The 131,029-nt window shown below is 45.4% G+C and overlaps 4 protein-coding genes and 2 long non-coding RNA genes across 23 annotated transcripts; 2 read left to right on the top strand and 4 right to left on the bottom strand.

Annotated features, from left to right (window-relative positions):
- Positions 1-20,649: 20,649 nt before the first annotated feature.
- On the bottom strand, positions 20,650-37,474 carry TMEM248 (transmembrane protein 248). Of its 3 annotated transcripts, XM_075112895.1 has the most exons (8): positions 37,227-37,474; positions 28,732-28,884; positions 28,060-28,234; positions 27,136-27,421; positions 25,715-25,865; positions 24,758-24,941; positions 24,133-24,276; positions 20,650-23,419 (listed from the first exon to the last, which is right to left on the bottom strand). In XM_075112895.1, the coding sequence occupies exons 3-8, from the start codon at positions 28,216-28,218 to the stop codon at positions 23,399-23,401; spliced, it is 945 nt and encodes a 314-aa protein (XP_074968996.1). In that variant the 5' UTR covers positions 28,219-28,234; positions 28,732-28,884; positions 37,227-37,474; the 3' UTR covers positions 20,650-23,398. The 3 variants fall into 3 exon arrangements, with proteins under 3 accessions (XP_074968996.1, XP_074968995.1, XP_074968997.1); XM_075112894.1 differs by lacking the exon at positions 28,732-28,884 and having other exon boundaries at positions 37,227-37,473; XM_075112896.1 differs by lacking the exons at positions 28,732-28,884; positions 37,227-37,474 and adding an exon at positions 36,966-37,087.
- A 2,234-nt stretch (positions 37,475-39,708) lies between these two features.
- On the bottom strand, positions 39,709-64,149 carry RABGEF1 (RAB guanine nucleotide exchange factor 1). 4 transcript variants are annotated; one of them, XM_075113296.1, is made up of 10 exons: positions 64,037-64,149; positions 53,288-53,473; positions 50,788-50,954; positions 49,656-49,775; positions 46,431-46,600; positions 44,803-44,884; positions 43,858-43,990; positions 43,377-43,468; positions 42,847-43,103; positions 39,709-41,862 (listed from the first exon to the last, which is right to left on the bottom strand). In XM_075113296.1, the coding sequence occupies exons 2-10, from the start codon at positions 53,464-53,466 to the stop codon at positions 41,464-41,466; spliced, it is 1,599 nt and encodes a 532-aa protein (XP_074969397.1). In that variant the 5' UTR covers positions 53,467-53,473; positions 64,037-64,149; the 3' UTR covers positions 39,709-41,463. The 4 variants fall into 4 exon arrangements, with proteins under 4 accessions (XP_074969397.1, XP_074969399.1, XP_074969400.1 ...); XM_075113298.1 differs by having other exon boundaries at positions 46,431-46,597; XM_075113299.1 differs by lacking the exon at positions 49,656-49,775.
- Positions 64,150-68,839: 4,690 nt separating this feature from the next.
- KCTD7 (potassium channel tetramerization domain containing 7) lies at positions 68,840-79,739 on the bottom strand. Of its 6 annotated transcripts, none has more exons than XM_075113310.1 (6): positions 79,577-79,667; positions 75,718-78,095; positions 75,400-75,592; positions 74,412-74,581; positions 72,522-72,700; positions 68,840-72,027 (listed from the first exon to the last, which is right to left on the bottom strand). In XM_075113310.1, exons 2-6 carry the CDS (start codon positions 75,786-75,788, stop codon positions 71,651-71,653), a joined length of 990 nt encoding a protein of 329 aa, XP_074969411.1. In that variant the 5' UTR covers positions 75,789-78,095; positions 79,577-79,667; the 3' UTR covers positions 68,840-71,650. The 6 variants fall into 6 exon arrangements, with proteins under 6 accessions (XP_074969411.1, XP_074969412.1, XP_074969415.1 ...); XM_075113311.1 differs by having other exon boundaries at positions 75,718-78,210; positions 79,577-79,654; XM_075113314.1 differs by lacking the exon at positions 75,718-78,095 and having other exon boundaries at positions 79,577-79,739.
- A 135-nt stretch (positions 79,740-79,874) lies between these two features.
- LOC142066168 (uncharacterized) lies at positions 79,875-85,567 on the top strand. Of its 2 annotated transcripts, none has more exons than XR_012663622.1 (2): positions 79,875-81,460; positions 84,781-85,567. It is a non-coding gene; the product is annotated as an uncharacterized LOC142066168 (long non-coding RNA). The 2 variants fall into 2 exon arrangements; XR_012663621.1 differs by lacking the exon at positions 79,875-81,460 and adding an exon at positions 83,114-84,069.
- Positions 82,827-125,245, bottom strand: TPST1 (tyrosylprotein sulfotransferase 1). 7 transcript variants are annotated; one of them, XM_075113303.1, is made up of 5 exons: positions 125,015-125,245; positions 104,370-105,313; positions 97,244-97,442; positions 85,793-85,843; positions 82,827-82,874 (listed from the first exon to the last, which is right to left on the bottom strand). In XM_075113303.1, the coding sequence occupies exons 2-5, from the start codon at positions 105,212-105,214 to the stop codon at positions 82,857-82,859; spliced, it is 1,113 nt and encodes a 370-aa protein (XP_074969404.1). In that variant the 5' UTR covers positions 105,215-105,313; positions 125,015-125,245; the 3' UTR covers positions 82,827-82,856. The 7 variants fall into 7 exon arrangements, with proteins under 7 accessions (XP_074969404.1, XP_074969403.1, XP_074969402.1 ...); XM_075113302.1 differs by lacking the exon at positions 125,015-125,245 and adding an exon at positions 124,892-125,008; XM_075113301.1 differs by lacking the exon at positions 125,015-125,245 and adding an exon at positions 113,790-113,896.
- LOC142066167 (uncharacterized) lies at positions 113,890-116,256 on the top strand. Its single transcript, XR_012663620.1, has 3 exons — positions 113,890-114,416; positions 115,026-115,135; positions 115,698-116,256. It is a non-coding gene; the product is annotated as an uncharacterized LOC142066167 (long non-coding RNA).
- Positions 125,246-131,029: the final 5,784 nt, after the last annotated feature.

Genomic DNA, 131,029 nt, shown 5'->3' with positions numbered 1-131,029 from the left:
ACGTGGACCACAAGAACAGCGCAGAACCCCACTGACTGCAGTAGGTTTTGGCTCTGATTTAGAGCCATACTACATGGGATCCAAAACCAACCGAAGACTGGTGTCCTCCCCAAAGACAACAGCTCGTGACTGCTGTCATGAGCTAAAAACTACATTTCGCTGGTTCAGCCCTATCAAGTCACATGAGGAAACACACAGCCACGTGGTTCACAGAAACAACAAGTTTATGTGAACCAGAGACCTCACCTGGCAGTAGATCTCCCCCGAGAAGTCGGGGAGAGGCAGCCAGTTTGCTAATGTCAACAAGAGGCAGCGGGAAGAAATGCCTGATCCCCCGCAGCAGCATTTTCCCCTGCAGACTCCATCCTAGGTACAGCCTCCTCCCTTCAAAAGGATCAGTGCTCTTCCTGCTATTAGCAGGGTGATAACACACAACAACATTAAACAATCAAACACTCCTGTGCCCCTGCAAGATGCTGTGCAGGCCCGTGTCTGAAAATGCAACTGAAGGAGCATCGTTGCAGACCTGGAGCCTCATACTGTGCCCCAAGGTCGGTGGGAACAGGACCGGTCCCCTCACACATTCATTCTGCATAAGGCAGTATTCCCACCTGAATTCACTGAGCATAATCAGCACTCTCCTGAGATGAAACTGCATGCTCAGTCCTGCCGATACGTGCAACCTTGCTGCCTAGCAGGAGCTGGCAGACAAGGTGCTTCCAGCCCTAAAATCCTCTGCCTGTCCCCAAGTTTCACCTCTGAGCCTATTTTTACACACATGTGTAAGTCTGCTTTACACTGAGAAGCCAGCAAGATCAGGTCAGTTCACCTCTCCAACAAAAATATTAAATAATGGAAAAGAAGCAGAAAGAGAACCCATGCCAGGGCTGGGATCCCCCATGTCCCTCAGCTCCCGCAGAATGAGACTAGGCAGCACATCATCCTGCCCTGAGTAACAGGGCCTCCTCCAAAGAGACATCACCGTACGAACAGAGCATCTCACCCAAGAAGGCGGCAAAACCATGCACCTCCCTTATGCCAAGAGCCAAGTTCTTACACCGCCAGCCCAGCCCAGTTACCCGCAGCCTGTCCAGCTGATGCCCGAGACTCCAAAGGTCCCATGAAGCCTCATCCCTGCCAGGGGTGGGCCGCATGGGTCCCCTGCCCATTACAATCTCCATGCTGGTCCATGCCAGCTGTCGTAGTGGTTTGCAGTGCAGATGAAAAAGGATTTGGACGCGGCTGTCCCGGCTGAGCTGGGAGGATGCTCGCACCAGGCTGGCTGAGCGAACCCACCCGGCAGCATGCTGCTGAGCTCACCTGAGACCCAGCGGTCGCAGGGGCAGCAGAAGGCCAGTCTGCAGCATCCTTGCTCACACCAAGGAGCACGGTGGGAACCGCTCATCTGTGCAAAATGGGGTTAGACAGCCCGGTCTGAAGAGAGAAGCCACTGAGGGGCACAGGGGAAAATCTTACTATTTTTGATAGTTCAGGATTTGATCTTCTAAGACTGTATCACGCTAAAGGCCGTGTTTCTAAAGGCACATGGAGAGCCAAATCCAGCCCATCGCTGATTTTTCCCCACTTCAGAACAGGCTGTTTGTGCCAAGCCCCACGAGATGGGGCGGCTTTGTCAGCACGGGCTGTGCGACTGCCTGCGCCGGGAAGACACGGCCATCTCTCTACCTCTTCAGGTCCAGCCAGGGGCCCATTCCACATTTGTGGGGGAGCACTGTACCCATCCCCTGGGGATCCCAATGGAATGGGAGCTACAAACCCTTTCCTTTCACCGCACGCTGCCCTGGGGCAGAGGGGAGCTCAGCCCTCGGAGCCCAGCCGGGCAGAGCTGCATCCCGGCCGAGGAGGCAGTTTTGCCCAGCAACCGTGGCTCCAGGTAAATAAATAAGCCCCAACCTTTGCACTTACGACGCTTCTGTCAGCAGGGCAGAGAGTTTATCTGCGGCTTCTGATCAGGCTTTTTTACAGCACACAGGACAAAGCCGGCAAAAGACCCCTAAAGAGTGCGGTGTGTCCTCGCTACACCAACGCAAAGTGAGCGCCAAGTGCTGCCGGGTTGGGTTTATGCTTCCCGTGAGCAGATGCAAAGGCACTGCGACCGCTCAGGGCAGCTCGAGAGTAGCCTCCAGGCCCAGCACTGACGGCGCGATGGTACACGACATGCAGATCCCTCAGTAATGATCCATCCTGGGCTGTTACTCCTACACCCACAAAAGGGTCTCATCTGGCTACAGACCCAACCTCAGGGCAACGCCGAGCTTGCACGCACGCATGCAGTTTTCTGCACACGCTCAAAACACCCATGTACAAACCAAGCCCACCCAGTGCTGAAAAACCTGACCCCAGCACTGTGTGCTGGGAACCGGGTCTGCCCCGCAGCTCCCCGTGGGCTGGAGCTCGCTCTGCAGCTCTGACTGATGAAATATTCTGCTAAACTCATTAGTGGAGCCACAGCCAAGATGCATTTTTTCCTTCGTGCAGATGTGTGCAAACTGCAAATTAGTAGATGTTTGTCTAAGGGAGTTTGCCTTTTTTCTCCCCACTCCGTTCATACACTTTGTGATACCTAATATTAAGGGTGTGTTAGAAAAGCCCACTGCTTTTAAAGGAAATAACTTCAGATCACGAGACCATGGAAGAAAACTGTTGCTCCTCTCCCACAAAACTCAGATTAAAGAACATTCTCACTTCTACATCAAAATGAAACTAAGGCTTTATGCATCATGCAGAACCCAGGGAGCATCCGTACCACACGAGTCACTAACCTGATGGAATAACCTGGCGTGCAGGAGATCCAACATCACATACCTGAAAACAGAGACATGCAGCCTCAGTTCCCTGACATCCCGGGTGTGGGTACCCACCACCAAACCACTTTGCACACATGTACGCATACACAGTTGATTTCAGATTAGTCACAGAGAAAATGAACTTCCCGCTTTCAGGAAGGACTGACTGGTTTTACTAGAAGATCGCAATCTAGTTACGCTTCTCTCTTGCCAGACCACTTGTGTTGTCCTTTGCAAGGTGCTTTTCAAGCTGCTGCAACTAACCCCCGTATCCATGTACTCACAGGCTTAGATGGGGGAGATTAATTCTGCAGCTTGCCTACGATAGAAAACCCCCTTCTGATCCCAGGTTTTGACCAGAACTCCCATCCTGAACCGGAAAATCCACTCTGGACAAGTACAGTCCAACATGGGATGTTCAAAAGAGAGATACTGCTCAAAACACTTGTAGACTTCCATAAAAGGGTGTTTTGCACCATCACTTCTGTATTTGAGAGCTCTCATACTCCACATGAGACACCCAACTACATGAAACCTTGGAATTTATGACTTCTTCCTCACCTGACAGGTCTGGGGGGGGTTTCTTGGCAGCCCAGCTCTTGGTCTAAACCTCACAGTTACTGTTTCTCTAAGAAACAGAGAAGAAACACCCCCAAATTCAAGCACAGTTGTTCATTTCGCCTCTCAGGGCACACCCCCAGCATTTAACCATTTCATCACCCCAAAAATCTTTTCCACAATCCAGATCTTGGCAGGGCTGAACAAAACCGCAGCAACTGGAAGCACCTGGAGCTCCAACCATCTCATCTACATCCATCCCTTCCCCAAACGTTCAGGGCGTTCAAACCAGAGACTGCGTTGGCACCAAGCGCTGCTTCTCACCAAACTCTCTTGCTCTGGGGGACGGCACAGGACTTGCTGGTTTTTCTTGATAGGGATGGAATGATTAGGATTAATTTTAAATGTCAGCATCAGATTCAGGTTAGTGCTGCTCACTATGGGGAAAGGACTAAGCTGACTAAGAAATATTACTTTCAAGATGGCATTTAAAGGAATCCCAGAGTTAATGTGATTTTTGTCTCTTACTTAAAAAATTAAAAACAGAAAACAAACCAAAACAGCCTTACCGTAAGATACCACCAAATCCAGGAGGAGGAGAGCAGTCAGTCTCAACAGACAGTCTCTGGGGAAAAGGCCAAATTGAAAAATGTGATTTTAAAAGAACAAAAGGCTATCCATATCCTAAGCTTGATTCAATTCGACTTTGACAAGGCACAGCAGTAAGATGGGGTTGAAGGGCCTTGTGAAATGCTGCAAGATGTAACTGCAGGTGAACTAAACTCCAGGATAAATGGGGCAATATAATGATGAGAAACATTACATGTACTGGGAGATGTTTTTAAGGAGAAATGAAAGAACGTCACGTAGAAGTACTTATGCTTCCTCCAGGCAGTAGATGAAGTCTACCCATATTCACCTTTGAATTAATTCTCCGCATTTGGCCTAAGCTAGAAAAGGCAAGTGAAAAGGATTTTAAAAAATATATCCCTGTCTTCATCCCCCAAAGCAAGGGAGAAAACAACCCGAGTAGCCAGAGAAACACCAGTGCAATACAGAGGGAAGCACTTCGCTCCGGCTCTTCCTCGCTGCTTGAAATCTGCCCAAGCTCTGGCGTCTCTTTTCGGCATAGCCCAGGGGAGATGGTTAGAGAAGGGCCAGAGGCGGGGAAAGGAGAGGCGCATTCATCACGCCTGGGCACCAGGGCGAAAAAAGTTACTACAGGTAAGAGCACAGAGCTGCCAAAATCCCCAAACCACGACGTGGAAAGCTGTCGTCTTAATTATTAATTTGCTACACCTTATCACTTTTACTACACTAGAATAACTGTACCTACACAGCTTTTTTTATAAGAAAAGGATTAGCATTCAGATCAAACCCTGGACCCCTTCTAAACAATTCTGCTGCGACAGAAGGAAATTGTGATTTTTCACGCAACACCCTCGGCCAGACCATTTCACCTCCAGATGCCCCATTCCCCGCACGAAGCCAGGCTCGCTGGGGGCCCACCAAAACGTGCTGCCACCCCTTTACCCCGCCAACAGCCGCTGCCTCTCCTCCACCGCCTGGGGAGGCACGAGAGAAGTTCCCTCCAGCGCCCGCTCATGGGGATTTTCTCATTAAAAAAAAAAATCCAGCAAAATTCACCTCCCAGAGAATGCGGAGTGGGGTGGGGGGTGTTGGGGTTTTTGTTGGTTTAGGTTTTGGGGAGTGGGTTGAGTGTTTGGTTTTTTGGGGTTTTTTTCCCCACTGGTGAATGTTCAGTCATTTAGCCCAGTCAGAAGAATAGAAAAGTATTTGTTAGATGCCAGAAGCATTTCCTCAACAAAAAGGGATGGCCTGTAGCGGTGCTTGCCTGCATTACACCCACGGGCGCTGGGAGGATGGACCCCTCTGCATCAAAACTGGTCCCTCTAGAGCAGAGGGGATCAGGGATGACCCACCTCCCCCACCCCGCTTAGGTATCAAACATGCATGGGGATTGCTGTCACGGGATGCTTCGATAATCTCACACTGCTCCAGATTCAGGTGCTTTACCCGTCCAGTGCCACCTCTCTCTCCTCCCAGATTTCCCATGCAAAATATGTCCAAACTCAAACCCTTAACCCTCAGAGAATATAAAAATACTTAAGCTGCCGGAAGCAATACATCTTCCCTTCATGTGATAGCTTCAGCTTTTTTCCCACTCAACAATCTGGATGCCGTGTTTATAAAACCAGAAGACTGTTTACACACTGTCCAAAAGTTGTTTAGCAAGAGGTTAAAGCTGCCAAATATTTTTCTGGAGTCATCTTGAAAACTACCCTCTGCTTTCCCTTCGGTAGGATTAAAAAGGCTTGGACAGTTTTCTGCACTTTGGTCCGTAGGGAAAAATTATTGCCTGGAGGTGCTTTAGCAGTAAAAAAAAAAAGATCAATGAGTGCTTTTATGGAGAATTATCCTTTTGTGCTGTGAGATTTGCCACAAGGAAATGGCCAATTCCAATACGGATATGGGAGTCAAAAGTCTGGGAGCATGTTCCTGACTTTTTCCTGAAGACAGCCTCGCGCCCCAGAGTCATGTCCCCTCCCAGGTTCCGGTACCCGATCGGCAACGGGATGCGAACACGCAGCAGCGCTAGAGGGGTTAATCCATCGGCCGCGAGCGAGGCGCCCAGGCCGGGGCACTGGCAGCCACAGAGGCTGCGAAGGGCTGTTGCTCATGGCCGAAGCCAAGGGGCTGGTTGCTGCCCGGCGGGGCAGCGACTGGCCGGGGCCGGGGCCGCGCTGGGGCGGCCGGGATGGCACCCAGCCCCTCGGAGGGGCCGGCCACCCTGCCCCGCTTCTGCGGCGGGGGAGAAGCGAGCGCAGCGCCTGGCCGGAGCCGGGAGCCGCGAGTCAGTTGGACTCACGCTCCTGATGCTTTCCAAATGTTTCCCAGCATCCAGCCATGACAGAAAGACAAATGTTTTGGAGGGGCCGACCCCATCCATCCCTGCCACAGCCCAATTCTGACCACGTTTGGCCTTGAGAAGAGGGCTCATCCGTCATTGCAGGAGTTTATTAAGTCTGTTTTGCATGTGACAGTGTCTCTGGATTAAGCACTCCAGTTATTTGCTAATTTCTGCTCGGGATTAGCGCCTGTTTGGGGGAGCTGGCCTGGGGCGATGCGTGTGCCGCTGCGAGCACCAGGCTGAGGTGGCTTCTGGGGACAACGCGGGGCCACGAGGACACAAACCGGGTTCCCTGGCCCACTTCACACCGTGGGCGCTGCCTTTCCGGCCATTACTGCCCAATCCCGACTCGAATCGGTGGCTTCGAAAGGTGGAGGGTTTCTCATATCACCAGCACCGGCACCCCCGGCCACGCGTGCCCCCGAGCTCCTCCATCCCGACCCTCCTGCCCCCTGCCTGCACCACCTGCTGCTCCAGGACGCAAGTCCAGCACTAGAGGTCAAGTTGCTGCTGTTTGGCAGCCTCAGCCTCATCAAATCTCAGCACCAGATGCAGGGGAAGAGCGATGCCAGCCCGGTTACCTTTACAAACGTGCACAATAAACTGCCAGCCGAGCTCACGGTGCCTTTTGTTTAGAGGAGGAACACAATAACCTCTACCCACCAGAGCTATTCAGGCTGAGGAGGAGGAGCTGGACTCAGGGGTTGTTTATGAGAAAGAAACCGGTGCAAATCCTATTTGTGCAAAGCTGCTTAAACCCTCTTGTTTGGAGTCTTTTCGTTTTGCCCGGTGCAGGGGTTGGGCATGTTTGCTGTTAAGGGTCAGGGAAAAGCAGGTTTACAGCCCGGGCTTGCCATCGGCGTCAGCACCTGAGGGCTGCATGTCAAGCAGGCTAGAAATTTGCAGCTCTCCAGAATTAAAATAGTAAATAAATGAAAAAAATGGAGGCTCGGTTACCTGCTGCTCAACAGAGCCTGAAAGGAAAATAAGTGCAGATGGGAGGGGGAGGGCAACAAATAAATCCTCATAATTTCACATCCCTTTTGGATTGTGTACATTCATTGACTGGATGTGTCCTCGGCAAGCTGTGCTGCCGTCAGGGACTTCATCTGCGACGAGGGAACTGTTCAGGGCATTCAGAAGAGCAGAAAATTTAGGCTTAAACTCTCAGTTATGAGAAGCAAACTCCATCTTGCGCAGCACAACAGCCTCGTCTTACTTTAACTGAAAAATTTGTACTCTCCCCATTTTAACTTTATTAAAGCTGAAAAGAATTATATTCTGTTTAGAGGAAAGGGTGGCATGGCATGTTTTTCCAAGCAGGGGTGAGACCTCCAAGCATGGACTACACTACGATCTGGCCCTTCCCAAAGTCCAGAGCGATGCTATGATCCAGCTTAGGCACCTTCCCTATTCATAAAACCAAGGAGACCCTTCTTCCAAGTAGGAATAAGTAAAGTCTTTTGTGTTTGCCCTTCAATCCTCTCATGCGTGGGATAAAACTGACTTAAATCCAAGACTTCCCAGCCACAGAGAGGCTTAAACCACTGCTTTCTTTCCAACCTGGAAAAAAAAGTTTATATTTCAAAACTAGTAATTATAAATTAAAGTTTTCATTCACTTGTGCAAGGAAAACTTTCTGATTTCAGAAACACTAATTTTCATGTCGGTTTACTGTGACGGAGTGACTGGAAGTAAGGCAGCTGGCATCAACGTTACCCCGTGTTCCTCTTCAATACAAGAAAACCTCCGGCCTTCATCCCCCTGCTCAGGGAGGGTCCCTGGCCCGGCTGGGCTCCAGGGATGAACCCAGGACAATGTGCCTTTCCAAGCTGACCTAACAAGGTACCTGCCTTGCAGTGCAGGGGCAGACCTTGCTGGAAAGCCTCATCCACGGGATAAAATATGCAAGGAGAAAAAAAAAAAAAAAGACTTTGCGCCATGCAATGCACCAGCAGCAAAGTTCAATTTCATTTCATTGAAATAAGAAAACGTTTTGGGGTCATTTCAGCAAAACACAGTAATGTGAGTCAGGCTGACCCGATCCAGCATGATATAGTCACTCTGCGCTCCCCTGGCAGAAAACATGGCCCTGTTTAGAGGGAATTTGCCGAGCAATCCCGAGCACTCGCAGGGTCATGGCCCTCCATCCCCTCCCACCGCAGCGGGGGAGCACAGCGGCCAAGGGCTTTGCGAAACCAAGCCCGATTTTAGATTATATCAAAAGGATTTATTCAGGCATTAAAATCCTGACGCTCCCTCGGTCTGGCCCCCGAGCACATCCCCAGGCAGGCAGCCCTAAAGCCCAGCCAAGTTGCCCAAGACCCCTGTCAGTGCAGCAGCGGGTACGGCTCCGATCTTAACCTCGCTGACAGATGCTCCCCTTCTTCCTCCCGTCACCCCCAAAGGGCCAGACGGGTTCACTTGATGGGTTGATTTTCCCTTTGCCAAGCTGGCAGAGATGCCCGGACCCAGGTGCTCGGCCACCGGCGCTCGCTCAGCTCCAGCGCCTGGGCTCGTCCCCGTCCGCCAGCCCCCTTCACCGCAAGGCAATCAATTAGCCAGCACTATACGAGGGGGCGGTGAAGTCTTTTGCATAAAATATTTGTTTCCCAGGAAGAGGGGGAGGGGAGATGCAGCTTAAAACATTCCTTGGGATGCCTAAATAATCCAGCCCAGATGGAAAATGTGTTCATAAAAGGAAAACGTTAAATACAAAACAACTGTGGGGGAATGCAGAAGGGCAGGAATGGAAGGGAAGCAGCCAGAGCAGTGCAATTCACAGCCTTCACGCTGCAGGTGAAAGCCAAAATCTGCTCCTCTCCATTTATTTATTTTTTTCTCAGCAGCACAAACAGGATTATTTTTCTTATCATGACAAGCAGAGGTAGGACAAGGAAATAACAGCACAAACCTTTTGAAGGCGGCAAACAGAAGGAAAGAAATCGCAGCTTTCTCAAGGAAAAAGGAAAACGGGGCTAGAGGAAGAGGATGCAGGTGGACAGCCCTCCCGCCTTTGCACAGGGGAGTGTTAGAAGTTTAGGGCACTTCAGAAAGAAAAGACGAGCTGTGCAGAAGAGCCACAAACCAAAATTTAGACCTAAAACCTGGGGAAAATTTGGAAACAGCGTTGAGAAGTGTGGATCTAATGTCACTTTATTGTAGGGCTCTATTTGTGGCACCGCTCAGCATCTCAGCGATGCCGCGAGCAAAAGGGACGTGGACATGAAAGTACTGTAGGATTAGAGGAGCAACATTTTTAAACGCAGTCACTGGACTTAATCTCAGAGCAACTGAAAGCAACAGCCACCAGCACTTAGCAAAATTAACATTGAAAACTATCACAGAGATCAACCACCGATGGATCAGACCTTCCTCCCGGCTCCGCAGAGACCCGGGTGCAGCGGCCACCCCTGTGCAGTGCAGGAGCTGCCCTGCAGAGCCAACACACCAGCACGCCCAGAGCAGCATTGCTAGGGCTCTCCACCATCAGCACGGCGACAAGAGCGATCACTTCACAGCCCTTCAGCGAGCCAGAGCCCCTGCTATCACCCGCTGCCACCAGAGGGGCGAGAGCAGCGGGGATGCTGAGAGGCTCTTGCCCTGGGACAACCAGCTCAGACACTCAGTGATTTTTTTTGTTTTGTTTTATTCCAGCATAACGAGCACAAATTAACCCACAGCCACAAAAAGATTCAGCAGAGAACAGACAAAGCTCATCCCAGTGCCAGATGGTAGCAGCTCGGACCAAACTCAAAGGCCTCTTCCCTGCTTAGTTTTCTCGGCCCTAATCTAGATAAAAGCCCTCACTTCTTCAGCAAAGAGCTTATTTTCCGCAGTAAGAAGATGAGAGTATTAAATCTTGGCGAGCCAGGGGAGCGTTGCTATTTAGAGGGGATGAGACATCCCAAGACCCAACTGCCTTGGATCTTGCACTAAATGTTCCCAATCCCAACCTTCCTTGTGAGTGGGGGCAAATCAGCGGATGACCCGGGACAGCCTATTCCCCCATCAGGGAAGAAGAGCCAAAGCTCTTCAAAGTAACTTCAGTTGCTTGTGACCACAGCTCGGACCCTGAAATAACAATTTTGCCAAGGTTTGGTCACGTTTTAGACCCGGGTTTGTAAGGCTATACAGACTCCCAAATGCTAAAGTCAGCCCACCCATAAGCAAATCCTTGGGGGAGAGCCAAGCAGGGGCCTCTTTGGATCACACCAAAGGCTGTTTTGCAGGTGATGGCGTCTGGATTTCCATACGACACCTTCAGAAGGAAACCTGTGCTTGGACATGTCACCCCAGGGGTACATCTGGCACGGATGAACCCATGGATGGGCAACAGACACACCAGGTTTCCCTGTGCTGTTGTGTGGGAATGCCCTGGCTATAAATAGGAGGGGAAACTCACGAAAGCACAGGGAGACCTCCACTCTCGGGTACCTTCTAGTCCTTGCCCTTGCTTATCCAGACAGCTGTCACTGTAATCAGCCACATCTCTGCTGCTGAGGACGGCAGCAGAGCCGGCTGCCTGGCTGCTGCAGGTACGGGGTGAGCAGCTGGACACGGTGGGGTGGATCCCGCGGGGTAGGAGGGAGAGTTACGGGCCTGAAAGTTTTAAAAGGCACAAGAAGAAAGAAATCAAATCAAAGTTAAATGCTGCGGCTCTCCCTTTCACTACAACCTTCGGCGTTGAAATAACCCAGGAGTGCTTTGAGTTCCTGCAGAGAGGGCTCTGAACACCAGATTTTGGCTTCGAGCCGCAGCACAGAGCGGGGAGCACCAGCAGCATTAACCCAGCGCGCGGTGGGAAGCAGCAAGCCCTGCCTCTCCTCCTGGCCATCCCGGGGAGGCTCACAGACCTTGCCACCCCTGCAAAATCATTCCAAAACACAACCTCTCGTTTAACAAACATCAATACAGAGATGCGAGACTGCCACCTACGACTGCAGCAGCCTCACGCCAACGCTCTTCCCTGCTGAGTCTATTGATCTGTCCCAATCTGGGGCTCTTTCCATCTTCTCAACCATCAGGGCAGAGAGGTTTTATCCCTGTTTTGCGGATGAGGACATGAAGCTAGAGGCCGACTGGAGCAAGAGCACAAGGTGGTCTCCAGAAGCCAAGGTCAGGGTCTCTCTCAGATTCACTCGAGCTTGTATCTTTGCCACAACAGGAGAGTTGATTCTTTTGTTTTTTATTTAAACGCCTAAACCGCAGAGGTTCAGCAATGCTTCTTATTCAAGCCTGCTTTCTCTTAACGCACCCCTAGCTCTGTAAAGCATTTCCTGAGCAGAAACGGTAGTCTTAAATTCTTCCTGAACAGCATTTAGTCTCACCATAATTTTTATTGTGAATCGTGAATTTTAATAGACATACACACAACCCAAATTCCTCAGCACCAAGGCAGGCGAGGTTTGTACAAGGTGAGAAGTTCTACTGTTTTTTTAAACATAGTCGCAGCAAATAGTTGCGGTGGGTGAGGGGGATCCCAGCGGAGCTTCCACCCACCGAGAGCACGGAGCTGCCTGCAACTTAGAAATCAGCTTGGTCCAACCCTGCATCACAGCAGGGTTTCCTGACTTGGGTGCTCCGTATCAGCACGTGTCAAAGCTATGACAGCCCCCAAACCACCCCAAAAACCCAAAATTAACCCAGTGAACCTGCCTACACCCACCTGACACACAGCACTTCCCACCGTCCGTGTGCAGGAGGGACCCACGCACCAGCAGCTCTCCCCGCTGCTAACAGCGGCCCTGGATAAGCAAGGCAAGACGCCCCAAACACAGACCCCCAAACCAGCCAGAGACATCAAAGAGATTTCTGGCTTAAATGATCTTTCTGGTGCTGCCAAGGGGGTTCTTCTCCATTGTGGCTTTGGTAGAAAATAAATCGATCGCTTTGCTGTCTCTGTACGTCAGCTCAGAAACGCCCTCCCCCCATTTACAGGCGCCTGCGCTGGCACGACGCAGATCCCTGCCTTCCCACGTGGAACGGGTTAGTGATTCACCCTCTGGCTTCAGCACCTCTGGGAGCCCAAGAAATTAAACTAACGCATCCTTGGCATCTTCTCCCAGCAGGTTAAATCAAACGAATAACAAACAAAACCAAACACTTTCATTTGCCAGAAGTAAAAGCAACCCCTACTAATGCTCGGCATGGAGAAGCCTGGGTGATGTGATGGATGGACAGTCAGTTTGGTGGAGGGTTTCCCGTTTCCAGGAATGGGCTCACTCACGGGCAACAGCAAAAAACCCAGACACTTGTGGCTGGAAGCGACCTATTTGGGGGAAACGAGCAGAACAACGCCCAGAGCTCGCTCTCCCCGCAGAGAGGGCAGCAGGGAGGGACGCTTCCCAGAATCTTTTGTCAGCAAGGTACCACCTGGTTTTGCATCAATGGCATGCTTATGGGCAAAGCCATGCGTCACATGAAATAAGGCCAGGAAGAACAGGCAGCAGCGTTACCAGCACGTCTCCAGCAGAAAGCCGATGGCTCCCCTGGGCTGTCCCATACAGATACGGCAGCTCCTGGAGACTTCGCGCTTCCAACAACGTGAACATTTGCAAGCTGCTCTCGGGAAACTTGGCCAAAAATAGAAGACACATTGTGCTATCTGCAAGAGTCACAAGCTTTTGGCCCTCCTGAAGTCACACCATGGGACTCAGAGAGAGCACCTCTAGCAGCTCCTGCTCCATTTACCAGCCTCCTCTGTCACACCACAGCAGAGCTGTCTCAGCGCTAAAAGCTCCTCCAGGCCATGCCCGTACCCAGAGAGATGCTCTTTGAAGATCCCCTGAGAGATGCTCTCAGTGGAAAGCACGCTACCATCTTGCCCTAAGCACAGCAGCAAACAAAAACGTGGCGGCGCGAGTGCACCCCCGTCTCACCAGCACAGAGGGAGCGGTGGCTCTGAAGTCACTGAGGTTTCTGAGGTCACCTGCTGCTGCTCAAAGCATGTGACAAACCTGGAAGGATCCAACACTACCAGAAAGGTTCATTTCAGCAAGTTTCTGTTGCCTGTGAACTTAAACACCAACCCTGTTCATATGCAGCAGTTCATGCCCTTAAGAAAACCTTTGCCAGATCTGTTCCCACCCTGGTCAGACCCCACAGGCTAATGCTCCCCTCGCCTGTGTAAAAACCGCTCAGCTCTAATCTCATGGTGAAGATATTCACATGGCAGCCAGATCAGCGCGGCACCAGATAGCCTCAAGGGACTTAAGGCTTGCAAGAGTTTGGTGGAGAAGACAGCAGCAGACGGCAGGTAACGGGAGAAGCCCCTCGCCCTCGGCAGCAGGGATGTAATCGGCAGCATCACCGCCTCCTCCCCATCCCAGCCGGGAGTGGCAGCCTGGCCTTCGTCATTGGACAGCTATGGACTTCAGCTCAGATTTAGCTCTGTCTGCTGCTGCGATGTCTCGGATAACTCCCGGCTTGAGGGGAGATCTTGACGCTGCAGTAGCTGGCACATCGACCCGAGGCTGTGTTATCAGTGCACGCTCATGCTTAGCCCTCCAGTTTTCAGCAGATCTGCTCAGATCCCAGTTCTCAGCTACCGGGAAGTGCTTCTCTAAGTATTTTGACTTTGTCGGGGTGATCATTCCCGGGGGCCATTGTCTGCTCTGGTGTATTCAGCTATCCCAGCTGAGCAAGTCCCGGCAGCACTGGGCTCCAACAAGCCCTGGATGCCAGGGGACTCCTTCCTCCAGCCAGTCAGCTCAAACACAGCAGCTTTCAAGCTGCCTTAATTGACACCAGGGTCCATGCCAGCCTCCAGCTGTGCCCGGGCTTTGAGAAGACGACGCCACCTTGTGTGCCAGGGTACGGCTTCCCCCCGCGCTACAGTCACTTGTTTGTTTTGCGCATGTACAGTCATGCCCAGGCAACCAGTTGATGGAGGGAGCTTTTCTGCTGGAAAACTGCTCTGTTTTGGTCTACGCCCCTTCTGCACACAAAATGCTGGGGAGGCAGCAACCCCTGCAGAAAGGCTGTGTTGGCACGAGGCAGACCATGGTGCTCTGGCAGAGCATCCCAGTGCGAGCGGCATGCCCGGGGCGGGTGCTGCTGGGAGATCTCCAGCGATGAGGGCTTCCTGTATTCCTACAAACCATTTTATTCATGCACAATGGAATGTCATAAATAATTACAAGCAGGCTGTGCTCCCAGAGCACTGAGTGCAGCATGCTTTGCCAGGAGTTTGCCTCACTCGCTACCAGCCAGCGGGAACCCAGCACACAGCATCTTCATTCAAGCAAGATCCAAAGCGGTGGGAGAAGGGAGTTCCCTCATCTGCCATGGCCGGGAAACACAGGGACTGTGGCTTTATTTAAAATGGGAGATGGAGGAAAGCTCAAATCCTCCAAAGAACAATTAAGTCCCTAATTCCTGTAGCCTTCAGAGCAAAGTTAGGCACAGGAGCTGGGTCCTGGTCAAGAGATACTAATGTCTTACTGCCAGCAAGAGTTTGATCCATCTTCCTGGAAACATCACCTCTCCTCCAGATATCACTGTTGATATGAATTCTGAATTAGGACAGACCCTGTGCTTGTTAGCCAGCACTAACACCAGACCTGGGGGGCTGAGGTTCATGACGGTCACAACAGAGAAAGGAAAAAGCCTCTGCAATACCCCCCTTAATCGATAGCAGGAACAGGCTCGTCTAATTGCGTTGACCTTTGCTCAGTAAGCCTTCCGCTCACCAGGCTGGGCTTCAGCAGGGGAGATCCACAAGTCCAGTTTATTCCTTGCAAATTTCCTGCTGTTCCTTTTCTCTACCTCGGAGCAAAACCAAGGAAAAATGAACCAATTCTCCAACTTTCCCCAAGTAACTGCAGACATGGAAGGACCTGTGAAAACAGAACTGAGCCAAAGTATCGGGCTGTCTTTGCTGCACTGAAGGTATGAAGGCACTACTTCTCTCCGACACTCACCTGGAGTGAGCACCAGTTTGTAGGACCAGCTTTGAGCCAGTCTAAAAGCCCTACAAAGCAGTCCTAGGAACACTACATGCCCTGTTGCATGGAAGGTTTGTTTCTAATTAAAAGAGCATCCATGGCCTCGGATGCTGCTCAGGGGATACCACACACCTACTGCTAAGCGAATGCTAAGGCTGGTGTGTTGTTTATTGCAAATACAGATGGAGACAAAGAGCCAAGGCAGTTTGTCAGGTAGGAGGTGTTTTGGCACGGCGTGGTCTCCTGCTATGCCCGGGGGCAGCCAGGGGACGTGGTGGAGAGCAGGGCTGCAGTAGGGTAGCAGCATGGGCATGCTCCCGGCTGGCACCCAAAGCCTCCCTAAACCCAGCGCCTCTCCGTGCACTGGCTGGGATCACCTCTCCCATGGGGAGATCTCACAGCTCTCCCTTTCCCCAGCAGCACCTTGGCTGGGTCTGGTGGAAGAGGAGACGCCAAGGGCCACAGCCTCGACTGGAAGCTATAGATGAAGTCAATCCCCACCTTTGCTCCTACAGCTGAGCTCACTGCACAAAACCTGGGCACCGACCAAGTCCAAAGGAGCACACGAACCAAGAGACCACCTGGGAACACCAGGGGAAAGGGCGGGAGAACTGCTGCTGTTGAAACATCCCTTCATAAATAAATCCCCCCTATTTTAGGTCCCTATTTAAGGTTCACAACATCTGACAAGGCAATATTTATTAGGGGAAGGAGGGAAGAAGCCCACCTTCGTGCTATTGCGCCTTACGTGTGTTCAGGAGACGCAGCCACAACACCCGACGGATGCAGACCCCGACTCCCCAGCAGTCCCAGCAAGGGGTGCTCCCACCTCCCTTTGGGGTCACAGACACCCCAGGAGGGCTGCCGGGTCCCTGTGCCGGAGCCTTTAATTGAGAAAAGGGCCCTTATAGCTCCAGGCAGAGCCACGAGCCCTTTCTGCTGACCCGAGTCCCCAAGGGGCTCTGTTCCGAGCAGGTAGGGTGGCAGCACGGACGGACAGACAGACACGCAGCCCCCTCCAGCCTGCGTGCGCTGAGCGGGACTCGGGACACGTACACCCTTGCTCTGCGGCCGATTCCCCGCGTAGCTCTGCCGGAGTTGATTTTCCCCTTCCTGCCCCTTCCCCGCAGGGTCAGGAGCAGAAAGGCGTCCGTGTGTCCGACGCCCCGCGCGCTCGCAGGACAAACGCCCGCTCCCAGCCGCGGACAGACGCCCAGCCTCGGGGTGCGCGCCTTACCCGTTCCGGCCCAGCAAAGCCGGCGTAAGGCCGAGCTCTTGCCACCACCTAGTGGCGCTCGGCGGGGGGAGCCGAGCCCCCCAAAGCTGTCCCGGCCGTCAGCCTGGGAGCGGCTCCCGCCTTGCTCTCGGCCTCCTGCCCACCCGCAGAGCCCCGTTCGGGTGCAGCCCCCCGCCCCAGCTAGCCGTTTTCCGTTTCTCTCAGTGCTTCAAATTATTTGCTTGCAGGAGGTTCGGGCTTCTTTTCCTGACCCAGGTCAGCTCTTGGTTTCTCCTTGTTTCTAGGCTCTCTCAGGGCACCTACGCTAGGTCTGATCTCACCGAGGATTTCCTTGGAAATTTTCATTTTTAAGCTGTTTGCTCCCTCCCTGAGCTGTAATGAACACAACCAGCTTTTCGGGAGGGTGAGCCTCAAAAGTCAGGGGCTCATTCATCTGCCCCCATTGCTCTGAGCCCCGTAGGGAGCCCTTAGCCCACTCCTAAAGCCCCTTTTAGCTCATGCTGAAGCCCAGTTTCGCCCTGCAACAGCAAAGGCACCGCTGGAGACGCCCCTGCAGCCCCCCCCCCCCCCCCCCCCGGCAGGCAGGCAGGCAGGCAGGCAGGCACGCACTCACCAGGGCCAGAGGAATCCAGTAGCTCCAGTGCTACCTGTTCACTTCCAAGCAGTTACTTCTATCACACCCAAACCATCAATGTACTGCCCGAAAAGCCTCTCCGGGGTCCCCTGGGGAGCGAAGTCCCCCCGCTGGCCGGGGAGCCGCAGGGAGTGCCAGGCGGTGGCTGCCCCAGCTCAATCACAGCCTCCCACTGCCCAGCTGAGGAGCAATCAGCGGTGATCGGCATCTCCTGTGGGTAACACCAGGCCCATCTCACAGCCCCCTCCAGCTCCCGGGGCCTCGCCTACCCGGCTCTAGCTACGTGCCGGAGCAAAACCGGACCAGTTCCCTCGCGGCACGCAGGAGAGTGCTCGCCCTCGTTACTCTGGGACCCTCTGCACCAGAGCAGGCAGCAGCGCAGCCCCCGGGGCTCAGCAAACACTGCTGCCAAAGGCAGGAGAGGGCAAGACACCAGGGGAAAGAGAATTAAGCTCTGGGGTGAAAATCATCCCTGGGGCGTTGAGCTGTGGTGAGTGTTGCTGGAGTTGCACACAGCCACGGTCCCATCTGCAGGCCACAAAACCAGGTTTCTTACCCATTTGTGCTTGCTAGAAGATGACAATTTTGCTTATATGGGGCTCTGGGGTGAAATGGGTACGAGGATATAATGGGTTTACCCACATTTTTCAGTCACTCAGTTACCTGAGCTGCTCCCAGTCTCCCGGCCTTTCCCCGCAGACAAAACAACTGCATGGCGTGATTTACAGCAAGACCATAGGGAGGATATTGCCATCCTCCTCGCCGTGAAGCCCCCTCTTGCTGGAAGATAGGGGTCCTTACCAGAAGGGATCTTTTTGAAGGATAAATGATAATGTGAAATGTTTTCTTCACAAACATTAATAAGGCCTATGAAAAAGCTGGTCTATGGATTGCCCAACTCTTCTTTGTAGCTACAGATTAAATCTTACGTTGTTATTTATTTTCAAGGTGCAAGAATCATGTTGCGAGGAGCTAACAATAGAAATAGCACAAGGAAATCCATACTTGGGTCCCCACTCTTTTAACATCCTGTAAAGAAACACCTTCAAAAGGTAAATAGGGAGTATTTGTTCTGCTAGGAAGCCTTGCAGGCGAAGACATACCCTCCCCCCGTAGCAGCACGGCCAGTCGGATGCAGTTTCTAGCCAAGGGTAGAACTTTCTATCAGTAAAGGTCATAGCACTTAGCGGAGCTGTAAAAGCCCTTTACAAAGGAGAAGCTGAGACCCACAAACACAAAGCAGGCAGCCCAAGCCACCCAGCAAGGCACAGCAAGGGACCCAGGTCTCCTGAGCGCCGGTGCAGTGCACTGAGGCACAGGGGCACCACTCAGCGCCAGGGCTGAAGGAAGAGCCAAATCCAGCAAGCTTGACCTTGCTTCTCGGCGTTGCTGCTATTTAGCCGAGCTGTTCCCAACCCAGGGCTAACAGACCCCTCAAGGTCAGTCCCAAGGCTACCTCTGAAAAGTTGGCAAAAGCCAGATGCCACAAGGGAACCTTCGTGAGCACGGCTTCCCCGGGACCTCCCAGGAGTACGGCTGCAGGGCTCAGAAATCACAAGTCTGAAAGTCTCCGAGTTAGCTGGTTCACAGCAGCTGAACAGGTCACAAGAGTTTAACACATACATGGTTTTCTACCTTTAGCTACAGCTTTATTTTCTCACTCTGCCAGGCAATTCACCACTAGCAAAATTTTGTTTAGAGCTGGAGGGAAAAGGAGAATTGACAATGCAGATTTCAGCAGCTGCCAGGATACTCATTCACGCGAGCTTCTGAGAACATTTATTTGAAACTATTTTAAAAAGGTTAAAGAAATTTGCTCGCAGAAAGAAGGTGCTGCTGTGAGAAGACACATGCTGTTCCTCATTTTCAGCAGTATTTTCCTGTAATGCCAAAACATTTGGCACAAAGCACCTGATCGAAGGAATACCATCGCTGATGGCAGATGGTACTTCTCATCCCAGTCTGTAGCAGCCTGCTAATGTTAGATGTAATCTGACTGCAAACACAGCGCCTGCATTTTTTCCAGATGAGCAAGCTTTATATAATTTTTCATTGCCCTTATTTTAGTTTGTTAACAAACATCATCCTTGTGAGCAAACAGCCTGACTACAGTGTTATCAAAGGAATCCCTTCTGCTCGCCCCACCCTTCCAACTTTCCAGCACCTAGAAACGTCCTGCTATACCAGCAAAACAGCCCACCCCCCCACCCTGCCCCCATTGCACTATCTGCTCCTAACACCTAGATTTCAGCTGCTCATACTATTGAGCCGGGGGGGGGTCCTTCAAAGAACCTGACCTAAGGTATGGCACCAAGTTACAGCAAGACTTTCCCTATGTAAGAGGCCTGGGAAATGTCCCAGGCAGCAGGCTGCTCACCTTTTACTTTACAACAAAATTAATCCAATCACATTCACCTGCAAAGTACTCTTTCCCCAGTGGGAACTCACCACAGATCCTCCGGTAAGTTTACTCAAACGTAACTCTACACAGCAAGAACTATGAAAACAGGATTTTCTTCAAGGAAGTTGCACTTCTATAAAACTCACTGACCAAAGCTGTGTGCTTGCCAAATAGGGGCTGCTCGAGTTATGAAAGGGAGTTTGTTTAACAGAAAACAAGTGAATACGTGTCCGGCTGCCTTCCTCTTCCTCTTTGCTGGCGGAGGGACAGTGTTCAGTGGCGGCCAGGCAGCTGCTTTGCTAAGATAGTGACAGACGCGCTCGAGGTTGAGACTGTGCTAACCCAGGGCATTAATGCTCGCTCAGGGCAGACGCTTCAGACCTAGCCAGGTCTCCTAGAGGGAACTGTAAAAACCCTTCTATTAAAATCACTTTTTTCTACTGATTCTCAGAGTCCCTCCCCCCACCAAAAGTCATAAAGCGATGTCACAGATTTGCCTTTAAGCAGCGCTCCCATTTGCCACCAGATCTGAGCAGGCACCACTTGGATGCTTTGAACCCCGTCCTTCAGGGAAGCACGGCAGGCTGGCCTTCCGGTACTTGTCAAATGCACACTGCTGAGCTTTTAACAAGCTTCCAAGAGCAAAACGAAGCGGTTTTCCTACTTTCTCAAGCAGGTGCCACTTGTTCCAGCTGCCCAGTAACTGGAGCTAGAATTTAACAAGTCACCTTATCTTGGTTTCAACAGCCGTCTCTCCGCGTCCTCCCGCCATCTCCAGGCACCTGGAGCCACCCTGGAGCAGTCGGCGTCTCCTCACGGGGCAGCCCCGTCAGTTACACCGCACCTGCAGCCAGGAGGCAGTGGAAGGCGTGATGGTCACCAAGGAACAGCAACAGGAGAGACGGACCTAGGTCACAAATTCCGCAGGTGTTGTGGCGGGCACCAGCTACATTCCCCACCCCGTGACACAAAGGTCTAGGTCGGGCGCTCACTGCACCACAGGTACCACAAAGGGCTTGAAAATCCAGTCTATTATGAACTTCCGCTACCAACCTCCTCCGACGGTCCGTACAACACAGGTGATTTATGAAACCTCCACCGCAACCGGGCAGTAGAAATAAAGACAACGGAATAAACTTCATAGTTTTTATTCTGCAAAGCAATATGCACATCTTACAAACACAAAATTAATCTAGGAGAGAAATGTCATTACCAAATCAGCTATTAACCATCATGCAACAAGACAAGTGAAATGTAAGAACAAAACGAAACAGAAAAGCCATCTTAACCCTACAATCACCTGCAGAGGGTTGAAAACCAAGGCTCAGATTTTCTGTGTAATGCCAAAGAAAAATGCAAAAGAAAACGGCAGCTTTCTAAGAACAAGAAAACACGTACAAATAGAATCAAAACTGATTCAAGTCATAGTTAAAAAGAAAAAGAAAACAAAAAAAGGAAAGATCAATATGATCTGAACTTTAATATTAAGTTTTTACTCTTCGGTTTGTCTGCATTTAACTTTTGTACGTTGTGCCTAGGAACAGTCCGAAATTCCTCAGTATTGCAGCATTTCAACCTGATGGACACCCTTACCTCTCCGCTGCAACACGGGAGTGCAAAGGGACAAACTATGGGCAAAAAACCCAAGTCTCACATTTTCCCTTTTGCATTTGTGGGTTGCAATCTTAGGTTCTCTGGGTAGTTCAGCAGGGCGGGTGACAGGCTGCAAAGCAGGCTCCTCTGATTTCCAAACAGTGAAACCAGATTTAAAAAAAGTTCTGGTTTCCCCAACAGACCAAATTCCAGCCAGAACACCTGGAGTTAGAGTTTTAATTTCCTGAAACAGAAAGGACTCGGCTTTGCTTCTTTAAAGGAGTTGCATTACGTTGGGTGTTTTCTAGGTCTTTCCAGAATTTGCCACACCACCCCAGTCCATTTCCTATTCCTGCCTTTGGTCCCCAGTTCAAGCCACCCTGGCAGGCAACTCTAGAAGTCAGTATTAATGCAGAAGGATGGGTGTGTGTGAATTAGGAACAGCTCGGACAGTTTCATGAGAAGCCATCTACCTGTTTTGACCTCACTGATTCGTTTCAGTGAAGCAGTATTAGCCCATAGCAGCATCAGGAGAAAACTGGAAGCTTCATTTTATCCCTAGGCATCAGCTAGGCCATCTCTAAAGCTTTGCCTTAACATCCCTGGAGAAAAATGCATGTTAGTTAACACCATTGAAGTAACTAAAATTTTATAAAGGAAACATGTTCTCAAGAAAAGCGTGACTGTTTTGCTTCAAACGCTCTGAAGACTCGTGAACTTACTGAAGTCCCACACATACAGGCCTACAGACCAGCGGGTGCCATTCAACGGTGTCTACGGGTAATACAGCAAGAATCTTATGCCAGCATAATTGAGACCATGAGATTTTAACTTGGGTTTCTTCTTTTGTGTAGGTTAGAGCGAAAGGAGCGGGGAAAAAAGCTTTTGTGTGTGTGTGCGTGAGCGCGTGCGAGCACGTGTGTATGCAGAGCTGCAGTTATACTACGTGACAAGAAAGCTGAAAGACTAGACAAAAGGTCAATTAAGGCAACCAGTGAGATCTTAAAAGCAGTGGTGGAAACGTCTGCAGGAAAATCCCAACTCCTGATAATTAAGGAGGCTGCTCAGTAAGAAGCCAGAAGCAGCAAAAGCCAGACGGTAAAGGGAGAAACGCTCAGAATAAAACCTCTGATTTAATGGACACAGAGAACAGCGTGACTTTTACTGTGTGGTTTCTTTGACCTCAACCACAACAGCTCTAGTTCTCTCCTTGCCATGTTCCCGAGTGGGCAGCGTTAAATGGAAATCGGACGAAGCCGACAGAGGTGTCACTTCCAGCTGCCCTTCGGAGAGGGACGCGGCACCCCAAAGCGAAGCTCTCTTACAGACTATGGCATTTCTTTTCCTTTCATCATCTGCGCTGGCCCACGGCTGTGCAGAGCCCCAGACCGTTAATACAACAGATCTTTTTATCAAGTTTCACTTTCTAGAAAAAAAAAAGGTTTACAGAAAGCTGCTCTGCAGCACAGACGCACAGTCCTGGTTGGAGGGCTGCGGACTGGAGGCCAAGGGGGCCGCGTCCCAGGTGGTCTCTGCTGACCGATTCTCTGGCATTCAGCGAGCCAAATGGGGGGGGGGGGGGGGAGCCCAACCAAAACCAAACCCAACTTAGCACTTTTCAATAAGAAACATTTTAAAATGGGACTTCACTTCTTAATTTTTTTACTATGAATAAAAGCACAAGTTTGTCCTAAATACAGCACTATTAAAATGTGAATATGTATTTCTCTTTAAAAAAAAAAAAATCTAAAATGTTGATATCTTTTCTTGCAAGCAAGGAGCAAATGGAAGAAAGTATTAGGCCACACAAATACACATTTAATTAAATGTAGTAGATTGGTGGCTTTGGAAATGCAGTATTATATCAAAGGTGCATACTGTTTCAAACACACTGTACATACCATTGGGCAAAAAACAAAGACCTGTTGGTTTGTTTGAGACACTTGCGAAGGCATCTTAACCTGCCCAGATGCAGCTAGACAAAAATATCTTGCTCTGACTATGTGTAGCCATATCGCTAAACGTATCTACACGAACATTCGGCTATGTCCACAGGTAAAGACTGGAAGTTTCCGGCCGCACTACGATGCGGAACAAGTGCATCATCTGACCTATTCTGAATATACTTTTATAAATATGTACAAATCAATTACAGGCACTTGAAATGTCTTTGGTTGGAATAAACCAACATTGCAAGATAATGTATTCACAGAGTGTTAAGACCCATTCTGGGTTCAGCAGGCAATGATTACGGTTCTCAGTCATTCTCAGTAAAAGGAGAGGATGGATTATGCTTCTGACAAAGCAACCTAAACAAAAGAAAACATTTAATTAAAAGTCAAATTCTTAATCCCGTAACAGTGATATTACTTATCTCCATGCAGCTGGCATATCTGTCCCTGCCTTTTCAAAGAACCTTGAGAAGTCTGATTTGGAAAGGAAGTCAAAGCAAGTCTGAAGGTGTTTTGTACTTAGCATAACCAATTAAAAAAAACCCCCAAACCAGCTTATACTACAAAATATCATTATGATCAAAAGGTGCCAACATTAGCTTCCTACTTCACAATTAAATATATTCATATTCAATGCTTCAAGCAAAGTGCAGGTCTCCAAAGCAGTACTGAATAATGACTGTTTCAATAGCTTTGTCATTGTTCTAATTTAACTCCGATTAACACCCATTAGCATTACGTATCATGTTTTATTCTAAGTTGTCAGTCCGTCGTGATAAAAGATAAATAAAACTACTCAATGCTTCGTACAAAATGGTGCAGGTAACTTCAGAATTACGGCAGAAGAGCTGCGTTACAGCAGTTACTGAACTGCAACAATCCGCTTCTGCAAAGCACGTATATGTATTTTGTAGCACCCATCTGTACTGCTCACAATGAGACCCCCACCTCTCTCTGAAAAGGAATTAAATCTGTATCTCCAGAGATAAGAAAAAACAGTCTGTACTACGTAAAAAAGGTTTTCTGTGTTTTCTTATCAGAGTCAACACTTTGTTATTACACAGACTCACCTTTTCAGAGCAGAATTCTGTATTGCTTTGCCTCAGTTTACTTGGTCTGCCTTTAATAACTGCATAGCAGAACATTGTAATCACCATCACAAAAAGAAAGTAACTGGTATGCATGAGATGCAGGTTTATTAGAGAGCGATCGTCCTGCACAGAGAATTAAAACCATTTACCGACAATGCACCAGCAGTTGGCATTTTATTTTAAAGCAATAATTATCAGATCAGCACAGAAATTACTTAATGAATCAGCTTTCTCCCCCTTGCGCAGCTGGCTTAGTAATGAAAATAATAGTAACGAAAGATTCCTAACTGTGGCACATAAAGAGCCAAAACGTTCCTCATGTTAAAAACCTGTACTAGAGACCTCCTCCCATATACTGGCAGTGTCTTTGGTCAAATGATTTCAACATATAAACGTTAGTTATCAGAAGCTGTGAGGCGCATGGAGATTCCATGAAGACCATCATGCCCGCCAGGGGTAAAGCATACCCAGCTGTCTCAGCCCTGTGCTACACAATAAACCAGCACTGAATATGACTATTTTAGGACGTGAAAAGAACTATATTCAATGAAAACAGAGCTAAGCATCCATTCAACGTAACATACAAAACCACCGTGGCACTTACATCTGGAACTATGACAGTTAGTTTGGGATTTAAAGCGTGATACACTTTTCCGATTGCTCCTTTGTAACACCAGAAGGGGTTATAATCTTGTGCATATTTTGTATTAGAGTCCCGTGCTGTGGTAAAGATCTTGTACCAAAGCGTAGCATTGCTGTAGGTTTCAGGAACACAATGTGGTGGCTGACTGCAGAAAAACAGAAATAATTAGCTCCCCAATTGCTATTTGCCATGTTCAGCAAGGCTAACTTTTAGAAGAGAGTCAAGCCCAGTCTTCTCAACAGCAGCATAAAGCACAGTTTTATTTTTGGACCTTGCAAAACCAGAACAAAAAACCAAAACTTAACTAAAAGGGTGTTTAAAAACCCATATGATTCCTATACTAAGATTAGAATTTAACTCCATGTTGTTCCAGTAAGTCAACAACCCACAGCTTAATCATAAGGCTTCACACAGTCATGTGAATCTCTCTGGTGGTTCTCCAGGGTACGGTGAATAGTGGCAGCGAGTCCAGAGAAGACAAAGGGGAGCTGTTCTGATGAAAGGTCTGTACCTGCTGGGGTATGGTAGCAAAGCAGCATTCGGCTTACGCGGATCTCTCAGCAGGGAAGGGGACAAGAACCTTAGAGCCACGCCTTAGCTCTCCCACAAGATAGTGAAACTAAATTATATGGTATGTTCCTTAAACATTCACAGATTCTTTTGTTCCTTGTGAAGTTTAAATCACAGGTAGCATGTTGAAAGGCAGGTAGGGGCTATAGTTCAAAACATCCACAGAAAAATCTAGTGTTGATAAAGGAGAGCAGAAGTCTTAAGCCTCAAGACAGGGTTTTTACTGTGGGGGAAGGCTGGCACGTACATGATTTCCACGTTCATCAGGAAATAAAAACCTCAGGGAACCAGCTGAGGAATTAATCACCCAGTAACCAATCTATGAAGGAGTGTTTCAAATGCACTTACACTGTGACGGGAAACACATTGCTGGCTGCTGTCACGGTCATGCAGGTTGTGAACACAACCTGCTCGCAGTGGCCATGAAGAACGCAGTCATCTGAATTCCAGGCAGCCGGCAGGGTGAATGTAATATTTATCTCCTCATGTGATTCTCTGCCTTTGAGAAAGAGAGAAGGAAAGCTGCTTTTCATTCACAAAAGTATCTGAGCAACAATCACTAGGATAAAGACAACGCGCAAAGGACTAAGGCGGCGCCCATAACCCTGAATCCGTACCTTTGAAGTCACCCAGGATCTTTACTATCAACAAAGAGAGCAAAAAGAAAGTTAAAACTGAAACAAACCAAACCAAAAATACAAAAACCCCAGCTGCTAATCCTTCTAATCTCTCCTGCCCCCAGAAGAAGTGGGGTCATTAGGCTCCTTTCGGAAATTAAAAGCTCACTATTTGTCAGTGAAGTCATGCACGTCCAGAGAACTTTATTAGAAAGTAAAATCACAGATCTTTAGCCTTTCTCCTCCCAAAGACTCTGCTCCACATTTGCTTTTTCTGACACTTACTTTTCAAACTGGAGATACCCATCCAGACAAAACGTGCTAGCAGATATCGAACTGCAGATTAAGCAGTGTACGTTAACTCCGTGCGGATATATTCATACTGAAAATAAACGCGGGCTACTGGAAATGGAACTTGCATTTGATAGCTCTTAAAGCAGCAACAAAACAACAACATGAAATACAGTAACACAGATTTACAGCTACGGCAAACGTCTCTTCACAGGTCTCTGGAGTTCAAGACACCTTTAGGCATTATTATAAAGCACAACCCTGGCTAAAAGCTAAAATTCAGTGAGGTTCTATTATCAATTTCTATTAATTTTCTACAATCTCCTGTCAAAACTCATTGTCAGGGCAGCCACGTAGCAGATCAGTCTCTTCACACCACAGAAATTGTAACCATCTTATTTGTTGTTTGCAATATTAAAGCTTATTCATGTATGCATTTTAGATAAACTGGTTTTTATTTTTCAGACAGCATGCGACTTGATCTCTAATGTACATACATTAATGCCTCTGAAGTGTGAGTTGAGGACTTGAAGATGTATCAAGATAGAACTGAAGACAGTCACTGTAGACACTTTTGCTGCTTGGAATTTTGTTGGCTTAAAAATTACCTCCCGTTGTCATTAGGTTAATCAATTAAAACTGCAACGCCTAATGTTGGCAAACCTGCAGGTTCTTTTCCATTCTAAAGGCAGGGAAAGGTTTTTCTAGCAAACAAGTGAAAGGGCTCTATATAGGAATACACAAATCTGGAAACACATGGGTGTTCCAAGCAAAAGACTTATCTCACCAATAATAAGCTGATGAGTTTTTATTTGATGATATAGTTATCATTCATATTTGTAAAGGTCAAGTCTCGCATACCTGAGAGTCCAATTTGGTGTCCAAAAATTGTGGAACTCAGATGTGTGACATTGCGAGAATATCCGCCAAACGGTCTGAGTGGGTCCAGCGTCAACGTGATCATAACAGAGATGTTAATTGGACCAGAGTCCTCAAGAGTTTGTGGAGACTGTGTGGAAGATCTTGCCTGTCCACTCGTCACGGTACTTTCTGGAGTTGTGGTATCGTTGATGAGATGCTTTAAGGTTTCATTCTCAGATATACAGAAGTCCAAATCATTAAACCTCAGAAGGAAAGTATTCCAGTCCTTAAAACAAATGTGAAGATTTCAATCAAATTAGCAAGTTAACTCTTGGCTGGCACTTCTCTAGAGCAGTGCAGACCTTGATACATACCGTCCCGCAGTTCCAAGCCATTTAATGAAAATTACACGGCTCACAAAGCAAGCACAAACGCCACCAGGGCTACCGCGTTCAGTCGCGGTCACTGCCTGACCGCCGCTCAGCACAGCAGCAGAACATCCTCCTCTAAACCACAGAAGGAATATACTGCCTTGGTCTGCTCTCACCACACTCAGGGCATGGGCAGCTCCTAGCAAGGTTTCCCTCATTACAGAATAGTACTCCTAGATGAGACCAGAAGTTTCACGAGCAAGCTAGCTGGCACAACAGAATAAGAAAAAGGAAGGCTCCTAGCCGTGGTAGGGAAGATCCATGTCAGATGATTCAGCCTCATCCTCAAACTAAAAAAAGGCTACGCAAACATTCATACCAATAGCCTCTTCCCATATGAAATTAGAGGCGAGTATAAATGAAGACAATCTCCCGGTAAGACACTGCGCACTCCTATGAGAGAGCTCTTGGGGGAAAAAAAACCTCATTAGCTTTGGGCATGTTTTTCAAATGAGTATTCCCACTGTTTAGCTCAGGACCTTTTTGTACCTACCTCTGTCATTTCTGGTGACTTGATCTCCTTGATTTTGAAGAAATAACCCAGTGTCAAAAATGCTATTGCCATAGCGCTTACGCTGATCATAAAGACCACAAGCGGAGGTCGACTGCTGATGTAAACCTTCAGGTTCTCCAACAGGTTTATGTTGAACATTATTCTGATTGTTCACCTGAAAACAAACAGTACTGCAATTACAACAGAGTCACTGGGCTGTGTGTGTTGCGGGGCGGGGGTTGGTAGATCACCTAAGACAAAAGTTTGACAACAAAAAATGGAATCATATACCAAAAAGAGATTCAATTATATGACTCTGTACTGTTCATTGAACACGGTATGCCTTAAAGCACAAATCAAAACATGCTCAGCTTCACCTCCTCAGCGCCTGAAATCGCCAGCTAGGAACAGACTCTAAGGAATGAGGACAACTATTAGCACAATCAGATATCACTGATGAGCAATAAAACCAGCTCTTTTCCTTCCCCACACACCTAGGCAGAATATACACGCTACATGTTAATTCCGGTAATACCTGAATTCACCGAATTATGGCGCAGGCTGAGCTGTAATGCACCCCATTGGTCATACACCCCTGCATACACTTTCAAACCTGAGGCTGAAGCCTTAAAGATCCCCTTTCCCTCATCCCTAGGCCCCAGAGGACCAGACCTTCAAAACGGGATCCGAAAAGCAGCCTACATCATTTTTAGGCTTCTGCATCAAAATCTTGTGGTCAGAAACACCTAAACAACTGCATTAGGGTGGAGGCTGGAAGACTCCCGTATTCGATTCCTGCAGGATCTCGGGAACTTTTGCTGGAGTCTGTAAAAGAAAAGACGACCTTACACACGCCGAGGAAACATACTGAATCATTAGGTTTTGTACAAAATATTTTGCCTGACTCCCCTTCTGAATTTTCATTTGCAGAGCAGAAGACCCAAACTAAGTTTGCTGTATCAGCTTCCCCACCTCCACTCACAGTGGAAAGCAAATAGAGTCCAGCGTTAAATGGCAGCCTCGCGGCATCTACCTCAGACGCTCTGCAAGGAAGGAACTTCATGCAAACCTCTTATTTTTGTCTTCACTACAATGCTGTTGAAAAGGCTTTTAACCCAAATAAACTAGAAGAGCGGTAACTGTTCCTAGCAACATGCTGCGTATCCCCAAAATTCATAGCTAAAAAGGCAAGCTTCCAGACTAGTATTTAAAGCATCCAGCACTGCAATGGTTAATGTGTAAGCATTCACACAGATCTGATAACTTTTAATTAAGTCAGGGACCCCGCTCCCGCAGGTCTGGCTGATTCTGGTTGACTCTTATCAGAAGTACACGGCATTTACAATCCAATGTAGCAGGGCTGAAGCCATGGTAAGTCTGAGGATGAGGGGGACATGCTTTGAAAAAGAGCGCAAGGGAGGGGGAGAGCAATCTTTGATCTCATCTGCTGGTGTAAAAGAAAGCAAGGGAGGGCAAAGGACAAACTTTCAGACAGAGCCTTTTTCAGATCCCACAATGTACAATGATCCCAACTTCCTTGTGTACACTCAAGGTTTTACTGGCAGAAACGCCGGTTATTCAGAACAGAAGGAATATTGACAAAACCTGCAAAACTGCCCAGAGAGGGGAAGATTCAGCTGACGGAGAGCAGCCCAGAGATCCCTGGCAGTACCACAACACGGAGCTGTGCATGCTGATCTTCCCTTTCCCCTCCCCACGCGCCGACTCGCTCGCCTCGGCCAAGTCTGATGAAACAGGGCCTGCTCCAGAGCACAACATCACGTCCTGCGGTTACTATTTTGCACCATCAACCAATTTTCACCCACTCTGCAAAGACCAGGAAAGCCACGGACTTTTCATCAGCAAGAATGACTGGGTGACAATCACCTCTTCGCAGTGTCTGGGAGTGAACAGCACGGCGCAGAGAAAAGGTGGAGAGAAGGAGAAAGGAAAGAAAAGGAGATGACAAATGCGCACCTTACCAGACCTTCTACCTTTGTCCAGGACCAGCTGTCCCACGGCCAAACAGGCCAGTGAAGCTGTCAGGAGAAGGCAGGAGCGAGAGGGGAAGGGAGAGCTGGTCTTGGTAAGGATCACGCTGGGTACGATCCACACTTGGGTACGTTCTGCCTCCTATCGGGTCACTGGCAGCAAATTTCTTAAATGAGCCCCTGTTAAAAATCCCAAACACTCCATGTAGAAACACTGGAGACACATGTTGAGATGGAAAAAGATAAACCAAAAGCACAGTTGTATTCAGCGTTCCCTTCTGAATTTTCTTTTGAAAGTAACAACACAGATGCCGGCTTTATTATAGCATTTAATCACAGCTGAATGTCACCCACAGCATATACAGTGCTGTGATTCCTTTTTAAAGGGGCTTCCAACAGCTCCATTAGCACGCTTGTTTACCACAGGGTCTAAAATCGCCTATAAAACTGGATGCACTGAAAAGCATACACATAAAAATATTTGGGGTAATATTTTTATGTAAGAGATCACCAGCTTTTAAGTGCCGGTTGCTTAATATGCTCCCATAACTCAACAGCTTTGAAGGCAATTAGAAAATGCTATAAGCTGCAATTTCTGAAGCATAATATGCCTTTGGAGCATTTATGAGAGAAAAGGGAACAACCGTGGATTTCAACACTAGAGCTGACATGAAAATAGCAATTGGGCACGGTTAGTGCAAACCAGAACCAGGAAGAGGGTTTCCACACTGTTTGTTGTTTTTTTTTTATGAAATAAAGTGCTTAAATAACACTAATTATCAAAGAACTTGTGAAACAGATCAGTGTACGTAAATCAAAATGTATACTCCCACGAGATGTTAGGCCTTCAGTTAATGGTCCACACACTTAAACTCCTCCTTTCCGTTAGGACCCGTTAGAAACACAACACAAGCGCTACTCTACCAGCTCTGGTTTTAACCAGCAGCTTCCTCTGTGTAAATGAATTACCTCAACAATAGAATTTAAACTTTCATTTCTTTTTCACACAGTTCAAAAAGGAAACCAATGGCTACCACCTCCTGGCAGGTCAGGAAAGCGAGATCAGATTTCCCTTTTTAGCTAAATAAAAAATTTAGAAAGCAGCTCTAATAACCGCTGGCTGCCTCTCTCCGCTCCAGCTGAGCCTTTTAATACTTGTGCAATAAAACTCTCCAGTCAGCCTCGCGAGCTGGAGGACCAAAACCCCCCACCAGGAACACTGGCCACCAGCTCCAGAGCGACTCCCCGGCACCGAGGTGTATGCATCAGGACCAAATGCCACGTGCGGGCACTTACTCACCGCCCAACACTCGGCCAGCGCCGGAGAGATACTGTGCTCTGAACACAGGCCCTACAAACCCCACAGATTCTGGTATGTGGTTAAAAAGATAAAAACAGTGAAGGATGGGAATACACAGCAGTCAGCGTATCAGAGCCCCAGGCACACACCGAATTGGGTAGCAGTCTAAGCAGCGAGGAAATAGCTGCTGCTTCTACAGTTTCGGGAGTCTTCCTCCAGAGCAGCTCAAGACCACATACAGCAGCCTCAGAGAAGTAACACTTTCAATTCCTTCTTATTTGTATATGAGAAAGCATAGAAAAGGTAACTTCTGAAATAGACCTATGAGCTTTTCAAGAATAAATTACAAACAAGGAAAATCTTGAATTCTGTTGCAAAGACCAAAAAGTCAATGAAATGAGTCATAGCAGAAGTATTAAATTCCAATTTTGGGGCTTAATATCAAAGGAAATGAATTCCTAACAACAATTTAAAAAAATGAGTGCTGTAATAAAGCAAGTATTAGAAGTAAAATTACAGTTGCCGAAAGGAAAAAGAACCAAAACATGAATTTCAAAGAAATCAAAGTAAACACCCGACAATTTTTACATGTATCTTGCCATAATGTCAGCTACCATCTTTCCACCAGAAAGCTTAAAATAATGTAATTACCTTATAAATATTTCCCTTTCTTGTTGTGCATGTAAGACAGTCAGTCCAGAGGAGAAAAACATTTAGAGGCGTTTAAATAATAAAAAAATCACCACTGAAATATCTTACGGAAGAAAACTGGGCGGAAGAGAAGGGCAGCAGGCCAGTGCTGACCCGCCCCAACAGCACTCCATTGAGACCTCGCATGTTTTCTAAGCCTGAATACCTTACTGCACGTAGTAGTGTTCAATCTTAACTGTGCAGTTCAGCTTATTTATAAATCAGTTAGGTTTTCAAAGATGCCCCATTACTAGCGGTACAATGGGGGTTAGGAAACGGGTCACATCAGGGTTAAACACACTGAATGAAAATGATGGTGTGTGCCAGAAAAACACTCATAAACACAAATCAACTGAACTGTGATCTTCCTAGCAAGCCATCCATAAATAACATGCAAACAAAGAAACGGTGTTGGTCTCAATCTAAAGTGCCTCTCATTTAAGAACAGTAAACAGTAGCAGGTACCAAAAATAGCTTCAGTTCGGTTTCCTTCTCTTCAAACCAAACCTGATGTCTAACACCACAAAAAGAGTAAAGCAAAATAGATCACAGTTGTGTTAACTGTGAAGCTGCCTACTAAAGTTCAAAATATTTGAAATGGTCTGTCAAAGCTTTATAAGGAGAAATTAAGAAGCATGTCTGTATCTCTAATCTAGTATCACTAGCCTATCAACAGAACTGGCAAAAGTCACTTCAGCTGATCTTACAGCTGAAAATAAAGCCTCTGCTGGTTCTCAGAGCAGCAGCAATGATTATACATATCCCCCCCCCCCTTTTTTTAAGGGAAAGAAAACAGGATAAAAATTAAAATTAAACAGAAGCTTCTAAACTCATCAGAAGGCTGCCCTTTTATGCCCTGAAATGAACCAATAATTTCTACTACATAAACTATCAAGAGCTTTTACAGTCAGTTTCTTTCAGGAATTGGGGAAGGCTAATCAAGGGTGGTGTCTTTTCCTTTAAGTCTTTGTTAGAATTTCACAACATAATATTTTTATCATAGAACATGCAGTTAGGAGGAAAAGAGGAGTTTCCTACTAACTTTATAGGAAAACTTACTTTACCGTACTGATATCTGTAGAAAAAAAGAGGTGCCAGTATCTGCAGCTGTTCCAGTTAACCTTTTCAGGAAGCATGTCGAGGCCCTGTGGGGTGAAGCTGTACAGCCTAGACCCTCTGCCAGCGGCAGAAGGGTGGCCAGGGCTGACTCCCAGAGGAATGAAGGGACGGGGCTCCTCCAGAGCAGAGCACTTTTTCCGTCTAGCTGATCCTCTTCCCCTCCTCCTGTCCTTCAGTGTTAAAAACGAAAACAGACTCATAGTAAATGCCAGTCTTCTTCACAAAGTAGAGGGAGAGAAGTAATCAAGACTTGCGGAGGAAGAAAGTTGATGAAGACATCACCTAGGATCCTTCGATCCACTGCAACCAAGTTAACCCAAAAGATCAGCAGCCAGATGTGCACAAACACATCTGCTCCAGGAGAAGGCACCCAAGCGGGAGACAACGGAGAGTCGGCTCAAACCAGCCAGTGGCTCATCAGTTTTCTGAGCTCTGTTATCCTATAAATGTGTTTACTGATGAAAAACAGAGTCACCAAACCCAAAACATTTTCCTAGAGCCTGGAGCAGAAAGTGTGGCAGGAACAGCCTGGCCCTTTGCACGTGCAAAGAGCACAGGCGGAAGGCACCGTACAGCACGGAGCGAGAGCATCACCTGCTGAAGAGGAGGGTCCTGTGTTATTCCGATAACGGACTCAGTCAGGAAGTAGATTATTAACGACAGCCTGAGAGCCCGGGGACTTGCAAGAACAGAACACAGCAAAATGCTTCACACCTGCATGAAATGTTTCTTTTCACCTCCCGAAACACTTTTCAAAGCATAATTAAGCATTTCAACATCCCCAAGAGCTACATAAACAGCGAACACTTCAGTTCTACCCATAAAACAAAGCCAAGGAAGGGAAGTAATTTGGTCAGAGTTATAGGAAATTTTAAGGATCGGATTGATGCTGAATTTCAAACACGTGAGTTCCTGACTAGAACTCTTGTTAAAGACAGAAAGCTTACAATATAAAGTAGAGGAGTTAAAAAGCAGAAAGGAATATATGTGGATCAACCATTACTCAATCTGCGTATGCAAAGTTTCCAGATACTGAACGGCCCTTCCCAACAAACGCGTGTTGTGGTTCAAAATGTCCGTTTGTCATCTGATGCTCCCGGAACAGCAAAGTTGATTTTAACTTATCACTTAAAGAAAAATTTCTGCAGAAACAGACAAATGCAAAGAAGTTCCAAATACTTTTTAAAAATGCTAAGAATTTTAGAAAATTGAAGAACCAGAAAAGGGTGGAAAAGTTACAAGCCAGAAAACATAAGTGATGCGAGGAAAGCCTTATTTCACTCGTGAGCCTCAAATTCTGACTTCTTAAAAAGTAAAAACACACAATTTAAAACATACCCTGTATAGTTTACTGTAAAGTGGAAGTAAACCTAACCTCTGGTTGAAAATAGACATTTTTCTGCCAAACTTGAAAGAGGCAGCCCTGTCTGCCAAGCGAGCCTGTGCCACGGGAAAGAGCACGCTTGCATAGACGAGAGTTCTGGCTTGGGCATTTGTCAAACCTTCCAGCTTCAGCAAGTCAAAGTCAAGACTTACAACAGGGCTTACCTCAATCTAGATCATAGGGACTACAGTAAAACATATAATACAATATTACACTTAAGGGCTTTGAAGTTGTATTAAAAAAATGCTATTCTGGTTACTACAGATTAACACAAGAACCTGGGAGAAGAAAGCAACAGTAAAGTGACACAGTTTTACAGGATCTGTCCAAGTTCCACGAGAAATCAAATTCTGCATATCCCACACTGACAACGGCCAAACAGTGGCAGTTCACAGAAAGGCTCTAGTCAAGAAGCATGAAAAGCCTCAGTTTATTAATCAGAAACTGGTTTAGTGACCAGTTTAGGAAGGTTAATTGTTGACTTCATTAAGGCTCCCCATTAGGGAGCGCAGTACAGAATTCAGCAGTGTACGTACAGAAAAAGGCTCTTCGGCCCGTCTGTAATGAGAACGCCTTGTAACAAGGCAACGGCCGCGCAGATACACAGCTTGAATCACAAGCAGAAGATGACTGACAAGTTGAGGAAATGGCAGCTTTAGTGGAAATGGCAAAATAAGAGTTCTGGATGTAGAAAGCAGGTGACGCTGGCTGTCTGAGAGCAGTAGGAAAACAGCCAGCGGCTGCCAGCGAAAGAGAGAATACAAACAGCAGCGAAAATTACCGAAGTAAGGGACTTGGGCAATAGCTGAAATATCAAGGATATGGCAATAACATTACTGTGTCTCTCTACTTCATCCCCACTGGTCAAAAGAAATAGGACTTCGATTTCCTTAGCCCAAGCTCACGTACGTAAGTACAGCCTCTGTTCTACAGATAGATAATTAGCAAAACCTGACATGCCGGGACATACACGTTTTCTTCCAGAACAAAACCCGGGAGTCCCGAGTCCTGTGAACCAGCTTTATTCACAGGTCAGAATGGCCTTCTCAAAAAAAATGAAACTCCCAACACAGACGTGCTTTTGGCAAGGGCAGATTTGGGAAAAGCAACAAAATTCTGACACCAACAAGTTTCATTAATACTTAGTTTAGGGCTCATTTGATAAAACAGCTTCATTCCTGAAAAAAAAAAAAAAAAAAAGTTATGCTATTTAATAAAAAGAAGGATGACCACAGCCGACAGAGCTGCAGGAGCTCTGCCAGGGAGCCGCGCTCCCGAGGTATGGCACCTGCCGGCGCTGGTGGACGCGCCGGCCCCTGCCTCCGGCTCCCAGGAAGGACGCCGAGGTCTCCGTCTGTGCCCGCCAACGCCCCGCGGGCCACTTTGTCTTACCAGGGGCGTTGAAAGCTCTTGTCTTTCGAGCAGAAAAGAAGAATCACGTCCCACCGGCCCTGAGCCACTCCTCAAATCACGGAAAGTCACAAAGATACTAAGGTCTTAATCCTCTTTGATGCGACTAAATCTCGCAAGCACGAGCCAGTACAACCTCTGCTCTGGCTGCCTACAAAGCGGCCCCCTGCCCCTCCGCTCACCCCCGGAGGGCAGCGGGAAGGCAGGCAGGTGGAGGCGGCGGGGGCTCACCAGGTGAGCCTCCAACCATTTCGTACGTGCGGCCGAGAACAGAAGGATCAGCATGGATTTCCTGTAACTCAACCGTTTATAAACGCGCACTGATGATTTACCACAGAAGACGGGCCCAGCAGCGACCGGCTTCCGCTCCACCGCACGCGCCCCGCTGCAAAACTTCTCAGAAGTTTGATGAGGATGGGGAGAATAATCCTTAATGAATTCTCACCTAGACCCAAGGTTTGTCTAGCAGGGCAAATTTACCCGTATAATTATACCACTACAGCTAACCATGCAGATAGATTTCCCCAGAGAAGACAAGCCCTTAAAAAGCAAACAAAGGGAAAGGGGAAAAAAACAAAACCCTGAGCTGTAACGTGTTCTTTCTCTTGCCAGGCAGAAATGCTTCCCAGGGTGTCCGCAGCAGTGGTTAAGACATACGGCTCAAATTTAGCGTTGGATATCTAGCAGCCATGTTCTAGGCATGATGCACCAGAAATGTTAGTGCTAAGAACATCACGAATTCTTTAGACAAGTTAAATCAAAAAAGTAGAAGAGGATAAAATACAGATATATAGAGAATAGAAAAAAAAAAACCAAAAAAACACCAAACCAGTGAAGGAACCACTACTCAGAAGCTGTTTTGAAACGGAAATATATTTAGTGCTACCGGAATTACTCTTTCTTACTATTTTCTCCTGATACGACGCCACACATACAAAGTTCAAGCTAACAACCTTTTTAAAAAAGGAAATCTTAAAGTCAATATGTAGGTAAAACTAAGGCTCAAACCCACCGGCCGAGCCGAATCGCGCCCCTGTCACCTGCCACGTAGGTCTGGAAGGAAACTACCGGGGAGCAGCCCCCGCCGGCCGCGCCGCCCCCGGCAGCCCCCGCTGTGCCCCGGTACCGGGGCCGGGCTCGAGCGGCCGCCCCCACCGAGACGGGGCCGCCGTCGGAGCCGCCGCGCCCCGCCGGGACGCCCCCGGGCGGCGGCGACCGAAAGCGACCCGCACCCGCCGCGCCCGGGCCCCGCCCGCCCCCATCCCCGCCTTACCGGCGCCCGAGGCGGGGGAAGAGGCCCCCGGGCCGGGCGGGTCGAGGCCCGGCGGCGGCGGCGGGGCTCAGAGGCGGCGGGGCTGCCGTGCGGGCGGGCTCTGCACCATCCTCCTGCCCCGGCGGGGGCTGCGGGGGGGGCCGCCGGCGGCGCCGCTGCCCGGACACCCGCCTCCTCCGCCGCCGCCTCCCGCTGCTTCCGGGGACGCAGCCGTGACCTCTCACCCCGGCCGGCCGCGCGGACGGCGGCGCGCGGCGGACAAGATTGCTGCGGCGGCGGCAGCGCGCGGGCGGGGCCCGGCGGCGGGCGGGGCCCCGCGCCCGCAGCCCCACCGGGACCCCCGCCGCACCGGGGACGGGGCTCGGGGGGGGCGGCCGCGGCTCCGCGAAGCGCTGGCGGCTCACCCGCGCCCCCCCGCCGCAGACTCAGGCCGGGGCGCAGCGGGGAGGGGGTGGGGATGGGGGGGGCCTGTGGCGGCCCCAGCTCCTGCTCTCGTTACAAAGGTGTGGCCCACAGCTCCCAGCCCCTCTTCCCTCCACCCCCGTTTCCTCTACAAACTGCCCAAAATACGTTGTTTCGGTTTAGTTTTTGAAGGCCCTGCTCTAGGGATTCGGGCTCGAACGCGTCCAGGCGTCCAGCTGTTGCACACCGCGAGGGGACGGGTGCGGGGACAGGACGGGTGCGGGGGGACGGGTGCGGGGGGACGCGTGCGGGGGGACAGCCGGGCGCCCGCAGCCCCCTGGAAGGTAACTGGCCCCGCGAGGCTTCGGCCAGTGGCCCCATCATCGGCTGCTGTTCCAAGCAAGGCCCGCCGCGACGCCAGCCCTCCACTCGCCAACGGCCGACCAAGCTGGGAGGAGAGCAACGCTGAAGATGGGCAATAGCTGTGGTACTTGGAGAAGGTAAAACTACAGTATTCCTGAAGACCAGACAAGTCAGCCACGAGCCTGTCCTCAAAGACATCTAAGGACACGCCGAATTACTTGCTTTAGTTAATGACCGACTCCATTCTCGCCTGGCCTTTGGAAAGCAGCAGTGCCCATGCACACTGGGCAAGCCTCTCGGATGATAAAGTCATACACCCTGGTTCTGTACACGTCTCTCAACAAAAAGATGGTGGCTGTAGGTGAAGCAAAAGGCCACCTTATCTCCTCCTGGATTCCTAGATGAAGCGTCCTGTACTGCAGCTGCTATAGCACACGAGCCTCCAAGGTACAGTTACCACATGGAACATGGCTTCCTCCCCCCTCAACCATTTTAACCTTTTTCAAATTGCTGTTAAATAGCACTATATATGTAATTCAGCATCTCTCTGTGCCTCCTTACCTCAAGCATGAGATACCCAGCCACAAGACAATATACACCACAGAATTTGTCAACATTGATAACTGGGTAGAAGAATCAATTTAATCTCATAATTCAGTTACGTGAAACCAAAGACGCTGTACAGTTTAATTAGCCCACACTTTCTGTAAAATAGGTTCTTTACTACAGCAAAATAAATAGGTAGTTCACATGCAAAGAAGTAGTTTACAGCTTAAGATCTGATTCCTAGTAATGAGCTGCACAGTCTTCATTTTCAGCAATGCTGAACTAGCAGAGGGCTGTTGAAAAGCCAAAGGATTTCCGATACTGTGACAGTCACCAAAGCACAACAGCCTGTATCCCAACTCACCTTAAGACAGCATTTCAATTAGACTCTCTGGTTCACAAGTAACTTGTCCATAGACGTTATTTCGTAACTTTTTGCATCACTGGGGTCTCTCACTGTATCTTACCCCAGACTTGCTGCGGGCCCAGAGCATCACTATCCTAGAGCAAGGACCAAGCCGATCTGGCACAGCTTACGAGCAGGTTCATCAGCTCATGCTGAGCCCAGAACTAACACGGCATCTTCCCAGCTCAGTGAGCAGCACCTCACAGCACCTTGGGCACAATGGCTTGCCCAGTCTGAATTTAATCACCGGAAAGATACTCTGCAGTTATTACTGCGGCAACTGAACTACCTTAAGCAAGGCAAAACTATTTACCTGTTCTACCTACAGACAGGTCATCTGCCTAATAAAATACTGACAGGGCCTTAAAGCAGTCTCTGCTCAGACTGCCAGTTCCCGTGGGAGCTGCGCTATGGCCAGGAGCAAGCCCGGGCTGTGGAAATCCATCTTACCTGCCTTTTGGGGGATTCGGAGGATTTGTTTGCTGAAAACCTCCCACTTCAGTGGCTTGGTAACAACATGGCATATGAATAAGAGATACTTCAGTTCAAATGCACCTGCAAAGCCATCCTTAAGTGCTTAATCACTACAATGATCTTTCTGCAAAGAAAAATAAACTGTTACCTAGACTGGCTCTTGAATGGCTAAGAATTCCATCTCCCAAAACACAAGAGAATGCACGAGCAGTCAGAATTATAGTCACATTAAGCATTAACAGCATAACAAAACCCAGTGACAAGACCTTTAGAAACTCATTAACAAGGGCATAATGTACACACTTTTATTTAGACATGGCAATTTACATAACAGCTAGAAGTTTGCCTTTTTTTTTTATTACCCCCCTCAGGAAAACCTGTGTACCTGGATATCAAGTAGCACCTAGTGTTTATAAAGAAAATAAAGACTTTGCAGTATTATTTACTGCAAGCACTGGTCAGATCCTAATCAATGTGGGTGCAGTGACATACGGATACATTGAATAATCTAATTTCTTGTGGTCATCCGATTATCTCATTGCTTCACCTCAGCAGTGGAGTTCTGGGTAACTGGTTCTCTCTGAAACACTACAAGTGCATAGTTCGTAAGGCTAAATACATTTGACAAAAAGGGACAAATCGCAGTTGTGGTCTGGAATTATTGCAGTGCAAATTTAAATAGCAGTGTTTTTAAAGCAGTGGAACATAAAGAGGTAGGGACTTTCCTCCTTGATGGTAAGAATTTAACATTGCTGAAGAGTAGTTCAAGCTAAGTAGGTTTGTTAGATATCTCAGGTACACAAACAAGTCATGGCTGACTGGATTAACTGGAAGATATTTAAAACTATATATAAAATGTTTCACTAGCATAAAAAAGTTATATTGCAAGAGGTTACTTTTTGTGGAAGTTGAAATACATCGATTAAATTCTCGTGACATAAAGCCATATTTACCTTGATGTTCAGTACTTTAGCAAGGTAACTCCCTTTGCTAAAGGAGGATCACTAAAGATAGACTGATGTTTCATGAAGATAAAGTGCACTTTTCCGCTCAGAGCAACGGCTCACGCTTCTTCGAAAAAGCAGCCTCTCATTATATGAACTTATTTATCTACCAGGATTGTCAAAAAAGCAGTCAAGGCCTCGACCACTGATGGAAATCATCAGGCAATGCCGGAAAAGAAAGCCGGTTTTGGTGCAACTCTTGTACTATCTCCTCCCCGCCCCCTTTTTGCTCCACATTATGCAATCTTTAGTAAATATATTTCCTTCCTTTCTGAAGCTTGGCTCAACATTCTCTTTGGAAGTAGCAGTATCAGCACTTCTGTGCACTGCCGAAGGCTACCGAGGGTACTGACAAAGCAGAGGGAGCGTTTACGTGAAGAAATGTCGTATTTTAAACTGCACTTTTTCCTTTTACAGAGCAGATTTCAAGATGAGAGTCAATTTTTCAAATCATTACAACGATATCCTTTCTGACTGCAATTCATCAGTTACACCATCTAGCTTACTGAAACAGTAAGTGTACTTGCCTTTATACTGCAATGCCATTTAAATGAACACGTTACCATTTTCACTCACACACAAGATGTCATGCACAGTCGATTAGATTTTAAATCTATTTACAATTTTACATATTTTACAATATATGTTTCATCTTTACAGCTACAGAATAAATGCAGACTAACACTGGTACCTTTCGAGTTTCTCCTGGAACTTGAATTCTTTAAGTTAAACTAATTATTAAAAACAGGTAAGTGCATGCCTAGAAGGAAGCTTTCAGGAAAGATGTCAATGGACTAGTGTTGCTTAAAAATTACACCGGTTTGTGTAGAAAATTTAATTTCATTTCAAAAACCCACAAAAGCCTAATAGAAATCTACTTGACTAAAATAAATACAATTCATTACACTTAACAAAAAAATGTACCTGTAAAAATGTACTGATTTAAGCTTATCTGATTTTTAGCCTTAAATTTACTTCCCTTCCCAAGTAGCAGACAGTGCCAGGTGAGGATAATGATGCTTTTCAAAGTTAACACTGATAATTATCCTGCATAAACCTGAGGCTGCAGTGGTGGGGGCAGCTTGTCATTCTCCACATTCTCAGAGTCAATAGCTGCTAAGGCTTGATTTTTTGGTTTTATTTCTAATGGATATTTCTCAACAATATCTTGGACTTCCTTTGTAATTCCATCAGTCCAATCTATGAGGTCTTTCTCAAGCTTCTTGGCTTCACTGACAATTCTCTCCTGTCTCTCATTCAACTGAGATAACAGGTCTAAGTTTTTATACATTTGCTTAACACCCAGGCACACATCAGGTGAAAAGCTGTCAGATTCTTGCTTCTTCGGGGATGTCTGGCCAGTCATAAACCGATCAAAATCTTCTTGGCTTAGATTCAAAGACTGAGCATCCAGTTTTTCAATGAAGGCCACAGCACAGCACTGCAAACAAAACAGAGTGAGTATCATTGCAAGGTACAGGCTGGGACTTATGCATTCTGCTGTTAGACCAGTAACTGATTATTTTATTTAATGCCTCAACAGATTGCTCCTGAAGAGCTTTCTTCAGAAGCTAACTATATCAGACAGTTCACATGCCCCTCTCCTCTCCCCAGAGTCTGAAGAAGTCGAAAACTTGGAGATCGATACAGGAAGACACCATTTCACCTGAACATTACCAACTCACGGGGTACCTCGGGGACAGCGGCACTGCATTTTGGAGGTGAGAGACCAGAAGGAACAAGACATGACAACCACACAAGAGCACTACATTAATATTTAATAATCTGATCAGAAGGGATCTGCTATGCTCTCTATTCACCTTCTGAAGGAAGGAATGCCAAATGCCCATCTTACCTTGTGGATGCTCTCCTCCTACTGAAAGGAATTTTTAACATTCCAAGTATTTAATTCGACTACGCATTCTCCTTTGAGAATTGCTTTACAACGAAATGCAGAGAAGCCAAGTTGGTAATCATAATTCCTTCTAATATAAACAAGGACACCAATAAATGCCTCCTGCAGAAGCTTTAAAATGCCTGTTTACCTCCACACATTAATGGCCTAGTTCTGCAGTCCCTTCAAGAGATAAAGCCTTAAATGGGGAACTTTTTGTTCCATAATCCACAACATCTTCACAGTCCAAACTCAGGATTTGAGAAATAGAAAGTACTTATCTCCTTACAGAATAAAAATATACCGAAGTCTTATCATCAGAATGTTCAAATAAAAGGTTATAATATTATAAAGAAAGCAGAGAGGTGTAAAGCAGAAGAGCTTGCTGTACTCTAAGTAACCTCAACCACTACTTGAAGAGTAGTCTTGATTTTCCTTCTGTTATGCCATGTTTGCCTTTACTGCAAATTCCTACATCCAACGAAAAGACAATCTTCTTGTATAAAACGTCAGCACTATTCCTGCACTTACCAGATTGGTAAAATAGTAGCCATCTTCTCCCGTCATTAGCCTGCTTGGATTACAGAAGCGTGTTATATACTGGATGTTCGACTGCAGGCGGGGTGGGTTTCCCTTCAGAACAATGTATATAAGCGTTGGAAGGAAGTCATCCGCAGAAGCTGGTTCATTTTTTGTGATTTTAATAGCATTAAATATATGCTTGCTGCACTTGGTGATGCATGCTAATTTATCACGAGGGACACGCTTTGAATCCATTTCGATAATATCTGTAAGATAAAAACAAGACTTCAAATAATTAAACCCACATTAATCAGACACCTCAATGAACAGGACACTCGCTAGACAATACTAAAATTGCATCACTTTTATCTGTGGTGCTTGAAGTTATTCCTGCTTCAGATCATATACGACTCCAATACTACGAAGCCTAGTGCAGATCTATGAGCCCAGACCCCCTTCTGACGGCGGCAGAAAATAATCTCTGTGAACAAGGGATCTAAAATTTAAAGCTGCCAATGTAAAATTCATCGTTCACGAACCTGTAATTGCTTTTACAACCATATCAGAGACTTCTGGAATTTCTTCGTTGACAGGAACACACAGCATTTGTGGAGTTACCCAGTGCAAAGCCCTGTGATGAGGAAAAAGTGTTAAACTCTCCTGTACCAGTAACATTCAGCTGTCTGAAACCAGCTGCTTCTTGAATTCAATGCACAACGAGTGCTTTGTGCAAACAAGGCACTAGTCCAGTTATAAGCTAGTTTATTCCACTGAAGTAATTTATTTCCAGAATTTTTTTTTTGCTATAATTTAACAAAAGCACACCAATTAGTTTTCTTAGCAGAGTAGCTTTCATTATTCATTCTATTAACTCCTTCTGTTTCTTAAAGTATTTTTATCTCTTTCTGGTTAAAAAGCTTGCCACCTTTGTATGTACAGCAGCAGATTTTTAACATCCTTAATTCAGAGCTTGTTCACAGGACTGTGGTTTACTCAACTATTTTTCTTTCAAAGACTTACCGGATTCTCTTTTGGACTGCAAGATCTTTCTTTTCATCATCAGTTGTTTCAGGGCAAAAGACATATTTATACTGTCGAGTCATAATGTATTTTTCAATCTGATCCATTGCTTTCTCAACTTTCTCAGGGGGCACTGAAAGGTACAAAATCCACCCCAATACAGTAAATAAAGTATTCCATGGCTGTTTTGAAGCTTTAATACAATTTGGTCCTAACATCACCAAATCAGTACTACTGACTTGAGCCAACGCGAGTTAGTAAGGCAGGGATGCATCAGGAGTATTTTCACTCTCTGCAGCAGAGGTAAGAATATGACGGCGAGAACACCAGAGCGATACGCCAAAGGACATACACACGTAGGTTCACGAGGCACGTTCATTTAGCACATTCAACACACAAATTAGGTTCAGCTGCTTATAGCTTGCAAGAATATTTCTCAAAAATAGTCTTTGAGAATAAATCCAGTGAGGCCTTCCAAGTCCCTGTTCTTGTTTCTGTTTAAAAAAAAAAATCCCTGGGTACGTTTAACTGTGCCGCTTACACACCAGGCACATAGAAGCAGCCTGCAAGAGCAACTCCCCTCTCGCTGGCTTCTTGTGCATTACAGTGTAACATAAGGCTCACAGCCTGTTAATGGGGCTGAGGCCACCCAGGCAGCCTCAGTCTTAAACAAATATTATTGAATTTAAAACAAGAAATAAGAACAGCTGAACCACATTTAACTGAGAGTTCAAGAAAACCCGGTAAACCCAAATAATTAACATGGCAAAATCTTACATACATGGTGCTGCTGGGAACAGTTCTAACCACGGTACTAGAATTTATTAACAGCTCTTCTGAAAGCTGGTTAGGAATGCTTTGTTTTTACTTGCAAATGCAAGAGGCTTTATCCTCAAAAATCATTACTTTTTCAGCAGTAAGATATGAGGAAGCAGAATGTGATACCTTTCCAACGTGTCTGTAATTTCTCTGCTACATTTTGATAGAAGTCCTGGGCACATTCAGATTGCTCCTCAATGCTTAAGTCCTGTAGGAGAAAACCGATTACGCATGTGTGGAAGAACTGGCAGCAATGCCTCTGATGTTCTGGTTTTGTTTAAGGAAAGCGCCCAGCTGCAGTAACAGTCTGAGAATGCAAATATATCATCAGGGGTGTTTATGTTGGCTAAATTATGTTCAAAAATATGAGAAACCAAGACATAATGGCTCTTTAACGTGTTAAAGATTTACATTTATTTGCTGAACAGATGTATATTGGCAATGGAGTTCGACAGGTGCAATGTCATTTTCCCCAGACACATCCCTGAGTAATGGTGACAAAATGATGTACACTAAAAGCACAATTCTTGCTCCCAGTTTTGTGTCTATAGCTTTTTAAAAGACAATATACAGCATACCAAAAAACCAAGAACATAAATCTTATATTTGAAAGAATATCTATACGGTAAATACTTCTAATATTAAAGTTACTATGAAATACATTCACAATGTTATTTGCAAAACATTGTCTTTTGAGCATTAACTGAGCTACTGAAGAACATAACGGAGGTTTGAAGGGTTAAAATGAACTTATGGATCAAGTTGCTTTTCACCATTAAATGGCAGCATAAAGCCGTTTTAAAAAAAAAAAAAAAGAGAACAATTTCTGAAATCTCTAAGGCAAAAACTGGACAGTCACCCCGAACAGTCTCAGCTCTGACGGCAGTGCTGCGTTTTAGGCCTGGTTTGTGTGTAGCAGCAAATTGTACATGTTGAGAAAGACTTCTTGACTAGCACAAACTATCAAGGAACCACGAAATTTGAGTACCTTTAATGTTTCTAACCAATAATAATAATAATAATACACTATTTTCCCAAACTCTATACTCAGAATGAATCAGTTTTAAAAGAGAAAAGCTTCAAGGTGTTCTCAAAGTGGAAGTCATGTAAGATTCCATCAAACTCCCTTTAATTTCCAGTCCAATTTGCAGATATAATTTGAGTAACTACATACTAAATAAGAAAGGGGGCGGGGGTGGACGTGTGCTGAATCCTGACTCATGCCAACTATAGGTGGCACTACAGACTCATTAATATTTCAAGTACATTAAATTTTTGTATGGAGAATGACAATGTAACCATTATTCCGTATTAAAAAACCACCCACAGTCAAGTTCTCCCTCCCCAAAGAAAAGGGGACATGTGGTTTGATGCGGTATTATCTTTGTAACTTTTAGACTTAAGATACCCCAAAACTCATTATGTAATACATTATGATTTCCACAAGTTATATTTATCTAGAAAATTAATTGTTCAACTGACATTTTATCTTTCAGAACTAATTTATTCAGGATGCAAAGGCAAGTTCTCTCAAGCCACCTGGGATACTGAGGTTTGAGGGTTTCTTTGGTCATATAGCATACCAACAGGGAAGGTGTTCAGAATTTAAGACTACCACTAGATCTCCATTTGACTACGCGTTTCAGCTGATGACTCCTGTATACAATATATAAAACCCAAAGTACTGGAAAAGCAGCATTTTTCTCCATCTCTCCCCAATTTCCCCATTTACGTAGAAGGCATGTAAAACTTACCCTTTTATGATTCATTGTGTCCAAAAATAGTTTACATTGCTTATAGATATCTTGTCCAGGTTTATGATATGTCTTGAGAAATTCTATGAACTCCTTGGATACTCGATCTGTCTCGATGCTGGCCTGCCTGTTTATAGAAGGGCTGGGAGCCTTGGCTTCTTGGATCTCTGCTGGGAAGATTAGGGCACATCAGATCAGCTTTTTCACACAGAGGGATGAATTCAGGAAATGTTTAACATGTGTTAAAGTTCCAGGTTTGGCTTTTTTTTTTTTCAACTGTGCAGATGAATAAGCATTTCCTTCTCAAGCTTTACCAGTGAAATGCTGGATATTATTAAACAGAACTCTAGGAAACTCAGTATTCCACTGAAGTGAAACATTTATAGCCACATACCCATTTACACTAATGGCCTTTTTATATTAGCAAACTACTGTAACATGGGTTTGTTTCCTGGTTTCTTACATTTTCATTCCCAGGTAAGGTATCTCCCTGTAAGGCCAAGGCTTCCAGATGGGATTCTGCAGCAGTTTCAGATAACAGAGTGGTCCCTTCCCTGTTCTGCCTCACCCTTACATTCCTGCTCCTTTGCCCCTGCTCCAAGCGTCCAACCAGCTCATGAACTAGCTCAGGGACTGGTAGTTTGGGGCAGTCCTAGTCAGAAATCAGTATTTCTTACGGGGTTATTTTTCAGCTTGATCAGCTCCCCAGGCTGGGTTCCTACCAGGTCGCAGGAGCAGCAGCAGCAGCGCAAGACAAGGAATGGGAGCGTGAGGCTCCTGCAAATGCAGCCGCCCTTCCTGGGCTGGGCAGCAGATGCCACAGAACCACACCCGCAGTGTAAATGAGAACCCGGCCATGTGTGTTTCAGCAAGAGCAGAAGCACCGTGTCTGTCCAAGGAAGAACTTGCTTGGTGCGCGGGAAGGAGGTAGGAGCACAGACTGCACGCAGCACTGGATGCAGGTTTACATAGCTGCAACCACAGAGTGTTTCCACACAAACACATCTGATTTTCCAAGGTTTACGTTGCGAGTTAATCGTACTGATCCAAACCTTTACTACCCAGGTTTAGTTCACCCACCTTTCAACTTGCCAGCCAACACTGTTCAAAATGAAGGATTGAATAGAGATGATGTAAATGAACATGAAAAGCAAGCAGCAAAGAGACAGAAGAGATGAAAACATTCATGATCAACATGATACAAACATATCTTTCAATCTGAAAATACTAACACGCACAACAAAAATCCTTGTTTCAACAGGCATACATGCAGAACTCCAAAATAAAAGGAGATAAATGGGATTAGTATATTTAAATTAGTATGTTTAATTTGACCTTGAGGGAGCTTACCAGGGCTTTTCTCATTTATTGTTATTTGCTTTTCAAGAGATCCAGCACTATAGGAAATTCAAAGCTGCACGATCCAGTGACTAACACACACTGATCATTTGACCAAGGCACAAGGCTCAGGAGGGACCACTACACTTCAGCATAACCTTCTCTAGATAATTTGGTCAGATACCATTGGAACATTTATGGTATTTAAGTGATAAGAATGGAAAAGGCTTTACAAATATTTACATTCCAATTGTAGCAATCCAGATTAAAAGTGCAAATCAATCTCCTTTCTAGTTACACAAGAACACTTTTCCCAGAGGGGATTTCTTCCAACCTGCATTATACCCAAGATTCAAAGCAGAATGCCTGTACAGTTTTCAAGCTGAATGGCAACCATGACTATACATTGATCTAAGTTTGTCACATTTCTTACTGGTTATGTAATATTAAGACAGCATAGTTTTGAAATAATAAATCAAGCAGGTACATTTCTGAAAGGGTAGAATTATACGGACCTTTTTCCACAATTAATTACTGACTTAATTTCAAAAAAACAGCTGAGATTTATTTACTTATTTCAACACTGAGTTCACTGTATTATAAAAATAAACCTCATTCCACTATTTGACCTTACGGAATATTAATATGGTTTTTTCAGTCACAAATTTAAAATAGATTATTTTTTAGTTACTAGAGATGTAGTCAAATGAGGCAGATTACGCTTAATGTAGGCATTAAAAAACTGAATATTAGAATGAACTCTCTTTTCAATGAGTCACATCAAGAACTACATGTAGTCACTCAGCAATGTTGCAACTTCATCAATCTCTGCATTGAAATCCTGATTTAAGGAAAATTAATCTGTAGAATATGCACTAATTACTAAGGACTGAAGGAACTAATGTACTTTCAGCAACAAAGTATCTTCAGGTTTGTCATGTACTCCGTGAGAACTAAGTCTAACTAAAAAGAAGCTGATTACAGTAATCTGAACAAGTGAAAGAGAACCTAGTAGAGGAGATATGCCAAAACGAAAAGAAAGAGTATCAGAAGAGTTAAGAAAGCATCACCTTCACAAAGAACAAACACTATTAATATTAAAATCTTTCTCAAGGCTTTCTACAAAAGTGCTAGTTGTCACAGCAGAACATCAGCACTCCAGTGGTTCACTATGGTTGTGCCATGGTCATGATCTGAGTCCAAGCAAAGAACCTTACGAACAGCGGCATCAGCAGCTCTACCACACACCCCCATTCATTTTCTTCATATAGTTTGCACAATAAAAATGGTATATCTTCAAATTTCTTTAGTCAGCAGATCATGTCGGAATTGCAAACAAATAACATGGGACAAGATCCTAAAGCTGTTTGCATCATGGGTTTTGGTGTCCTTTTGGTTTAAATGAAACCAGCGTGTCTTCTCTTGATTTGAGATTGTCTTGATTCATATTACAATTATCTGGAGATGTTTTGAGAATGCACAAGTTCTTGAAGTGTGAACTATTAAATTGAAGTAGTTTCAACTTATAATCACATTTATAATGGCAACCTGGAATTATTTTTTGACAAAAACATGAAGCAGCACGAGATCTGGCTACTTCTTACAAAATTATTATTTTTTTGAAACTGCATAATCGTTCAGATGTCATGCTAAGGTAGAGCTCAGAGAGGCTTCAGCTTTATTCCTATACTCCCCCTACCAAAAGGCAATGAATTATTTTAGGGATTCAAGTTTACCTCAAGATGCTAGACTTGCCTTTTTGTCATCCTCGTATTCAACAGCACAAGTTAGAACTGGCACAACCCTAGTTTGTGTTTTGCAAAGCTCAACTAAGAGGTAAGCTTACTAAAATCAAGCAGACAGCTTGCTCAAGCTGTACTGCATTACCTTCAGCAGGGGAAGCCAGTTCCCAGGAGGGAGTGAAAATCTCCTTCAAATCCCTGAGAATGTTATCAGCATTTCGCTCCCTCCCAAGCTGTCCTTGCTTAACGATTTTCTCTTGAGCCACTGAAATAAATGCAAAAGCAAGCAAGACACCGAGAGCGGGAGCATGTCAGGAGAGATGGTAAAAAAACAATATGGAAAGTGAGAAGAATGAATATAAAAAAATATTTTTAATACATAGGTGAATGCTTCATTTAGCCAGCTGCTGCCCATGCACCAAGACATATTCTAAAATGAAATTCAGACATATTTAGAATTTTTTATTACAGAAATGCATCGTCTATAAGGCTAAGATACACGAATGTTGCTTTTCTTCTGGAATACCTCCTCCACAGTCTAGCATTTTCTGGTTTTTGCCCAAGTCAGCTATTGCTACGCAAAGACATCAGTGCCATTAATCATTCTTACTTGTAACACATGCTGTAGAATAAACATTCAGCCAACCACAAATTTGATATTCACAACCCACATACACATAAACACTACAAGTTTCCTTTCGAATTCATTTTCATTTAAAGGCACCCTGCTTACACATTCCATTTCTCCTGTTAAAGCTGTTGAAGCGATCCATGGCATCATCATCTGATACTTCATTTCTAACACACTTGGGCGTATCAGTTTGTTCGAGGTGACTGACAGCCAGCACCTTGTCTCCTGCTTTCTTCAGGAAGAGCTCCCCTTCAAGTCCTACATCACAGTACCACCCTGTGGTCGACTCATGAATCTAGCAAGAATGTGCGTCATGCGAGCAAGCTGCTCCCACTGAGCAGAGCAGTGGCAGACCACCACGAGGAATACAGTTATACACTTTAGTGGAAGAGCTCCTGTATAACTAACACAAACACGGCCACAGATTTAGAAGTGCACCGGTCTATTTAAAAGACTGTTTCGCATCACCCGAAAGCTCATGTTTTTCTGTGTTTTCAGTAAGACTTCCCATATTCCTCTCCAGAAGCATCATTATTCCAACTTTCTGAAGTCAAGTCAGAGTATTTCTATGCCTCTTAGTACAGCATATCTACCAAAAACACTTAACATGTTGAACAGAACCACTAAAAGCAAAGGAGAAAGTTACCCTTCTTAGCTCCTGTTCTGGAAGAGGCAGTGAAGAACTTCTTCACAGTAGTGACCTTTCGTGTTTTCTCATTGGTTTTCTTTTCTTCAAATTTTGAAAAGGTCAGTGACTGTGCCCCTTGGGTACTCTGACTGCTGGCATACGCTTCCTCCTCCTCACGCTGAAGCCTGGAATTAGAAGAACGTAGGTCTAATTTAAGTGCCTGAAAGCAGCACAGATAAGCTAATTTCCTGTGCAATAAATTAATTACTCAGTTGACATGTTAATTCTCCTCTATACCCATCTTCATTTCTTGCTTCTTACCACATCTCCCTTCACTACATTAAGTCCACTCTTTCCATGCTGTAATGGTGAAAGTGAGGGAAAGCTTAGGATGGGCAGGGAGGATTAAATAGGAAGGTCAAAAGGGAGGAGACTGAAGTATAAGCATGGGCACCATCCCCTCATGCCACAGCCCTGAATTCTACAAAGGTAGAGGTGAGGGGAAAGACTGCAGGAGCACTTCCAATAACCGATTCAGTTACTTTCCTCCCTGCATCCCGTTCTAAGTTTCACCCCCTATTACCACAGGCCATCCTTTACCGTCACACATGAAATACCCTGACACAATCTCAGAAATACTCTGGGAGACATTACTGTTGTCATAATTTGTTTTCAAAGTCTTGGTAATACACATGCTTGATTGAATGAGTGAGGCAAATCACTTCACTGCAACATCGATGGATGCTTTGCAAAGACCAAGCCCACCTCTCAATCTACATGTACAAAGTAGGGGAGGGCAAACATACTATTCCTTCAATGGCTACTTTTCTTCCTATGCAGGAGGATTAAAACAGGTTAAATTAAAGCCCTTCAAGATGCTAAAAAGGTTGAGCAATTTTCTTTAAAAATCCATTCAGCTCAGCTTGGACCATAAATGGCCTTGCATTCGTAACCTCTTCAGGCAGGAATTGTGTCTTATCTGTGCTGACAAGCCTGTCTGTTCGCTACAGCAAACAATCACAGCTTATCTGCTCCCTTAGCGTCTCCCTACTGAACAGTTACTTATTAAAGAATCCCTTAAATACCCTGTTTTATTGTACATACATATTGTAAGACTGACAGCATAACTATCTGCTCTAGTAATACTGAAGTCCTTATTAACTGTTTAAGCCAAATTTATGGCAGAGAAAAAAAATGATGTGTCCTTTGTACTGTACACCACAGCTTACCTGGCACCTTCTGATTAGGCTAGAAAAGGTTTCAAGCACTTCCTTCTACCTGTCTTTGCTGTTATTCTGTTCCAATGCCAGACAGTAAAAAGAACTTTAAAAACAAGCGGACAAACTACTTCAAGGAATAAGGTACAAGGGTCTAGGTTAATTAGATACCAGAAGACTTGGGGCTTCCAAACCATAGCCATGAGTTTGGACCCAGCTCAAGTCTGGAGAGCTTCCACAGATACCACCTTCTTCAGGCAGGCTGGTATGAACACAGCACTTAATGCCTTTTTCTTCTTCCCCCACCCCCTCCAATGACCTTGGTTAATGTAATCACTAGGTAAACTCAAGTTCACCAAAGGGTTGAGTACAGGCACGTGTCTCGGTCATTTGCACGTTTTCCTAGAGCTCTGGTATACACCACCAATACATGAAGGAAGTGAATGTAGAGAATCTGTGTCAATATGAACAAACATCTTGCCAGCTCAAGCCAGCTGCCAACCAGCTCAGTACACAGCTGGACGCTCCTCCATCTTAAGAATTCACATAACCCTGAAACAGTTAATTCTGAGTGGACATCATGTAACTCGCACCTGGGAGTGACACAAAGGACAGCTGTAGTACAGAAGAGGATGATTCGCAGCTCCTCAGGCAGTGGAGAATGCTTTTGCTTTCTACCCAAATCCAAAAAGCAGTTGTAGCTGCTCTTATTTTCTTACTTAAGCATAGATTTCCTCCAACCCCCATTTTTAGGGTCAAGCATTTATGACACAAGGAAAACTAGGCTGTTTTGCAGAAAATACATGCTTAGAGAAATTACCTGAATTATTAAAGCTAAAGCTTTGATGCTTTTGGGCTTAACCCTGCAGTTTAAAAGAATGACTACAGACCCAATTTTTTAAATCAGTAGCAGAAACGTAAAACCATTGTGCTGGTATATTCAAGACAATAACTGCGGTCTCCAGAGGCAGAGGTATTTTAATCAAAATTGTCACTTTCACCCTTCCAACTGCTAGTTAGAATTATAGATTTCAGTATGCAAATTAGGTCAAAGTATTTGTTGAGAGGCTGGGGAGTGTTTGCATTTGACAGACTTTCTTTTGAAACCTCTTAAATTAGAATGTCATAAATATTCATCTTTGCATCACATGGAAGATGTTAATTCCTGCTGGAAAGGTCGAATTTGAGAACTTGTGATGCAACTGACGCTGAGTAAATAGGACTAGAAAATAGGAGACAGGAATAGCATTTAGTGAGGTCACCCTACTGTAAAACATGAAGGAATAGAGAGGGCTCTTTACCGCTCTGCCAGCTCCCAATCCTCTTGAATCTGTTTCTGCCTGGCCTTATGGTATTCCTCTCTCCAGCACTTGGAGCAAAATCCCTGCCAAGCAGGATTGCCATAGTAACCACATCCCTTCTTGCACAGTAGTTCTGACTGATCAACGTGGATTCCTCTGCGTTCAGATTTCAGGTTCATTTTCTTCCTGTTTAAAGAGAAAAGGGTTAAAGACAGAACCATGATAACAACCTGCTAGAAATATTTTCTTTTGAAGGCTTGTGTTTTAGAAAGAAGTGACCTGTTCCAGTTATCGAATAGCTCCGCAGCAACAAAATAAAGGCCAGGAGGAAGGGCACAGTTATGCAAGCACCCAGCCCCAACAGCCAACTGCAGCACCAGCGTATGCTTGCACAGCTTTCACCTGCCAACAGTACTAGACAGCTGCCCTAGAAAGCAGGCCAGCAGCACCAGCCATGCAGCTACGTGCACACGTGGGAAAAGGCACGGTCCTCTGATCTCACCAGCATGCTGTTCTAAGTCACAGAGGCGCAAAGCAGCGGATGAGGGAGGAAACAGAGAAAGTTACAACCACCAAAGAGAAGCAAACTGAGTAAGAGGCAAGATGTAAATAGGCTTGGATTCAGGCCAAGACTCTCTATGCAAAGAATCACACCAGTGAGACTTTAGATATCATCTTTGGCCTCAAAGAACGGATCTTCACAGCACAGTGATGTATCACAGCTAGCTCAGCAGGGTACGTAACGCGGATGAGGTGCACCTCTGTCTCCTTCAGTACTCAAGTTACTTTAGAGTGAAGCTGGGCATCTGTACAAAGCTCAGCTCTATAGAATTTATATATAGTGCCCACAACAAAGATTTATTTTCATGCCTAGGCTACCACTGTGCAGAGCCTACCTTCCAATGATGCAGCCCTCCCCTTTCTTGTTTTGCTTGACAGAAACCCTCCCACACTCCAGCTTGCTCCCAAGGCTATTCCAACTACTTCATTCTAATTCTAAATGCTGAATTCATTTTAGGAGAAAAGCAGCACAGGGTCACCTGCACTAGCAAGTTTAAGATCCGCATATTAAAACACTGACATTTGGATTGCAATATTGACATACACAGACACTGGGAACACCACAACATGGCACTGGAAAGCAGGTCCTGGTCACCAAATCCAGCCCCTTTTTCTTCCTGCCATCCTCAGAGTGCTTCACACGAACTGAGCAAGCACCGTAGCAACTACCGTTTCTTGCTCTCACATTCGTAACCAAAGGCTTCCTCCCTCTAAAAGGAAAACCAGGAGATTTTTACACCAATACTGCCCACAGTTTGAAGACCCTGCCCTCCCCTCCTGCATATTACTTCAGATCACACAAGGAAAACAGAACACAGAGTTGCAATGTACGGAAGGCACAATGAAAAGCGATTTCCTTAATTTAAAGAATGTCAGTAACTGTCAGAGTAATCTTGTTTTTTCCCTGAGATTCATAATGACCCCCAAGTTCCTAGGATCTCTGGTTGTTCTTGTTTCTGCCCAAAGGTTACCCACCCCTGGAACCTCTTGCGCCCAGCAGTGCCAAACGAGCCCTAGACTCTGGGTCACACAGCAAGAGACACGATATGCACAGCTGTCATTGCCAAAGAGAGCTGCCTACTACAGGAAGTAACAGCTGTTTTGTTCCAAGCCGAATTATATAAGATCAACCATTTTAAAGAAAGACTGATAATGTTTAACATTTCCCATTAATCTAAACAAGTTACTTTACTTAAAATAATGGGAAACACATATGATTTTCTCTGAAGGGGGAACAAATTAAATATTCCCTCTTATATAAGTAAGTATTAAAGCTCCTTCCACTGACTTTTTTTTTTATTTTTGAAAGAAGTAACGAATTTCTAAAAATAATCTAAAGTTTCATTGTAGAGACCTGTATATTAAGGGAATCAGTTCCTTACTGGCATGATTTATAAAGACACATTTTCTCATTTATATAGACGGAGAGCAAGCCAAATACTCTTTTCTTTCCCACAGAAAGTCTGACAGTTAAACAGTCATTGATATCCTTCTGCAAAGCAAAATGAAACACACAACTAGATCTTCAATACTTGAGAGCGCTTTACTTCCCACATGGACAAATTAACATGGGAAAATAAGTACATTGCCTTCCCAAAAATCTTTTGGTTCCTGTACTATCTTCATTTTCTGATTCCTCAAGTAAGGTCTCAATGTTGACTATAATGGCACATGGATCTGCAGACCAGAAACTAAACATCAAGTGTTTGTCAGCTGCACAGCCTGGGACAGAAACTACGCGTTACATCACACATGCCCTTTACCAGCCTGAAAAGAAAGGGGAAGCAAAAGCTTGAAACTCTTCAGTTGCTCCTGATCCCGTTTAAACTCCGCTTCCTAAGAACAGAAGCTGCAGCAGCATTTTGACTAGAGACCGCTACTGCGCGTGCCTCTGCTAGAAAAACACCACCGCACACAGAATTTTCGATATTGCCAGTCACAGTAAAGCTGATCAGTCTGAATGTTTTCGTTGTGAACTACAGGGCACTATAAAGACACAGATAAAAATATTTTCACAACACTAACTTCAGAGAAATTTTACACGGATCTCTGTCACCCCAGGCAAGAACGTCCCCAACCCTGTCACCCACAACGGGTAAGTTACAGCGGTTTTGCAATTGCAGTCTGCAGGCCAGCTTCACGAATTCAGGTGTCTGTTGTGCGTATTCAAAAGCACCGTCCTTCAGACACTCGGATTTTCTGAGAACTAAAGGAGTAGATTGAAATACGTGACCTTGCTTCTACCCCACATCAACATCTTGATTTCTAAAAGCTTAACAGCATGCTCTGTTTCTATGCCAGCTGTGCACTTTCACTGTCTCTATACAGATGTACAAAAATTAGCTTTCTGTATCCACAGAGCTTTAACCACGTACCAGCGCCACAATTACCTTTGGCATCCCGCTAGCCCTTTGCGTACCTCAGAAATAAAAATAAGGTTCTGTTCAGTGTCAAAGTTCAGCAGCTTTCCCTGGAGTAAGCAAATCAGGTCTCTTAATAGCAAGATTCATGTTTTCGTTGGGGGTTTTTTGTTTGGTTGGTTTGGGGATATTTATTTTCATTCTTTTGGGAGGGGCGTGTAAACAGCTGCAAAGCCAAGCCACTAGAAAGCAAGTTATTCTGTTTCCTCTCCCTCAAGTATTTTTGATTGCAGTTGCATCAGTTCCAGATCCAGGCACAAAAGAGGTCACCCTGAATCAACATCATGAAATCACATGCTGCACTTAAAGCAGAGGCTTTTTGTTTCTGATATACGGCCATTACAAAAAAAGTTTCACAGCCAATTTTTGCAGGTCAGCGTTTACATTTTAATGGATGGTACAACTCAAGTTTTAGTAAACTGAATATGAAAAATCCATCTCAAGTCAACTTCAACTAAATCACTGTGTACTTTACGATCTTTCATTCCTAAAAACTTTTTGTTGAAACTTTTGATTGTTCACAACGCTTCCCCTCAGCCCCCTTTCTTTCTTCCCTCATCTCCCTCCCCCTCCAGCTAAAGGCATATCATTCTTTATTCAAAGATCAACTACTCGATGTATTTGCACAGTTACACCTCTTATTTTGCATGGTCAAACCTCTTATTTTTGTTCCTGCCCTGAATGCATGACCTCTTCAAAGCTCACTTCTGAATAATACTCGCTCTCTGCAGCTGCCTGAGAGGGGCTGGAGTGAGGGGGGGGTTGGTCTCTGCTCCCAAGTCACCAGGGACAGGATGAGAGGAAACGGCCTCAAGCTGCGTCAGGGCAGGTTTAGGTTGGGTGTGAGGGGAAATGCCTTCCCTGCCAGAGCGGTCAGGCCCTGGCACAGGCTGCCCAGAGAGGTGGGGGCGTCACCGTCCCTGGGGGGGTTCAAACACCGTGCAGCCGTGGCACTTGGGGCCATGGTTTAGGAGGCCTGGGGGTGTTGGGTTGGGGGTTGGACTTGATGATCCGAGAGGTCTTTTCCAACCTTCATAATTCTGTGATTCTATAACATAATCCAAAAGAAAGAACAAATTCGTTGTTTTTCTGGAGTCAGAGAGGTAGGCAAATCTGGACAGCTTCCATACTGCCTGACCACTGAGAAGTCAGGAGGACAATAGTAAGGAAAGTTACAAACCTCCACATTAAAAAAAAAAAGTTATCAAGAAGGACAATAAGATACCAAAAAATCATAAATAAAATTAACTGCAATTCGAAGAGGCACACTGCACCGAACATCCTTTTTACACCTCCCGTATCCCAACTAAAACACTTCTCAACAACTCCAAGAAGCACCACGTCTCCCTCCCAGGAGCAAACGCCTGTAATTTAAAGTAGACTCATACATTGCTTTGCTAAAATGGTGCTTCAGGTGGCTCTGCTCTGAGGACTGTCAGGGAGAGCAGAAATTGCACTTTCTTACACAGCTCCTCACAAATACCGTGGTGAAAGAAGATTCTTTCTGCATTCCTGTACTAGACCTCGTTGAAGTTAATACCTGTGTTAATTAGTATCACTGCTTTGAAGAGCTTAGAAAAAGAGCAGACTCTTAGATGTGTTATTAATTTATAAAATCCCTTTCCCCCTGTTACTATTTGCAAGTAAGTGCTTATTCCCTCCCATTTTCCTCTGAAACAGAAAAATGCTAAACACCCAACCGCCTTCTGTGATCATGATCCTTAAACTCCACCCAAGACGCCGCGTGCGTGGCTCCTTGGAGGACGACTGCCCACGCACGCTGTGACACCAAGGCTGCACAACTGGACTGACTCTGGACAACTAGAGCAGGGACAGCCGCCCCGCCGCCGGCGGTCAGCGTACAGCGCCCCGGCAGACGGAGGACTGGCCTGTACGGGCACCCGAGAGCTCCGCGCCCTGCTGCCACGCGCGCTCCCGCGCCGGGGCCCACGCGGCCTGACAGCACGCCACCGCCCCGCCACCGCCCCGGCTGCGCCCTGCCGTGCCGTCCCAGCCCTCGAGCTGTTTTTCCAAACCGCAGCGATATCAAGAGCAGAGGAACACTTGTGCATGGTTGGTAGATGAGGCATGCGAAGCATGTTGTGATAGATATATCTGACGGGCTGCACATCAAAGGGCTCTAACAACAGATCAGATCTCCTTCTGTAGCTTTTTCATAAGCATCTTAGAATATCTCGTTTTGTTACAATGTCTAGCATGTGAAAAAAACCCACTGTGGTTTAATTAAAAATTAGCTTTTTCCTTGCTTTAGTGCAGTTCATTCTGAAGCTCTTGAATAGATCTTCCCATCAACACTACTTTTCGTTGTATATAGATTAATTTAAAATTTTTCTTTTTATTCGTAGTATTTTGGGCACCCATTTACTTACAGCAAATACTTTAAAAGTGCAATAGCAACTCAGAGGTTTCTCTTCCCTTGCTCACACCCCTAGATTTTTCCTGTAAAGTTTGTCATCCAAGAAGAATATCCAATAAACCATAGCTTTTACTTCAGAAAATGGAAGTTCACATAATTTTTAAGGAAAGATGAACCAGCTCTCTGCCCAACAGTTCCTCTGTGACTCTGTCAGAGCTGCAACTGAAAACGTATGTGCAAACAGTGCAGGGTTTTGGTTACCACAGTCATGGAAGCAACATCTGAGCCAAAACCAGAAAAACCAACTTTTCTGCAAAATACGGCCACATCACTTTCCCCGAGTCACATACTTCAATTAATCTTTGAAGATTTACTAAAGAAAACACAGAAAGAGTTAAGACACAGGAAACAGTTAAGAACAGTTGCAAGTATTATCAAAGAAAAAGAACCACAGTGTTAAGGTCGGCCGAGTGGAGGAAAGAGGAAAGGGGTTTTTTTTTAAGAAATATTTTATTTCCATTGACCTGAAGTGCAACAGTATTCATCAAATACGGGTGCTTAACAAAACCTGTATTCTAGTTTTCAAGGATTTTCAGTTTCAGGTCTGGGGAGCCCGTCTCCCATGGGAAGCAACGGGATACATGTAGATCTACAAAGGGATTCCGTCAAAGCCTTTAGTCTTCAGACACTTGCAGGCTGCAGTCTGTAATCTTAATTCCCTACACACCACTGGGGAACATCTACGGACACCAGAACGCAATCTACGACAGTCGCCAAAGCTCAGGCAGCAACACCTTGCATAGTTCCCACCTTGGATGCCCACGTTCCTCCACGGGTCTCACCCCGAGTACATCAGGCTGGACATCCAGCCTCTGGAGTCTTGACTGCTCGTACAGGTAGCGAAGTTCACCAGCATCAGTGCAGCACTAACCAGACTGCACCGACACAGAATTAGGCAGTCGGATACTATTCTACTTTTTTTTCTCTGATGATCTTCCCCTACACTCCCACGGGACTAGAGGTGAAACCTTCACAATCAGTGCTATTTCTCAATTAAAACTACAGGGTAAGGAGAGAGCTCAAAAGTTTGCCAACACCTGATGATCACATGTGGTATCTTGATACACAGGCCGGTTACATAAAGCACAGAACTAGCTCTGAGCTTCCAAAAGGCACTGTCTCCTCCAATTATAAGTCCATAAATCCTTAGGCCATTTTTGTCGGTATGCCATAATAGGAACTGAAGTAGCAGCAATTATTGCTCCAGGACACCGTACCTTTCGTATCAGACTCAAAGCTCTCAACAACAGCAAAAGACTATATTCTAATTTTCACACAGACCAGATTACACAATAGTTAATAAGTTTACTGTGAATTTTTCTAACACAGGTATCAGTCTCAGCAAAGAGCAAGTGTGATCTTAGCTTTTATGTCATCTGAAAAGGGGGCTCCTTTCATCAAAAATAAGATCTGTCACTAAGGGCTGATTTTATGCACAAAAGAGACTATGGTTACATAACATACCTTTTCAGCAATAAATCTAAGATAATTTTCATAACTCGGTAGGGTTTCCAAAGACTGCAGGCACAGCCTCGGCTTCAGGAAAAGCACGGTGTGTGAAATAAAGTTTGGAAGTAGTAGAGATTTATCACGATTTCAGACATGACCGGCTTGTTTTTCTTGTTCCTGACGCACGCCTACCTTGCCTTCCAGTGACCACGCACGCCGACAGGACAGACACCTGCGGTGTCGATGCCGGCTGCATCACTGCCACAGCCACAAGACACCGACTTTCTCATCAACTGTTTCTTAGCCCTGGATTAGTTAAGTCACCTCTGATGGAAGAGCTGGCTGAAAAAGCTCACATGTCAAAGCTGAGTAGAAAGGGGTCTCATTTAAGCAATCTAGAGATGCCTTTAGTAAGAGGCAATTGCAAGTCTATTCATAATTATTACAAGCTATGAAAAACAGTTTCTAAATAACTGTGCATGCTAATGCTGGAAATGAAAGCAGTGCCTTTGTAGGACTCTTCTGTAAATGAGCTCAATACTGGTACCAAAGTTCAGGAAGCATAACTAAAAACAGGAAGAGACTTCACGTAACAGACTCGAGACAGGCAGGCTGGCACAAAGGTACGAAGCTGGCTTTGAATTCTATTCTAGGAATGCCTGTTTCAGTCTTCGACACTTCTGACCACGAACAAGGAAAAACCTGTCTCCTGACATGCGAATCCCTCCTCCAGCTTCTGGGTTCGGTTTTGGGTTGGGTCTGCTTCGTGTTTTCTCTCATCTTTACCTCACTCTACTTCCTGAAATCAACAGTCTTCTCAAAAAAATCTTGGCACAACTCTTAGCAACAACCTACACCAGTCTTTTCACTGGACTGAAGCGAACGCAATTCGGCTCTTCAAGTTTAAGTCTTCATAGCACTTAATGAACAACTTGCATTAGTTCTTCTCATTAAAAAAAAATATCAGAGAGCTCCAAAGAGCGCTCGCAATACCTGATGTGGTGTCACGCACTGGAACCGTCTGGCCATTAACGGCCATCCCCAGGCATGGAAAAGAAAAACTGGGAGAGCCTCCAAACACACAGTTCTTACAGTAACGGTTGCTGCTTTACATTTCACTGGTGCCTGAAGAGTACACCATACTTCACATCAGAGCGAGAGAGTAGCAAGTCCCACCTAAAGCCGCACACAACATCAGTGACTGAAAATAAACTCACAAAGTAGACTAGAAGGTACATCAAAACAGAGGGGGTGGAAGGACGGGGTTGCGTTACGGTGTCTAACAACTACAGACCTTTCCAATGGAAAAGCACCCTTAAAACAACGTGCATTTATTTCAAAGAGCAACTGCTGACCCAAATGCCACAAAATTCTTAAGAGCCATGTAAGTGTTGAAATAGTCATGATTCATGTGTAACCCTAAACATTCAGGATTGTAATTAGCAGAAAGGTAATTAAACATGAGTTAATCTCCTCCAAAGGAAAGGGTGGGGCACTATGATCTAAGAGACTCATGAAGAGAAAATACGAAAGCCATTAGGCAGCTTCCGAATTAGGAAAGAAAGATGGTAGCTATCTTTGCAGATTAGATCATACGAGTCTTCACAGTTTTAACACGCATCTTCCTTGCAGTTAAGAAATTTCAGCTATAGCAGTTGTTCTCTGGTATAAGCACCACAGGTTGCTAACCGGTGATCCTGAGAAGAGAAACAGCCGTTAACCGCGGCGGCAGACACGCAGCGTGACCAGGCACCTGGAGACAGCAGCGCCCTTTGGGACTGCAATTCGGCGGGGAAATGGCAGCCACTGCTTAAAGCCTCCGAAGCCTCGTGGCCGCGAGGCTTCAACACCCTGCCCACACAGCTCACGGTTCGCTTCAGCTGGAAGATGTGTCTTTCCCCTCCAACGTACAGACCTTAAGCTACAGTTTTGTTTCTCCGCACCAAACTCTGCACTACTGCCTGCAGCAATGAGCACTCGCTAGGCGTAGCACGTATCCGTGAATTAACGGACTGCGTCTCACCAACTGCATGTGACCCACAACTGCACTTTTAAATGAAATCACAAGAAACGTCTAAAAACTGCTTTGTACTGTTTGACTGGAAATTCAAGTAAGAATATGAGGATTAGCTAAAACTTCCAAAATCTCCTCAGAAACAGCAGCGATTGGCTTCTACATGCTGTGTTTTTTGCCAACACACCAACCACGCTCGCGTGGATACAGATCAAAACTAAGTTTGTAGAACCTCAGAAAAATAGTTCAAAACATCTTATGCACTTTGTACCTGACTTGTTACCGACAGCATTTAATAGGACTTCACAAGCATGATTTTTAGGTCTAGTTTAAGGTCACAAGTAGTCCATCATCGGGGGGCGGGGGGCGAAGCATAATTGGGGATTATACAGCAAACACCAGGAGGGGAAGGAGGGAGCTGAGACTGTTCTAAACTGCAAAACAAAATTAAGTACCAGAATCATGGACTATATTCAAAAGCTTATAATCATAGTTTGCTGTATAAAGTGATCTTATTAGTTGGTGTAATAGACTTTATATCCTGTTCTTCCCTTCTTTTATGTGTTGGTTTTTTTGTCAGCAAAACTTTCCACTGACTTACAATTCTCTTCCTAATCCTCCCCCCTGCAAAACACTGTGTAACCACATCCAGAAGGCCACCACATCCCACTCCCCAGTGAAGTCTGTTACTGGAAGACGCGCCCTTCTACGCTGGTTGGTCTTTTGTCTCGAAGGAGCCTCAGGTAACTGGGAGACCAAGAGCTGCTCAGTGCATGTCCCCGAGCACCGGCACGAGAGCTGCCATACAAAGCATCGCTTCAGAAATAGCTTCGTGACTATGACACCAAACAAGAGAAGTGCCGCACGTCTCGTCAGTAACGGGGTTACGTCACCACCTCTGTAACGCCGTCCGTGGGCCAGATCGGGGCCCCGCGCCGCCCAAACAGCACGATCCGCATTTTGCCTGTGACGACCCCCACATCGGCCCAGCGCTGAGGCTGCCCGTGCCAGGGCACCGAAACGGGCACCGACACCGGCGCCGAACCACGCGCTCGGAGAACTCTGGGTTGGCTCCAGCGCCTCATTCACCCTTCGGCACCTCACGCCCTCTCCGAAGGCCCAGGGCGCGGCCCAACCGCTGCACAGGTGCTCACGCAGCACCCCAGACGCGCAGCTCAGCGCCTTCGGCTCTGTCTGGCATGGGTTTGAAGGACTTGATCCCCGCTCCTGCAGCGAGAAGCCGGGCAGAGGCAACCCTGCAGCGCCCAAACCGCCCCGACCCAGGAGGAGCTCGGCGGGGAAACCGGCGGAGGGGCCGGGCTGGCAACGGCATCGGCGACACTTCACCCGCATTAACCACTGAAACACCCTCCTGGAACCGAAAGAATCGTAACAGCAATAATACACGTGATAAAAGCAACTTAGTTTCAGGAGCTGCGCACGGAGGGAGCCGCCTGACGAAGTTTCCCCGTGTCCCGGCGCGCTGCGCCGGCCGCAGCCCCGCTCCCGGCGGCCCCGGGATGAGGAGGGGGACCCGGCCGCGGACCCCCGGGCAGCCACGGCGGGGCCGGCCTCGGCGCGGGGTCCGACACCGCCTGCCCGGGCCTCACGGCGAACCGCAACGACCGGCGGTGAAGGGCGGCCGCCGAGCGGGGCCCCCTCAGCAGGGAGGGGGGGCCCCCTCAGCAGGGAGGGGGGGCCCCCTCAGCAGGGAGGGGGGGCCCCCTCAGCAGGGAGGGGGGGCCCCCTCAGCAGGGAGGGGAAGCCTCCCCCGCAGCGGGCCCAGCGGCGCGGGCGACCCCGAGGGGGGGCCCGGTAACGCGGCGGCCACTCAGCGGGCAGCGAAGCGGGTTAGAGCTGCGGCTCACCGGCTGCCTGGGCGGCGGGGGCGCCCCGCCGCTCCGCTCCGCGCTCCGCTCCTCCCGCGGCGGCCTCCCGCTCGGCGGCCCGGCGCTGCCTCCCCTCGGCGGCGGCGGCGGAAGGGCGTGCCGCCACATCCGGGGCGGGGCCGTCTCCCGGAAGCAGGCGCGGGACCGGAGCGGTGGGCCGGGCCGGGCAGGGGACGCGGCCCGAGCAGCGGGGCACGGCCTCCCCGGGTGCTTCGCTCTCCGCGTTACGTACAAGCTGGAGGCGGGAGCGGACCGAGCCTTCGGGGCGTCCGCGCGCCTCCCTGCGCGCTCCGGCCGCCCGCCCCGCCCGGCACAGCCCCCCGGCCCCGCGGACGCGGCGGCGCCCCTGGGGCCCGCAGCCCCCGTCAGCGCTCGGCGGCCTCTGCTTGCGCTGACGGCAGCGGCAGGAGAAAGAGCTGCAGCTCCCTAAAGCTCCTTCCTCCTGCCTTCAGCGCCGCGCTCTCTGCGCGGCCTTGGCCGTCGGTTTCCGTTGTTCCCCTGCCACGGCTCAACCCGCACCTCCAGCGCTGAACGCGGGGGTCGCTTCCGCAGCCGGCAGGAGAGGAGGGAAGCGTGATTTTCGTTACTCAGGCAAGGGGGGAACCCCGAACGCAGCCAGCTGAGCACGTCCAGCACCGGCGGGAAGGGCCCGGCGCCCCCGCACCGGCGGGAAGGGCCCGGCGCGCCCCGGCGCTGCCGACGCCAGCGGTGGTGAAGCAGCGACGGCGGCTGCTGCCGGAGGGGCCGCCGGGAGAGACCCGCGAGCCCTTGTCGTTCGCAGTCGCGCAAAGAGAGCTCGAAGCTCAGGGGAGGCGAGGAGCGGGGCTGGAGCGGCCGCAGGGTTACCCAGGTTCCAGCAGGTCTCAGTAGAACATGCTTTTATTGCACAACACAAACCATATCCACATTTTCTTCTATTTATTTAAAATAAAAGCCATAGACGATATATTACCTGAACTGAAAAGTCAAACGTAGTAAGAAATAATAGACTGCAGCACCCACAGTATTAAAACATCACACGGCAGCTTACTCAGAACACGTTTAGAGACAATTCCAAACCCTGCATCCGGGCTGGGTTTCCAAAGGCAATTCCGGTTACAATGCATAGACATACAATTTATACTGCAGCAAAACAAAATCCACTTATAAAAGTCACAGTGAAAGTGGAGGTGAACTTTTACTCAGCTTGTGTAAGTAAAATGACTAAAAACTGCTGTTCTGGAAAGCAATTCCCGGTCAGAGAACTATATAGAGAAGATAATAACTGAACATAACAACCCTCTGAAATCGAGCTTATTTCAGAAAGATAATGAAAGACTGGAGGTTTTTTTTTGTTTGTTAAATGAAATTCTGTTTCCACAGCCCAAAACTCAGAACTATCCTGGGTCCTTCTCTGCTGTGTGTGAACAACCTGAAAGCACTTGCAGTGTGTTACCTACAGAAAACCAGAGGTCAGTACAGCTCCAGGCTTCAGTAACACCAATCATTACTTAAAGCCAGGGGGGTCTATAAATTGTCCAGAGTAAAGTAGCTATTAAATGAGGAAAGTGAAAGGAATGTCATGTCCCAGAGATGTACGATGAGTTGAGAGATCAGCTTTGTACATTCTTTGCCCCGTGGTCTCCTCTCACCTGTCAGGCAGCTGCGCCCCACAGTTTATTACAGTGCTCTGCCGCGCAGAAAAGAAAGGTCGAATGCATAAGCTGTGGTGTAAAGGTCCTCAGGCCTCTAAAGAACGATGCCGTGATGGAAGCAGCGTGGCCCCGCAGCCGCCTCGCCCGTCACCGCCGCCCTTCCCAGCGCAGGCCACAGCCGCTGGGTTTCCCACCCGCCTCACTCGAGGCACCGCAGCGCAAGGAACGTACACAGGAAAGGGACGAACGCCGCCGAGGTTAGCTGGGCTTCGCGGCAGGCTGGCCCCTCTGCCTGAGCCCCCGTAAACGGGGACGAGCCCCTCTCCACCTCTCACAGCACCGGAGCTGGGGTGAAACGGCAGGAACGCTCTGCCATGCAACCACGCTCTGACACGAGACCTTCCCTGCTGGTGCTCCCACCATCTTCCTCATCGGGTCACCTGCAGTCAGGAAGGAGCAGTGAGAATAAAGCTGGGCAGGAAGGTTGCAAATGCCAAATGAAGATAGAATTAAACGTCATGATTTTCTATCAGTCATTATTTTAAGGAAAAAAGCAAACAGGTGAGAGATCAAGCACTTATCCTTCAGCTCGTAGCAAGCAATAAACAAGGCCCTCAAACCCCAAAATGCAGGTACTTAGCCTGAAAACACATTACTATGAAACAGATGTAAGCCCTTAAAAGAAACAAGTTTACTTTTCTTAATGGTCGTTAGAAAAAAAAAAAAAGCAGAAGAGTGAAAGTAAAGTGATTGTGCTATAAACAAGGGGTTTTTTCATCCATTTATTCAGGTATTTTTGTCAGTAATAAGACCTTCACCGCTTCTTTAGCAACCGTCAGTCACCGTATTGTAACGTTAACATAATCCCTTCGGTTTAAAACAGACTAAGCATTCACCTTGCAGACAGATTCGAGGGTGCGGCAGGGAGAAGTGAGGCACTGCCTGCACAGAGCTGCAGCTCCTAAAGCTTAGAGAGAGGCGAGTTCTGAGGGGGCATCCAGTCGCAGCGTCACCGCTCTGTGAAACGCCAGGCAGGACACCTCGCCTCCTCAACGCCTCTTGCGCTCCATCGGACAAACGGAGATGTGGGGGGCGTGGGTCAGGATCTCGCCGAGGCCCTCCTCCGCTGCCGGTGAGGACTGTCCCTGGGGAAACACGCTGCAGAAATAATTCCCTCCCACTTTCATACTCGCAGAAACCGGCCCGTGCTCGATGCACAGGATGCATCTGAAACAGGCTGTACTCAGTGCTGGGGGCAGCAATCAGCAACCTCCCTCAGCTTCAGGTTCCACACGGGAAACAGAGACATCCCGAGAACCGTAAGTACAATCTGGCCACCCTCTCTGTCTTTCACACACGGACATTGGAACAACCTGGCTCAAAACAGATGAGGGTTTAACAAAGCTACTGTTCAGAAGAGTTTAAAATACTAACATGATTCAGAGTCTGCTGGAATTTTAGCGATTACCTCAGTAAGGCCAGATCATGTGGTTGCGCAAACCAGTACGTCTCGCATGGCAGACGCCTCTGACTTCGGCCTCAGGACTCGTGACAGCCAGGCCCAGCCCCAACACTGCTCTAACACTGCCGAAGCCGTGGGCACCTGGCGGCGCCGGAGACCGGAGCCTGCACTGGATTAACGAGTACAGATCCTCTTAACGGACTCGCTGCCGAGAATCAGGGACGATTCTTGATTTTCCCCTAACGACTTTTTCACGCACTGACCGCCTCTGGGATGAGCGATGTTACAAAATGCGGGCAGGGGGTGTGTAAGGCATAAGCAGGCTTGTCAGAAAACCAGCGTGGAACCCAACCCTTGCCTCTCATGCTAGTTTCAGGAAAGAGTATTACACAGCTGAACAACAACAAAATCTCAAGAATACACTAACAAATTCAGGTACTTGCATATATTACATCATGATGTGTCTCCCAGGCACACTTCCTAAAACTTAAAAAAAAAAAATCCATCCAAAGGGGGGTGTGCAGAACTTGCTGCTGCAATAACTTACTGCTTTTGCCATTCAGATAACTGAGACCTGAAAACCCCCAAAACAAAAGAACCCACACCCTCATCAGTGCAGAAACTGATCCCTTGTTATAGGTTTTGGTCAAAATTAGCTTTAAAAAAAAAAAAAATCCAGCGTCTCAGAAGAAACATGCACCACGAGGATGAAAGAATTCGCTCACGGCTCAAAGGCTTCCCCGATCAAAGATGCTGGCGCTGTCACTTTCCTCCAAGGACGGAGGTTCTACAATGGGCATTTCTGATTACTACGTAGAGTGCTGTGATATTCAAGTTAAGAAGCCCGCACCAAGTTGAAAAGTTATGTTATTTTAAATGTTTTTTTAAACTCTTGAAATCAACAGTCATTAAGTGGATGCTGCACATACGTATCTTTTAATTTTTGAGTGCTTTATAAAGACAAGTAGGTATCCTTCCTGTTCTACAAGTGTAAAGCAGATGCAGAAACATTTAATGTGCTGTGAAATTGGCCAAGTCACTTAGTATGAGTCCTGATGGTAAAACCTCCCTTTGCTCCCTGTTAAAAACCACCGGACAATGCATATATAGATGTTAAAAAGATTAGTCCCGTTTCGGTTTTGCTCAGACACACAGCAACCTAAAAAAACAGCCAAAAATTCTACTTTTTAAATAACTATCCCACCATTACCCCCAGTATTCATAAAAACCAGAGTAATCACTGCAATGCAGAAATGCAATCTGTGCTTTGAAAATACTTGAGGCTTCTTCTTGGGGGAGGAGGGAAGGAGTTGATTCTAACACACGTGTTCCTGTGTATCCATTTGGAACCAAAAGTGGCACGTAGCCTGTCTCAGAACACGACATGAAAAATGTCTTTCCTTCAAATTGAGTGAGCTACACGGACTGACGTGCATCGTCCCTCTAATGATCTGCAAACGTGATTTTCACAGCATCACTGTATTGGTGACAGGAGACCATTTACTATGGCCAACTTGTCTACAGCGTCGGCTCGCAAACACAGGGGGTCTGGGAGTGGGGGGTTAGAGAAGCAGCTACGTAGATGATAAAGTGGCAAAAAAGCCAAGCAGGAGAACCACAGAGAAAGAGGTAAATATGTTCTAGCAAACCTCTGGCCTAGCCAGATATAAAGAAGAATCCTGAAGGAAAAAAAAAGCATTGGCATTTAGTTTAATTAGACAATTATAAAGCATTCATGATATACAAAAACATCAATCATCTTAAACATGGATTTAGTAGATCAGCTACTCATTTTTGTTGCAAATGCAGAATTTCAAAAATTACGCTATATGCCAAGAAAAGTCAATAATGTTATACAAACCAGTTCTTATACTGCCCAACATCCACCTGCTCAACTCTTCTACTTCTGTCAAAAAATGAATACACACTAGGCGATATCATCTACGTCATTGTAAACAAAGACTGCTTAGAACAAGAGTAGTCAATAACAATATCGTTAACTTGCACAAATCACAACACAGAATGGATGTGTTTAATCTGTTCGCATGTCGCCTCAAATCCGTGTTTTCTTTTTCAATATTGCACTTAACATTTGCTGTCTGCTGGAGGATCTGAAGGATGAAAGCTTCAGTTAAGATACAGGTGATACAGACCAAGATTTTAGTTTTCATCTTTTTGGTTAGGTAGTCGTCTCTACTTATTTAAGCAATAAACAGGAAAAGGTTATAAAATACCAGTGTGTGCATATTAAGAAATAGCAAACACGATCGAAACAGGAATTTTGTCATCGTAGCTTCTCTAAAATAACAGCGGAAAAATTCTTAAAGCCAAACCAAAAAACATACTGTTAAATCAGACTGTGTTCCGTTTCTGCAAGTAGTGCTGAAATTCAAACCAGAGTTATGTCCCATGTAAACATGTATATGGGAAGTGGCAAAACCCACCAAATAACCCAGTAAAACTGCAGTTGTCGTTGTAGTCTCTAAATCAACTGATGCTGAAAATCCTGAACTTAAATGCCTGAAGTGTACAAGCAGCCAAAACTTTGTAAGCCTCAGCTTTAACATCATATGTCATTTTATTAGAAATTGTGGTTTGCAGTTTAAAGTTTCCTGTGGAAAAAATATGAAGCCAGCAGAGCAGCAAAGAAACCATACAAGCTTCCTCTCATTTTAGGGAAGCTTTGCTAGTCTCAGTTTGACTTTTAAATTTGGGTTGTCCAACACCGCAACTTGTAACACAAAGGCCAATATTTAAAAAAACCATTTAAACAAACTTCAAATAAGATCCAAACGCACCTAACTTCCTCCTTCCCCCCATTTCAAAATTTAAGTTCTGGACTTGAAACTCAGCACTTGACAATGATCCTCGGTAAGTAAACACTTGAAAAGGGATCATTAGAGCTATATGCCCCCATCTCAGAGAGACAATTTACTAAAAATTCCTAAATTAAATACATAAAAGTGTGACAATGCAAATAATTTGCCTCTTTTGCAAGACAATTAGATCATGAAGTTCTTAGAATTATTCTAAAAATTACCTCAAGTAACTGAGAATTTTAATTACAAATTAACGTGTGTCTTCAGTGTTTTGGTCAAAAGTTTAAAAAAGCAATGTTCTTGGATTAACTAATCCAATGGAATGCAATGTGCAAACATTTACTTTCCCTCTCTCTTTAAGATTATTCTGAGGCCACCTCAAGCGGGGTCTTTTAGAAAAAAACTTGAGCTTTCTGTACCTCACAAAACAGTGCTACCTTCAGATGTTTAGATCTACCTTTCAGTCTTGGACATAAAGTAATTCAACTTCGGGTTGTGGCTACTAATGTCAGAAGTGCAACAATTCCCTTCTGGAAAGACTATGATTCTGCAATGGCTGCCTCTTTCAGTGTAGAAAGAAATTTACTACCCAGATATATTGGTTTATAATTGCAGAAATTTTTTAATATAAAGGTTGACCTTTTTTTCCTTATATTACACAAGGGTCAACAAGAATGTTAAAAATGAGGCTTAACTGTCTGAAGGTGAGGTGAAGGAAGCACTTGTCCAGTAACATCATTTGACTCGAACTCTAGAACAAAGTTTAATATCACAGAATGTAAAAAGAGTCAGTAATAAAATAATATACATTAAATATTCCTCTTACTTCTGCTAATAGGAACATACATATAGCATTTTCTCATTTACCAAAAGCCTTTGTAAATGACCTGATTCTGTAGAGCTTCTTTTTTTGTAGATACTGTAAACATTTAGAATTTCTAAGGCTAAAAACAGGCACAAGTCTTCCACAAACCGTTATTATTCCTAAAAGCATTAAGGAATATATTCCAAATCTGCTATTCCTTCTTATAACAATAGAAATAATTGAAATATAATACTGTAATTCATAACGCAGATCCTTAATTAAAAAAGAAATAGAGCTTAATCATGACAACAATTAATGATATATAGGGAATACTCCTAATTTTTTTAAAATTATCTATTGCCTCAAAATTACATTTCCAGAATCTCTCTGCTGGGTGTTATTCGATTTTATACAGTGGTTAAGTTTAAGTAGTGACTAAAACCATTTCTAAGAGGGTAAAATTCAACCACGTCATGTCAGCATTATCAGCACCCCAGCTTTATAATAATGCAGCTGAGATCTGCAATATCTATTTTGCAGACTATGATACTAAAGCCACATGGTAGGTGGCACCTTTTAGAAGATGACAGACGCTCCTCTCCACAATTTCCGTGAGGTGATTTTGTTTTGTGCCTCGTTAAGGTACCTGAGCCAACAGTCTTGTTTCAGGCTGGTTTTTCAAGATTTCAGAGGTTTTCCCACCTCTGTAACAGGTTCCCTTTTGCTGAGCAGCTAAGCGTTAGCCAACATGTCAGCAGACGGATTCCAATATACGTTAGCAGCAATGCATTTCCAGAGACACGTTGCAAAAACATTGAAAGCACTTGTCGTCTAGAAGTCGTCTTCTCCCCTGCACATTCCGAACAAAATAACTCACCACCAAGTAATTTTGAATTCATAGATAGGACGCTTGCAGTAATAGTGGTTTATCAGGTGTTTATCACACACCCCAATACACTGGTGATCCACAGTTATCCCTCTGTCAGACAGGTCTGTCACAATACAGTGCAGAAGATCATAGACATCAGCCACAGCCTCCCAGGGGCCAAAAGATACATCTACTTCACAATGATGCTCAAATAGCTTTGTGTCACTTTCACTCCTTTCAAAACGTAAAGAATTGAAATGTGGGCATTCATAGGGAGTGATGGGCATCTCTTCTTTGAAGACACAGACCTTCAATTTTGCAAATCTTGCTTTTCTTTGCATGGCTCTAAGCTTTGCTATTTCAATTATCCGTTCCAAATGATCTAGGAAAAAAACCAAGATGAAAATAACAATGAAGCACCTAATGAAAGAAGACAAATGCAATTATTTCATGCGAAACATATTACTGCAGTGCTTAACAAGTTATTCCTAACATAATATTGACAGCAGTGGGAGGCTGCATGTAGCTATATAGCAATTAAATCGATCTCAGTTTTCTCGTGCACTTGGTGTCCTTACTATATGCCGAAGTTTACTCAGTTGCAGGTCCTAACAGAACAAATGCAGAGGCAGAGAAACCTTCTCATTTAATAACCCTTGCATGTTATGGCCTAGATCTTGCTCCCTTTTAAGACATCATAAAAATGCACATCCTTGGATACAGCAGAACAATTCTGACATGGAGACCTCAAAGATCTAAGGAGCATGAAAGGTGCATAATAAACTTCTCAAATACAATGGAATCAGACCTGAAAGCACCTTGTATACTACTTGAATCACGCTAGAAGGAGCAGTCAATACTACTTTGTTTATTTACCTTTGTAATATGGCATTAGGCCCAGGAAAGCTTGTCTAACTTTTTCTCCTTTAAGAGGCTGGATATCCTCTAGGTTGTCTAGCAATGGCCCTATGGAATAATACTGAGCTTCCTTGTAAACTGGCCTCACTCGTTCTCTTGGTGGCAGGTCACCAGATCGTAGAAAGTTAAGTATGTCTCTAAAAAAGGGCAGAAATACTGTTAGAGTAACAAGTTTCCACCAGAACTACTGCAGGTGGGAAGGGAGATAAAACGCTGGATATTCATTGTTTATTCTGTTGAGATAAATATCCTTTCGCTTAGACAGTAACTGAAACAAGTTAGTCATTTTTCCAACGTATGTTTTAAAAACATTTGCCATGTTCAAATTTCCAGGCCATCATTTCCACATTTTGCCTCTGTTAATGTCAAAACTCATTCCAAAAAATGCCCCCATATTTTAAACAAAAAGCTCAAGGTGGAGTACCACTTAAAATAGAAGAGGACACAGTATTCCACGGGGAAGAGATCGTAGTCACTGTACTTCAACTTTAGGTCTGTGACAAAATAATCTTTTCCATTCTCCTGGAGAATCATACACGTGGACGTTCTATCCCACACAGAACCAGGATTCTAGCTGAAGGGATGGTATATTTGCAAAGGAGGTGTTCTCTTCACAGGATTAGGGTCATATACACTTGTAGTATAAATAAAAATAACAATAAAAAATAAAAATACAATAATAATAAAAACAATAAAAATGAGAGAATGTTTCCTTGTAGTTCTGAAACACCGTTAAGCCACAAGATTTTTAACAAGAAATCCCTTTGTAAACATTAACCAACAAAACTATTATTGACCAGATCAAATAAAACAAGCGTTAATGCAATCTTCATTAGAATGTCAACAAATACAGCAAGCGCTCACTTCTCTCTCTGTGCCAGCTCTATTTTCAATTCAGATTGATAACATCACAAATGAAGTGACTTTCCAACAAAGTGCCAGGCACCTTCAAACTGCCAAGTGTAAAGAAACAATTATTTTCCAATAACTATAGTGGCCTAGTCTATTCCTGTCCCCAATTATAGTACAGCCCAAATGCCCTTTGCAAATAATTCAGTCCTCCTCCATTGAAGAGATTAAGGAAATGCCTACAAAGGAGAAACAAGAAATGTAAGTTAAATTGCAAAGTGTGCTTTGGGCACAGATCTCAACCTATGAACATTAACCCATGAATACTGCTTATCTTTTCTAGAATTCTCACAACAATTCAAACAGAGTATTAATAAGATCGTGATTAGTTTAATTAAAAATAAAACAAAAGATAAACACATAAAAAGGAATCCTGAAGGTGAAGGAATATGGCATGACCGGCAGAAATAATAATTAAAAAAAAAAATTTTGAGGCTCATCCTTTTTTACCAGTGACGTTATATCCTATTTAAACACAGAAATCATACTTTCAGCTGTTTTAGAAACCTAGATGAATTCCTTCCATTCCCTCTTTATCATAAATACTGTAATAACAATTAAAAAAGCTGTGTTGTACAAAAGAGCTTCATATGAAAAGCAGTGCCAAATACATTCTTTTTTAAAACATCAAAACAACTTGATACCTTGAAGGGAGGTACCCTGGAAGAGACAATCCACAAATTCAAAACATAATTTGTTTCTCTTTTCCTATTGTAAAACTTAAGTCCTTAAGAATGAAAAACAAATAGTTTTTTAATTGCAATATACCCTCCTTTTGAGATGTTTTGAAGGCGTGGATGCCAGCCAGTCACATTTACCTACTACACAAATATGATTTAACTAGAAGGAAAAAAAAAGAAGTTAAAACTTTTTTTTCTTTAAAAATAATTTTCTTCAGTAACGACTTTTAAAGTGTACTACTGAGGACACTGTACCTACCCAAAGTAGGTTCCATCTCTGTCAATAAAGTATCTGCCTTCGGGATCTGTTGGAATATAGTGTCTTCCACTGAACATAGCCGCCAACATTGTGTCCTCATAACGTCTCAGTGTTGACAGTCTTGTTGTAAAATACATGCCTCCTACGTTTAGCGGCACAACTTCTGGGAACTGCAAAAGCAACCACATCATCAGAAACAAGCCTCTACGCCTCGGCAGACACGTTCAGGCCAACAGGGTTACAACTTCTAGGAGACGTGGTGTACAGTCTTTGCCACTGCGACGTAATGTGGCCCGACCAATGCTTCTCTCCTGACCTGTTGCCACAGAACAGCAAGGTTTAAGGGTTAATACCTTGAATACTTTGGCTGGCTTCTGGGTGCAATCAGTGAATGCTTTCATTTTAGTTGGAAACCTGAAACAGCAGTAATAATTCAGCTTTAAAACCAGATACTCATTAAAAGCATGAATGCCTCCTCTTGGCTCTTTTGGGGAAAGAAAGAACAAAACCAACACCCCTGGCTCCTCTTCCATACACACACACACACACAAAATAAAGGTAGGAAGCCTCAGGCCAACCTGGGGAGTTGCACTCAGTTGCTACTCTACCGGTTCCTTAACACTACCATACTATACTATGCCATACCATACCGCACCATACGCTGAAAAAAACAGTGATTCTGTATTTACATTAGGTTTACAGCAGGCCTAAAATCTTAGTATCACACCTTAAGACGCCTCAGTACCAGAATAAAAACTTAATTGTATGTGTCAAGTCCGAACATGGATGGAAATTCTGAGTAATGCTGCCAAGCTACTGAAGTCAAATTCAAGAGACTTAGTTTTATTCAGTCATTTAGCTGCTGATGGAAACTGAACTGGATATCCATAAATACTCCAAGGAAAAAGTCCGGAGTTCTTTGCCGCCCGAGCAGTACATGCTGCAATAACTGGACCTTATCAGATGACCAGCACCAGAGAGCTCTTACCTGCTGAGGCAGCAGAGGTAGTGCTTGTCCTGCCTGGGTTGCAGTAGGAGTGGCTGGCTCTTGGAAATCATCCTCTGCATCTGAGCTCGACATGGCATCATCCGGGTTTCCACTCACTTTGTTCTGCCCTGTAACTACCACCATCCCTCTGGCTCTCGTAAGCAGGTCTGCTGGGTAGGCAGCCGTGGCAGTGCTAAATGGGAAACAAGACCCAAATTCCTTAGGCGCTCTCCCCACCAGCTGCAGAAGATCACGTGGCAGGCAAGGCACGTCACTCCACAGCTTTACACGGGTAATTTACAATGGCATTGTTATTACAGGGAAACGAATCGCAGCAAGGATGACTGTTGTGCTGAGAAATAAACTGGGAGAGGGCTGTCTGCAGGCATGCAGTTTGCAGAGCCGCACCAAGGTCCGACAGTCACAGAGCCCCTGCCAGTGGCTGGGTAAGAGACCGGCGTCCATTGGCTGCGTGGTGCAGTGCATGATTGGCTCCGCCACGCTCCTGCAGCAAAATGTCATCTGCTGGATGAATTTGGGTGGCTGCCGTTCCACCCCGCCCGCCGCAATAGGCCATCTGCCGCAGCACATCCTGAAATGCACGCTCTCATTGGCCCCGCGCGCTGTGCAACACCCTGGACTCCTGCTCCACCAAGCTCCCAGTCTATCACCTTCAGCTGCAAAAGCGGATCAGACCCTGCCACGGACAGTGACAGGCACCATACAGGCTCCCTCTTCAGTTCTAGCACTTCCTGTGAACTGTGAGAATCGAGCTTTCCAACCAGAGAGAGAAGAGGGACGTCTTCCTGCGCACTGCACCACTTGGTACTGGACAGGACGCAAACGCACACCGCTGATACGCCTGCACTTGACTGCGCCTATTATCTTGTGCATTTACCGCTAATTATCAGTTTCCTTTTCCACATAGAAAAAAGGCACAGCAACATAACTACAGTGCTTTCACAGTCCTCCTTAAGCCAGCAGACAGGACGGACTAACAATGAGCTCATTATAAAAATAATAATTCCAAGAGCAGAGTAGGAAAGACCAGAAACCCCGCTGTCCTCTTTGCATTGCATCCTTACGTAAGAAGTACCTCTCTTCACAGGACTGCTGTGGTGTCTCCAGTGGCATCACAACATCCTAACAAAGACATTATACTACTGGAGGCTTTATCTAGCGCTCTAACCCTGCAAGCTCCTTCTCTCAAATCACTATAAAACATAAAAAGAGAAGGAATATTTGCACAAGCACATCTGGTACATTCAGTTATTGAATAAATAAATGTTTTATAAAGGTTGCTTCCGATCAAAATCAACAAGCAGAAATTACATAAAATTTTAATAGCTGTGATTAATTATTCTGCCTTACTAATTCCACTAATACAGTCAGTATGCACATCGTCAGGCTGTCTGTAGATCTCAGCTCTTAAAGGAAAAGCTGCAAGTTCCAAATGAACCCAGGCAGAACTGGGATGCTCCTGGTCAAAACCGCTACTCTTTAGAAATGGGATAAAAACCTCCCCATTCTCTGGGACTCTACATAGCCTTCTTCCACCAAAATTTGGAGGCGAATCCTAGATCCTGTTTAATATCCTAACAAACCTAGATTAAGTAGCATGAGATTCCAGAAAATGTCTTTTTAAACTGCAGCTTCTTAAGAGGTTTGCCTCAGCTCAAGGCAGGTATTTAATTTCTCTTCTCTACCATTCAAAAGATGGACTTCCACTTCATAATCATTTTTCCTCCACAGTACGCTGCACAGGCAGATATATAAGGATGGAAGGGCTCCTCAATGCCCACACCCTATTAACAGTTTTAGTATTTGTCCTGAAACAACATTTATTCTGACATCAATTATCAAAACAAGTCAACTATGTCTCACAGATAAAGAGCATATACAACATAAAAGGTTATTTTAGTAGGGACTCCTTTAAGGAGGTAAACAAATTATCATCCCGAAACAGCTTGCAGAAGCTTAATTTATAAGATACATAGTCAAAATTGAGTGTGAGCCTGTATTTACTGTGCATGTATTACTTACAGTGCTGTTACCTGACACCAGCGCTTTCACTGCTCTGTTTCCAGTCCTCTTAAAACTGTTGAAAAGAACTCAAGACTGACCAAAAATGTGATCCTTAATTGTGTACTCTTTTCGAGAAGGTCCCATAGATTTCATGTAAATGGAGCGTAGTCTGAATAAACAAAATTCAGCTCCATTATGTGTATCGGAATCATGGACCACAGAACACGCTTTGGGTAAGTTCATCCATCTGACACTGTACCAAAAAGGTCCTCTTTCCCAACAGAAGTAGAGATTTGAGAAAAAGCAATCATCTTCCTCTTTCATAATCCTCCTTCAACATGACACCAAGGTTTAGGAAAAAATCATGAGAGAGCATACGTTCATTATGTTATGCTCATGAGTAACAACCATCTCTGCCATTGGAACAGTCACAAAAAACAACCTCCTAAAGGGTGAGGTTTAGCTTGCAAGGTCTCAGCCCACAATTAGTCCAGTATTTCAAGAATAAGATTAGTGCCAGTAAAATGAAGAGACTGATCGTTGACAAGTTTAACCCATTTTTTGACGCTCATTAAAAGATAAGTGAAGTTCCTCTCTAGGCCTGCTTCACTTCCTGTTCATCCACAGGCACGGAGCAGCCACGCCGCAGGATGCTGACCGGAGCAGTCTTCCTAAAAGAAAACATAAGCTACTCACTGGCCAGCTTTCTGGCATACAGTCTTCTGCATTTCGGTTCTCTGCATTTCATGAGGAATATGCATCCATCTGAATATCCTCTTCTTGGCACTTAAAGCATGCACAAAAATTATTATTAACTAGGCACAAAAATATTTCTCCATTAAATATCTAATTAAAGTTACAGGGTTTGTTTTGTTTATTTAAACTAAGGAAATGCATTCTTTTAACTTTCAAATATGTTTGGGTCCAGCTCATCAGATAAATATGGAGAAAACACCAATAAACAAAATGATTACTCAGTAAAATATTTAATTGAGCCATACATCAGCACCATCCAACTCTAGCAGAAATACCTCCTCCCAGTTTACAAGCTACGTGTCATTTAAATGGCAGAGATTACTTCCCAGAGCTTTATCGACAGCTCAGATACTGCCTCACATACACACAACAAAGCAAGCTTACTAATGAACTGGGCCTGCAAGTTTTGCTTCATTCCCTAGGGCAACCCTAGAGCTGCATCGAGTTGTACTTGATGCTATGATTCAAAAAAGCTCTGCTGTTCCCTCAACTTTTCTGTATCGGTTTAAACAACATTCTCTTAAAATACCGTCTGAGGTTGCACTGGTGTTGGAAAAGTTATATACCTATAAAAAAGTGACATAACGATTATACAGTCAGTCTTTTTTATCAAGGTACTGATGTATGAATCTACCACAGCAGGCCTACACGATCTGCTATTCGAAGCCAACACATTGGAACACGCGTGTTTTGGGGAGATACCAACCAGATTGTCAGAAAGGCTCTTCCTTCTTCAAGAGAAACTGGGTCCCTCTGAGGACGCAGAATGAGACGTGACTTAGCCGTCTCTCCATAGCATTCTTAAAGAGACTCAGGTGATCACAGGTTTGTGCGAATAAAGCAGCGAAGACAGGATATCCAGTTAATTCTAATAAATCTGTGTCAGAATAGCGAATAACCATCCTGAAAAAGGGCAGGGATCCCTGAGCTGCCCTAAACTGGATTATACGTGTGACTGCAAAATCCTGGACGCACTCAGCACCTGCAGTCGTTAGCACAGGACAACACAGAGTACGACAAAGGGACACTTTTGCATCAGACGCGCCGTATGGCAGGATGCGACGGGACGCTTAGTCACCAGCGACGCTCCCGGGCGCGGTGGAGGCTGCCCAGCCACCGCGGACCAAGGCCTCAGGAGGCACCCGTTGCCGCCTTACGCGGAATTTCACAGCACGGACAGGCTTTTATGAGCCTGAAGCAGCTTTCCAGCTTCACCACCGTGAGGTGCGGAGGCGTCGCCCATTTGTGGACCGGGCAGCAGAGTCCCAAGGGAACTCAGAAACTGAGCGGGACGTGTGGATAAGCCAGGTGCCCGGCGAATTAAGCACTAATTAGGCACTATCGCTTAGCCCCTTGCTAGGTCCTTCCAGACAGCCTAAACGTTAACAGAGCTCACCATAAAGCGCCTGCAGATGCGGGAGCTGTGACAGGCCCAGGCCGAGGTGCTGCCGCTCCCGCGCCCGGCGGCGGCCCCGGCAGGAGCAGCTCCGCACCCCGCCGGGGGTCACCGGAGAGGGCCGCCCCCGAGCGCCCGGCCGACACCCCGCGGCCGGGCCGGGCCGGGCCGGGCGACGCCTCAGCTCAGCGCGGCGGGCCGTTTCCCGCCCCTCGCCTGACGGGCGCCGGGTCAGCGGGGCCGCCGCCGCGCCCCGGGCCGCGCTCACGCCCCCTGCCGGGCCGCGGGGGAACCGCCTGCCGCCGCCCCTCGCCCGCCCGCCCCGGGAGAGGAGCGGGGCCGCCCGCCCGCCCGCACCTGCTGCTACTGCTGCGGCGGCGGCTCCGGGGCGGGGAGCGAGAGCGGCCGCCGCGCCCCGGCCTCACGTAGGGCCCATCCGGGTCCCGCGCGGGCGCGGCGGGCCCGGGCAGCGGGGTTGTCCCCGGGAGCGGGGCGCACGGCCGCCCCCCGCCCGCGGCGCGCCTCTCCTTTCCGCTCGTCCATGAGGGGAAGCGGCCCGTAACGCGACAGTTACCGGGCGCCCCGGGAGGGAAGGGAGGCCCGCGGCGGGAAGCCAGGGGCAGCAGCTCCCCGCGGTGGCACTAGGGGACGCTCCGCGCTCGCTCTGGCAGACGGGAAGGGCGCGGCGGCGCGTCCTGCGGCCCTGAACCACCGTGCGGTCGGTGCTGCTTTTACAAGCCCTGCGAGTGGTCTCCAGGGGGAGGTGCAGCAACAGAACAAAGAGGAAAACCAAAACGGCTTCAAACAAAGCAGGATTTGTGGACACAGAAGCCTTCTGGGAAGAACTCTTCTCTTGAAAGCAGTGGAGAAGGCTGAGGCCACCGTGGGCATGCCAAGAGCCACCGGGATGAGCAGAAAGTAAGACACAAAAACCATCCCAAAACCACCTTACTTGAGTAATCGTGTTCCACAGTGACCGAGGGACGCTCAGACCTTCAGGACACGCATCTCCCAGCACGGTTCTCAGACACGGTCTCACCACAACTGCTTCTGAAGAACACATTCAATAGGCTAAAGCTACCTACTTTTTCCTGCAGTAGACAAATCTTATGTTACTCTTTCATACAGGATACTCTAATTCACCTTTTCTCAACACCCAGCTATTAAAAGGTAGCTGAATGCATTCAGTCACAAACCTTAGAGATCGAAACCTGGGATCCTAGATCATATCTTCCACCCAAGTAGTAACATATCAGTATCCTGAATTATTTAAATCTTAACTCTGAGGCAAACATTGATAAAAAGAATCACATTTAAAGCATTTATTTTGAAAAATAAAATACAAAAGATCATTGAATTGTAATTGTACATTATCAACTTTTTTAAATAAAAGATATTTAACAATTTTCACAAATGAATAAAACAACTGTTCCACCAAAAGTCTTTCAGGACAAGGACAGAAAACTCTTTTGAAAGTTTCATACATATACAACCAAACTGCTACATGGGGGAAAAAAAAAAAAATCTGTGAAGATGGAGTTTTGGAATTAAGACAGAATAGCGATTTGAGAGACAGGCATTGCTTTGCATTCTTTAAAACCTTAAAACAGTTGTGCAAATGTGATATGGTTCTACATTAATATCAGTGGGGGTTTTTTTTTCTTTTTTTTTTTCTTCCAGGTTTACATGCACTCACAACGACAAAATTTTGAACAAAAACAGTATGAAAGAAATGGGGGAGAAAACTCTGAAAAAAGCAGGCCATGAGCAGTGCACCTCACTGGTCTCGGTGGCACAGTACTTGTAAGATCATTTCCATTGAAAAGGCAGCAGTCTTTTTTCTAAAGGAAAAAGAAAAATAAAAGTTATGTTTGAGCTTTCAAGGTAATATTCTGTTTTTATCCCTGACAAAACATTTTGTAGTTACAAATAATGCATAATTAAGTATAACCACTGTCACCTCAGTAGGTGAGAAGTCACTGTCAAGACTAACCACAGTCACTAAAAGCTTCCTTGTAAGGAATGTGGCTGCCTTTTCCATCCCCTTTCTTTGGGGTTACTTCTTGGAGCATATTTACATGTAAATAAAATAAATATTATGTATGAATTTGCACTTAGATTCCAAATACTTGTGAAAGTGGGGTGTGTTTACATGCTGAAAGTCTCTCATTACAATGTACCAGTGGTAGCCACTGCTGGGAAGTTAACAATTTGGCTTCTCAGAAGCTGGAGAGCAGCTTGAGAGAGAAATATTATAGTTTTAAATACAACAGATAAGTGACAACATGAATGAGATGTTTCACTCATTTTAACATTGACTAATTGAAAAGATTATGGTTTCCACATCGATTTCAGAATGAAGGACCGCAATTAATCTCTGGAAAACTATTACATCCATTATTTCTAATCGGTGTGATGCTTTTGGCTATATTTAGGGCTACAGAGCGGGGTATATTTATGGCCACTATAAATATCTATGCTGGGTATATCTGTGTGCCATGTTGCTTTTGGCTGCATTTAAACGGGATGCTTTTGGCTGTCTTTTGTTGTCAAGCTAGAACATTTGATAACACTGTTGACAAGTAAAAAACCTGGATTAACACAGTAAATCTTCCACCATTCATTCGCTGACTAGTCTGGAATTCACTGAGTTCCCTGCACAATCTTGCCATTGTTAATTCAACAACTAAAATACAGTTTATTGAAAATACTGGCTATGGAACATACTAAAAGCAAATGATACAAATCAGGTTATCTTTAGCTGTTTACCTAGAAAAAGGCAACTGGTTTAAAAAAGGAAGGAGATAGATGATTAAGAGTGATCTTTGAAGTTTCACTACTCTTAAAAAGGGGACCTGAATCTGTTGTGCAAGTATGCACAAGTGCTGAAACACAGATACTAAAATGAATAAGAAACTCTGCTGACGAACACCCGGATGAGTTGTGGGGGTTTTTATGTACTCCTTTCAGTTCCAGGCTCTAAAACAGCGCTGACAATCCAACACTGCAAATTGTGATAAGCCACGTAGAACTGCATTGTGATTCTTCAAGCACACGAACTATGCTTTTCCTCTAGGGCTCACTTACCACTGAGACTCACCTCAATGTGATTTTACAGATTCTGAATCAAGATCTGTATCTTCATATTCTTCTTACCCAGAATCATACATGGATTTACTTAAGTTTAAAAAAAATCACCTGAACTAAATCAAGAGGAGCAAATGAGCAGGACTGCATGCTCTTTTATTACCTTCTGTGCAAGAAATAGCCATTGTATCTTCTATTCCACAGGCTCAGTCTGTCAAGTAAATAATTAAAATGAAATTAGCTGATTTACATTAGAGGTAAAGTATCATTATCAGCACCAATGTTTGTACTCAAAGCCGTCTAGCTGCTTAGTATTATACTAAAGATAAAATTAACATAATGTAACTAAAGGAGAACTCTATCAGCATCAATTTCGACTCCGCATCAGTTTTTATGGTTTAATCAATGTTCTTACTATTTCGCAAAGCTAATTTTTGCTTTTTAGATCTTTCTTTGCTCTGGATAAATCTGCTCAGAGTTTGGCAAATACTGTAATCATACCAAGCTAACTGTATAAATCCACCTCCTGAAATTCACCACAGTCCCATTTTGAAGCCTCCCTCTCATATGGATTGAAAGAGGACACTTCCAAGTAATAGCGGACCAAGTTCTTTTGATGTCACACAAGATAACTGGAAAATACAACCAGCATAATTTAACTAACAGATACACCAGGCAGATCCAGGATCATTTACTTTGCCAGCACACTACCTATACACAGTGCACTAAGTTTTAAAGACAGCTCATCTCCCTGCATTTTCCAGAAATCCTTATCAGCAATACTTAATCTGCTCTTCTGACACACCCTCTCCTTGCAGCCACATATGCTGCAACTTCATCTGTAATCTTGTTATCTTTTATGTTAATGTTATATATTAATGTAGATAATCTTGAAATAACCACAGTAATTGCATTTGAAAGCATTAAAAATAACCACGGCACACTTTCTCGGTACAATTTGCTGACAATGACTTTTAAGCAGCACACATTTCAACAGTTGCCTTGCCTTTAAGCTGCATAGACGTTTTGGCCAGCAGATGAGTGAACAATGCTGTGAGCAACAGCGCATTTAGCTGCGTGGTGCCAGGTTCTTAACGGCTTTCTACTAGCTGAGCACAACTTGCAAAGCACGAGCACTGACTGTTCAAAGGGCGAGAGCAGGCAAGCATCCAGTAACAGAGCAAAGCCCACATTAAAGATCACACAAAGATTTATCAGAAAGATTTGGTGTCCACAGCAAAAAGTTATATTCTGAAAACAAGAAACAGACACTACAGCTATTCGACTTTACTGATCCATGTTCATTTTATCTTGCCGCCAGACTTCCTTTCTACTGTCTTCTTTGGCTGGAACAAAAGAAACCAATTTTCCTTTTTAATAAATGAATTTTCGTTTGAATGAACCGAGTAAGTCAAAATGCTTTGTTTACATGTGGCAGATTCTCTTGTGTATTCTTCAATCTCTACATCTAACAAAAGTCATAATCAAAGACTCCTTTCCTAATATTGGGGATCCGAAGTCAAGAAAGCTTGTCCCATTTGTTTTCTTTTTTCTGTTAAAAGCAAAGACATTGCAAATTATTTCGCTTTTAATAGGCTACTTCCATTTGAAATAAGCTTCTGTACTGTACCTGTCATGAAGGATGGGAAATCAAGTAATAATATAAAAGTAATGCAAGCAGAGATACACAACTCTGGAGGCAGAGTGCCCCTAAAAATGCTTTCTCTCCCAACCCTGCAAACACTATAGTCCTCTTTCTGCAGGAGGAATTGGGGGGGGGGGGGGGGGGGGGGGGGAAGTATTTTCTACTTAGCTTTACTTGAACACACCCCGAGACAGTAACAGTGATGAGCCACTTTCTGGTTGTCCTACCAAAGCACAATGTGGAGAGCACTTTAGATGGCATTTAGCCATTTACCATCAGTTATACAGCCTATAAAAACTGGGTTTTGTTTTTGGGGTTGTTTTGTTTTTTTTAAGCTTAGTTGAGCAGCTCTTACCTGAGAAAACAAGTAGAACATCTCGCAATTGCATTTGTTTCATATAAAATATTTCATTTAAGCAATAAAATACAAATATTTGTTATTTCTCTGACAAATTATTTGCTCCTTCTCTAGATCGTCTGCTCTGATTTGTCATGGCTAGATTAGCAGATCTTAAATCTGCAAGGCTATGGGAGGGAGAATTAATTTCACCACACATTGGAGAGGAAAAGACGACGACCCACGCACACCCAGAGGAGCCCTTCATGCTACAGAAACGGAGCACTCCAGCAGAAGCCCCATGCAACAAATCCATCTGGTCTGCTCTGTCGCCGTGAGGAGACACGAAGAGCTGCCCAGCAGCAAGGGATGCCACCTCCCAAACTGCACTCCTATGTCTGTACCCAGGCTAGTGGTTAAAGCCCAGAACCTTCCCATCACATCTATATGAGGAAAGGGCGTGAGGCTGGAAGCGTGCCTCCCACGCGGTTACATAGCTGGGGGGAACGTAGCAAGGGATCCTGCAGTCTAAGAGAGCTCCATGGTAAGGGTTTTGCTTTTAACTATTGCAGTGGTTAGGTCTCTTAGGTAGCTCTTGACAATTAACAGCACTGAAGGGTACCAGATAATGAATTCTCAGTAAAATCTGAAGTTCAATAGCTCACTTGATTATTACATCATACACACCATCGCTACCCATGGCTGAAATGGTTTTGTTTATCTGATACAGTAGTAGTTCTTTTTAGAAATCTCTCATTACTTACCTCTGCCCTCTGTATTATACTTGCTTTAACTCTTTCCATGCAAGGCAACAAAATATAGAGCTTCACTACAAACAACCTTTGCAGTTTGGTCTACACAAGGGAGTCGCTTTCCTTGAGTTTCTCAGCAACATTCAGACAGCGCAGCTTTACAAGCACCATACTATTAACACTGGAGTGACACATGCACACGAAGCAGTCTTGGGACTGCTGAATGCAAGAGCACTGGAGATTCCATGTCACGGACAAGCTATTCTCTTATAATCTCTAGTCACCTATTCTCTTACGATCCAACAGACAAGTTTATAAAGAAGTGGTTTATGAAGACTGTTTGCACACTAATTTGCCACTACACCTGCAAAAAGGAAACTAATCCAATACTGTACCTGTGGCACTTCTTTAAGGAAGTCAGGAAGCTGAAATTCACCTTTATAGACCTGGAAAACCAAAAACCAACATATTACTCAAAGCTAGCATTCATTGCTGTTAAAAATACTATAGAGCTGGGCGGGAGGGGAGGGGAAAAAAAAAGAAAAAGAAAAAAAAGGATTCTTTTAGGTTATTAGCATCCAGTAACGCTCAAACAGATCTACCTAAACTGAGCACAATCTAGTCATAGAAGCAAGTTTAGTCACAAGGTTTGGTTGTCCGAAGTCGTTTTACAGCTGTGTGCTCAGTCCCAGGCTTACTCCATACTCAACAGTCTGACCCTGTTTGCATTAAAATGGTAAAACTATTTAAGTCATATTACATTTCAAACTTGCTCCAATTATTAAGTCCTGTGTAATCCATTTACTATGCTTTTAGAAAAAGATTCTTAACAGGATGATTAAATTCGCTAGGAGTGAGTTGCTACTTTTTTTTTTTTTGAAGTTTATATGTAACAAATCTGTTGCTTCACATTTTAGCACCTTCCATCAATTAAGTTCCCTTTGGGCTTAATTACAGTTCATAATTAAATGATTCTCCATTTAAAGTTTTATGAAAGAGGTACCTGTCACGATCTCACAGACTGTGTCAGAACTGATACACCAGCTGGGCAACAAACAACATTCAGTTCTCAAACATTTCTATTTTACAGTTAAGAAACTCAACAAATGCCACGTAATACAACATTTTCTCATGTGTCACAGTATTCATTAAGTGCAAAACACATCATTCACACGAACAGAAGTCTCACTTGAGCTGATCCCATCTTACTATGCTGTCAAAGGGAAGTTCTTATCATGGCAACACGACTGAAGTCTAAAAATGCTAACAGCTTACGTTTCAATGCTGTTAAAGCGGCCAACACTCATGGAGTGTCAGCATCTCCTTCTGCCCCATTTTACACATATCTATCACTTTATAATATGTATCTAGCTGGTGTAATTTTCAGGTTATACGAAAGTTAATGTATTTGCTTTAATCCTTAAAGATAACAGATACCATTATATTAGGTACATATATATTACCAGCAATTTTCTCCAAGTACACCATGTCAGACTTTGAGTCACTAAGCAAATACACTGCGTGAGAACAGACACTTAACTCCTTCCCCCACAGGCTGTAACCACACATCTGAAACCCCCAGCTCCTGGAGGGAGAACAGTGTTGGATAAGGCTTAAGTTTTCCTTTATTATTTTCACACCATTTAGTCATAAAAGTGCTTTTCATCTACAGAAATGTAAAAAAATCTGTGGGATAATCCTTCCCTATACTAATAAACATACAGATTTAATAGCTTCACGTACAAGTACAGGAGAGTTCCACCTACTAGTAGGGCTGTGACAAAGTTACAGCCAGCAACTCTCGTGATTCTGAATTCCTACAACCATAGCCTCAGTACCAGTCTCAGTTCATGAGTTAGTCATTGCCACAATTTCTAATCTCTCAGTGCATGCTGCTTTTGAAATAACATTGTTTGGAGAAAGAGCAAGCAATAGATATCCTCAAACGTACATACAGCCATACCAAACAAGTGTTTCCACTATCTGGCTAATTAAGAAATAAATTCGCAATGTACTGTCTTCTCTCCAAAGGATACTACTTAAAAGCTGTTTGCTTCTGAGATTAAACTGGAATACAATCTGAAAGGGAGGGGTGCGGGGGGAAAAGTATTCTGTTTTGGGTTTTTTTGTTTTGTTTTGGGGTTGGGGGGGTGTTGGTGGTGTTTTTTCTGTTTTTAGTCCCCCCCCCCAGTATAGTTGAAAAGTTTTACCGAGAAACAAAAAGACAGAACAGCCTAATGTCATGAGTTCTTTGTAGTCTTCTGTAGCTGCAATCATATTAAAAAAAAAAATAATCAAAAGCCACAAACCTACTTAGAAAATCTAAAAAGCCATAAATTGGAAGTGGGGCTACTCTAAACCCTCGCTCAGAGTCACACTCCCTGGTTTGAAAATTGCGTCAAAGGAAGAAGATTCAGGAAGGGATGCTTATTAACGATATCCATTTTCTCCGCTTTCCTATGAATAATGACCAGAATATGAAGACACACTGTTTTTGTCAATACACTGCAGTAGCCCAGGACTGCAGCTGAGTCAGCTCAGAGTTTCCTGCCTGAAAGACACCTCACCCGAACAGGCCTGCAGCGTTCAGCCCTCTGACTCATGCGGAGTGGACTTAGGAGCTGGCCGTTCTTACTCTCTATCACCAGGCTAAACATACCCAAACAACAAGGCTTCACTAAGTCCCAACGTGAGAGCAGGAATTACTGCACACACACCGCAGAACTCTGTTCCTTCCGATATTCCATGTTTTAGGTGAAAAGAAAGGCTGATTCAAAATGACAGGCAACAGCTCATTTATATTCAGCAAGGGGGTAGTGTCATTCCCATGGAAACCTTAATGAAAGCCACACCGGTCAAAAATTCAGTATGTGGCTTACTGGAGCCCAGATGTACTATAAATATTTATAAATTAGGAGAGTATTTAATAGTTTCAGCTTCTAACCAAGCCATTAAACTGCAGGCTGTGTTCTAGAGAGCAGAAATGGAAGTTACAAATCAACAATATTATCACATCAAAAAATGCTACAGAACAACCTAGGCAAGGTTCACAAGAAAAGCCAGGATCTTTTATTAGACTAGTACTGGTGTTGCAAGAAACAGGCTTCTTCACCTTTTCTGGCAAAGCACTGCATTTATTTTCTGGGAATTCTTAAAACCAGTTAATACTGATGACGATGGTACATTGTGACTGATTCAGAACCAGAGTGACCAAAACCACGCTTGTCTCTCTGGAGACCCGCTTCTTTCTTTCTCCTGCAATTAGGACTCGGATTAATTTTTATATATCTATATATACATTTGTCTGCTCTAAAAGCATTACCATTTTAATGCCCTTTGTAGCAACAGCGTTTACTCCTAATACGCATTACTAGTTGATAGTCAAGGGCATTCATCCATCCTCAATATTAAGAAAAACAAAGACACTAATGTCATAGCCTGGAAAGATAAGAGAATATTTCAGGGGCATTTAATATTACATTCACATTAAATGTCACAGTTTACACACCACAATTTACAAAGGCAAATCTAACCAATGACAGGCCCAAGATGAGGTGTCTATGTTAGGTTTAAAACACAAGTGTGCCTAATTTTGGTTCAGAACCGACATTATCTAGAATGCTGGTTTTGTCAAGATTGAGACTGCATATAAACTGGTTTAAGGTAGTTCCAAAAACATTAAGTGGTCCCTTTTGAATCAAAACCCAGGGGCCAACGGCAATCCAGAAATTCTAAAAACAATGACTCCATGTGTAGCCAAAGAAATTCAGAGGTTTCAGATTCAAAATTATTTTCTGACCAATTTCTAAGTCTAAAACACATTATTCAGAGAATGGCAGCAGAGAGGCAGAAGCAGGACACTGGCATGATTTCCAGTCCAAGCAAGAATTCAGTAAAATTGAGCAGAAATAGTGTTCACCATTTCTAAGGGAACTATTTTGCAAGTCCAAAGGGATTTCCAAAGGGGGGGTTGGAATCTGAAGCCTGTGTCAGTTTGTCAGTGTTGGCAGTATTCAAGCTGTTCTACTAAAAAACAACCAAAACAAAACACATTCTGATAGTCAAACTAATTGCGTATTATTCTTAATAAGAGATCAGAAAACAAGGGTCAGATCCAGTTGTCTGAAAACCCTTATAAATACACATGGAAAACTTAAGAACAGAAGTGTAACCTATAATTCATATTTATAGAAGATTAAAATACTCCTTTTCACCCACTTTCAAGCCTGGTTTAGAAAGAGTCACATTATATTTGGTCAGCTCCAGTACACAGATAATAGGTCTTTATAAGTTAACCTGCAAGTAAGCATACTTGGGCTTGCTAGATTTTGAAAACATCAAAGCTGCAGAGCACAAAGCTATCGATGTTTGATGGTCAAAAAAAAAAAGGTGGGGGTGGGGACACACTGGCAAAACCAGAACAGAGCCCCTTTCCAGAGACTGCACAGTACATGGAGGTACCCTCAGCTCGCTCTTTCAGACCTTCCTTTACTTTTAAGGTGGTTTACAAGGCTTACACAATTCTTCACCTCTTCCTTGGAACTGCCAAGAAAGGGATATCTAGATGTACACATTTACCCAGTAGAAACAACACTGAGAACAAGACTTTAGACAGGCCTATGAAGGACTCCCAAAAGACAGCTTGCAACTGTACCTAATTTTGTATTTTGTTAGTAACTCTGTATGCCTTACTAATCTTGGATATGCATAGTTGGTTTTAAAAAAAGTAATCAGCACCTCTGGAGAAAAACAATACTGTTGGGAATCCACATGCTACTAAAGAGGGTATTCAACAATTTAAAGGACACTGAAAGAGCCTGTGCTGTTGGTGGTCACAAGACAGATGAAATAAAACCCAATTTTTGTTTTAAATGTCAGGGAGGATGCCCAAAAAGCCAAATGCCCTTATGCTTCACTTAACCAGTGTAAATAGAGATGCACAGCCTTGAGCAGCCTGTCATTACAGCATACCTCCACAATTACACATCTTTGACAACACAGGTAATTATTCTCATGCATTAGTATAAATATACTTCACACCTTTTATCTTAGATTGTTTCTGTCTTTGAAACCTCAAACACAAAGTCTTGGAATCACAATTTTCATGGACATCTCAACTCTCAACAGCAGGAGACATTTCCTCACAATTTAAAACAGGCACAGAACAGGAGTTAGTATAACTGTTTTTCCTCTAGATGTTACTGCAGAAAATACCATCAACAGGACATAAAACAGAGATAGATAACAGCTTTTGGATGCGATTAGAAGAATCCACATATACTTAAACAGTCATGATGAAAACCATAACTTTTTCTATAGAGTTCTGTACACTTCTGTCTCTCGATCTCTCCAAGGCAAGGAACCTAACTTCATGAAAAAGTTAAAAGTAGTGACTGGAATACGTATTGCAAGCATACAAATTCATTTAGTGGGAATTATGTGCCAAAGAAAATCTGATGTAATACGTTACAGATGTGAAAGGAAACCACTTAGCCAATAACATAACATAACAATAAGCCAGTTTCTGCTGGGCATAAGTCAGAGTCTTGCAGTTATGAGCTGTTTTCCACTTTCAGTATATTCTGTTAAACTGCTGCCATACGCTTTTTCACAAACTCACAGCACTGATAAGGACATATCAGACACTAACATGGAGCGATTCTACTTTTGTAATTCATCCTATAGTGATCAGGCTACCAGTTCACACAGCTTAGTTATTTGCATTTTCTGCATCATTTGCACATGAAGACTCTTTTTTAGTTTCAGGGTGTTATCTTCCTTTATGTTCAGGATGTAGAATTTGTTAAAACTTTGGGGGGGGGGGGGGGGGGGAGCAGCCAGTTATGTATCTATAAGGAAGGGACCCTTGTAATCATAACAGAATGGACAGACTAGCCAGAGACAAGAAAACCGCAAGACAGCACAATTCTGCAGTCACTGAATAGCTGAAGGTTGCCCCTTGAGGAGGTCACATGCAGAGATCTGCTGAATAGCACAACACTATTCAGACCTTGTTCCCTCTGCTCTGCATTCCTTAACTGAGACAAGATAAAGTGTCACAGAAGATAATATTGTCAGGCCTAACATAAAACAGAGAAACAAAAAGTTAATGGCTTTGTTATTGAAAATATCAGAAAAATCTGTTATACTTGAGTTAGATTTGTACTCCACCCATGCAGATACCATCAGAGATGTTTTATTTCATAACACCACATAGCACTTGGAGGCCAACATAAGGAGAGATTAAGTTAGCTTCGCACTGTTACTCCTTAAAACAAAACCAGAACTAAGATGACAAAGTACAAATACTGGTTGCATCTTATTATTTTTGTGCCGTATTACAGAAGCACAGAAAACCAGCTAACCGTTCTGGTGTCCTAGGCAGGTAAGATTAAAGTGAAAAATCCAAATTTAGCAGAGACCATTGTTTTCCTTCCATTACCTACAAGCACACTGTATATTAGCTACAAACATTCTACTTTAGCTGGTAAGAATCATCATTTTGTTTCCAGACTGAAAAAAAAAAAATTATATTTAACCTGTACATACACAAGTCACCAGCAGGGAGACAGGAAAGGAGAAAAGAAAACTGACAAGAACAGGACATAACTGCTTAGAAAGCTTAGGGGAAGTTAATGTTTTGCACCACACTAGCCATTCCTTCCATTTTTCTCTAGTACTAGCCCTCGCTTTAGGCACCCTTACACTGTCGGGACTAACAGCAGCAGCTCTGAAATTGCTGAGCAGTATTTTCACTGCTGAGTAGAAGTCAGGAGGGCAGGGCAGGCAAGGCGGGGGGGTGGCACTGCATGTAGTAGAGGAGCTGGAATGCACGGAGCTTGCAGCTGGTGATGGCACAGTTGAGAGCCTCCGGGTAGGGATTAAGGGACAGACAAGAAAAGTGGATGTTGTCGTGGGAGTCTACTATAGGCCACCCAGCCAGGAGATGAATGACATCGATGAATTATTCTTTAAGGAACTAAGGGATGCCTCTAAGTCATCCCTCCTTGTCCGTATGGGGGACTTCAACTTGCCAGATGTCAGCTGGGAATATCACATGGCTGGGACACAGGTCCAGAAGGTTCCTAAACCACCTGGACAATAAAGTCTTCGAACAGGTACTAAGGGAACTGACCAGGAAAGGAGCCTTCCTCGATTTGTTGCTTATTTACAGGGAGGGTCTCGTGGGTGAAGTGGCAATTGGTGGCTGCCTTGGGCACAGCAACCGTGAAGTAGTCAAGTTTAAAATTCTATGGTAACAGGAAGAAAACTTCCAGCAAGACCTCAACTCTGGGTATGAGGAGAACAGACTTCAGGTTGCTTAGAGAACTGCTTAGTAAAGTCCCACGGAAAGTTTTTGAAGACACTGGGGTCCATCAGTGCTGGTCACTTTGTAAGTACCACCTCCTAAGAGCACAGGAGCAGGCAATCCCAAAGTGTAGGGAGTCAGACAGGTGAGGCAGAAGGCCAGCTTGGCTGAGCTAGGATCATCTTCTAGAAATAAGGCAAAAAAAGAAGGTATATGTCCAGTGGAAGCAAGGTCAGGCAACATGTGAGGGCTACAGCGATGCTGTTCACCACTGCAGGGAGGAACAGTACTGGCCAGTACTGTGAAAGACAATAAAAAGGGCTTTTTAAAATGTTAATGGCAAAAGGCAGGCCAGAAATAACATTGGCCTGTTACTTGATGAGCATAGTCACCTCACAAACAGGGACGCAGGCAGAGATGTTTAATGCTCGTCTTCATCTCCATCTTCAGCGCCACTTATGGGCTCTGGGGCCCCCAGAGCCCTGGGCTAGAGAACTGTGACTGTGAGAATGATAAACTCCCAATCTACCCTGAACTTGTGCGGGACTTGCTGCTCTAGCTGGATCCCTGTGACTCGATAGGGCCTGATGGGATTCATCCAAGGGTACTTAAAGAGCTGGCTGATGTCAGAGCAAGACCTCTTTTGATGATTTTTCAATGCTCCTGGGAATCTGGAGAAGTCCCAGTTCACTGGAAGCTGGCAAACGTCTCAATAGTCAAGAAGGGCAACAGGGACAACCCTGGTAACTACAGGCCTGTCAGTCTCACTTCTGTGCCTGGCAAAACTATGGACAAGATTGTTCTGGGAGTTACTGGAAAAACACCTGAAAGACACAGTCATTGTTCCCAGCCGGCACAGGCTCACGAAGGGAAAGTCTTGCTTAACAAACTTAATTTCTTTCTATGACAAGGTTACCTGCCTAGTTGACCAAGGGAAGCCTTGCGGGTCCCTTCTAACTCAGGACATTCCATGAAGTTTAATTTGTAGTCTTTTCCAAGAGATAGATCTTGCTCAGTGCAGTTACTGCAGTGTAGTATACATGTAGTTCTACAAGCAGCATTTAAGCACGTTTTAGAACAAAGACATGCAGTTTAAAGTTTGGAATCTTTCCAAATTACCTTCTACAGCTGGGCAATACACAGACTTCTAGTCATAAAATGCCAAGCTGTCTGCATTCAAAAGAGGCTTTCTAGCTATGAGTATGTTTTCATCCTGACCAATTGGCATATTTTCATTCCACTGATCTTCGTGATTTTGTATGTAGAATATAAAAATGCTTTTTAGTATACAAAGCAAGAACTCTCTGTAACAACATGAAATGATTTGTTTGGTTTTTAACATGTCTGACAACAATGAACTAGATGACAGTGGTGTTCCATCTTTAGGTGGAGCCAGAATATCCCCTGCCAGTAATTTCAGTGGTGTTGGGCTTCCACCCTGTTGTTCTGTTGCTGCAACTTCCACAAGCAATTTTGGCCAGCACCACATAATCCTGAATAACCACAACAAAAGAAAAAAAAAATATCAGTTCTTCCCCCTTACTATTGCTTTCTGTTTGCCAGCCAGGAGCAGAGGTAACTTCCTTCATCTGAAGTGCTAGCTCATGCTGTTTTAAATGGACTAAGAAACTACGACGCTATCGGAGTATCAGATAATTCAACATTATTTCAAGTTACTCACTCTCAGGGATTACTATACTAACCCAGTACAGTTCAGCTTTAGAAGTCTAAACTTTTATCTGTTTTCAATGAATAAAATTCAAGTTCTATACTCAGTTTAAAGTTCTCAGAGACCACAAATATAAATGTAATAGAACAGCTTCCAAACACAAAGTGTACAATAAACAGTTACGGGCAAGATTTATACAGATTTTCATTACGTACTGAAGAGTAACTTTGGGAAGATTTTGACAGCTTCCCCTCCAACAATATACCCAGCACAAATGTCTGAAAGACTATCCCAGGTGAAGAAATTTAAGAAGGGCGCAAGAACAAAATAGTGCTACAGTAATTTACAAATTCACCAGCTAAGAGTATGCAATAACGCACTTAACTTGTCAAGTGCCAGCTCCTACAGGCTGGAAAATCTAGATCAAAGGGGTTTGTTTTTTTTTTTGGTTGGGGTTGGTTTTTTTGGGGGTGCGGGTGGTGGTGGTGGGGTGGTTTGTTTGGTTTTGGTTTTGTTTTTTAAATACATGCCCTCTTCCCCAAGCTGTAGCAGCAAGAAATAAGTCAGCATAGGTTCACGGAAGAGGAGGGTAAACCCACAGGGCAGCATACGCTACCCCTGATGGGCAAAACTGTCACATCACAGTTCCTTCTCTCCCTTTCTGTGCCTCCGCCCCCCAACTTCTCCCAAACACCTTGAAGTGTTTTGAAATGTATCTGTTCCCCATCCCCAACTAAAAACAAAATAAAGCTGTGGGGAAAACAAAAAGCATTCTTCAGAAGTGAGTCAGTTCCCACTGATCACCGAACAGAATATTAGTTATGTCAAAACTTACTTGGCTTAAGGCCAAGCTCAGTGACCAGCATTTTGGCAATCTACTGTACAAGATACACGAGGGCCTGGAAGCCTGGCACTTCTAGAGAGGATGATGAGCCTGCTGCCCTGAGGATCAGGGAAACCTAAGCTGCAAACTGGCCTGGAAGTTGGGAAGCCTCAAATCTTGAAGCCCTAGGAAGTCAGGACATCAATGTTTCCATAGTCACAGAGAAAGACAAAGAGAAGGACCCAAAGGTCTGAGCAGGGATTTGCTGGGAACCAGCTGGGAGGAAACAAAGCAAAGTGACTGGGGAAGAATTGAAACCATCCTAATGCAAACTCGAACATTGATTCACTGACCGTCATTTTAGATGGGTCCTTGGGGTACATGACATTTTGAAAGCCTCATGTTTCTCCATTTTCAAAAGGAATATTGTAAGTTTTCAAGATCAGCCATCTTTAATCCTTTTGCTTTTTTGGATTTTAGTCTTAATTCAGGACATCTCCCTCATTTTATCTACATAAACCATACAAGCAAAAGTAATTTTGATAAAGAACAAGTGACTAGGAATATATATACTGGGTGCTACAATAAATAACAAAATTAAAATGCTATCTTGTAGGTAAAACATAAAATAGGAGTCAAATATTAACAAGTGTTCCATAAGCTTCCAATATTTGGATCAGCTATAACAGTAACCTCCAATTTTTAACATCAGTAAACAAACTAATTATGCTTCAAAGCCAACTTGTGCAAGAACCTCAACACACTTTAACCTTTTAAATTAGGATTTATTTTTTTAAAAGGTATGCTGTCAGCATTGTTTGTTACCTGAGCTTCTCTCTTCCATCTTGAACTGAAATATACTTCCAGAAGCCACCCAACAGTAAGCAGCTGAAATCCATACAATTTCTATAGCTCAGACTGAGCTTGCCGTGGACAGGTAGAGGCCTCAGAAAGGTCACTCTACTGCAAAAACTTAAATTGTATCAGTAAGAAATAACCAACCTTAAATTATTGCTCTACAATACAAATTTGAATCTGAGTCACTGTTTGATAGTATGTACAGGTAGGTTCTCAAGGATTTTGTTTTCAAGGCTCCGTGAAGTAGTACTGAACACTCTTTTTTTTTTTTAAAGGAGTTGAATTGAGCGCAGAGAAGTTAATTGTGAGCCTTTGAAAACGGTAAGGACCAGAAAATCTATAAAATGTTAACCACTACCCTTACCAGAAAAGATGGGTTACTTTTTCCATGCGGAGCTAACAACTATTAAAATAGTCAACCTGCCATCCTTTAATGCACTGATCAACTGTTTAATGACAGTTTCCCAGGGAGGGCTCCTATAAAGAAATAATGCAAAAACATTTACAGACCTCACCAAAAGCAATTTTTTTTTTCCATTAGTATCTAGCCCATCGGCATACCAAGCAGTTTTTTAATATTGGAAGGTTAGTGGAAGACAGTGCTTTAAAATTAATTTTTCCAATGATTATTTTAAAATCCTTAAGTTTATGTTAATCATCACCAGACCTTCCTCCATCTTTTGTTTGTTCTACAAAGGACAGCAAAGAAATGGAAAATCTGACATTTTGATCATCTTGGGCCATCTTCCATGGGTCACTTTTCAAATTCTACCAAGTATTTGGGGTCTAATTTTGTGATAGAGCTTCTGCCAACCCTCATGTATAAAAAGCTGAGCTCATCAATCAAGTTTGATGCCCAGGCGAGAAAGCTAGCTTTTTTCCCCCATAGTAACTAGTTCCCCAACTACCTGGATGATTCTCAGGAGGTTCAGCTACATACACCAAAGAACACAGCTCAAGCCTGGGGCTGGGGTAAAGGAAGATGAACCAAACTGAAGACAAACAGCAGGAGCCAGACTTTCAATGCTCAAGGTCCCCCAGAATTCTTCCTTCTTCCCACCATGGCAAGGAAAACACATTGCAAAGTATCAAAAGGTATTAGAAACAGACTTAAAAACCAAAAAAACCCACAAGACTTCTGCTCACATCCATTTGGTCAATAATTAAAACACACAAAATTGCCTTACCCTCCTTGTGTTTTCCACAACTTTTTGATCTGGCTTTCCATAATTTGGTGGATTGGCATACGGATCATAGCCCAGTTTTGCTAGCATGGGTGCAATCACGGGCATATCTTGCAGGACGTCCGCAGGTATCTTCCCAACCCATTTTGACAATGCTTCCACGTTGACTGGTTTGATTACTTGGTCAGTAGATCTTTCCACTCTGTGGAGGGAAGAAAGGTTATATTTTGCACTCCAACCAATACTTGCTTCTTCACTAGCATTAAGACTTTTAACTTGTTTTGTTGGGGTTTTTTTTTCCTCCTTCTTTCTCAAAATTTCGTGTTTCTACAGAGCTGATGGGAAGTGTTTTACTATGTAAGACTAAAATGAGAATAACTAGTACAATGTTCATGCACACTTTCTGGTTTAGGCTTTCCCATAGAATGTGCCGAAGCAAGCTTTTTACATAAAGACAGCAGTGAAAGCCAAAGAGCTGCTAAATGAGAAGTATGCACACACCTACATAGAGGACTGTTTTCCCAAATTTGCTGTTTCACTGTGTTAAATGTCTTAAAAGTTGTATTCTAAATGAAAATCCATGTGCCATTTCTCTTCTGGGACTAAACTCTTTTTTTAAAATAAGAGAGAGACCTATGAAAATGATAGAAAATACAGACTGCAATAATATTTTTCATAACCGCTCCTTTTACTGATCAAGTGTTTGGTCATTACAGTTCTTAGAGAGGCAAGTGCGTAATCGTTGCAGTGTCATATGTACGCTATTTAGAAAATAGTTGATTCGTTGCTCATTTAACCAAGAGTCCTAAAGTCACTTTCATTCTTACACCCTAGTTTTTGTTGGTTTCTTTTTAAAGGAAGAAATTTGGCATCACTTTGTTTTTCCACACTTCTTTTAGATTAGAAGACATACAACTTCTTTACTCTCTTTATTTCTGAAACAGGCCGGCAGGACTCACAACAGGCTAATTTAGAACTCTCCAAACTTTATCCTGAACTCAGAAAGAGTGCACATGCATTTTGGATGTCAGTGTTCCCCTTTATTTTAAGGCAGGTTAAAAATCAGATCTGTATATACAAGATGCCGAAAGTAATATTTACATCTGCATTGCAAGTAATCCTATAAGGTATGCCACTGTCAGTAGTTCCTGCTGGCCGGCTATACCTGCCTGAAACCTGATGCTGAGCATACAGCTGTCACATCCACTTGCAGCTATCATCCTTCCCAGGACTTAGTTACATCATAAAGATTTTTGATCTCAAAAAGCACTACCACCCATAAAACAAAATTGTTATACTTGAAAGTAACAGTACAAAGCATAACACCAGTACCTCATCTACCGGAGATAAAGAATGGGAATACTGAGATTCAAGCAGCTAATTCTTCAGAGATATACAGCCAGCAGAATGAGAAAATATCTTCTGAGAAAAATAAAAGGAAATTTCCTGAAATAGTCCCAATAGTTTCTGATACCAGAAGCCTGAGCTAACATCAAATTGTTCTCAAGACTGATATCAACCTGCAGGAGGAACAAGTTTAACTACAGTTATCTAATTAACCTCCTGAGTCCAAGAAGAGGCTGAAGTATTGTTGCACGTTAGACAAACATTAAACCAATAGCAAGAGGCATCCCACTCAGATGCATGCTGTACTTGTGCAATGAAAGCTTTAAATTACAGACTACGTATGCATGTCTGCCAGTCATTAATTTGATCTTAACACCAGCCTTTACCTTGTTACTCTATTTCACTTGTCATCATAGTTAAAATTCTTCCAGCACTGAGGAAGGAAGTTAGTCATACAATGCTGGAATGTCAGTAACTTAAGTATTCTAAACACAATCAACGAAGAACAAAACAGATGGGGAAATGGTCACCCACAGGGAAACTGTATTGGCAAGCAGGGCCTTCACAGATTGCTGCAAAAGGTGTTTAATGGAGCTGATGAGTAAGCACCTGACAAACCCCAGAATTTTCAGCCTTACTCTCTTCAGTCATTTTCAGTCACTCACACCAAAGGCAGGAATGCAGAATGGGATTTTGGGACCAGGGAGTTGTGACCAAATTTCAGCCGTCCTGAAGGCTATTGCCCTGAGATCACAAGTCTCTATAGCGAACTAAAAGGTCTGCGCATTGCCTTTTTGATCTTTCTAAAGTTATAAGATGAGCATCTGACTTCACATCAAATTGGCAAGAAAAGAAGCTGTTATGATTTTCAGAAATTCAAAGTGGCAAGACAGAGTACAAAGCACCACAACAGTGAGGAGTCCGTAGAACCACGGTGGGTGGGACCCTCAAGGAAAATTTATCACTAGGTATTTGAAAAGTGTAATATCTATGATACTCTCCCTCTCAGACAGAGCCAGCCAAGCCCAAAATGCCTTCACCAAGGCTGTAGATTGATTCGACTGTTTAAAATAAGGGTGATACTAAGAGAACCAGGTAATGGGCTTGGCTAATAGTTTATTGGAACCGCAAAAGAATGGGCCCTATACATCAGTTAGGACCTAAATTAGTACACATACGAATAGCTTGTCCTGAAGTAACAGCATATTTAAAATGCGTATGTTTTGCCCCACTGTCACTCTGGTAACAATAAGTTCAGCAAGAAACATTTCCTGGTGATTAAGAGCTGGCAAGAGGTAAGCAATTAGCTGCTCCTAGGCACCGATTAAAAAATATACCATACCACATTTGTCTTCTGTTTAAATCCTTTTCTGTCCTTTGAGTTAAGGTGGGAAGAAAAGTAAAACACAATTAGTGGGAAAGATTCTTCAGACCAAAGAACATCTGAGGAGTATGGGGGAAGACAGAGAGGGGATAGGAGGAAAAACATACCCCCAAATCCAAAGCAAAACAAGGAAACAAACCAAGTCTTGGCAATTTGATTATGTATGCATGTGGCAAATGCTGCCTGGTCACTGCCTCCAGGCGCCTCTGCAGAACCACAGGAACAGTTTCAGCTTTGAAAGCAGCTGGTAGCATGGAGCACAGGACTAACTCCAAATACTTCTACATCTGTACTGGTATCAAATGAAAGGTAGGTATTAAAAATAGTATATTCTAAAGTAATTTTGCCTAGACTGCTATTTTAACAATAAGACTAATAAAAATTGCTATTAAAGGGTTGACATTTCTTTGCATCAGTGGTCACTACAGCTGTTTTCAGTTAGGAGGCAAATGCCAGAGCTATATTAACAATAGACGTTATAGCATGTAGACCAGCTATAATACATTCCTTGAACAGCCACGTTGGCAATTACTTCAAACCACAGGTTTCGTGCCACTACAAGTGCTGTGGTGCACATCCTTAAAACCCATGCAGTGTTTCTCCTTGCAGCTGGATAAAACCCCAAAGTAAGAGGCAAAAATACTAAGTAAAATAGAACAACAGTGAGGCTAGGGCTGCATGAGCAATGGAAAAAGCATGGATTACTATGCAAATGCAGAAGATAATACGGCAGCAGTTTCCTCAAATCAAGCAGCTGGGGGAACAAAGTCAGAATCATAAATACAGACTGCCTAGTCTGTTAATAGCAATATTAGATATTATTGCATATGAGTTTAAGTCTGGAACAAGAGACAAATGGTGTCAGCTCGCTGCCTGAAGAATTCTGCGAGTCACAGGGTGGCTAGCTCATCTCTGGAAGAGAAACAGCCTGCACGCACAATTTAACTCTGTATGCAATTGAAAACAAAACACCTTACACTGATCTAGAGCCTCATCTATCTGATACAGATTTCATTTGACAGAGTTAATTTTGATTTCAGATCAGTTAAAAATATATCCTTAAACAGTCGCTTTCTGTTACCAGGTAGTAACATCATTATAAAGATCTTTTAGTGATACTGCGATCTCTTTCACAAAGTGGTTTTAAGTATTTCAAGACAACAAACTCTTGCCAGATTTCTTTTCAAAAATCCTCCAAGAGTTAAAATACCTCCAGGCATCTTACCTGGAGCAGGCGTCATGCCTCTGAAATGGATACTGAGCCTGCCTGGAAGTCTTCCAGGTGAGTGGAAGATGACCGAGGCAGGTTTCTCTGCTTATTTTCTTAAGTCTTTACACGGTATCACAGCCTTTGCCGATTATAATCATTGTTCATTCTTTGACCTCAGAGGTTTTCTACACTACCTAATACTTCACAGACAACTAGGGAACAAATCTTATCTAGATCATCATACTTTCCCTACTATGCTACAGAGGCTAGGCCTGTGTGGTGGCATCTTTTACATGAACATCACATTCAGTACAGATGATTTGGTGCTTGTGATCTCCTGCTCCTGCCAGTAAAAGCTGTTACATAATTTGTGTTCTGACTTCAATATACTATTATGAAACAGCCTAAAGCACTTGGTACTAGGCACATGGTAAATTTACAACTGTCTTCTCACAAAGCTTTAGAGACAGCAGTGTTTTGAATTTCCTTATATTATCTCTGAAGTGATCTTCAGCACCATCCCTTTGGGCAGTCAGGTGGGAGAAAGCTGCTCATCGGAATATGGAGGTCCACTGCTCAAGACTCTGTCAGCCGAAAGAAGACAGTATTCACTCTGTGAAGTAGAAAGCACTCTCCAGTAAGCCTGAAGAGGAATTCTAAGTCATAAGAGAACAACATTGTTTAGAACCTGACCCAGAACTTAACAGCCACACGCACACCTGAGGCCATAAAGAGTTTTGCTGCAGCTGACAACAAGCCAAATGCAACCTGATAGAAGGAAAACTAAGTCTAATGCAAGATATATTTTGTTCAGTTGTCAAAATTTGACCAGCTGTCTGTGGCAGACTCTCAAGTTCTCAGTAAGCTACCTAGCAAGCATCTTCTCAAAGAAAACCTTTTCTGGGCAGTTACCCCCTGCTCTGGGCAAGGACCCCCTGGAGAGGCTGCTGTCCCTGTCCACAGCGCTCCGGTGCACACGAGAGGGCAGTGAGGAGCTGGGGATGCCAAAAGCAGGTTTTAACAGGTACAAGGAAATAAAACTGGGGAAACCTCAAGCTCCCCCTGCACAATTTCAATTAGTATCATATCAACAAACAAAACAGACATCCAAGTTAGAGAATTTCATATTCACTGCAGCCCTCAAAAGACTGAGTCACTGAAATCATTCTCAAATTATAAAGGTCTCTTGCAACTGAAAAATCTCACCATATATTTCAAGGGTATTTGAGTAGATAAACACCATAGACATAACACTAATAAACCATTCTTTTCCACTATTGCCAAAGCCTTCTGAAATACGGAATTAGTTTCACATGTTATCTCATGAGATAATAAAACCATAAAGAATTCCGTGAACAGATTGAACTGAGGGTCACAGAATAATTCCATACTCATTTGTCTTAAATTTGCAAGTTTGATTAAAATAACCATGATGCCACATCCCACCTTCAACCACCAATTTTCTTAGTTTTTAGAGACATGAAAAAGTATTCTCAACTCCTCACATCCCATTCCACCAGGTTTAGCAAGAAATAATACTTTAAACTGTATGAATTCAGTAAGGCTACTGAGTTTTATAGTATAAAGGCACATTAATTTTTAAAAACACCAATCTGGAAGATGTAAGGTAGTAATATTTTACCAGAAATAGCATAATGCAGAGTTGTTTTTACAGGACACTTAACAGAACTTGGCAACCACCTACTTATATCAGTAAACATGAGTTTCCTCCCCCTTAAGCCACCACTGTGAAGCAGTAACATGATACAGGGAACTAAAGAGAAGCTCACATACAGGTACAGCTTGCAGAGAGGTACAACAGTACGCTGCTTCAGGTTAACAGTATCAGATGGCTTCAATCTGCTAGCGAACAATACTGCAAAAAAAAAGAGTTGAGATGCCATCTTGATATTCTTGACAGCTCTGTGAACACAGGGGCAGTGGCTGGGTTTCTTCTGTGGGAATAGTGATGCAAAAACCTCCAGACAGGAAAGTTATAAGCATTATCTGAGCTTTAAGTTCTCTTTGTAGCCACTGACTAATAATTCTATGATTTGCTTTAAATCCCTACAATCTATTAGCAAATCCACACTGTCACTTCCCTAGGCATTAAAGAAAATCTCCCAATTCTTATTTCTCAAATCTGTAGTTTAAAAAAAAAAAGTATTACAGTTTGATATGTCTCTACCCAGCCCACGCTGCTTGCTGTGCAAGGTGCCTCTGTTACTCAGAAGCACTTGGCCAGTGATGAATATTCAGAAAACAGAAGCCAAGGAATTCAGCTGGGCATGCCTTCATGCTGGAACAGGGCTGTTTACGTTTCTAAAATATTGAATAAGACAATCTGGTAGATTTACCTGTCACAGAAAAAAAGGAATAACAGAGATTCAAACATTCACACCTTTCTTCCCCATAAAGACTAGCCAGCTTCCATATCTCAGAAGGTCCCCTGTAAATAATGGCCAAGAAACCAAAAAGAGAGAATTAACTAGCTTCCTCCCCGCCTTCAAAGCGCCTATTTAGGTTCTTCTAAGTAGAGCTGGATTTTGGCTTCTGAAAGTAGGTAAGTCAGGTGCACAGATGGCATGACAGAATACTGAGAGATTTGCTTACAACACGGTTAATTTTATTCAAAATGCTTGTCCTTTTAGGAGCACATGCCAACAGAAAAGCACGCCAATTCTGCTTTCTATTTTATTGGAACAGTTTCTCAAGTTTCCTGGAAGAGTATGTTCTTGGCAAATATAACTCGAAGGCTGTTCTCATATTGACAACAATACTTAAGTTCCTGAAATCAAACGGGTGATCTTGCTAGGATGGATAACACCAGCCTAGATAAAACAGCCCAGCTTTATTTTGGGGCACAGGGAAAAGCAAAGCTATATTGGAATAAAGGCTGATACTAGACATCCAAATTCAAGTTGGACTGACCATTAATTAAAAGTTCCTTCATACGCTCCATACACATATGTTAGCGGGCCAGCTGTTTGTGGGAGCAATCTGAGATTGCAAGTTGTTAGTTAACAATCATGTTTACTTTCTAGACAATCTGCATCATAGATGAGCTTCCCAAGATATCATTAGCTACTTAAAAACTGAAACCGAGTTATGATTAGTCTTTTATATGCAAAATGTACTATTTTATCTCTTAGAACAATACATGGTAAAGGAGGAACATTCATACTCACTTTGAAAGAGAAACACCCCCTGCTTTTCCAATCATCTCTTCATGGTGCAGCACTGCTTGGTTCCATGGTATGTGAAGAAACTTTAAGAGAGTTCTCATCCATCTTTCTGGATGCAGTACGAGTTGTTCATAATGTACCAGCATACACCTTTCAAAACCAACCTCCATACACTGGTTATACATAGTTTCTATAGCACGATTCCACTTGGTCAAGCAGTCCCTGTAGCTGTTAAGGTCAAACCCAGCTATTGTGACTTTTCTAGATATCATGGAATGCACAGACGCACGACCATCCCGTACCATTAGAAGAAATTTGGCATTGGGGAAAATCCTAGCAAGATAAGTTAAGGATTTTAAAGCGAAAGGATCTTTGTTACACAAATACGGAGCAGGCTCTCCATGTTTCACAATGATTTCCAATAAAAATGCTTGCATGGCTGAATCCAGAACCTCATCTGTGACTCCAGCTTCATCCAGTCGGATCTTCTCTTTGCTTGATCTAGCCCACATCTGCTTAACTGCCAGAATTCGCGGGATTACCCTTGTCTCTTCTCCGCATCGAATATCTGGATGGGCGTCAAGCATGGCACGCATTAAGGTAGTGCCGCTTCGAGGTACTCCTCCAATAAATATTAAAGGCATGTCTTTGTTGTAAGCAAAGGTTTTGTTTGCATTTACATTGGAAGCAGTTCTTACTGTGCTTCTCACACCTTCCATCCTCACAGGCTGGCTGCGTTCTTCTATTCGATGGTGACACTCCATAGCGTGCTGGCCCAGATAAAACACCGTCACTGAACTGATCACCAGACATGCCAACAGCAAGTTCTGCTTGAGTTTTCCAACCATTTTGGTAAAGACTGTCACTTCAAAATAACGAGACCTTCTATTTCAAACTGTCTTCTAGTTCACATGCCATGGGAATCCTAATCCAAAATAAATTAAGGTCTGGCAAGGGGGAAAAGAAAATTAAAAACATTTAGAACTTTGTTAAGAACTATGATAAATCAACAACAGAAATACCTGGCAGCATTCAGTAAAACTATTATCTCCTGGTGTTTCATTAAGAACAGTAAATGCGAAGTCTAAACACAATCATCCCATAATAAAAGCCTTTTCTTTTTAACCCATGGAAGCAACACAAACCATAATAAGATTCATTACTACAATTACTATTTATATAGAATTTATCTTAACAACATATTTGAAAGAATTCTACCACCTGATAGCTACTGTTAAACTTTACAGTCAAGCAGAGACATCATTTATATGGGGCTCTACACATTAAAAAAATTAAGAAACTACTACTCTTGAGATTTTACAGAAAAAAGACCCAAAAATTACCTCTCTGAGCCAGACACCTAGTTAAAACAATGAACAAGACACCCCACACAAATCACATTAGAAATCACAGAAGAATTTAAGTATTAGAATAACTCTGGATTGCTGAATAGACGGTAACAGTGTCCTGCTCACTGTCACATTTTCACATAACTACATATGTCATGTTTCACTTGACATGCTCTATTTCCTTCACAGGATACGAGATGACGGTAAAAGATGTTTCACATTTACATATCAACACTGACAGTGTCTAGTTCTTGAACAAGGCCTTTAAGCAATTAAGAAAAGAGTTTGCAGCAAGGGAAACTTCAATTTTTACTTCAAGGGAACTTCTGACTAAAGAAGTGTATAGTCATTAAAACCTACAAACAGAATGCAGGGTTAAAGCTGGCTAAGATCAAGAACAAGCTGACTAGGATCAAGAAGAATCAACCCATGCTGCCTTAAAAATTTTCGTCTATCCCAGTATCCAGATAATACAAAGCAGGATATACAAAAGAAAACTAATGATTTCATCCGAACTTAGTTCTTTATTGTTTTCTTTACCTAAAACTTGGCCCTTAGAGATACTTTTCTCTTAAAAAAAAAAACAAAACCCCAAACCCAACATAACCACAATCATTCATTATTCCATTGATTAAAAACACAAAAACCCCACCAACCCTCCCCCCACATCTTATGCGGTGTTTTGAACTCCAAAAGAATGTTACCTGAAATACTGAAAAACTGAATAAATTAGGAAGAAAGAAAAATAGATCCTGTTTTCCATCAGCAGCCCAGGAAAAGAGTTAAAGCCTCACATAATTTTAAGTCTTGTAATAAAGCATCGAATTATACATATATTTTTGTATGTGTCTATAACATACATTACAATGTATTTGATTTTTACAATTAAACGTACATTGACATTGTACATGTACAATGTACAATACAAATATATATATTTATACAGAATAAAGTATATACTGCATTCTACCTTCAAATAAGAAGGTTTGGATGCCTTTTAAGCAGGACTGGTAAGCTTGCTCTTTCTTTTAGTCTCCTCTACTTCATCTAGATAAGTCTGCATTTTTGCTGGTATGACAGCAAGTGTCTTTCCCCTCCGAGATAAAACGTAACATTTCAGAGTTAAGAATCTGAATAGATGGTTACTGCATAGAAAGGTTTATGGCAAGGGCCCATGTAGCACATCAGAAGTCAACTGACAATAACAGCAGAGACAACCATGCCTTTATATGGCATCATTGCAGCCCACGTGAATGAAGTTCATGGTTATAGCAATTTCGTATTTATAGCATGGAATAGAAATATATACTGTAAACCAATTTATCTTATAGTATAATATTCATTCTCATTCTAAAATATCACATTTAAATTAATCAGTCCTTTTTAAACCCTTACAAATTACGAAAATAGAGGCAAATCAAGGACTCATCCATTTTGTAAGATATCGATAGCATGCCTTTCATTCCTCTTTCTGATCAATAGTTTAAGCAGTGATTATTACTCTATGACACAACAATTTTTCAGTATGATTACTGTTTGAACAAAGTGAATTTTACCACACCAAAAGCCACTGCTTTTCTCAGATAGGTATGGTACTGTTTTCTACAATGATAGTATAATTCAGTATTTGAAAACAAATTTGGCATTTATTAGAATTAAGGCTTTGCACAGCTAACACATCTATTACTAAATATTTTATATACCCCCTTTTTTGAACTTTATTATTTATCCAAGCTGTAATGAGGAGATGAAGTCTGAAACCCCAAGATACACAAAATAAAAACAAGGTTTTAATTTTTTTTTTATTTAGGATTCTTGATATTGCATTATTTAAAAGTACTTTTCATTTTTACAGGTGAGAAGAAAAACAAAGACTGTATTAAATTATTTCTGGACAAGCATGTGAGTCTCAAACTTTTAGACAGCAACAAAAGGTTTAAAAATCTGTCTGCTGAATTCCAATGCAGACACTTTCAAGGAGGACTAAGACTATGCCACGACTTACAGTGAAAACCAGTGAGTTATATTCAACACTGGCTTAAATAAATTTGCTACTCTGCTGCCCAGATGAATTGATCTGTTCACGCCAACCTGCACACTCTAGCTTTACTTTTTCCATTCGTAACAGCTAATGTAAAGACAATTGTTTTACCTATATTCTGTAGTTCAACAGCTTTGGATTTTCAGGTAAGATACGCTGAAATCTGACTCTTCCTCTCAAAATCCAAATGAAATTAGTACTCTTAATTGAAATTTTAAATAAGAGCTTGCTTTTCAGAGCCGAAATAACTTACTGAACAGCATGAATGTTTTTAATGCTCTTAACTGTAAGGAGCTCTGAGCACTGAGGTACCGCCAACATTTTAAATGACTGGCTTCCTCAAAGCTTTCCATCTCTGTCAGCAATGCACAACACGTCCCTGAACAAAGAACATGCCTACTCTCTACACCTTCTCCAAAACACCATCCACTTACCCTTTTCCTCCACGCAAATCCCATCACCAACTCAAAGTTTCAAGTCACCTGTCCCTCACCAGGCTGCCGGCCTTCACAACCTGCTCAGTAGGAACAGGCAACAAATCTGCAGGGCAGCCCGCAACTCTTGGCAATCAAGTGCCTTGCATATCACAGTCCCTGTTTCATGAGGCTGTGCAGCCAGCCAGCAGCAGGCAGAGGACAGAATTCCCATGTCATGACAGCGCAGGGGCAGAAGGAAGGGAATTCCTCATGCACGCACCTGCCACAGCAGTATTCTTCTCTTGCAGCGCATCCAGGAGAGCCAGTCACTGAGCTGAGAAAGTACCTTGCCCCCTCCACACTAACAAAGCTTATTCTAATCCACAGTTGTCACAATTCTACACTCAAAGCTCATCTTAATAGTTTTTGTTTCCACAATTAAATTGGAGTCCTAACCTAAGAATCACAAATCTTACCAGAACACCACTCTGACAACCAGTTCATCCTCTGCGACAGGTTTCATTCTACTTACTGCTCCTCGCTGAAAAACTGGCTTTAACTGTGCCTAACGCATCTGGACATTAAAAGGAACAAAGTCCCAGAAATTTAAGTGGAGGTCATCTGAACAACGCTAAAGAAACAAAAAACCCCACACATTCAGAAAATACTTCCATAGCACCAGAAAGCAGAAAGTCTCCTGAAGAGATTTCACATGAACACTTAACTTTCAGTTAGGGAAAGGAAACTGTTCTTCTAAAAACTAGCAAATAGTACACAGAATCTCTTTAAGTGCTTTAGATACAGTAAAGATTTAGTTAAAAGTCAGTATTCATTTGAGAGAAGAGTTAACAAGAGAGAAACAGTATTTTGCCACAGAGCACATGTGACCTGCAAATATTTACACTTTATACAATCCCCAGCATTATTCATTTTGAGTAAATTCCATGAAACTGATTTCCTTAAAAAAAAAACCCAAAATAAAAGCCACCCTAACCCCTCCACAAAAATCTTCATCTTCCAAACTAAAAACTGCTCCTTGAAGACACTAATGTTCCCCAAACACAAACGCTAGGTAGCTGCTCACTAGAGAAAAACACATCAAGACTGAGTGCATTAACCATTTTACTCTGATATTACAATAGCCCTTTAACACAAACAAACACAAACCAGCAACAGCTTTCAGAACCAAGCTGAGGAACAAACAGCATCGGAGGAAAGCCTGTTCGACTGAAGGCTGAAATCCTCAATTCACAGCCTGTGTCTCAACACAGTTCCAGCTGTGACTATGCATACGCACTGCAGTCTGTGAGCAGGTTTCCTAAATTGCTCTTAATATTGACCATTTGCATGCAAAACTAAAAAACCCATCGATGTGACCAAAAAACCCCACACCAATCAACCACAAATACTTTCACTTGAACTTATCAAAAAGTTACTACATCAAAGATGCCAAAGGCTGAAAGACCATAAAGACCCAGTATTAAGCTTCTACAACCTTCTGTGTTCTTGCCTGGAAGCGATACCTGGCACGCAACTGCCCTAAACTGTGGCAAGACCAGGACTTTGTATGTCAGGAAATCAACAGAGAAGCAGTCAGAAACAGCATCTCTCAGCAAAGTAACTATTCTACAAGCGAGAAAACTCCCTTCTGTGCCTGAAGTTACAAATAAAGCTCTTTGGGACATGTGTGGCATATGGAAGTTACCGCCCTTCTAGCAGCCTACAAACAAACCCCACCTTCTCCCTCCTTTACATGAGCAAGTGCTCCAGATCACACCTGCCAACGGGAAGGATTATGACATGTCATTAATGTTCTGTTGGTAAGAGTAATTAAATGGACAGCATTTAAAAATCACAGCAAGGCAATCAGCAATCCTGTGATTCTGTGAATCCCTCATCAGCATTTAAGGAGAGCTTTGAAGAACTGTGGCATTTTTACCCACTGTGACCCGAGAAGAACAAACTGCCACTCCACCTAAAAACATAGACAACTCTTTAAAAAAAAAGGCAAAACAAAAACAAAAAAACCCTAAACAAAAAAAAAAATCTCACCAAAAGCCTCCAAGACACCCAAACCAAACACAGACACCCCTCCAATACAACAGAGTCACAAGCTGAGGAAGTTGCAGATGACTACAATGGTAGAGAAAGCCTTTAGGAGCACCAGTTTCAAATGACAGACTAAAACAAGTGCCTAGAAAAATTTAGTGTAACTCAAAAAAAAAAAAAAGACAGTTAGGATCTGCAAATTTCAGTACAAGAAAAACGCAGCTAAGCAGAAGTGTACATAACTGAATTTTCTTCCCAGAAAAGCCAGACATATGAGTCAGCCACAAGAAGATGTTTTTAAAGCAAAATGCTTTGTTTCCTTCTTCGGGGAACATTAATTCTCTCTCCCTCCTCCCCTCCCCCTACATGCAGCAGGTCAAGACCTTTTCTCCTGAAGTTCACCCAAAAAATGTTGAAGATTTTTAGCTTAGTCAAGAGGCAAGTCATCTATTTGTATTTTATGTTAGAACAGTTTAGGTTTTGTTGTTTAAAGCATTCCCTGCCAGGGAAAAAAAGATGATCCATTACCACCCAGTAATAAGCAATCCTCATAAGCCGTAGAGCTCAGACTTTCCCTTTGGAGGCTGGAAAGAGAGACAACCACCAAAAAAAACATCAAAACAAACCCCACATATATATTGCACATTTTTCATTGATTAGCTTGTCCTCTGCTTCCATCTCTTGAACTTGTGGCTCAGATTATGATAACCGTATCTCCTTCTAGCAAGAGCAAGCATAGACAGTAGTACAGCTGAGGTTTCTGTGGAATATATCTTGTCCCGGCACCTGCCCGAGTGTTCATCCCAGCGTTTGACCTCAACACTTCCAGAGACCTTTGCTGGGAGGAAAGATCACGCTCAGCTCAGTGTCAACAGGCCATCAGGCCTCACAGCCATCCTTCTCAAAACGCTCTGCCCTCTCACCTGTACTGGACAGCAGGAGTAAGATAGAGGGGAGGAATGCTTTTGGATTCAGATTCTCAAGAATCATCTTCAAAACAGTATACATTTAGAAAATTGGAGACAATATATTTCTTAGAGAAAGTCCTATATTAAGCTCATCAAATAGTCCAAGTAAGAAGCCCTTGCATACAATGTTAGTCTTTCAGCATTCCTAAGTGAAAGTTAAAGGAATTCCGTAAAACCTTTCCTTCGATGAACTGGTTTGTTTCTGGTCCTTCATGTCTGTTCACCACAAAGACGACTGCATAGGAAAGCCAACACTTACACGATAATGGTATAGCACAGCACCGAGGAACAAGACTGAAATATTCACAGTATACCACTTCAAGAAGCTACCCAAACCATCACGGGCTCATTTAGGAGACTGTTCCAAAAATCATTTAAGTGTTTGGGAAGAATTTTTATGCCTTCAAAGCAGTGCTTGCGCAATCCATCACCGTGATGATTTCCCCAAAGACCAGATATCACGTATTACTACCAGTTACGTAGCAGGATCTGAGAAAGGAATGTCAAAGTACAGCACAAGCAAGCAAACCCCAAGCAAAATCCCAGCAAAGCTAGAAATAAAAATCAAGAAGTCTTGAGTACCAAGTCCATCTCTAGATTTTTAAGTCATCAGGGCTCTCAAGCCCTGCAGCTGTTTCCTCTGGATTTCTCCCCCCATTAGTTACACAATATGAAAGGATGATCAAACAGAATGAGCAATTTTTATTCACCTCCACAAACAAATAAGCAGTAAGCCACCTGGTAGAAAGCATCTGGCATGAAAAACAGCCAACTAGACCTAGTGAAGCCTATCTTCATGCAGGGCAGTTTGACAAATAGAACGATAGGACAAAGTTGGACAACATTAGTGGAAGGTAAAGCACATGCAAACAACATTGCCCTATATTTCACACTGTAGGAACTACAGGAATATTGCTCACATGTTTGCATTCCCTGGAACCTACACTTTTTTGTTTGGGGTCTTTGGGGGGTTGGTTTGGTTTGTTGCTTTTAATTTTTGTCAGTTTGTTCATTTTTTTAATCTAAAGCTCTGAAAAATTGTGAAGGCCAAATCAACCTCCACAGCCATAGACCACTGCGGAATCCATAGTTTCCATATTGGGGAAGACTGCATACAACTATGTAATAATTCCACGATTTCTAGTACAGTCACATTACAGGGACTAAAAAAAGATGTGCTCATATTTATGCAGTTCCCTCATATAATCAATAGGTAAAAGATGAAACAAGCTGTACCCTTTCCTTTTACCAGTTAAACCTACCCCCCAAAAAACCAAACAAACAAAAAAACCCCAAACACCACACAAAAAAACCCCCACAGCTTTCTTCATAATCCTCCACTAGACAGATATATAGGGAGAGAGAGGAGAAGTCGAGGGAACTCAGAAGCATCTGTCCTTCCTCTGGATCTACTACCACAAGCTTTCTTAACAAGCAAGAGGAAAACATACCGGATCCAAAACAGTTAATAAGGTTACCAAAGCACTCAAGATTCCTTTTAGGTTTTTCAAGATTTAAGACTTCTAAAATGAGTCTGAAGTACAGCTAATGAAAATGTTCTGCTTCAAATGAAAGCGAAGACCTCCATATATTCTGCTCTACCTGCATACATAACACATACAGCAAATTATTTGGATTTGCATACTGAATGGTCGAAAAAGAGTTACCAACATGCTCGCAGTTATGCAAGAAGACACGGTATTTGTTAAGTACGACAGTTACTGCTGGAGAACAATTCAACAAAAGGAATTTTTCCTGGCAACACACACAGACTTCTGGCTCTTTTTTTCTTTCTTTCTTCAAAGAAAAAAAGAGGAAAAAAAGTCAGTAGCACACTAATAGGAAATGAGCTACTGTTCTGCGTACTTGCCTGCGTACTGTGCCTCCTAAGAGGGATTTCAGCACTTCGCAATACAGTAAGGTACTTCAAAGAACCAAACTGCTTAATAACACTAAGAAGAGATGGACCTGTGTCAGGTTCACAATAACATGCAAGAGGCTTCTTCAGCAACACCACCGGCAAAACCGCTTCCAGCTAAGAAACACATCAGGTCTGCCATAAAACTATTGCTAAAACGCTTACGTACACCATGACTGTTACACGTTGCGTTTGCAGACACGAACGCAGCGCTGCAAAACTATGCCTGCGTGCCCCCGCTGCGCCGCCGGCCGCTCCCGCCCCGGCCCCCCCGCACACCTCCGCCGCTGAACAAAGCGGCGAGTCAGCCCGCCCGAACAGAAACCTTCCCGTTACCCGGCTCGGCACGGCTCGGTTCGCACCCCGCCACGGCCCCGGCGGGAAGCAGCCGGCCGGCCCCGCCGCGCATCCTCGGGCGCTCCCCGCTGCAGCCGCGAGGACGGCACGGCACGGCCCCCCCGACCCGCTCCGAGCCGCCACCTCAGGCCGCGGCCGCCCCCCGACCCGGCCGACAAAGGCAACAGCCCCGGCAGCACCGGAGTCGCCCCGGCGCCGGGCGGGGCGGAGCGTGGCGGCTGCCGCCGGGCTGCGCCGGCCGTGAGAGGGCGAAGGGCCGCGCCCGGGCCTCGCCCCGCCCGCCGCCGCCTCCCGCCTCAGGTGCGCGCGGGCACCGGCTCCTCACCTGCGCTGCCACCGCCCCCGCGCCGCGGCCGGGGCCGGGCTGGAGCCGCGCAGCGGCAGCACCACTGCCCCTCCTCCGCCGCGGCGGCTCCCCTCGGGCACCATCGCGGGACCGGGACCGGGACCGGGACCGGGACCGGGACCGGGACCGGGACCGGGACCGGGACCTGCCGCGCCGCCGTCTCGCCTCAGCCGCGCGGCTGCGGCTGCCATGGAAATCACAACCACGCCCTGATTGGTCGCGGGCCTCGATGTGTCGCGGGACGCGGTTGGGCCGGCGCTGAGGATTGACAGATCAGGGGGCGGGGCCGGGCGACGGAGGGGCGGGACCGTTAACCCCTGCGGGCGCGGCGGGAAACATCTGGAGCCCACAGCTGGAGGGGGCGGGGAGCGCGGGCGCACATCTGGGCGGTGGCGCCACGTGAACGCCCCGAGGAGCCCATGTGCATCAACATCTGGACAGCCATGCCAGACAGATGTTGATGGCTGGGAACAGCTGGATTTCATCACAGGTCGCTCCACTAAAACACGCCAGCGTTGCTGAAGGAGGAGGGTAAAGGCTTGGGCTACACCAACAGTCTAACAAGCAAACGCTTCGCCGAATGCTTCCCCCAGCTCGGGTTTGGAGGTGGGTCTCGCAGGTGGAACCATCCGGAGCACAGCCTCCTGTTGCTCTGCGCAAACGGGATTTAAGTGCGGCACCGCAACTGCCTGACAAACCGAGGAAAGCTGCAGCGAAACATCTGGATGGCCATGAGGCACTGGCAGCATGGGACAGCAGGGAGTACCGCCTGGCTGGGAGCTTGGGCGGCCCCTGGTGTCACACACTGAATTTGTGGCAGTGGGGAAGCACCAACCGTGTGCCCACCACATGTACAACTGTGAAAACATCTGGAATAGCATCAGGCTGGAGCACAAGCTCGAGCCTGAGCTGGCTGCCGGCGTAGTGCACAACTCCTCCGACCCACGGGTGGGTGAAGCGACCAGACGAGGATGATTTGCACCAGCACTTTGCCCCTGGAGGTGTAGCTCCAGGAAACCCACACCTGTAGGCTAGCTCACCTGTGACAAAGACTGACCTGAGGCCGTCCTAACCTCTCCCTTCTCAGTGCTCTGTGCAGAAAGGCAGCTTTTAACCCTAAAGAGAGGGAAAATAGGCTGTATTTGACTTGTTAGCGTTAACATAGTGATATGTAAAGGCTGAATCTAATTGAAAATGTATTTCTTCTTTACATAGAGGAGCTCTGGCCCAGCTGCCATCACCATATGCAGACAAACACCCCATGGAAAAGTCAGCGCTGCTGCAGGGTCATAGCAAAGGGAGCAATCCCATGGGACAGTCCTCAGGTTTGTGTTGCTTGCCAAATGGAGGGGGGGAAATCAGCTAGAAGGATTTAACATGGTGCCAGCCCAAAATTGAATCCAGGAAGAGCCACCTCTGCGATGAGCAGTGGTAATCAACACTCATCGCTGCTCATGGATATTTGTGCCCTCTGCCTTCCAAACCCTCCTGCGCTGGGGCGGCCCCTCCGCCGTCGCTGCAGTGTGGCAGCGCAGCACGGGCTGGCAGCTAACGAGAGCCACCACCGGTTCGGTGCCACCAGGCTCAGGGAGGGCTCGGGGACACCAGGGCTGGGAGACAGCACCAGCAGCGAGACCTTGGTGTAAAAAGGATGGGGACCACCATGTGGGAGACCAGCCCCTTTTAATCCTGAAAGCCCTAAAATCAGTTCTGACTCACTGTCCTGTCTCCCAGAGAGACGGTAAAACCCCTGTGTGGCGGGGGAGATAACCAGCTGGGCATTGCCATCGTCCTGGCTCCAGAAGATGCAGAGCGACGGTGCCTGAGCTGGCAGCGATACCTTCAGGACACAGAATTAATCACAGCCTATTACCTCCCGTCTCATAGCCCTTGCAAAGTGCCTATGATGAAACCTTTACAAGCCTGTCAGGACGTGGTTTCCACCGATACTGATGTGCCAACGCTCGCTGCCGGCGCTGCCCGGAGAGCTGCTACGGATGAGCACTTGTTCTGCCGCCTGCTTCACCAAGGTGGTGGAGAAGCAGCGCTATCGAGACGGGCCGTGAACGCAGCCTGGCTCATGCGTGTTTTATTTGCTGAAAAAATTAAGCGAAGGTAGCCATGTGAGCAGATACCTACATTCAGGACAGTGACAAGAATTCTCATGGTGGGAAAAGTTCTGCCCTGTAAGGACTGAGTTTCAAGAGTACCTAACGTCCGTAAGGCTTTCAGACGTGCTCAGGGAACTGCTCGGACCGTAGAGAAACCAGCAACTCCTTTCAGGTGGTAAATTTCCTTTCAAATTTATTTTCTCTGACAGCTATTGACAGGGAATAAATGTCATTTGCTGCCAGATGCAGCTGGATTTGAACTAATGATTTAAAGATGAAACAGTCTGTATCCTGTTTCCAGTAAGTTTGCCTCAATCCATTAAACAGCACTTTTCAGATTGCTCTATTGGTTTTTCTTTTATGGCTTTAACTGTGACTCACACAGAGCTTCCCTTTTAAAGGCTTCCAATCTGTGGCAATCAAACAGTGCCTCCAGGGGGGAAAATGCCGTTCTTCAGGGGAAGGGGAAAAGACGATGCTGCTGTATGAAGCAGATGGAGCTACTGTATGTAGTGGGTGCCCCACGCTGGGCCCTTCTTTAATCAGTGTTGTCCGAGAGCCACGGATCAAATAACCCATCAACTATTGCATCATGCAAAGTCTCAGTACAGACAGAGCTTAACTCTTGGCCGTGAAGTTGCTGTTGCTGGTGGGTAAACACTACCAGAAGCAACAGCATTTAACTGGTCATTATTTGACAGCATTGGCTGTTCCTTGTTGGCTTGCTCCTGGTAAAGCTGGGAAATAATTCCTCCTCGCCAGGGGCTCAGCTGCACACACGGGATAAAGGATGGGCCCAGGACTGAAGCCGCAGCTCTGGAGCGAGGAGCCACAGCCCAGGGTTTGCTCCAAGAGAAGCGGGTCCTGGTGGCTGTGCCCGCTTTGTGCCCACTTTGTGCACTGTCTCCCCTTGGCAGTGGCAGGACCTATGGTTGTTCCCACGCTTCACGTTCTGGCACTGCCACACGGCACCTCTGGGACCGCTGGTGGGAGGAGGAGGAGGGAAGAGCAGCCCCGAGTCCTGAAAGCTGGAGCTGTTTAGGAGCCTACATTTAACTTTTTTCACGTTATTTCCAAACATGAAGCACAACACAAACCAAACTTTTTCTCCAAATTGCTGCTATGGCAGGAACCGCCTATATACCATCGCCTGGGGGTTCCCAGCCCTGTGGCTGCATTGCAGACCCTCCCCGAGTCGGGTCCAGGGCACACCGGAGGAGCCGGGGGCCATCCTGCACAGCCTCCAGCAACAGTCGCAGGTCCAGCAGCAGTTACAGACTGTGCTGCCTTACGCTCGTACCGAGGCCTGCCCGGTGAGCGGCAGCTTTCCTACCCCACCATACAAGCGGCTGGGCCAGCGCACGAGCGAGCAACGTCCCCAGCATGCTGCCCTGACCTCTGCTAGCTGGAGGTCTGGCGCATTCGGGAGCAATAACGGGTCTTTTTTTTCCCTCCCTGGACTTCCAATACAATGCTTTTCCTGACACCAACTCCACTTCAAAAGTAGTCCTGAATACAAAGTGTGATGTTTAAGAGCAAGAGAAAGCTTGCCAGTCCAGATATCCTGGCTCTCATACAGGAGTATTTTACCTTAATTCCACCTTCCCAATCCTAAGAATGTAAAGAATTTCCCTCTGGCTCTGTCCAACTCATTCCCCAGCCCAGAGCAAGGAGAGCCGTGCTTGCTGGCTTAGGCATGTTCTTGCCCAAACTGTTAAATATTATTCTTTTTCCTCGAATGCCTCAGCAGTGATTGCACAACCTGGCTTTTTGCTGGCTGTCTGGCATGGGGAGGACCTCTCCTTCGCTGAGAGGCAGGTGGAGGCGGGTTGGTGCTTGTGGCTTTCATCCCCACGCTCACTAAAGGTGGTTCTGAAAGCCAGGGAGGTGAGAGGTTCAGCCATTACTTCTGCCTCAAAAAAAGTCTCCCTGTTCCCTCCATTATAGAAGATTATATATAGATAGATCCATTTTAGAAGGAACTGAGGGAACAGAGGAATTTGGAGGCTGATACTGACATGCTGAAGCACAAAGAAACTCAGTTGGATTTCAGCTTGTCCTGTGTGTCTGGGAAATTCATTTGGCCTTTTGGTAGAAGCAGCTCAGAAATCCCAAGCCCCGCGTGTACCCGTGCTGTCTTGCACAGCTGGGCAGCCTACCTCCCCCAGGCAACCCCGCTTAAGTGCTTAGCTGGCTCTGTGTCAAAGACGTAGGTTGCTTAAGTCAATCCTGTTATCTCTGCCTTTATGAATACGAAAAAAATGCCCTCTGATTAGGGGAAAAGGATGGACCTAACACCTTACTGACAAAGTAAACTGCCGGCTGTTAAACCAGCACAGCCTTTAAGCCCTCAGCTGGTACCTCGGTCAGGGGAGGATCGGGGCAGCATCCCTCTCCACATCCTGGCCTCTGAGATGCCCTAAGTTTACCTTGGGCTGAGAAAAAGCAGGGGCAGGGGACAGGAACACCCCGCTCCTCGCTGCACATCACGGCAGGATGGGGAGAGGGGGGGCAGCTGGCACCCAGCACCACAAATGAATCCCAGTGGTGTCTGTAAATGCAGACATAGCCAAAAACACCAGCCGAGGTGTTCAGGGAAGACTTACGATCCCCAGAGAAGAACATCCAAGGACTGAGTTCGCAAGCCTCTGCGTTTAGGGAAAACAGGCCCCACATGACATTAGGCTGATGACATTCCTCTGCATCCCCTCACAGCAGGAGTATAAGATATTTCTGCTGAATAGATGTTTCTGCATCCAGAATCACGCCTTGACTTATCACAGTCTGTCTTATGTGCAGAGCAAACCTGTCAGCTGCGAATGCAGCGAGGACACTGTTTGACTTGGAAGTATGCTAATATCTCTCTGCATTTCCCAGAGGCGCGTTCATTTTTATTGCTTTTCTCTGCTACCAGTATTATTTTTCTGGCCCGGCTGCCTCACAGATCAATCATGTTAGCAGTGCAAAGTTTGCCCTTGGCAGTGCAAAGTTTGGCCCCGGGATGCCAGAGCAGATGTGGTGCATGCACCAATGGGCTGGGGCCCCGCTGGGCATTTTCAATAGCCACACAACTTGTATTTTGCAGCCAAAGCCAGGAAAACCAAGCCCTGGGAATCACTGTGGGGTGAGAAATGTGCCCATTCTCAGTGTTTGCCTGCAAAAAGCCTCAGCTGCCAGCACAGGGATCCACCTAACCTGCATGCACAGCATCATTCTTGTGCACAGCCTGAAAGCATCACTCCTCTACCTCCTAGGGCTTTACCCTAGGTCCACAGGCACTGATCCCCCTGGGTCTCACAGAGCACGAGCTCATCCTGCTCTTCAAACTCACTCTCAGCCGTGCCACGTTACAGCTGCCCCTACCTGCCCAGGAAGACACTGGCCTGAAAACACAACACCTCAGCTGGGTCCCTCCTGCCCAGCGTCTCATGGGAGGGCAAAGTGTGACACATCGGATCTGGTTACACGTCAAACGTGCTTTGCACTGGCTCAGACACTGCTGGAGGTCCAGGCCAGTGATCTGGGCACGGGTGCTGAGCCAGACCCTCCCAGCTCAAACTGCCTGGGTGCTGCAGATCCAAGAAACCCACATCTCCACCAGCTCCAGCCCCAGCTTTGACCCCTTAGTTCCCTAAACCCAGCAGGGCCACTCTCCATCGCCAAGCAGGGCTGCCTTTTCTGCTGCAAGCACCGTTTCAGGAGGATTTAAAGCAAGACTATCAAAGTCATGAGAACATGGGCTTTTCTTTAGGTAGCTGCAACCTGACCTTAACCCACTTGCGGCTTAGAGAGGAACGAGGCGGTTTCTGCTCCGACCTTGTAAAGGAACTCTTTGTGATAAATAACTCCATATTCCCCCATCTCTGCCTGATCTAGTGTCTGCTGCTTTCTAAATGTGACAGCTGAGAACTGACCTTTCCACGTGCCTGGAGAAATAATTACAGGGCTAGGAATATCTCTGTGCAGTTCTCATCCCTGTTCTCTCAGGCAAGGGGTTTTAGGCATCAGATGTATACATTTCATGGGGAGATTTTTTTTCCCCAGCTGGTAGGCAGTCCTAGCCATCCAATAAATACAGAAGTAGCTGTTTTTCCAGTTAGAAAGCAGGAGTGAACACTTTCCTCTTTTGCATTTATAGGCATCTTCCCGTGTCCTTGTCTTGCAGACAGCTGCCTATGTGGCATGATGGACGTGTGCAGGCGGAGCACTCGTCTCCGCATAGGAACACTTGAGAACAAGCCATTGCCTAATTCCATCCCCTCCTTTAGTTTTGTCTAAAAATAAAATAAAATAAATCCAATATCACAGAGACCAGCTAAGCTGGAGCTCTTATAAGGTCTCGTACGACCACTACCACGCTGCGGAAGGTGTTCGCTGCCAGTGATGGGTGACGCCCTTGGCTGCTTTTGCTGAGCTGCCCTGCATGGCTGGCCACGCAGGCAGGGAGCAAAGCGCCGGGCTTTCACCCACCAGCAAGGAGCAATGCTCCTCAGGGCTGCGTGGCACCCACACAGCCCATCCTCAGCACATTCGTTCATCACATTCACAGGAAACTGCGCGGGAAAGCACCACACCAGCCCTTAACAGAAGAGGGATAAGCTATTTCTTGCACGACTTATACTGTGAAATTTAAATGGCTGAAAGTGCCCAGGGCTTTGCAAGATTAAGTCCTGAGTTTGTAAAGCAGTAGCACGTGTGGCAGCCACTTAATGGGCTAAATATCCATTAGCTTAATTATAATGCCAGTGATACAAGACATGATGTCATCTGTCTGGAAAAAAGCACAAGGAGGTGAAAGAACAGCTCACAAACACCAGCATCTAAAGAAAAACCAACAAAAACCCAAATCCCCAGCCCCACTGCCAAAGACACAGAGCTCTGCTTGCATTGGGTCAAAGGCTTTCAAACCCTCTGTTTGCGATGGCAGCAGTGATACGGCAGTGGAATCGCCTCGGCCGCACACGCTGTGCCCAGGCGGTGGCTACAGTCCGTGTGATGAGTTTCTCTGGGGCCGGACGGCCAGCGTGGCTGGTCTTGCAGGACTGGACTCTTGCTACCGCAGCAGCGCTGAAAGCAAAAATATCCCGTCACCTAAATACGTTGGCATCTCTATCACGTGCAAGGCGCTGGTGTTTCGAAAGCAGTGACTGTACAACGAGTGCCCAGCGGGTCCATCACTCGGCCCTTCGTTAGCTGGCCAGCTTGCAAGGAGCTAGAGAAGCGTACACAATTTTTAAATTACATAAAGCTCTGACGGACCATCATTAACACTGCCAATGAAATCATACATGGTGCAGCCCTTTTCTTTAAGTTTCTTACAAGTGGTGTTACAATTCACACTATTAAAGATGAGGCAAGAAAGAATATGAATCCCACCCCTACCATGTTTTCTTGTTCCAGACTTGCAGTATTTTCATCCTCCCCTGCCTCCTTTATGGTTCAGCTTGATTTGTCAGCTTAAAGAACCCGAATTAAACCCTAATTCTCCCTCCCCAGGGGCTGCTTTTGTGCTCATCACCAGCAAGCATCGGTTCAGACACTGGAGATTTGGCACCTTTCCTGGGGGAGATGAGGAGGGTAATGCGATGCCCTAAAAAATTATAAATAAACCCCCGCTGTTTTTGGGGACAGGCTCATTTGCTGGATCCAGCACCCTACCCTGGCAGTGGGTTTTTTCCCCATTTGCAGTGGCTGAACAGCTCAGCTGAAGATGTGGCTTAAAAAAACTTGGTTTAGACCCATTTTTTATTCCCAAGGCCGTACCTTTAGGCCTTGAGCGAGGCACGTTGTGAAATGGGTGAAGCCTGAGCCCCTGGGCCAAAGTCTGGGAGAACAGTAAATAGGGGAGGGAGGAGCGGTACCTTCTGCAGAGCTCCCTCTTCTTGTTTGGTTTCCATCAATCATTTATTTTTATGGTGGCCTTTCAAAACGGGAATGTGGCATTTAATGCTGTCTCTGAGCTCGCTGAGGCACAGCTGGGTTTGCTACAGGGAGGGGAAATAGCCCTAACTGAAAACAGAGGAGGCACCTTCATTAGGGAGGTGATGGGAATGGTGAGACCCAGCTGAGAAGCTGAGGGTGTGAAGGCATCTGAAACCTGTATCCACCAAAAAATGGTCTATGAAACTATTAATTGTAGACAAGCTATAAAATGCAGCTCTCCTTTCTCCCCGTCCCTGCTCTAACCACCAAATAACAGCCCCCACAACCGTAAAAGATTTTAAATTTAAAAAACTGTACCGGGAATAAAATGCACCAAATAAATAATCTGCTGAACTTCTGCACCTTTATGTGGAAAACCTGGGGCACAAAAAGAACCAATCTCTTTTTGCTAAGAAAACCAAAATTGCACCAGCAGAAACAAATAATGAACCCATCTTCCTGTAACAGTATTTTTAAATCAATGAAAGAGAGCAGCCATCAATACACCAATTTTCTGGGCTGTGATGGAGAGAGAGGGAACAGAAATGGCAAAATCAGGACTCGCTCGGCCCATCCTGCATCCAGCCCCCGCCCAGGGCTTCTCCCTTATTTCCAAATCCGTGCACATAAACAGACAATTCACAGTTAATGCTAAATACATTACCTATGTCTCAACCTATTGCCATAGGAACCTGCTGAATTCTGCAGGTGCCTTCCCTAATATTAACTTCTGCATGTTCTCCTGCATTCAGTCCTATAGGAATAGCGTGTTTCTTGTTTTCCTAAGGAGAAATGAGACTTTCTCTGCCAGAAATGGAGCAGAAAGGGCAGAACTCCCTGGCCAACGTGCTGCTGGTGCTTGTAAAATGAAATAAGAAACTTTCTTCACTAGTGTGGCTGGCGAGAAGCTTTTGCCCTTAGATCAGGGCTTTTGATTCCAAATGCTTTGGGTTCCTTTGAGCAGAAATCCCTGCCTTGCTCTGCAGCCAGCCTCTGACTAACCCGAGACAGAAAGCAGTTGTTTTGGGTTGGGTTGGTTGTTGGTTTGGGTTTGGTTTTTTTTTTGTGGACATATTCACAGCTCGTTGCACAGACTTGCTGAGAGCCAGCAAGGACAAAGGTAGCAACCCATCGGGGACCCAGACCTGCAACGTGACACCTCGAATCAAACATGCCCATATGACCAACCCCCCGTGCCAGCCTGGGGCGAAAGGCAGCTCTCGCCTCCCTGCTGCCCGCGGCGCTGCCGTCCCAGCAAAGCGCTGACCTGCAGCAGCAATATGCCGTCCCTTTTATCTGCACGGAGTCCCCCTAAGCAAGGGCATGAGAAATTAATCCTGCTTTGCCTAAAATGCATTTATATACATATGATGCACACACATACACTAGAACAGGCTCCCCAGAGAAGTGGTCACGGCCCCAAGCCCATCAGAATTCAAGGAGCATCTGGATGATGCTGTTAGTCGTATGGCTTAGTTTTAGGTAGTCCTGCAAGAAGCAGGGCGTTGGACTCGATGACCCTTATAGGTCCCTTCCAACTTGAGATATCCTATGAGTCTATGATTCCATATACATATGTATGAGAATTTCTGCCCTAGTCCGTGTTTTTGGTGGGGTGGCCTTGGCTGGCTGCTGGGCGCCCACCCAGCTGCTCTCTCATTCCCCTCAACAGGACAGGGGAGACGATAAGATGAAAGAAGATCTTGTGGGTCAAGATAAAGACAGGACGCGCCACTCTGGCAGCTGGAGAAGTGCTCAGCCATGGCAGGGGGGAGGCAGCCCCTCCACCACCTGCATTGCTCCATGGTTTGACTTTCCAAAACTGTCTGCCAGCTGCCTTTTACCAGCACAGGGTCGATGCAAACCAGCCGGGACACAAGCAAGGCGGCTCCGCTACTTCTCCTCCAGTGACTAAGGAAATGTGACTGTGCGATCAACCCTTATGAATGCGTTTGGGGAACTCTGCCAGTGCCTGCATTTGATTTCTTGCCTCAACTCTGGCCAGCTTAATGCAACATCAGCTTGGAAGCCACAAAACATGAGACAAACAATGTAAATCAATGCAACCAGCAAAATTTAACAGGAAACAGGCTGTGCTCTTCATTTTCTGGATCGGAGAGCAGCTGGCCAGCAGAGCCACGATTACCTCCGAAAGTCCTTGCACCCATTTGCTTATTTGCAAGCAGGGAGGAGGGAACTGAAAGCTGATTTCATGTAATGTAATGCAATAACTCAATTGTAGATGCCTTAAAATTGGGCAAAAGACAGAACAGTCACAAAAAGAGGCAGGTGAAATACTATTAAACTAGCAGGCTGACGAAAAAGCAAGTAGCAGGATAAAACTGATGTCTGGAGATGTTAGGGTTTACTCCTTATCTAAGGACGGGCAACAAGGGCAAGATTGTGCATCACCGCAGGAGTAAATATCTGTACCATGGAGCTACAAATAACTGCACGTAACACCTCTTTGGGGTATGTCAAAGAAGGCAGCAGGGCTGGCAGAAAGCTCAGTGTCACTTCTCCCTCCAGCAGATGTATTCTCACCCCAGCCATGGCCAGTGCTATGCTGGAGGGTCTCAGCAGTGCTCACCAACAGAGCCTGGTGCCTCAGTCCCACAGGGCTGCAAACAATAACGGGATAGAGCCGAAATGCGCCGGTGGGAAGGCTGGGAGCCAAGCGCCAAGCTCGCAGGAGGATGGGATTTCAGGGAGCCATCGGGTCAGCTCACGAAGCTGATACAGTCCCTCTCACAGGCCTATCAAAGTCCACTAAAATCCATTTCCATTGATTTCCTTCCCCCCACCATATTCTCCTTACAGAGCTGCTGCAGAACCCAGCAGCAGCACCCACTCGGTGCTGCATGTCCCCCCAGGATAACACCGTGATAGTGCTGCTAATGCCATCAACAGCTCCAAAACTGCCAGCCTGAACGGGGTTTCACCAGAAGCAGCCACTGCCCCCAGGTCTGACCCACCTCACGGAAGAGCATCCCGCTCACCCCGACCCGAGTGACGCAACCCCCAACTCACGGCACTGCTGAATTTCACCTTTTTAGCCTTAAATAGGCAATTCTGGTCCCCACTGGCAGAGCCAAGCGGCAGCAGAGGAAAGAGTGCGGCCACGAGTGCTGGCTCTGGGCAGACCCCGTCCTCCCCACTGCAGCCACTGACCGCTGAAGGGATCCCCAATATTTGAAGAAGGGCTCAGCCCGGCGCTGGAGCCTGATTTCAGGCAGATCAGGAGGATTTCCACGTGTCGAGAGGCGGCTCACGACACACATCGGGTCTTCGGTGCTCTCTTCCCACCAGCTGCTATTTCTTCCCCACCCGCTTTTATAGGAGCCTGATAGCTCCCATTGGCTCAAGGCACACTTATTATGGTAGTATTATAGTGACTACTATAACCCATTTAAATTGCGTTAAATAATTTCTCAGTTCATTGTCCTGCAGATTAGTTACATATAAGCATATTTTAATGATTAACTATTGGGCTTTGCTGAGGCCCCAGCAAAAAAATGCAGAATCCGCAGCCTGCCTCCATCCCTCCCTCCCACCAGCTCCCCTCTTCATCACCAGTCTCACAGTATTTATGGCTCCCGGCCTGACACAACCAGCGCAGCTGGCACTGGAGGAAAGGCTCCAGCTCCCAGAGCTGCAGAAAGGCTGGGAAAAGCTCAAAACTCAGAGTCCAAAGAGGAAAAAGCAACATTTGGAGGTTAAGTAATGAAGAAGCTGCATCTGTAGAGTCAGTCATAGGTTTTGGAGTGAATCACAGGCTTTCTTGCTGCGTTGGGCACTAGAGATGAGCTGGAGCCTGTGGTCGGCGCTTGCTCTCCCTCGCCCTGGTGAAACCCAGAGAGATGCTGTGGGTGGGGGTGAAGCTACCTGGGGCACGAGCCAGGGTTAGTGCAGAGCCCGCCCCGCACGTGGCTGGTGCCGGCTGCGGTCCTTGCACCGGGCGTTTCTTCCCACATGTGGCTGCAAGGACCAGGGCTCCAGCAGCAGGGAAATTCGGGGCTGGGTTCTCTTTTTGAGCCACTCCCGGCATCCGTGCTCAGGGAAAATAGGCAAGAAAGCAGCAATTGCCCATCCCTACATGCACAGACCCCCGCCCAACCAGCCCCTGCTTCTGCACCCACCTCTGCAGAGCAAGGTGTTGCCTGGGCAAAGCCCATCAACCCTGCACAGCAAGGCTGAACGGGATAAATTGTATTTCACCTGCATGATACTGGACACTCACACGCTGCTCCTCACCGTGCAGGGATGAGTTACACACCAACGCTGACACCGCTGCAGGGCTGGGGGGCGCATCCCTGCCTCCAGCGCGTGCTGGTGGCAGCGGCTCCACGCCGCGCCCGGGAGCTCTGCGGACCGCCGCAACCTGCAGCCGGCCCGAGGCATTAACCATGACTTTTGCTGTAAAGTTGTTGCAAGCCTTGCCAAATGCTACATCAGTTTCCTCCCAGAAATGGGAACTTCAAGCATTCATCTTACCTTGCAATATTAAAACAGGCGAGAGATCACAAGCCAAGCCTGGGAGGTGGGTTGGAAGTCCCCGTGGCCGCCCTCCGCCAGCTTTTGGAGCAAGAGGAACATTTTGGGGCCATTTCCAGTGCAAGATCCACAGTGCTCGAGCCTCCTTCTCCAGTTGCTTCAACTGCCGGGGTCTCACCCGAGGTGGTGACACATGGGCAGGGGGTCCCATCCCACAGGGCTGGGAAAGAGGCAACTTTCCGCTGAGCCCATGCCTGGGGCAGGACGTTGCACAGGAAAAGGGAAGATGTTTAAATTGGCCTGAAGCAGCTTGTTTCCACACCCAGCCCACTCACGGATGCTGCCGTGTGGGCAGCTGGAAGCAGCAGCATTAGGGGATTTTCTGGGCTTTGCTGGGCAATGAAGGAGGAAACCTGCTGGGAGGAGGTGGTTGGATCCCATTAGGTTTTGAGTGGGTGTTTTTGGCACTTCCTTTTCCTCCCTCACTGCCACCCTCTGGCTGCTGCACCCTAAGGAAACATTTAGCTCTGCCTTGCCATGGCGTTTTCTAAGGAAATCAGTGAAAAATAAATTTAAAAAAAACCCCAAACAACAAAACCCTTTTGTAGATGAATTTGCCAAGCACCCAAGATGAGCCCCATTGTGGTGGCAATATTGGGCTTCCCCATGGGACAAGGAACACCCCAGTGCATTGCGATGGGGACCAGGATGCTACCTGCAGAAGCATCAAGGTGCTTGTCCTGCGCATTTCCCCCAAACCCCACCTGCTTTCTCTCCACCCATGACATTTCAAAGCTCACCATGTATCGTTGTCCCATTGCAGGGCAGGCAGATAACTCAACACACCTAATTAACAAAAAAATAGCATTTACATCATCTGTTGACGAGCCCTTTCAGCCCAGTGCAAGAGCAGATGCTTGAACAACAGCTGCCAGTTCATCCCAGCTGATGCCCTCCCTCCTCGATGGGCGGCATGGGGAGCAGTAAACTTGAAGGTCCTTTTAGACTTGGCAAAAACACCTCTAGTCCAACAGAGCACTTGTTTTAAAGCCTTTAGCATGCCTCCAGGGGTTAGCTTTCACTATATATATAAATATATGCATATATAAAGTGTGGGAAAGAGCTGGGAGAGCCCCCCCCCCCCATCTCTGCTGAGCTGGATAATTTCAACAGCTCAGGCTTTCTATTTTTGGATACCTTTTTCTCAATGGTGTCTGGTCTGTAACAAAAGGGATTTGCTCCCCTGAGCTGCCACCCCATGAAGCGGGAGCCCCGGGGACCAACGCAGGGCGAGACGTGCGGTCAGGGAGCTGGGCTGGCTCTGCCACCCCAAGACAGCCATGATTTTTGGTGGAGGAGCAAAGGGCAAGCATCGAGGGTGAAGGGAGCGGTTTGTCCTGGAGGAGTCCTGAGGGCAGCACGGGGCTTGCAGATGGGTAGAGCTGTCCTTGGCCAGAGCACACCTCGCCACCAGGGCAGTGGGTTTAATCTCGGGCTTAACATGCTATTCTCCATCCCCAATGCTCTGCAGACCCCACAGCCCATCCCTGGCAGAATAAGTTGGGTTAATTGAGGCATCATCCACTCAGGGGACGGCCGAACCCATCCCCTGACCGTGTCATGGAAACCTCTATGCTAACAAATCTCTGGGTAAAGCAGATCTTTACCATTAACTTCACGTAAGCACTGCAGGGGTCAGAGACTGAGGCCAGGACAAAGCCCAGCAAGGAACTGCTCCTCTGCCGGCTCCTCCACTGTGAGCAGGGCGAATGCTCTGGAGAAGCTGCAAAAACACCCTAAGCTCCAGGAGCAGCAGACGATGTGTGCTTTAATTCCATAGCTTTAGGAGGAAAAAGCCAGCTGGTGCGTAAAGAGCAAACCTGGCAGGAGGAATCACCCTGCTGGAAAACCACAAATGTACCACGTCCTTGAAATGCTGCAGCAACCCAATGCCAACAGAAGCAGCGGCAAAGATGCCCAGTCACTCATTTCCAGCTGGGACCAATGGTTTGAGCTCTTCCCCATCCCCCTGTGCTGATACCCCAGATTAAAGCTTTGCTCTGCGGCCCCACTGCTGCCCAGCTCAGGTTAGACGTCGCCATCCCGCAGCCGGGTCTGGCTGGGAAGCGATGGGGCATCTCTGACCGCACTATCCTCCTGTCCCCAGAGAGACCAACAGCGGAGATTTCTGGGGGGTGAGAGGTGGAGGCCTTTGCAAAACAGCTGGGTTTGGTGGTTTTTTTTTCCCCAAAATGAACAATGAAGTTTCTGCCTGGCTTCATAAAAGAGAAGGGCTGGGTGATTCCTGCCAGCTTTTCTCTCAGAGCTCAGCAGGCTACCGAGTGGGAGCCCAGCAGGGCCAGGCACTAATTGCATGCAGTGGCTTGGGCGGTGAAGCTGCCCGTAAGGAGGACAAGGGGTGGGATGCACAAACAAGGGCTTTAAATCACACTGGCACAGGAAGTCCTTGCACTCAGCACCAAAGCCTGTCCAAAGCGACTGAAGACACCGCTGCCACCACCCCCCTCCTGCGCCCAGGCACTATCTCACCAGCAGCCTCCAGCACTGGCTGGGAACAGCTCGATCCGCATCCAAGGGACAGGAAAAGGCTAAAGTAAACCAGAATATCCAATGGCTCTGCAAAACCTGGAAGGGCTGGACATCAGGTGAGGTGGAGCCTTGCTGCAGCCAGACCTGGGTGGCTGCATAAAAATGCAACATCAGCACTGTTTCGCAGGTGGCCATGAGAAAAAGCCCCTATGGCAGGTTTGGCTTGGGAAAAAGTGAGTCTTGGACAGCAGTCTCCGTGCCAGGCATCTCTGGTGCTCCCGCGAAGCACGTCCCCCAGCTGCCTTGCCATGATGCGGCAGAGATGCTGGCAAGAGCCATTTGGCAGATGCTCTTTATACCCCCATGTACCAGCCAGCACAGCTGCAGCTCCCATCAGCTGTCAGCCCTGCTGGGACTGTTTGCAGCACCCCTGAACCCTCCCCGCAACTCCCTTCCCAGCTTTCCTATTTGCATCAAGTCCTTCCCGATCATTTTTTTGGGGGGGTTTCATTCTCTTTCAGAAGTTCTCTCACCCCATTTGGCTGGGGTCTTTCAACTTTAACAGTGTCACAGCTACCTTTGATGTTGTTTTTATAAACATTAAAGTTAATAAAGACCCTTAATGTAGAGGGAAATTAATTAATTTAAGCAATTTGTGCAGGGAGACTCTTGCTTATGGCAAGCAAAGGATCTTGGGCTTAAGAAATGTTTAAGTGCTCACTGCACTTCAGTTGTGCTTTGGCTGCAGCTCTGATTTTTTCCAGCACAAGCATTTCTTTTTGGTCAACAAAAACTTTGCAGCAGGATTTCTTTCTGTGGGAACAGAAAATATTTTCTCTGTCAACATCTTCGGACCACTCCAACCCAAACAACACTTCCATCAACTCCCTCCAGGATGCTGGCTGGATCCCAAACTGTGCCTCAATATCAGCCTTTTGGAAAGGGGGCTAACATGACTTTCCTCTCTCTGGGAAGGCTACAAAACATCACTTGTGGTTTTTAAAGGGTGCTTTGGGCTTCTTTAGAGAATTCCCTGGGCTCATCTGGGGGGTGTATGGTGGGGGCTTGGATGCATCCAAGCTGCTGCTGAAATATTTTAGAGAGCTTTAACATCCCAAGGACAACCAGTTCCCTGCCTGCCTTGATCCAAAGGCCCTCCCCTTCCACAGGATCCAGCCTCGGGAACAGGGATCCCAATCCCACAGCTCAGCATCAGGAGCATTGGATTATCAAGCTGGTGGTGAGGAACCAGTGTCTTTAGGGAAGGATCTCATCATCCAAAGGCATCACTCTCACAGGTGAGGAAGAGGTACTCACTGCTCATTCAGCTCTCGGTGGCTTTCCAGCTGCCTGCTCCCTGCCCTGCTCCTCCCACGCCCCCACCATCAGCTCTACCACAGTGCTCACTTTGGGACACGAACTGGGTCTTCCCTACTGACACCTTGCTGAAGCAGAAATGCCAGTTTTGGTGTCCCCGAGTCGCCCTTTGCAAACTCTCTTGCTGGGATGACGCTGAGCGCTGCCCCCCCCCATGAATAATGGATGCTTCGGCACACATTGCTGTCGTGCCACTAAGGCCAGGAGAGCAACGTCCGTGTATGCCAGCTCAGGATCTGCACCCACACTTGCATTTTAAACACGAGAGGAACCTAGGTAATTTAGGTTTCCTGCAGAAACATGACTCTCGGTGTGCCATTAAATAATTTAACTACTTCTCTGGAAAGCGTGACTTTCCCCTTCTGACGGGGACACAGCCACCAGCCCCACAATGCTCGGCAGCCCACCCGCAAGGGAACGCCTTCCTTTGCTTCATGGCTCAGCCCCATCCCCAGACTTGATCTTGTGCCTAAATCAAGAGCACAGATATTTTCATTAGAAAGTCACAGTTCACACTGTTGGGCTCCCTGTTATCCCTGCCACAAGCAATGGGAACAATGTGCAGCACGTGCAGGATGTGCCTTCGTGGCGGGGTAATTCCTAGGGGCGCAAGGCGGTGAAGCCTGGCACTCCTCGCCCTATGAAATTCCTAACTCAACTCCCTATAATGGAGAACCTCCAAGGGTTCATCGCAGATATGCAAGTACACAGTGATGTCGGGACCGCCGCAGGAAGGGGACTGCCCCAGCAGAGCCCACGAGCACA

The sequence above is a fragment of the Phalacrocorax aristotelis genome, chromosome 18, assembly GCF_949628215.1.
Source record: "Phalacrocorax aristotelis chromosome 18, bGulAri2.1, whole genome shotgun sequence".
Taxonomy (NCBI): Eukaryota; Metazoa; Chordata; class Aves; order Suliformes; family Phalacrocoracidae; genus Phalacrocorax; species Phalacrocorax aristotelis.
The sequence above is the reverse complement of the archived record's forward strand: the minus strand, read 5'-3'. Positions and strand labels throughout refer to the sequence as shown.

Bases quoted from the DNA above. Each gene is read 5' to 3' on its own strand.
- TMEM248 (XM_075112895.1), bottom strand. From the start codon at position 28,218: ATGTTCAACATAAACCTGTTGGAGAACCTGAAGGTTTACATCAGCAGT. The intron at 27,422-28,059 runs GTAGGTACAAAA...ATTTGTTTTAAG, and splicing joins AGTCACCAGAAATGACAGAG to GACTGGAATACTTTCCTTCT. The intron at 25,866-27,135 runs GTATGCGAGACT...TCTTTCTCAAAG, and splicing joins ACACCAAATTGGACTCTCAG to GCAGAGAATCACATGAGGAG.
- RABGEF1 (XM_075113296.1), bottom strand. From the start codon at position 53,466: ATGAACCTGAAATCTGAACGCAGAGGAATCCACGTTGATCAGTCAGAA. The intron at 49,776-50,787 runs GTAACTTTCTCC...CATTTATTTCAG, and splicing joins CAGAACAGGAGCTAAGAAGG to TGGCTCAAGAGAAAATCGTT. The intron at 43,104-43,376 runs GTTCGTGAACGA...TTTATCTTACAG, and splicing joins GGTTGTAAAAGCAATTACAG to ATATTATCGAAATGGATTCA.
- KCTD7 (XM_075113310.1), bottom strand. From the start codon at position 75,788: ATGCCTGCAGACAGCCCTCTCCCAGTTTATTTCTCAGCACAACAGTCA. The intron at 75,593-75,717 runs GTAATAACAATG...TTTCCCATTTAG, and splicing joins TTGCTGCGATTCGTTTCCCT to CACTGCCACGGCTGCCTACC. The intron at 74,582-75,399 runs GTAAGAGCTCTC...TTGCTTTTGCAG, and splicing joins TACCTCTGCTGCCTCAGCAG to TTCCCAGAAGTTGTGCCGCT.
- TPST1 (XM_075113303.1), bottom strand. From the start codon at position 105,214: ATGGTTGGAAAACTCAAGCAGAACTTGCTGTTGGCATGTCTGGTGATC. The intron at 97,443-104,369 runs GTGAGTATGAAT...TTCCCTCCACAG, and splicing joins GGGGGTGTTTCTCTTTCAAA to AGTGGAAAGATCTACTGACC. The intron at 85,844-97,243 runs GTAAGGCAATTT...TTGGTTTTCCAG, and splicing joins TTGTGGAAAACACAAGGAGG to GTCTATAAAGGTGAATTTCA.